Below are 139576 nucleotides of genomic sequence, written 5' to 3'. Positions count from 1 at the left end.
AAAACTCAATAGAAGAGTTATAAAATAAAGTTGAGAAAATATTCCAGAAATAAAGAAACGGAGGGAGGATGAGAAAGAGGGAGAGAGGGAAAGGGGGAGGAAGAAAGGAGGAAGAGGAGGAGCAGGATGATAAGAACGAGGAGGAGAAACGGGAACCACGGCAGCTCCCAGCACTGAAATGAGTGCGTTTCAGACCGAAAGGGCCCGCAAAGTATCCAACATAGTAGATATAGACCTGCCCCCGGGCACATTGCTGAGAAATCTGAATTCACCTGGGACAAAGAAAAGATTCCACAAGCTTCCAGAGAGAGAAAGCAGATGGTATACAAAGGGTTCGTCATCAGAGCAGCTTCAGAATTCTCAGCCCTGACATTGGAAGCAAGGAAACCATGGAGCAATGCCGCAAACTTTTAAGGGAAATGGTGTTTTAACCTGCAATTCCGCGGCCAGCCACGCCATCCCGCGGGCATACGGGTGGAAGAGAGATCCCTGCAGACATGCAGGGTCTCAAAAATAAAATTGCCTGCGAGGCGCAGAAAGCTGCCGACGTCTGTGCTACCCCCAAGAAAGAGAGACTTGAGATGCAGGGAGCAGCTCACCCCACACGGGGGAGGGGTGCAGGATGTCCCGGGCAGACCCCAAGGGGACAGGATGGCATGGCTGCCACCGCACCCCCTTCACCTGGGGGCGGAGTGTGGGGTGACGGTCTGACCTTCGCTTGGCTTGTGTGACCGGAGGCCGACAGAGCCCGTTCTCCTGCTCGGCTGCCCCCTCCAACGGAGAGCGCTCATCTCACGCCCCCGAGTGTTCTGCCGCGACCCAGTCCCGAGCAGCTCGCACTCTCTGGCCATCCCCCTGCCCTGTCCCCAGGTCAGCGCCACCAGATGCCCCAGCGGGCACGAGCCCTCGATCTCCCAGGGCTCGCTCGGGTCTCTGCCCACTGGCAAGGTTCTGACCTTAGACTCTGGCAAACCCAGGGCAGCGAACGAGGCTCTGACTCCGAGATTCCCTTCAGCGTGCCTTTACGTTTTACGTCTTCCCGGGAGCTGCAAATACCGGTGACGATATCGCCATCCCCGTGCACAGTTTGGTTTCTGCTTCCCACTCCATGTTTCAGAAGTAAAGAGTGCACGGCTTAGGGACTGCGGTACACACTGGCCAGGTGTCCACCCTGCAGACCCCAAACCGCAGGTCTTACCCTGGCAGGCTGCCTGCCGGAGCAGTGTCCCCTCGAGATGGCTCAAGCCCCACGTCCTTCCTCAGTCTCCCTCGGACCCATGCCGTCGCCCGCCCCTGCCGGGCTAGCCGGCGTGCGCAGAGCTGCCCTGACAAAGGGTCCCGACACGGCGGCACACACAAGACAGAGGTCATCTCCCTGCCATGACGGCTGCCGTCTGGAGCGGGTCGGGGGCTCCGTGCCACGAGGCTGTCCAGGGAACTGGGCCCCTTCTGGCTCATTGCACCCCTTGCCGGGGGTGTTGGCCTCGTCCGCGTCGTTCTCACTGGCTGTGCCCCAGCCCAAGGCGGCTGGGGCGTGTGGGGAAAGGTCCCCATCTCCAGGACGTGGCCTGAACGTGTCACGTGGCCCTTCCACTCGGAATTTCCACTAGCATTCCTCGCAGTGCGGGGCTGCTCATGATAAATTCTCTAACGCTGCCTATTTGCAAATGACTTTATTTCATCTTCATTCTTGACGATGGTTCTGCTGCACATAGAATTCTGGGCTGACAGTGTTTTTCGTTCGGCACTTTAAAGATGTCATTCCGCAGTCTCCTGGCCTCCACGGCTTCTGATGGGAAGTCCTTTGTCATTCGTGATGCGGTTTTCCTGTACGTGACGTGTCACGTCTCTCTGGCCGTCTCCAAGATTTGACTCTGTATCTCACGCCCACGGCCACGCTCGGGAGGGCTGGGGGAGCGGCTGCAGCCGGTGGTAGTTTGTGCAGCTCAACCTCAGGTGTCTATTACGGAAAGGACGATGGGGACAAGGACCGGACCCTGTGGGAGAGCGGGAGCCTCAACCACACGTGACCACACCTCACGGGCAGCACAGGGACCCTGCCAGGCCTCTCTCTCCTGCCTGCCCTGGTGGCTCCAGCCAGCTTCCTGCCTCCCGAATCTGCGGGTCACCACGTTCTCGGGAGGAGGGGGCGCTGAGCTCTGCTAAGCTGCCCCCCGCCACACCACAGCCGGAGCCCACGGCAGCCCGGGCCACGGCTCACCCCTCAGTCTGCACGGGTACAAGGCCCCCCACTTATCCAACACCCCCAGCCGATGCCAAACCCTATAGATATGATTTTTTTCATACACATACATACCTATGATAAAGTTTAATTTATAAAGTGGGCACAGGAAGAGATTCATAATGGTAACCAATAATAAAATATAACAGTATGCCAGCATCACTACACTTGCACTTGGAGGCCTTCATTAAATAAAACTAGGGGAGGGCCCGGCGTGGTGGGTCATGCCTGTAATCCTAGCACTCTGGGAGGTCGAGGCGGGCGGATTGCTCGAGGTCAGGAGATCCAGATCAGCCTGAGCAAGAGTGAGACCTCGTGTCTACTAAAAAAAATTAAATAGAAAGAAATCAGCTGGACAACTAAAAATATATATATATATTAGCCGGGCATAGTGGCACATGCCTGTGGTCCCAGCTACTCGGGAGGCTGAGGCAGGAGGATCACTTGAGCCCAGGAGTTTGAGGTTGCTGTGAGCTAGGCTGATGCCACGGCACTCTAGCCCAGGCAACAGAGTGAGACTCTGTCTCAAAAAAATAAAATAAAATAAAATAAAATAAAATAAAATAAAATAAAATAAAATAAAATAAAATAAAATAAAATAAAATAAAATAAAGTAAAATAAAACTAGGGTACCTTGAACACTAACGCCACGGTCTCACGACAGTCGGTCTGGTCCCCTGGATGGCTCCTGAGTGACTCCGGGCAGGTACGTGGACATCGTGGACATCGTGGGGACCTGGGTGGAGGAAGCAGGACGGCACGAGATCTCACCACGCTACTCGGGACAGAGAACAATTTAAAACTGATGAGTTGTTTATTTCTGGAATTTTCCATTTAATATTTTCAGACTGAGATTGACTTTGGGCAACTGAAACTGCAGCAAGTGAAACTGCGAATGAGGGAGCCACTGTGTTTTACAGGGACCCTCCCTCCTTGGCTGGGCCACAATCGGAGAGTGGCCTGTGGCACCACTTGCCACGTGAACACCCTCCGCGGCCCCCCATGTCCTGGTCTCCCCATGTCCTGGTCTCCCCAGGTCCTGGTCCCCCCATGTCCTGGTCTCCCCATGTCCTGGCCCCCCCATGTCCTGGTCCCCCCATGTCCTGGTCCCCCCATGTCCTGGTCCCCCCATGTCCTGGTCTCCCCATGTCCTGGTCCCCCCATGTCCTGGTCCCCCCATGTCCTGGTCTCCCCATGTCCTGGTCCCCCCATGTCCTGGTCTCCCCATGTCCTGGTCTCCCCATGTCCTGGTCCCCCCATGTCCTGGTCTCCCCATGTCCTGGTCCCCCCATGTCCTGGGCCCCCCATGTCCTGGTCCCCCCAGGTCCTGGTCTCCCCAGGTCCTGGTCTCCCCAGGTCCTGGTCTCCCCAGGTCCTGGTCTCCCAGGCCGGAGTGCAGACCCCACCTGCGCCCCCAGCAGGACAGGTGTGGGAGTGAGCGCGCTCAACAACGCAGGGACTCTTAGCCCCCGTGGGTCTCAGCTTTGTGACTTCAGCCCGATTCCTGAGACAGCCAGAGAAGTCCCATCCCACATGCTGCTGCACGCGGCCCAGGGAAGATCTGGGACTTCATTAAAAAACCTTAATGCCGCCTGCCAGGGCTCTGTGTGCGCAGCCTGTGTTCTAAGGGATTTGGGGACACAGTCATCTGTCCCCTACTTACAGACAGGCAGCTGGGACCCAGTAAGGTTGAAACGCATGCCCACGCCACACGGGGGAGGGGGGGACGTGGGACCCCAGGTGGCTCCAACATACACCTGGGGCCACCCCTCCCCCACGTGAATCTGGACAGAATCCGCCCCACCCCCATCCCCGGTGACGATGGCAGGGCTCTCCCCTGATCCCGGTGTGGGGCCCAAATCCTGTCCCTGCAACTCCCCAGACCCTGGCCCCTCCTGTTCCATCACTGACCTGGCCTGGCCCCACCCTGCCCAGGCTTCTGACCAGCCCTCCGGCCCCAGGACCCCATCAGCCAAGCGCCCCCATTGCCAACAGAGGCAAGGGTATCGGCCCCTCGCTTAAGAGCCCCTGACAGCTCCCTCCTGCCTGTACATTAAAGTCTGAACTCCTAGGTGAGCCTCAAAGCCCTCACAATTTGGACCCAAGCTTCCTTGCAGCGGGACGTCGTCACCCCCTGCCCTAGCACTCAGCATCCAACCAGAGGGTCTCAAGCTTTGGGGAGCGTAAGAATCACTGGGGGGAGGGGCTTGTCAGTCACATTCCTGGACCCCACCCTCGGAGACCCAGATCCAGCTGGTCTGGGAGCCGGGGAACCCGCGTGTGTCACCAGCACCCCAGGTGACCTGAGAACCCCGCAAGGACCACGTCCTGACCTTGCCGTGGGCTCTCCAGCCCCCAGGCCCTTGTCACACTGCTCCCTGTGCCGGGAGCACTGTTCCTTCCCTACCTGCCCAGCAGTGTCCCCAAGTGCTGCCTCTGAGGACACCCCCCAGAGAGCCTTCTGCAGACCCCAAGGGAGATCACCACCCACCCCGGCTTGTCCCCATGGTGCTCTGGACGGTCCGCCCGGCATGCCATCTATTTTCCCACTCCGCTGGGAGCCACCGGAGGCGAGGGCCGGCCCACCCAGCCCCGTGGCCCTCACCGAGCCTCTGCAGGAGCTGACCCCCGCGGGGGAGTGATCGCGGGGACAACCCCGTGTGGCCACCGGGCAGGAGCTGACCCCCGAGGGGGAGTGATCGCGGGGACGACCCCGTGTGTCCACCGGGCAGGAGCTGACCCCCGAGGGGGAGTGATTGCGGGGACGACCCCGTGTGGCCACCGGGCAGGAGCTGACCCCCGCGGGGGAGTGATGGCGGGGACGACCCCGTGTGGCCACCGGGCAGGAGCTGACCCCTGCAGGGGGAGTGATTGCGGGGACGACCCTGTGTGGCCACCAGGCAGGAGCTGACCCCTGCAGGGAGAGTGATCTTGGGGACGACCCCTGTGGCCACCAGGTAGGAGCTGACCCCTGCAGGGGGAGTGATTGCAGGGACGACCCTGTGTGTCCACCGGGCAGGAGCTGACCCCTGCAGGGGAGTGATGGTGGGGATGACCCCGTGTGGCCACCGGGCAGGAGCTGACCCCCACAGGGGGAGTGATCTCGGGGACGACCCCGTGTGGCCACCAGGCAGGAGCTGACCCCTGCAGGGGAGTGATTGCAGGGACAACCCCGTGTGGCCACCGGGCAGGAGCTGACCCCTGCAGGGGGAGTGATTGCAGGGACAACCCCGTGTGGCCACCGGGCAGGAGCTGACCCCTGCAGGGGAGTGATCTCGGGGACAACCCCGTGTGGCCACCGGGCAGGAGCTGACCCCTGCAGGGGGAGTGATCTCGGGGACGACCCCGTGTGGCCACCGGGCAGGAGCTGACCCCCGCAGGGGGAGAGATGAGGGGATGACCCCGTGTGGCCACTGGGCAGGAGCTGACCCCCGCGGGGGAGTGATGGCGGGGACGACCCCGTGTGGCCGCAGGCAGGCCCCAGCCCCGGCCCCTGCACAGCTGCTGGGCTTCCCTAGGCAGCGCATCTGGCTTAAAAAGGAAATAGACCATTTCGTGACTTAACTCTTTCTATTTTTAGAGCCAGTGACTCATCTCCACCACGAGGCTCCGAGGCTCCGAGGCTGCTCCGGGCTGGCTCCCGGAGGCCCTGCAGGAGGGCAGGCCCGCAGGGGGCCGCGGGGCTGAGCTGGAGGCAGTCGCTCCCCACCGCCCGCCCCTCCCGAGTAATGGTCTCCCCAGGCCGGGACGCACCCTCGGAAGAGGTGGCCGCAGCAGAGGATGGCCGATGTCCTGTCCCGCCCGGAAGAGGAGGCTCGGTGGAGTCCGCCGCCTTGCTGTCCTCCCCCACGCAGGCCGGCCACAGCCACGGGCCGCCTGCACGCCGCCATCGCACCTGCCTGCTGTGACCTTCCTCTCTCACCCTCTCCCGGGGGAAGAGCCAGGACGGTCTGCGGCCCAGGGGGACCAGCGCTTTCCCAGGCTGTGCACCCTTTTTGTGGGGGGGCGGGAAAAGGAAGTCTTCCTGCTGGGATGGGTGCCCAGGGATGGGGACAGGGACTGACTTGCCTTTACACCCCCCAGCCCCCGCCCCTGCTCGCTGAGACCCCCGCACCCCACGACAGAAGGGGACAGCAGCCCCGCGCCTGCTGGCTGCACCGTGTGGCGTGGATCAGCTACTTGCTTCTTCATTTCTTCTCCCAAACAGCACATGCTCACTATATGAGACCCAGAAAATCCACAAAAAAATTGACACGGGACACTAAGAACAGGACGCATAACATGCCACCAATTGTGGGGAGATGGGGCAGTGGGAGAGGATGTTTGTGCCTGCTCAGAAGCCAGCTCTGGACGAGACGCAAGAAGCTGGCACCATAGCCCATGCTGGGGAGGGGACCAGGTGGCCAGGCCAGACCCGCTTTCCCAGCGCCCTTCTGCAGTACTCAGGCAAGACCCAGCACTGGGAACAGTCCCCAAGATCACCTCGCTTGGGACAGTCCCCAAGTTCATTCTCAGTTTCAATAGCTCGTTAGAAGGACTCGGAAGTCACCGAACGCTGTCACGGTCACAGTTACGGTTTATGTCGGTGAAAGCGCACGGAGTGAAATCAGCCGCGGGAAGAGACAGGAGCCGGGGGCAAAGGCCAGCCCTCTCCCTGGGTCGGGTTAATCCGTTGCTACACAGAAGGGCCTAAAAAAGGGTGGTCAACCTTCCCAGGGTGCCCAAGACCGCCCCCCTTTCAGCACTGAAGGTCCCCTGCTCCAGGGAACCCCTCCATCCCAGTCGATCCCTCAGCCCCAGGGCAGAGAGCCACCCTATACGGAAGCACCCCTCCATCACCACCCCCAAAATGTGGTGGCACAGCCAGCCACGTCTTGTTCTCTGCTGTTGTTCTTATAAACGGGGTCTTTCGTGCCGTCACCTCTCTCAGTAGACTGCTGTGTGGATGGTTTCTATGTAGTGATTGGGACCCACCCCCTTAACTACACGCCACTCTCATTTCCGATTGCCTTTTGTTGATTATCTTCCACTTTCCAAGAAAATGATCTCTCTCTCTCTGTAAATAATGATTTCTCCTTCCCAGTGTTCATACTACTAATTTCTTCCTATTTTCTAATTGATTTTCAATGACAAATAAGTTTTTTTAATTACTTAATTTATTGTTATAATGACCGGGTCTCAAACTCTTGGCCTCAAGCAACCCTTCCAAGTACACCGGCCTCCCAGAGTGCTGGGATTACAGTTGTGAGCCACCGCGCCCAGCCCGCTACTTGACTTTCGAATCTTTAACCGTGGATTCTGGAATCCACTCCACTTGGTTGTGATGATTCATTTCTCTAATGCGCTGCTTAATTCAGAGATTTAATATTTTTGCATCAATATTCGTGAGTAACACAGGTATGCTTTCTCTTCCCATGCTATCGCTGATGGATTTTTGGTATCAATGATATGCTTCTTACATAAAAAGAATTTAGAAACTTCCCTTCCTTCATGATCTCCAGAAGTTTAAATAGTGGTGAATTACTGTTCGTGTTCAGTGTAGCAGGGTCCTCCTAGAAAACATTCGGGGCCGTGGTGCCTTTTATTCTTTTCTTTACAAAAGGTAGACTTTGACAACTTCCTATTTTTTTAAGGTGATCAATTTGTTTAGACTTGACATCTCTTAGGAGTCATTTTTTATGAATTATGTTTTCTGTGTTTTCAAAGTCTCAAAATCATTTACGTATACCAGAGCCAGTTTCCTGCGGTTATTCCCCTTGTTATGTCTCTATGGCTGTTTTTTTTCCCCATATACTTTTACTTTCATGTGTACTTTCTTCTTTTTTCATGATAGAATTAACTAATGATGTCCTTTTCTGTTTTTCCCCCTAAAAAACCCAGCACTTTGATACATTTGTTAATTCTATCACTTTTTAATACATTCATTTCCTTTCCTTTCTTAGTCATTTCCTTTCTTATTCATTTCCCCACTCTGTGGGAGTCTCGTGCCCATAATGTATCTCGTCAACGGCACTCATGACTACCTCACCCTAACACAGACAAGAGGACATCACCGAAATCATTCTTATCTTTATTTCTTCCTTCTGTTTCCTTAGCTTTATTCTATTGTTCTATTGTTTTCTAGATTTATTGAGTCATAAGCTTAACTTGTCTGTTTTCATTCTTTCTTATTTGTTAATATAAGCATATAAGGCTATGAATTTTCCTTCAAGAATTACTTTAGCTGCACCTCGTGGGTTCTGATTTGCAGTCTAGATATTATCACTTAAGATTCTCCTCCCGGAAGCTTCCTTCTGTGTTCCTGTAACACATCATGCATCCACCCACCCCTCACTGCCCTTTTACTACATTATCATGGTCCAGTATAAAAATAATACGAGCTGCATATATAATTTAAAATTTTCTAGAAGTCACATTAAAACCCATTAAAAGAAACAGATGAAATTAAACTAGATATTTTATTTAATCCAATGTGTCCAGAATATCATTTCAAGGCATAATCAACATAAAATCATCATTAATGATATTTTACATTGCTTTTCTGTACCAAGGCTTCGATAATTACTGTGTATTTCATATTCACACCGTATGTCAATTTGCAATGGCCACATTTTTACTGCTCAGTAGCCACATGTGTCTAGTGCAGGTGTAATACCTGCTTCTAGGTGTGTCTTATCCCATAGGTGACAAGCTACCTGAAGGCTGGTGCTTTGTCCTGTTCAACGTGGTAGCCCTCATGCCTGGCGTGTTGTAAGCGCTCAGTGGATGTTTGCCGGGTTAAATGGCCGCATCTATCCTTCCGTCTTAGTCAGCCCAGGCTGCCGTGACAAGCACCGCAGACTGGGGGGCTTAAACAGCAAACATTTATTTGCTCACAGTGCTGGAGGTTAGAAGTCCAAGGTCACGGTGTTGGCAGGGCTGTTTCCTCCTGGGCCCCTCTCCTCGGCTCGCAGGTGTTAATGCGTCTGTAAAGGCCCTGTCTCCAACACAGTCATCCACAGTGCGGGGCTTGGGGGGACGCAGTCCAGCCTCAGCACTACCCAGTAATGCATCTGCTGCCCATCACCGCCACTGGTTCGCCCATCACCTGCTCACTGTCCACCTTCCATGCGCTGCAGTTTGTGTGTGTCACTGCCGGCCCTGAGCAGAGGGGCATGCCGTGCGTCTAAGAAGGAGTGTCTCTCTCAGCCCTAGGCTTCCTCGTTGGAATACCCAGGGCCGTGGGGGCCATGGAAAGCTCCAGCCTCTGACTCCAGGTCGAAGTGGCCAAAGATAGCCTGGCACAGCTGCTATCCCTGAAGGCCATAAGAGGTGCCACTACAGACACTCAAATGCCCAAAACAGTGTCCAGGGTAAAGACCACAATGGCAAAGAATAGCCAAGGAGCCAGTGATAGAGACCACCCGTTGCTTGCCCCATCGCCATTCCGCCTGCCTGCCTTTACAACAGAAACCTGACGTCCCTCAGGGTGGCAACGAGCCCAGCTGACAATTGCCATTCTCCAGCCTCCTGGGCATCTAGGGACGTCATGTGGCTTCATTCTGGCTTGCAAGGTGGAAAACTAAGTGTTTCTGAGAGCATCGCTTTCTGTCTCTACCACCCTCTCCTTTCTCTTCCTGCCTGGAACTCACATTCGCTGCCTGGAGTAGCAGCAGCCTTCTTGTAGCCATAAAGACCAAAGCTACATACAAACCACGGCAGGTCAGAAAGGCCTGAGGCCTGGACGATGTCAGGAACCTGCCACGCTGCGGCCGGGGAATACCGGATGCCACACTCCTCGCTACGTGAAAAAAGAAAAATGAAACGGGGACACAAGCCTCTCTCCTTCAATCACCGTTTGTCTACATGTCTGTCGCTCGTGGCCGAAGGGAGCCGATGCCTGCTGTCCCCTGTCCCGATGTCCAGCCAGGGCACATCCTCCGTCCGGCTCATCCGGCCGCATGCCAAGTGCCTGTCCTGGGCCGGGCGCCGTGTCACAGGCTGGAGATGCCGACACACGGACAGATGCAGACGGCCTGCAGTCGTCAGAATTTGCCAGCAACAGAAATGAACGTAAACTGGCTTAAGAAAAAAAAGAAACGAGTGGCCAATTGAAGTGAAGTTGGGAGACAAACAAGGGTGGCAGAATCCCATCTTCTGCCGTCTTTCTAGGCGCCGTGTTCCCACGGAGCTGCCTGGGGCTTCGTCTAGCCTCCCTGCCGGGCGACCCCAGTAGACGGGTGTGTCCCCCCACCGGCTCCCCCACAGGATCCCCGGACCCGGGCTCACTGGCCCAGGGCTGGCCCCAGGTGTGTGCGGAGGTGCCGTCCCCACGCCCATGTGGACGAGAGGGTCACGTGCAGCTGCACGCTGGCAAGACCTTAGCATGTCATGGGAACGCCTGACTTCCCGCCTGGGTGACACGTTTGCCCAGGACCCAGGGGTCTCCCAGGACATGGGACTCTGGCTTGAAAGCCAGGACAGTGCAGGCAGACAGAGCAGGTGGCCACCCGTGCTCCTTCATGTTCACAACAGCAAATGTGGTTTTTCTTCCTTACAGAGATCAACAAAATCATGCATGATAGTTTTTTTTAAGCGGGCAATATTTTCCCCGGAGAGCAGTAGGAACGCAGCTCCCGCCCACCCTGTGGCCAGGCGAGAGTGCTGGGGCAGAGCCCTGGACACGCTGGCGACTGTCCTTGGAGAAGGACGTGACTTGAGCTCTGCTCTGCACTGGCCAACACGACCGCCAGAGGACACGTCGAACCCGGCTCGGGGCCCGGCACCTGTGCAGACAGACCGTCCTGACAGTCGGCGAGAAGGAGCCCCATCCGGGTCACCGTCAGCTGGTCCCTGACGCCACCCCTCTGTCGAGACTCTGCGGACGGCCAGTCCCCACAGGTCCGCTGCTCCCCGGCCTTCGCAGCTCTCTTGAACTCAAGACCCGACCTCGGCAGGTGCTACAGGAGCAAGGGAAGGTCTTCCCGGCACAGGTGAGCTTATCGGTGCCACAGAAACCACGACTGTCCCCAGCTGTCACCTCTGGTCCATGCAGCAGGGATGCTGCGAGGTGGTGACTCCACACCCACCCCTCGTGTCCCCTTGCCCAGGTCAGCGGCTCCAGCCCCCTGAACTGCCACCAAGACCCCCAATCCTTTGGGGACGCACAGGAACCCCCAGCTCCGAGAGCTTTGTGTCCAGAGGACTCGGACGTCCCCAGGCAGCGTCCCTCCTGCTGCCACGCACGGTCTTCCGGGGAGCGACTCACTGCCGTGCCACGAAGCCACAGCGCCCAGGGACCACGTCTGGGCCGATGCTTCTCCTTGCAGCTGCCACAAGTCATTCTTTCCATCTCGGGGTCCCAGGTGAGGTCACCGACCCCCGCTGTGGCCCAGACGCTGCTGGAAGGGTCCCAGCAGGAAGGACATGCAGGCTGGAGCCTGGAGGTCAGTGTTGGCTGAATCTCCCCAGGTGATTCGAATCTGCCTGCAGGGTGGGACCCACTGGCTTCCACGTGCTGCTCGTTAAGCCGGAAGGTAGAGTGACGGGAGGTGGCCGGGGCACTGGTGGCTTCTCCACCAAACTCTGCTCCCCCTGCCCAGGTGTTGGCAGGTTGCAGGGGGCTGTCTCACCTCACCCTTACCTGCCCCTCAGGACAACCCGCTGAGCGAGGGAGGCAGGGACTATTGGGCCCATTTTAGAGATGGGGAAACTGAGGTTCAGACTGGTGGAGGGCTGGCGGAGGGTCGGCCAGAGCGGGACTTGAGCTCCGTCTCACAAGTCTGTCCTGAGGGCCTCCCCAGGGTCTGCTCGGGGAGCCAACACAGCTGCCCGCGCTTCTCCGGTCCCTCGGGAGGCGGGCACTGACAGAGGGGAGCAGAGACAGGGCGTGGCCTTTGGTGGCTCGTGATGCATCAGTCACGTCTGTCCTCGTGGCTCCTCCACCCCACCCCTCTGGGCCCACGCGGCCTCTTCCTGCAGAGAGCCTCGTGGAGTCAGAGGCAGAGGAAGGCGCAAAGCCAGACCCTCCCTCGGGGTGGCTCGCTTCGACGGGAGCCCCAGCCCCTGGTGACGGGCCAGCAGTGGGGCCCCTCCAGTCCCCCACGTGGGCGGCCAGCTCGCAGGACAGCCCTGCTCAGCCTGGGCAGGCACCGTCCATCCTGGTCCCTCTGAGCCCATCTCTCCCGCCCCGTGGGGGGACGCGGGGTCACAGGCCTGCCCTGCTCCCGCCCCTGCCACCAGCCCCTGCCGGCTCGGCCTCGGGACAGCGAGGTGCAGGCCGCTTCCCCGACACCTAGTCCTCCTTGGGTTTCCGGGGCTGCTGCCGCCGCGCCAGCCTGTAGTCGAGGTAGGTGCCGAGGCAGGACCACAGAAGGAATCGTGCCAGCAGGACGAGGACCAGCAGGACCAGGAGCGCGTCGGGGCCCGTGCCGCCCGCCGGCCAGGAGGCCATGGCGGAGGATGTGGTCGGGCCGCAGCCCGGGCCGCAGCCGCCAAGGGGCTGCCGTGCGGGACGCCGAGTCGGGCCAGTGGCCTAAGGACGGACGCGCTCTCCCCGGCCCCCGGCCGGCCAGCCCTCCGTCAGCCTGCAGCCCGGGCCTCCCTGCCGTGTGAGAGGACAGATCGGGGACGGCCAGCGGCCTCCTTGGTCAAGAGGCCCGTGCTCCATTCATGCAGCATTAACCACTCTCTGTGCCAACAATGACAGCATTGTCCAGAGGCCTGGGGGGCGGGAGGCCGCCGGGAGCCCGCCCCCCGCGCCGTCCCCAAGCCCCCTGCTCGCCAGCGCTGACGTAATCTGCAAACATCCCCTGCGGCAGCTGCTGGGCCTGCGGCCGCCTCCTCCGGCTTTCAGCGGCCCATGCGGCTCTTCCGGCCCGCCAGACAATCGGGCCCTTTCTCTCCCCAATTAGCTATCACTTCTGGAGGCCGGCGCGGCCGGCCCGGCGGTCTTCGCAGCAGCAGCAGGCCCCGGGCGGGCGGCGGGGCGCGGGGGAGGGCGGGGGCGGCTGTGCAGATGAAAAGGGACGGAGGGGGAGCAAATGAGAACAGTCAGCCCCGAGCCCACAGGCGACCCCAAACACGGCTCAATTAGCACATGGGCCGCACACACCGCCCAGAGCCCCACTCCGGGCCAGGGACAGCCCCGGCGAGCGGGGGAGGCGCTGGGCTCCGCGGAGGGGGCCGGTGGGCCCTAGCACCTCCTCCAGCTCCCTGGGCCCCACCAGCCCCGACAAGGAGGCCGCAGGTGGGACCCAGGGCCCAGAGTGGACAGGATGCCCCGCAGGGTCCCCGCACACCCTCCTCGCACTTGCTGGGTGACCTTGGGCAAGTTGCTCAACCTCTCGGGCCTCGGGCTCCTCGCTGGAAAGTGAGGCAAATAAGGCCTGTTTGAAGGGTTGAGGGAGGGCCGGGCCCAGGGATGCTGGCCCTGCCCCTGCTCAGACGGGGCCCTAGGAAATGCCTCTGCACCTGCTCTGAGGTCACAGCGCCGGCCCAGCCGTCTCTGCCTGCCACGCACACACGTGCACACGCGTAGGCACACGCGCGCACACACACACACCTCTAAGGCTCTGCCCCCCGACTCTAGCTCTGGCCTCTCGCTGCCGAGTTTTCCGGGGTGAACAGGCAGACAGCCCGCACCTCCCAACCGCACCCCACGTCACAGGGCCACACGGACCTCAGTGGGCTCCGCAGGACAGAAGTCTCTGGCCACTGGGTCCCGGCAGCCCGACCGTGTTCTCACCCAAAACGGCCCAACCTGAGCTGCAGAGAAAGCAACGGGGACCCTTCCAGGGCTCGGGGCCCTGGGCCAGCCTCCGGACACCGGCGGCCAGTCCCTGGACTTCCTCCTTACCTGCAGGTCGGGCGTCCTCCCTGCAAAGCCTTTCCGGAGGAGTCCGAGTAAGGAGCAGCTGCGAAGGCCAGGACAGGGAGCCACCCTACGGGGGGAAGTGGGCGAGGACACGGGGCTGGCTCCAGGCTTTCCTGACGGCGACACCCCCTGCCAGTCACTGCCTAGCTCTCACCTGCACCGCCCCACGCTCATGCCTCACCTGGGCTGACAAAGGACACCTTGAAAGCGTGCCTCGTCCTGCTTAGCTCTGGGTGTGCCTCTGTCCACAGCGAGCCACCAGGCCCCCCCGTGCTGCTGCTGAATGCCACTCTAGGGAACGCTCAGCTCTGGGCTTAGTGTCCGTGCACCGAGGCGTGAAGGTCACTTCAAACATACGTGAGAATTGAGACATCAGGAGACCGTGGTAGAGGCGCTCATCGGTTAGAGCATTTGCTCGATAAGGGCTTCCAGAAAGTCAGGAAAGTCCCATCTAATTCCTGGACAAACCCACCGGCACCTGGGGCGGGGGTCCCGGGGGCGGGGGCAGCCGTGCACTCGGGGAAGGAGGGGAGGCTGGTTGCCCCGCAGGCATCTCGCTTACCTGAGGGGTCCACGTCTCCGGGCCAGCTGTCCTTGGGAAGCGGGGGCCGCCAGCCCAGGCCGAGGCACCTGGCTGCTGCCCGAGCCCCGCTGCCAGCTCAGGCCACCCCAGGCAGGGCCCTCCCCCCAACCTGGGCAGGTGGGGACTCGGCGGCCTTGGACAAAACTCTCTGTGTTTGCCAAGCACACAATCAGACACGCAAAGTCAACCACGTCCCTGGTCACGTGGCACCCACACACAAGTGACTCACCGCAGCCAAGGAGGGCCGGCCCCTTCCCACTCAGACATCCTGCGCTCTGGGAGTCGCCAAGGACGAGGTCCATGCAGGCGCAGGGACGGGAGATGGATAGGAGGCCGGTGCCCATGGGCGGAAAGGACGAAAGTGATAGAAGCACAGTGGACAGCCCGGCAACCAGCTCGCACCGCCCATTCACCCCGCGGCGCTCCGTGGCAGGGCACCATGATGCTCCCATTCTCGGGGAGGCGACTCCCAAAGTCTCCCACGGTCAGCAGCAACGGTGGGTTGGGGACACACCCATGCCCCGCCCCGGTCCCTCGGACCCCTTTGCCGGCTCCTGTGCCCTGTAGCTGCCACGAGCTTCTGCTTCGACTCTTCCCCAGGGACGTCCTGGGCTAGGGGCCGCCCAGCGCACACGGAGCAGAAGCATGTGGAGTCTTCCTCCTCTGCACACAGCAGTAGCCAGAGACAGGCCGTGGGGCGATGAGACGGGGCATCCCAGCCTTGGGCTGGGGCAAACCGGAAGGCCACACAGCCCCAGAATCCCCTCAAGGTCGCCCAGGACGTGGGGTGCACCTGAAGTCGCCCCCTTCCCGGTTGGATCCCGCTGCATCCTGCCCTCCCACCTGCCGGGTCTCCCGGGCACGCCACCTCGTAACTGGGACGTGGGGACTCCGGGTTTGCACGGCCCAGGGGGCGAGCGGGGCAGGCTCCCAGCCCGGGGCTCTGAGGTGGATCGGGGGGTGCTCATTGTCTCCAGGACCTCGGACAGCCAAGGCGTCTTCCTACGCCCAAATGTCCAAGCCCTGCAGCGGTGACTAGCGGCACGTCCTTGCTCACTGTCCCCTAAGGAAAGGCTTGGCAGATGAAACCCTCCCACGGATGAGGGCCGTGGGAGTGCATGGAAGCTACAAGCAGGCACCGGCTCTCACCACCAGAGCCTGGTCCCCAGCCAGGACCGGCCCTCACGCGGGTGGCACTCGGGAGGGCCCGAGGAGCCCGTTCCGCGAGCTGGACTCTGTGAAGGCGTCACTGGGGCGGGCGCTCCGGGGGTGGAAGGGGAACGACGGGGCCGTGCATGAGAGAGCTCTGCGGGGACAGGCCCTGCTCGAGAGCCACAGGGCGTAGCTGGACTTCGCAAGACCCAGCGGACGGGGCCGAGACCCTCACCCCGGGGGCTCGCCACGTCCCCGGGGCATCCAGGCACCCGGAAGGCCCCAGAGGAACGTGCCGCCCGCGCCGGGGTCAGGAGGCCGAATTAAAGGAAGCGCACATTCTCATTAGACCGGATTCTGCCAACATTGTCACACCACCGGCTGCGACTGCGCTCAAAGCAGGATATTCTCAGCAACGCCGAGGTCTTGTTGAGCATCATTAGCTTTTCCTTTTTTCTTCTTGCAAAAGCAAGACATACAAAAGAGAAAGGCAGACACCGTGCAAACGTGGGCTGTGAGAGAGCCACCAGCACCAGCCCCCGCTCCTGCCAAGGTGGCGCTCGGGACGGTGGGACACCGCCGGGGCGATGGGGACCCCGGGTGAACCCCCCGGGAAGGTCTGTGGCCGTCTCCTGCCCCCAGAGCACGGCATGTCAGCGCCCGGCGCCCGGAATCGACGGCACTTGCATTTCAAACCGGGTTTCCACCGAGACGCTCCCTCCTCGCAGACGGGCGAAAATTAATTTTCTTTCTTCCTGCGCCACAAAAGCAGATTAAAACCGGGAGCAGTGGGGCGAGCAGGCGGGAGTGGAGGGCTCCCTCATTGAGGGGGACCCCCGCGCGGCGGCTGCTCTGCCTAACAAGGGCCGGCGCGGCCGGCGCCCCCGCCGCGGGCACAAAGCCGCCGCGCACGCACTTGAGAAAAATGACGCCGCGGCCGTCCCGCGCTTGAAAGCTGGTATGTAACTTTGCTCGGGGTGATCAAACAGCTAGTCAAGGACGCTGTCAGGAACAGAATGAAATTCCAAATAAATTAGCCATGTCCAAGAAGCCAATACAACACCGGATTAAGGCTCACAAAGAAAACACAATTTATTCAGCCTACCTTGTCAGAATTCTTAATCGCCTCCCTCGTTTTTCTCACCTCGGGCTGAGTCCCTGGATGGGAAGAGACAGCGTGGACCCCACTCAGCGGGCTGGCTGCAAACGCTTAGAGCCGTGGGATAGGCTCACAGTCCCGCTGAGCCTGAGCGTCCCCAAAACCGTGATTTTAGGGACATCTCAGCAGAGACACTACGCAGTCGCGGGTGCGGGGCGGGCTGTCCCGCGGCCCCAGAGGCATATGCCCGCAGTCCTCTGAATAAGCGGGCCTCGCATTAGAATACGGAAGGGGGGCAAGGCCGGCAGGGACCACGGCGAAGGCTTAACTCTTTGGGGCTTTAGGAAGAGCGACATCCTGCCTGGGTCGTAAATGAAGTGTGTTCTGGCGGGGGTGCCCCAGAGCTCTCTCTCCCAACATCATCTTATCTTTTAAGGCAACAAGTAGGTGAAAGGTAGCTGCAGCCCTTTGCAAATACCAACCGTCCTCCCCTTACAACTCATTAATACATTCAGCAGCGCTAAAGACAATACTTTTTTTTTTTTTTAATCAATGAACCCAGACGGCTTTCACACGCCAACAAATGCTCTTTGAAAGAGTTAATAGGCAGAGGTTTGTGCCGGCTGGAAGCAGGCACCTTTGATGGGTCCCCTCTTGGGCCTCCATGATGTATCTGGTTTGCCCCAAGGCCTCAGGGAGAGGATGGGGCCCTTCTTTGTCCCCAGAGAGGGGGTGGCGGCAGGGGAGGGATCTGCTCTGCAGCACGGAGGCATTTGCAGCGGGAGTACCGAGAGGGGCTGGAAGGGAGGGGTGGGGCCGTCCGTTGCTCTGAGACCCAACGTAAAGATGCTGAAGAAATAACAAAATAGGGATTTTCCCCAGAAATTATATATAAAGGGGATGGTCTAATGGCACTAAATAAAATAAATAAATAAATAAAAGAAATGCACCAAGTGGGGGTTGGGGGGGAATCGCTGTGGCTTCCCAGGCCTGGATTCTCCCTCTCCATTTCTAAATAAAACAGGAGGGCAAGCAGCGGGGACACCCCGTTGTCACCAAGCGTGTGCCACAAGGAGACTCCGCTGTCACCCTGGGACGTGTTCAGACGCCCCCTCCCGCGGTGGCCGCTGTCGGTGGGTGACGGTGCTCGCTTGCCAGGAGCAGGAGGCTGCGGGCTGGCTCAGGCGCCTCCCTGGAGGGGCTGGCGTGGAAGGGGAGCCGGAACCCCACCGGGAAGCGCAGCGGCCACCTCCCCCTCTGAGGCCACACAGCCCCCTGGGCGCCGGGTCTCTGTCCGACTCTCCCGCCTTCCCTTCCTCTCGGCGCACTCCCCTCCTGCTCCGCTCGGCCTGCCCCGAGCTGGCCGCACCCTCAGCCTCAGTCTGTCTCGCCCGTACAGACGCCCGGCACCCACAGTCTGCCCACCTGGCCCCAGACCCCCGAGAGAGGGACTCGAAAGGGCCCGGCAGTTGCAGGGTGGGCTCCCGGGCAGGCGACCAAGGCTGCCCAGCCAGCTGAGGCTGGGGCACCCACACGGCCCCAGGTGGGCAGGAAGCCGGGCACCTGTGGCCCGTCCCCGCCTCTAGCCCTGGCACACGCACATGCTCGCGTGGGCACACACGCATGCACGCACGCACACGGATGTCACTTTACATTTCTCTGGTCCACCACGAACACTGCTGAGCTATCTATAACTATGGCAAGAATAAACACCCCCATCCCCACGGCACCCGGCGGCCCGCACAGGCCTCAGCACCCATCGCCTCGCTCGCGGCGCAGAGAGAGCCGTGAGGAAGGCCGCGCCGGGACCTTTGTTCCCATCTTAAAGATGAGAAACCGAGACTCAGAGAGGTGGGATGCACCTATTGCCCGAGGCCACGGACACTCCACCGTCTTTCGGGAACCGGGACTCCAAAGGTCATCCACGTCCTGGTTTCCCCGCCCTACGGGGCCTCTCCGTCCCGCACCTGTCGGGAGTGGACATGTGACTCGCTTTGGCCAATCAAGTGAGAGAGGAAGTACACGTGTCACTTGCTGGCAGAAGCGCGAAGAGCCAGGGCATGTCTGCCACGTCCTGTCCCCTCCTCCGTGAGCAGGCGCCGACCCACGTGAGGACATGCACCATGGCGGGGAGACACCCCTGGGCTGCTGAGGGCCGCCGGGATGGGAGTCACGTGTCCCCTCACCGAGACTTAGCCTCGCCCAGCGGCTGCGCCCTCCTGCGACTAGGCATCTCTGCATCCCGGGACCTGACGCTGAGAACAGGGCATCGTCGCGAACGGACACTGCCGTTCCGGTGGGAGACGTTTGCGCCCTCTCCGCTGGCCTGCGTGCAGCCACAGGTGGCTGGAGCCCCTCCAAGACACGGCACGCCTGGAATCACAAGTCTGTAGCTCCGAGGCATGTGCTCATTATGCCTCGATAATTCCGAGTCAAGTCAGAGCTTCTAGTGGATATTAGAATTAATTGCCAGATTCTGGGGAAAGGAGGAGACAGGAGTAAAGTTGTCACCGTCTGCTTTTGCATGGGGACTCAGCTGAGCACGGACCATACTCTAACCACCTGCCCTGAGCTCTTGCTTTGCTCGCCCACACCTGGTGGACGTGGAACCCAAGTTTGCATCCCTAATTGTCACTTGAAATAACTAAACACAGCGCGTACAGTGCAGCGCTAAACAGGAACCGTGCGGGTGAGACCGCCGGGCCACGTCACACAGTGCGACTGAAGGCAAGAGAATCGGCACGTCGCTCAGAACATGCCCTAAACCGGCACTGCTCAGCTGGAGAGGGTAGGTAGCATGGCTAACCTCTAGGGTTCTGGCCGTCAGCAGAAACAACAAAAAGCAGAATCAGACCCAAAAAGACCTACCAAAATGATCAGACTATAACACAAAATAAGTATGATTAAAGGATCGAAAGAAAATATTTAAAAGATTATGTAAATAGAGAGCAAAAAGGTTATAAAGTGACCCAGCGGATTTCGGAAAGAGCTAAATATAACTTCCAGAAACGAAAAATATACCGATTAACATTGACAGAGGATCGGCCAGGGCTGAAGAGCGCACTAGGGAACAGGAAGGGCCGTGGTCCCGGACGGGGCGCGGAGAGACAGGAGAAGCCCAGGGCAGCTGCCAGGAGGCACGCGGACAGGGAGAGGGGTGCAAAGTCTGGCCCCGGGAGCTCCAGAAGGAGAAGACAGAGCCGGACAAAGTAGGACAAAGGCTGAGAGATTCTCAGAGCCCGTGGCCGACATTGACCCTCGGGGTCAGGCATCCCAGAGAACGCAACGCAGGGCGGATGACAAGCCATGCCTGCCTGGGACATCACAGCCAAGGTACGCAATCCCCCCCAAAAAAACATGTTTTTAAGTGTGCCTGGCGTTTTATTCTAATCAGGCGTGTTCAGACGATGGACACGGAGCCAACTGCCTAGAAAGAAGAGCTGACTGCTTACGGCTCCCGAGAGGCGGGGGGCGTGCCACCCCATGCAGGGCCTCGAGGAGCCCCGGCCGGCAGGAGCGAGGAGAAAGCCTTTGTTACTACGGTAACGGGACGCTGTTACATGGGGGTGTCCGCTTTGGGACAGGAAGAGAAACACAGACGCTGGGGACTGTGACCAGAGGGCTTGCGGCACGATCTTTGCGCACCACTGAGAACACAGGGACGGCCGTGAACAATTTCGGCTGCTGGCTTGGCCCGTGGTTGCAAGATGCCAGATCGCAGAACGCCGAGAAGGGCTATCGCCGGAGAGAGCAGCTTACAAGCAGCCAGGGCGGCAAACCAGGCCCACGGCTGACTTCTCAACAGCGGCGGGGACGCCGCACACAGTGGAGCCACATCTCCCAGGGCCTGCAGCGAAATGCCCGCCTGGAAGTGTAGACTCAACCAAACATGCGCGGACACAGGCGCAGGCTGAGGTTTTCCCTTGGGGACATGCCTGTGGGTGCGTGGGCTCGGTGGAAGGGAGCGCACAGTTTCAACTTCAGGAAAAGATGCTCCCTTGCTCTCCAAGGTGATGGCATCAAGTTATGCTTCCAGCCACAGTCTGGGATGGGCTCGTTCCAGTGGCGTCTGGGAGATAAAACAATTCCATCCAGAAGCTGTTGGAACTTTAAATTACTCTGAGCCTGGAGAGGGACGTGGCTACGCAGCCCGGGCCAGGTGGAAGGCAGCTGCAACTTCTGTGTTTTCTTCCCGTATCCACTGGTTAGGAAGACCACACAGTGCCAGAGACAAGGCCCCTCCGATCAGCGCCCTTCCTCAAGGGGCAATGCAGCGATTTTCCTTGGAGCGTAGCGACCTGTAACCGATCGAACCCCCGTGATGTAGGCCCTGGTCTCGTATGAAGCATGTTGTGATCAGTTGACAAAAACGTCGTAGCCAGAGGCTCGTAGGAACCGAACCCTGTATTGTGGTGAGACCACGGTCCCTCACGCAGGGCTTGCCGTGACTGGACGGGACGTAACCATCATGAATAACCGGGATCGGCTGCATTTTCTTTGTGTCTGCCCTTGTCAACGTCTCCACCAACTGACTGTAGGTTCCCCGAGGGCAGGGCCAAGCCTCCTTCTCCCCCGAGGCTCAGCATCTGCGTGGAGCCCACGTTTGTACCCTCCCAGTCCCAGAACCCGGACTCTGGAACCCAGGCCCTGTTTCAGGCCAGGCAATGTTGGAAAGTAGACTGACCTAAACACCCAGGGTGCTGGGTTTGAGAACCAGTGGCCCCCTTACTGGACATGTGACTGCAAGTGACTTTCTGCCTCTGGATGGCAGATGCAAAAGGGAAAGAGTGCTTTTGCTTTTATTGAGCATCTATTATACGGCAAATATTGTATGCCTCACTTAAGAGGCTTCCGAAACCCCATACATAGAATAACCCATGAGGTTTAGTTTTCTCTGATAAAAAGCATTGGGCAGCATCTGCCTGACCCCTTCAATGTCTAAGCACCTCTGACCCCAGCATCCCTGAGTTTGTAGTTTCATCCTCATGGGCCCAATATGGCTGCTGCACCTCCAGCCCTTAACCTAGGCTCCAGGATGAAGGAAAGAGCCGAGAAGGAGGCAACAATGCCTGTATCGGGAAAGCAAAACCTTACCAGGCCATCCTCAGCAGATTTCCACTTACTTCCCTTCCTTTAGACGGAACAGTGTCACATGGCCCTGATTCCAAGGCAGCTGGAGGGTCGGGAACCCTACCCAGGCACATTTCTAGCACGGCTGCCTCCAGGGTTCCCTGAGGAAGGTAGGAAGGGAGAGGGAGACCAGACCGGGCCGGCAGGCTGCAGCGTGGTCTCAGCACGCAGCACTTTGCCATGGTCCCACCAGCATTCCCACACGGCAGGTATTTCCTTTAACAAACTGCATCAAGCGGAAGTTCAGGAACTTGAACCCAGTGCCCCAGAGCGGGGGTCCGAATCCACGTGAGGGGTCTCCAAGCTCCTTCCCGGAACCACTGGCTTCTGGCACTTTCGCTTAGAAGTCCGGCACTGCCAGGGCGGACGGACGGCTGCTGGGAGGGATTTCTGCCCCCTCTCTGCCCACCCGCCGCCCGCCCGGCCCCAGCCCGTCTCCCACACCCTCCCCCGGGGCCTCGGCCCGTTGCTTCAGCTGAGCCCGCAGGCCGCGTCTAACGTTTCCCAGGAGACCGGCGCAGCCACGCCCCTTCCGTGGCTGGGCCGGCACAGCGGGGGCTCCCGGCCAGGCCACGCGGCACAGGGCCACGAAGACGCTCCTCCACCCGGCAGGAAACAGGCCCCGTCGGTCCCGAGGGCAGTCTACGGGGCCTGGAGCACTTCCGGCTCTTTGGGACACTGCGGTTTGTCTCAGGGGCAGGAGGGGAGCTAGGAGGGTGAGAAAAAGCAACCAGGGATTAAGATAACTCTCCAAAGGGCAGCCCGGCTCCGATGATGTTTCCTGCCCAGCAAACGTCTGGCTTCCAACACGGCCCCGGGATGGCCCCTTCGGACACTGCGCCTGCCCCACCCTATAGATGCCCCTGGTGCACCAGGGCGGCGGCATCAAGGAGGAGGGGCCGGGGGTCCCAGGGCCTGTGGGAATCGGGGTGCCACTGCACCCCAAAAAGAGCTGGAGGAGCTGGAGGCGCCCGCAGCAGGTGGGGGAGGGGAGGGCAGAGCGGCGGCCCCAGCCGCCCCCATCAGAGGATGTGCTGGGTGAGCACAGACAAAGGCTCAGGCTCGGGGTCCCATTGGGGGGGCTGGCAGGACCAGCGGGAGCCCCCCTTGTTCGGGCACCTCGCACCCCAACCGTGATGCCTCCCCGACACCATGACGCGGGCTGCCGCCCGGCACAGTCCCGCGCCCTGGGCGTGGGCTTGTCCAGAGACGCCACCCAAGGGCAGAGCTGCCATCGCTGCCCCTGCTTTTTTTTGAGACAGAGTCTCACTTTGTTGCCCAGGCTACAGTGAGTGCCATGGCGTCAGCCTAGCTCACAGCAACCTCAATCTCCTGGGCTCAAGTGATCCTCCTGCCTCAGCCTCCCGAGTAGCTAGGACTACAGGCATGCGCCACCATGCCCGGCTGATTTTTTCTATATATATTAGTTGGCCAATTAATTTCTTTCTATTTATAGTAGAGACGGGGTCTCGCTCTTGCTCAGGCTGGTTTTGAACTCCTGACCTCGAGCAATCCTCCTGCCTCGGCCTCCCAGAGTGCTAGGATTACAGGCGTGAGCCACCGCGCCTGGCCATGCCGCTGCTTTTTAAAGGACCACCAGGCACGCCCAACTCCTCCCCCTTCCCACGTGCTGGCGGCCCAGGCTCCCAGCCGGGGGCTCTTCCCTCCCCGCCTCCTGCTTTCCTACCCTGGCCACATTAATCTCCCCAAAACGCCACGCACAGGAACCACGCCAGGCCACCCCCTCGTGCCACCCCCGCACACCTCCGAGCCCTCAAGACTCAGCCTGAGCACGTTCCATTTGTCAGGACCCCTGTGAGCACAGCACCTTACTCACACGACCCCCCCGAATGCCCCCAGCAACCTAGCACGGCACTGCTGTCCTGCCCATTCTGCAGACGACAAAACTGAGGCTCAGAGAGACTCCGTAACGCCCCAAAGCCCCCACGGCTTAGTGGCCCTGCTCCCCCAGGCAGGGTAGCCGGAGGGAAGCACAGGTCCGTGCGGCCTCTCAGCACTGTGCCCCCACCCGGGCCCACGGGACCAAGCCCAGAGCTCTGCACCTGGCTGTCCATCCCCCCTCCCCGGACGGTCTGCCCCTTCCACCCTCGCCCGTCCCACCAGCATCTCACTCCCTCGAGCCGGGCTGCCCTCCCCGCTCCTCAGACGCGTCCCGGCCACACACACGGGGCCCCTACCCGTGTGGGCTCCACATCCGATGGTCGCAGGCAGCCCCAGCCGACAGCGGACAAAGGCGGCCGTGGCGGGAACAGCCCGGCCAGCCGCTGGTGGCCTCGGACGGAGGTGGGCACTGCAGGGTGCCGCAGACAAAACGGAGCTCACAGCAAAGGCAACCGAGAACGGATCACAGACCCACATGCAAAACCCGCAACCGCACACGTGGCAGAAAACAGAGGAGAAACTCTTAGACAGGATCAAAAGCACCGGCCGTAAAAGAAAGAATTATGAGTCAGTCTCGTCCAAACCCAAACTCCTCCTCAAAAGACTCTGCCAATAAAACGAGAAGACAAGCCACAGCCTGGGAGAAAATACTTCCCAAATATGTAGATTATAAATATCCTATCCCCAGAATATAGAAAGAACACTTACAACTCAATAGCAAGGCAAACAATGAGCAAAATTTGGACATTTCGCCCAAGAAGAAAACTGATGTCAAATGAAAACATGCTCAGCATCATTAGACAGCAGGAAATGCAGATTAAAACCACTATCTATTAAAGTGGCTAAAATTTAAAAATCGACACGACCAAGTGCAGGCAAGCACGCAGAGCAACTGCAATTCTCATTCATTGCTGCTGGGAAGGTAAAATAGTGCAGCCACGTTGGAAAAGAGTTTGACAGTTTCTTATAAAGTTAAATATATACTTAACATGCAATCCAGCGATAATCCCACCTCTAGCATGTACCCAAGAGAAACGAAACACATGCACACAAAAAACCCGGTACAAATGTTGAGAGCAGCTTTATTCATAGTGGCCAAAACCGGAAACAACTCCACTGTCCATCGCCGGTAGACGGAAGAGCAAACTGTGGTGCATGCATACAGCCCAGCGCTCCCGAAACGCTCTGCAACGTCAGCTGCAGATACGCACGGCAACGCGAGTGGGTGTCAGCGAGCTAAGTGGCGGAGCTGCCTCCTGCAGGACTCCATTCACACCGCACCTTGGAACAGGTAAAGCCATAGGGGTGGAAGCCAGGTGTTTATTGGCTGGGTGCGGGGAGGGAGGTGTTGACGACAGAGGGGCAGCGTCAGGGGGCTGTGGGGCATGGGGCTGTTCCATCCCTCGCTGCAGTGCAGGTTGCACAACGGTGTACCTTTGCCAAGGGCCATCACACTGTGAAAAGGGCCACCTTTCCTGCGTGCTAATTGGCTCGCTAACACCCCCCCCAATCTCCGTCCTCATCAGGACAGGGACAAAGCTGGAGGAGGAGGAGAAGCATGTGCAGACACGGTGCTGAACGGGCTAAGGCACGCAGGGGGCCCTGTGTTCTCTCCATTCTGCAGATGGGCCAACTGAGGCCTGGAGGAGCCAAGTCACCCCCAGCTACCCAGCCTCAGGACTTCCGCCCGGGCCACTGAGGCTGTGCTGGGGGGCCTTGGGGGTCACCAAGCCAGTGCCTCCTCCCCCCACTTTTCAGAGGGAGGGATCAGGCCTGGGGGCGAGAGGAGGGGCTGCATGGCCCAAGATGAGGACAGGGACAGAATGCGGAGGGAGCCGGGTCTCACGGGCCAGCAAACACCACTCACTTTCCGGAGACTACCTCGGAGTAGAGAAGGGCCCAGGGCGGAGCAGGAACGAGGGGCGGCACAGGCTGCACCCCGACGCCCCGCCCTCGGGAAGCGCCCAGCCTCATCTGGCCCAAGGTCACCCCCAGACCCCAGCACGTGGCTGCCCGACACACCCGCAAGTGCAAACACCTCCCTGTGGCTCCCTCCTGAGAGCAACCCAAGGGCCCCGCAGGGATGAGGGGTCCCCACGGGGTTTGAGGGGAGAGGACAGGGTGGGGGGCTCATGACTGTCTCAGGCCTGTCCGAGGGGTTCCAGCCCCAGAGAAGGGGCGAGGGGAGACTGCCCCGAGAGACCCCCTTGCACCCCACTGCGTGGCAGAGGCATCCGAAGAAGGGGCGCCAGTCGGGGGTGGGTCCCTTCCTGGGCTGGCTGCAGGGCCCTGCACCCCACCTCGGTTCCCACCCACTGTTCTGGGAGCCAGAAAACCCCAGAGCTCAGCGCTGCAGCCGGGAATGCCCCGCTGGTGCGGGAGCCGAGCCGGAGCCGGAGCACACGTGCAGCATGCCCCACCTAGAGGCAGGAGCGCGCCTGGCACGCGCTCCACCCGCAGGTCGCAGCACCTGGGCAGCAAAGCGGCACCCTCCCTCCCGGCCCGTCACCTCCCCAGCCTCCCACCCGGCTTCCCTGGGCTTCCATCCTGGCTGTGCCACCCACCGGCAAGGCTCCCAGCCTCTCTGTGCCCCGGCTTCCTGCTGGGGGAGGTGTGGGTCGCAGTCCTGCCGTGCCCGGCCTCTCCAAGCAGCCCAGTGGAGGCGGCGATGCCCAGGCCTGGCACGCAGCCAGCGTGCCGTGTGGCAGCCAGCCCAGGGCTGCTCTCGGAAACATGTGACGGCCCACCGCCTGGATGCTCGGTGGCCCTGAGACTGGCCAGGCCTCCCCTGAAAGGCCAGGCAGCCGAGCTGAGGTGCAGCGGCCCATCGAGATATCCCAGTCTGGGCACATTTCTAGGCTGCCCCTGGGCAGCTCAGACAGTGCCGGGGGCCTCGCCCAGCTCGTGCCAGGGGCTCACTCTTTGCCCAGCTGCCTGCCCAGTCCCCACTGCCGGCAGGCCGGGGGCCTCGGTGCACGGAGGGAAGGGGCGTGAGGGTGGCACAGGCAGGGCCTCCTGGGACTCCGTTTAGAACAAGCACAACGTTGAGCTGGCACGAGGACAAGAGCTGACAGGGACCCCAAGCTCGACAAATGCCGGCGCAGGACGTTCATCAGACCCACGCTGACGGAAGGAGGGCTCAGCTCTTTTGAAATGTGGGTAGAAAATTCCAGAAGGCAGGAATGTCCTTCTTTACGATGCCGGAGCAGGTGGTAGATCTGCCCGTGGTCAAGGCCCCGCCAGAGGCTGAGCTCTACGAACCCCCGGCTCCCGCGCTGCACCCCGGGATCATACACACGTCCTCACTGCCTCACCCGCGCCCTCCGGAGCGGGGCCCGGCTAGCAGGTGACGCGGCTCGCAGGGGTCACACGGGCTCTGGAGGTGACACGGCCAGGAAATGGCAGAGCCGGAACGGGACCCCCGATTCTCACGCCAGGGCTGTCTCTCCCGGCAACCTCCGCCCCGCACAGCCGAGAGCTCCCTGCGCTCAGACCCCGCCCGCCTCCCCCAGCCAGGCCCTGGCCCGGGAGGTGCGTGTCGGAAGGACGCCAGGCTTGTCGCCGCAGATGAACACTTCAGTTCCTTCTTCCATTTAAAAAAGAAAGAAAGAATTTATTTCTGTGTCACACCTATGTTGGGATACGGGCAAGTTAGTATGACATCTGGGGTTGCCGTCCTGGGGCCGCCGTAACCAGGTGCGGCAGGTGGCTTAGAACCGCAGAAGCGTGCTCTCCCCCAGTTCCGGAGCTCAGAAGTCCAAAATCAAGGGGTCAGCCAGGCTGGTGTCCTCGGGCGGCTCTGCGAGAGACGCCTCCCGCCCCCAGCCCTGGCAGCTGCCGGGGGCCCTCCCTCGGCCACGGGGCCTTCACCCCACGTGTCTCTGTGTCTCCACCAGATCAGGGCCACCCTGCTCCAGAGGGACCTCATCGCCACTTGATCACATCTGCAAAGACCCTTTTTCCAAACCAGGCCATCCTCTGAGGCTCTGGGTGGACGTGAATTTTGCGGGGACATTGTCTCTTCATCTTTAGTTCACACATAATACATGTACATGTTTACGGTACATGTGATGCTTCCATACATGTACACGATGTGTGGTGATTAAGTCAGAGTAACTGGGATATCCATGGCCTCAGCCATTCACCTTCTCTGTGTGTTGGGAGGGAACGTTCCAGTTCTTCTCTTCTAGCTGTTTTGAATCACTGTCAACTCTGGTCACCATACTGTGCCCCGGAAGACCAGAACCTCCTCCGACCCGACTGCAGCCTTGTACCCGCTAACCACCCTCTCCCCGAGGCCCTGCCCCAGCCCCTGGCGGCCACCACTCAGCTCTCTGCTTCTACGAGAGCAACTTGAGGACTCCCGGTGTCTGTCTGTCTGTGCCTGGCTGGGCTCCCTTCACGGGATTCCCTCCGGTTCCGCCCACGTTACTGCGAATGACGGGATTTCGCTCTTTTTCATGTCTGAACAGCATTGTATCCTACAGATGTGCACATTCCCTGTGTCCACCCATCTGCCGGCGGGCGCTCGGGTGGATTCCACGTCTTGGCTGCTGGGAATATGCCCCAATATATGGGGGGCGCGGGCGTCTCTCCCACACGCTGATTCCATCTCTCTTGGGTATGTACCCAGCGGGGGCCGGGGACTGCTGGCTCATCCAGTTGCTCCATTTCTAGTTCTTGAGGAACCTCCATGACTGTTTTCTGCGACCGCTGCACAAATTTACATTCCCGCCAACGGCGAGTGAGAGTTCCCTTCTCTCCGCATCTTCACAGCCATTGCTATTTTTTGTCTTTTCAGTAATAGCCACTTCAACCAGGGTGAGACAATATCTCACCGTGGTTTTGATTTGCATTTCCCTTGTGATTAGTGAAGCTGAGCACTTTCCACACCCCCCGCCACTGTATGTCTTCTCTTGAGAAATGTCTATTCAGGTCCTCTGCCCATTTTTTAATCTTATTTGCTCTTTGGCTGTTGAGTTCCTTATATATTCTGGGTATTAACCCTTGTCAGACAGACGGTCTGCAAATATTTTCTTATTCTGTAGGCTGTCTCTTCACGCTGTCATTAGTTCCCTTTGCTGAGCAGAACTTATTTCAGTTTGATACAGTCCCATTTGTCTATTGTCGCTTTTGCTGCCGTGCTTTTGACGTTCGCTCCGTAAAATCTTTGCCCAGGAGAATGTCCCAAGGTGTGTCCCCTGTGTTTTCTTCCAGTAGTTTCATACTTGCAGATCCTACATTCCATTTTGAGCTTGTTTTTGTACATGGTGAGAGATAGGGGTCTAGTTTCTTTCTTCTGCAGGGGGATATCCAATTTTCCCAGCACCGTTTATTGAAGAGATTGTACATTCTTGGTGCCTCTGTAGAAAATCAGTTGGCTTTAAGTATGCGGATTTGCTTCTGGGTTCTCTATTCTGCTACATTGATCTGTGCATCTGTTTTTATGCCAGTCCCACGCCGTTTTGGTCACTATAGCTTTGTAAGATATTTTGAAATCAGGCAGCGTGATGCCTCCGGCTTTGTTCTTTTTGCTCGGGCTTGCTTTGGCTGTGTGGGGTCTTTTGTGATTCCATGTGAACTTCAGGAGTGTTTCTTCTATTTCGATGAAGAATGTCCTTGGTATTTTGATGTGGATTGCACTGAGTGTATAGATTGCTCAGGGTAGCACGTGGGGACATTATTTAACCATTATTTCTTCAACCTAAAAGTTCATTTCCTGCTTCTGATTTTACAAGAAATTAAAACATCATGGTGGGTCCCTAGAAGTACCACGGGCCCAGGTGCTGTGCGCCCTGGAGGCGCCGCCCCGACGCTGCCCGCCCCAGCACCTGGCAAGTGTTCCTGGCACACGGCAGGTCCAGGGGGAGCCGTCCCGCACCTCGCCACGCCTTCCCGCACCGCGCCACGCCTTCCCGCGCGGCTCCCGGCAGCTGGGGAGGGTCGAGCCCAGCCTGTGCCTCCTGCTCCCAGGTTGTTGCCTCCCCACCCCGAGCTCTGGGTGGATAATATTCTTTGCTGTAATCTCTCCCGTCCCGGGGCGCCCTCCCACTGGCCGCCCTGCACAAACAGCCCTGCGCTGGCCGCCACCCGCCCGGCTCCAGACTGCTGATACGAACGTGGAGGTTAGATTTTCTTGACACCGCTTTAATTTTTCAAATAGCAAACCAGTTACCAAGCACGTCGGCACCTGGGCCCGGTTCCACCACAACTTGGCAGGGCCCGCGCGAGCTGCTGGCAGTGATGGATGCCTGCCCCTCGGCGCACCCCCGCTGCCCTGGCCGCCGGGCCGCCACCACGCCAGCCCGGGGACCCCACGCGGCCAGCCCCTGGCAGCTGCGGAGCCCAAGTGCCAAGATGCAGCGCGGGCTTTTCCCAGCATCAGGATGCAGCCCTGGGAAGCGTGGGCAGGGGCCGAGCTGCCAGGAGGGCCCGGGGCTGCCCGGTTTGATGTGGCTTCCCCACCCACCCGCCCTCAGACTCACCGCCAGAACAAAGCCACCGAGAAGACAAAAAGTGAGAGGTGAGCCGGGCGCGGTGGCTCACGCCTGTAATCCTAGCACTCTGAGAGGCCGAGGCGGGCGGATTGCTCGAGGTTGGGAGTTCAAAACCAGCCTGAGCGAGTCCCTGATTCTACTAAAAATAGAAAGAAATTAATTGGCCAACTAAAAATATATAGAAAAAATTAGCCGGGCATGGTGGCGTGTGCCTGTAGTCCCAGCTACTCGGGAGGCTGAGGCAGGAGGATCGCTTGAGCCCAGGAGTTTGAGGTTGCTGTGAGCCAGGCTGACGCCACGGCACTCACTCTAGCCTGGGCAACAAAGTGAGACCTTGTCTCAAAAAAAAAAAAAAAAAAGTGAGAGGTGATGCAGAGAATCTCAGCGCTGGAAGGAACCTAGCCATCAGAGGGTCCCATTCACTCCCAGTTCAGTTGGGGAAACTGAGGCCAGGACCAGGAGGCCGAAGAGCCAAGGCGGCTCTAGCCAGAGGACACACGTCGCTCGGCAGTTCTCAGAGCAGGAGCCTGCCCGGCTGGGTCCCACATCCCAGCTCTGCCCCTTGGTAACTCTCCACTCGGCAAATGACGCCATCTCCCCGCGCCTCAGTCTTCTCATCCGCAGAGTGGGCACGCCACGGCGCGTGCTTCCCGGACTGCTGTCGGGACGGTGGGAGTTCGTCAGTGTGCAGGGGAGGAAGCCGCCAGGGCCGGTCAACACCAAGTGTGGGGGACAGAACCCCGGAGTGGCAGAGTCCCCAAGGAAGGTCACAGCCAGACCCCTGTGACAGGGAAAAGGACAAGCCATCTGAGAACTGCCGTCGGTGTGCCAGGCGGGGGAAGGACCGCAGGTCCTGCTCTGTGGGCACCGGCACTGGCTGCAGGCGGAGGCTGGAGCTCGAGGGGCAGCAGAGCCACTGGACAGGCCAGAGAGGGGCGTGCGTGGCCCGAGGCGCCCAGCTCAAGGATGCAGACCCCTTCCACATCACAGCAGGTCATCCGAGCTCCGAAGAGCAAGATCCCCTCCCGCTCCGCCTCCCAAAGCCTGAAGCCCCGTCCGAGCACCCCTCAGATGTCCCCCAGAGTCCTCTGAACCCGAGCCCGGTTTGCCCTCTAACAGGCGAGTGCGCGTGACCCGCTCAGGTGAGCCAGGGGCCCGGGACAGGCGCGAGCCGATAAGGGCAGGAGGACACGGTGCTGCCTGGCCCAGCACGGCCCGACACGCCACCCGACATGGCAGCCCAGGCCACACGCAGCCGTGTGGCTGGCAGGACTGTGTTTTTCTTAATGTATTTAATTTTAATTAATTTCCATCTAAAAACTGAAGCCTTTTCGTGAAGTCATTTCTTTTCAACACAACTTTGTCACTCTGGCAGGATGTTCGACACACCGTATCTGAATTAAGGGGTGCTCTGTGTGTAAAATAACACCCCTGATTTTGAAGAATTAGTACATAGAAAACAATGCCAAAATGTCATTAATAATTCTGATACTGATTACAGGCTAAATTAATATTTGGGGTGGGTTGGGTGAAATAGAATGTAAAAAATCAATTCACTTGTACGTATGTATGAATTGAAAAGTGTATGCACGTAAAATTCAATTCACTTGTTTGTTTAAAGTACCTACTCAAAAACTTTTAAGTTACCTTTGTGGTTTGAATTACAGATGCTGCTCAACTCATGACGGGGTTACGTCCTGACAAACCCATTGCAAGTTGCAAATAATGTCAGTTGAAATGCATTTAATACATTTAATAAACTGCTGAGCATCATAGCTTAGCCGCGCCCGCCTTGAATGTGCTGGGCACACTCACACTCGCCTACAATGGGGCAGAACCATCTAACGCAAAGCCTATTTTATAGCTCGTGTAATTGGGTGACATTCCACCGAACGTGTATCACTTTCGCACGGTTGTGAGGTCGAAAAAGCACAAGCTGAACCAGCATAAGTCGGGGACCGTCTGTATACAGTTGCCCCCTGCACACCACGGGTCTGGGCTGCGAGGGTCCGTCATACTCGGACCTTCCTCCGCCTCTGCCACCCCTGGGACAGCAAGGCCAGCCTTCCTCACCCTCCTCCTCCTCAGCCCTCCCCACGTGCGGACCGCGAGGATGAAGGCCCGTGTGACGATCCCGTTCCATGTCACAAGCAGCAAGTACGTTTTCTCTTCCTTTGATGTTCTTGATAACATTTCCTCTTCTCCAGCTCGCCCTATCGCAAGAACACAGCGGATAATCCGTGTAACAGACAAAACACGTGTTTGCTGACTGTCCCCGTTCTGGTCAACAGGAAACCATCAGTAGTTAAGTTCGGGGGGCTGAAAGCTACACGTGGATTTTTCTGCTGCCGTGAGGGTCCCCGTCCCCTAACCCCCCATGGTCTGAAACTCAGCTCTGTGGCTGTCGGCCCCCCGGCTGCTGAGCCTTTGCCGATTTGTCCCTTTTGAACACGCCGTAAAGGTGATGACACCAAACAGCAGAGCCCCCGCCAAGCTCCGGGCTCGGGGCTAAGTGTCAGCAGCCGTCCTGCACGTCCCCCGGACGGGAACCCTGGCAAGACAGGCTACCCCTGCTCCCTCTCAGGGCCCAGAGAGGTTAAGTCACTCGTCCCAGACGGCACAGCGACAGCAGCAGCAGGGCCAGTGCCCTAGGCTGGGTGCCTCCCGGCCTCGCCCCAGCAGCTCAGCCACTCTGGCTCCTGGATGTTCCGGCTGGGCCTTTCTTGGTCCCTAAATCCACACCCAGGCGGAAGCAGGGGAGCAGAGGAGGGGGACAAGGCCCTGCAGGGGGAAGGCGGAGGGAGTGTGGGCCGGCAGGAGGGGAGCTGGGAGGGGGCGAGGCGCTCAGCCCCCCGCAGGAAGGGAGAGAGGGCATCGGCAGCACGAGGACCCCCACCTGTCACTCACTTCCTGAGCAGAGGGCTCCTGGGCGCCTTGCACCCAGCGTGGGGGCCAGCAGCGGGTGGGCACCCTCAGCCCCCGCCCCTCGAGCCGGCGTCCTGCAGGCAAGACGGATGTCACCCACCCAAACGGGCAGGTGGCTTGCAGATTATGAGGTCGCAAAAGGCTGGGTCCAAACCCCACTGAGCCCCACTGCCAGTGACCCTGGGCTACAGCGGCGTGGAAGGTTGGCGTGGGAACGACTCCAAGACCACAGGGACCTCTGGGCTTCCGCCCAGAGGGCGGAACTGCAGGGAAAGGCCAGCCCTGCCCCTGGCACCCCACAAGCCCACCCCGGCACCCCCTGCTTGTCTGCATCCGGCTGCACAAGGTTTCTCCCACTCTGCAAACCACTGGTGCCGTCCGCCCTGCCCTCGTCTCAGGTCCCGACGCAGGTGCTCCCGTGCCCCGCCCTGCCGCCGCAGGTCTGGGTGAGACTGAAGGAGAACACCCCCAGCAAGGCCGCAGAGACGCGCCCGGCAGCCCTTCTGAGCTCACAGGCCAGGAGCCTGCTGTCACTGCCAGGAGCCCAAGGACACAGTGACACGTGCTTCTTAGGGCCCCCAACGCCTCCTGCTCCGGTACAGAGGGCTGCCCGGTTACCCGCCAACGCAGAGAGCCCCGCTGCAGGGCGAGGGCCCGGGAATGTTTGCAGGACACATAGCAGAGCCGTGAGTCAGCTGAGCAGAGCGGAGGCCGCCCAGCGGGGCCGGCGGGCGGGGAGCCGGCGTGAGGTCAAACCCTCCATGCAGAACCTGGGTCAACAGCAGCCGGGCCCAGCCCTGGGGTGGCATTCTCCACGGCCCAGCCCGGGCACCGTCCGAGCCGTGCTTAGATGAGGAGGCAGACACGGCGGGACAGAAGGCAGTGGCCCCGGGTCATCCGGGGACTCGGACTCCCCGCTCTGGACTCCCCGCACAGTGCTCTCTCCGCCAAGCGCCACCTGGGCACGGCTGTCCCTGGATGTGAGCTAAACTTGGAGATTTAAACAGGATCTGGACGGGCGGCCGGGAAAGACCAGAGCACCAGGGGGGCTTGAGACTCGGATGATCCAGAACGTTCTGAGATAGGACGGAGATGCAGCTGTGCGGGCCAGTGGAGACCACCGGGGCCAGACGCAAAGTCAGCGCCACGCTGCAGAGCCGGCAGCTGGGGCCTGCGTGCGGGGAGGAGGCAGACGAGGCTGCCTGGGACAGGGATGGGCGGGGCCCTGAGGACCGGGCCTTGCCCCTGGGGCCACCGGGGGGGACAGTCAAGGGACACACCACTCGCTGAGGCCACTGTTGGCCATGAGTGAGGAGGACCAGGCGCCACGCCTCTCGGGAGATGCCACTCGTGGCCGGGGCCACTGGGCGGGAGACGGGCTGGGGCTGGGCGTCCACTCGGAGCACCCGGGCGCCTGCCTCCCGGACACGTGGCCTCGCGGCCTCTGACCTGTCACGTGGCCTGTCCAGGCCTCGGTTTCCCCACCAACCGCACAAGGGGCAATGGGACCTGCCTGCACATCCAGAGTGTCCTTCTGACGCTCGAGATGACGAACATCGGACACTCTGAGGGCCGACGCCCACCCCACGCGCGCTGCCCGCTCCCTGGGCGCAGGCCACAACCGAGCCTTTGCGTCACCGCATCCTGAGCCCCGTGAGGTTCCGCGGGGACTGTCACGTGACAGAAGAGGAGACCGAGGCGAAGGAGGTCAAGTACGGGCTGTGCACGCAGAGCCACAGGGCGGGGCAGGACAGGAACCTTCCCCGGGGGCCGGATGGCCACTGCACGTGGCGTCTGACACCTGGGGCCCTGGGGCATCTGGGCCTGCGGGGAAGCCCTGGCGCACAGCGGGACTCGGGGACTGTCGGGGAAGGAGGACAGCGTCGGCCCGCACGGCACGAGGGGTCCCGGAAAGGACTCCCCTGGTCCCAGCTCGCCCAGCCCCGGCCGGTGGTGGCTCCGCAGACCGCACTTGGGAGCGGGCATCTCCCTCTTCCTCCCAGGGCCGTGCCACAGGCCTCGCGTGTCCCCCAGAAACTCGCACGGAAGCCCTGGTCCCCAGGACCTCAGGATGCACCCGCACTTGAGACGGGGCTTTCGAGAGGCGATCAGACCCAAATGACATCACTGGGGCGGGCCCGGCTCCAATCCACCTGTGTCCCCTGTCCTTCCGAGAAGAGGTTAGGACCCAGACACGCACGGAGGGACGGCCACGTGAGGACACAGGGAGAAGGCGTCCGTGGGCAAGCCGCGGGGAGAGGCCTGGGCGGACCCCGCCCTGCCCACACCTTGCTCTTGGACTTCCAGCCTCCAGAACTGAGAGCGTGAGTGCCTGGTGCGTGACCCCGCTCTGCGGTGCTGGGTGACAGCAGCCCGAGAAGGTCCCACGGGGGAGAGGGGCAAACGCCACCCCGAGGCGCTAACCCGCCGGAGGGGCTCCTGCTGCCGCCCCTCCAGCAAGCGGCCCCTGGGCCTGTCAGCCCTGCGCTCGCCAGCGCGGGGTCCCAGCACTGGAAGGAACCTCACGACGGCCCTGCAGCCCACGGTTGCAGGGTGCCGGCCACAGACCAGCCACGCTGTTCGGGGGGTCCTCTCCCAGCCTCCCACCCCCTCGGCATGCCGGGAGCCCAGTGGACGGGGCAGGGGCAGGGGCAGCTGCCCGGGCTCTGCAGCAGGGCTGAGCACCCGCTGGACTCTGAGCCGCACTCGTGACCGGTGCACCCAGCCTGCGTGTGACTCGGTGCGGGGCCTCACACCCCGCCAGCCAGCAGGCGTCGGCAAGGCCCCGGGAAAGCCCCAGGATGTGGCCGGGCCACTTGCTCATCTCCCGGTCCGTCCTAAGGAGAAAGGCAGGCCGAGACTGGGGGTCTGTACCAGGGACACATAGAACCAGGTACGCGCAGAGGAGCAGGCCCGGCCCAGTGCTCTGAGCTCGGGGTACCAGCTCCTCCCCAGCACCATGAGCAGGAGGTCGGCGACCCCATTCTACAGGTGCAGAAACTGAGGACCCTTGCTTGAGATCACACAGCTAACATGTGGCAGCTGGGATGCACAGCCAGCCCGTGGCTCCCATCCAGGACACAGTGTCCCCTGAGGGGACCCCAGATCTTCCTGGCCAGGCCACCCTCTCCCAGCCCTGCTTTGTCACTTCCCCAGGGACCGAGCACTCTGGGGAGGGTTGTCCCTGCCCCCATGATGCTGTGAGCCACAAGGACAGAACTCAGCCCATTCCGTTCACGCCTGTGTCCCCAGAGCCACGAGCAGAGCTCAGTGCGCAGGAGGTGTCCAGATACGGATACCTGGGTGAGTGTGTGGGTGAATGAAGGGGTTGGCTCCGTGGCTCTAGACTGGCCACCTCAGCACCCTACAACCTGCAGCCAGCTCTGAGGGCTCAGAGCCAGGGCCCGAGGTCTTGCTCCGTTGCTCCTTGGATGTGAGTCTCAGCTCCACTGCTGGGTCGCACGACCTTCTACAGGTGACCTAACCCCTCGGCTTCTGCATCCATAAAATGACAACAGAGCCAATGCAGAGGCCATGATGGGGACTAAATGGGTGAGGCACAGCAGTGCAGGCTGCCACCCTCTCCTTCCAGTCTCAGGCTGGTTTGCCCACAGGGCTCTAACCCAGAGCTGCCTCCAGGTTGCCTGTCCCGGGAAGTCCACAGTTAGTTCTTCCAGGACCCTTAGGAGCACCTGCACTGCTCTGCTCGTGTGCTTTAAGTCCACCCTATGCCACCCAGCGCCACTGAGAAGCCACCCAAAGCCTTACATGCTGGGAAACAGGACTCTTTGCCAAATGTATCAGTTAGGATGAAATTTGACCACATGTAACTTTCCTGTCATGTTAAACAAGTCCAGAGATAGGCAGTCCAGGGTCCCAAAAGTCAGCAGGATCCAAGCTTCCTCCCAACTTACCAATTTGCCACCCCCACCAGGGTGTGGCTCTCATCCTCGTGGTTTAAGGTGGCTACAAGAGCTCCAGCCACCACGTTCACAGTCCAACAATGGGGGGCGGGGGTGAGGCGCACCTATTCCTTTTAAGGAGACTTCCTAGAAGACCCACTATGCTTAGATCTCATGGGCCAGAATTGAGTCACATATTCAGTGGTGGATCCTGACAGTAATGACTCCTCACTGTTCATACTTCCCTGTGCACGTGACCATCTAGCTCTGTCACTCCTCCCATCCGTCAGAACGTGGCCCTGTGACTTGCTTTCTCCAGAGTGACAAGAGCAGCCAGGAAGCAAGCAGAAGCCAGAGAAGCTCATGTGCTTCATGTGCTTCGACCTTGGTGCTGAGACCCTCTGCCGGCACGTGAACACGCCTGGCTGGTCTTCCAGGGGATGAACGGGCGTGTGGAGACAGCCAACCCACAGAACCAGGGCAGATGGCAAACTCCTGCTGTTTTAGGTCACAGAGTTCCGAGGTGGCTTGTTACGCAGCAAAGCCTAGCTGATACACTTCTGTAGCCACGGGAGGGCGGGAAATGTAGTCTCCCAAACGGCCCACGGAGCCCCGCTGGACTTTTGTTGTAAAAGGAAGGGGCAAGTGAACATCGGGACCCTCGTTCCGTAGACCCGCCACACCCGGAGGCCCGTCCCTGCTCCAGCCTGGCCCCGGGTGCAGAGGGGAGGAGGCCGTCCCCCCGGCCTCGCTGCGAGAGTCCATCCCTGTGCGTTTTGAGGAAGGAGGCTCCGAGCCGGCCAGGCCGAGGCCTCGCCCCCTCCTCCCTGGGTGACCGGTCGAGCAGCCGCATCCCCCGGGTGCCCCGTGGCCTCCCCACCACGCACCCTCCATCCTGGCTCAGCGCCTGTCCCGTTTCCTGTGCCCCGCTGTCCCCAACGGCTGAGCGCTGCCCCCGCCTGCCCGCACGCCCGCAGTCCCAGCCACCCGTGCCGTCCACGCACCAGCTCCCCGGTCACGCGATGCCACGCGGGGCCGGGGGTCTCCTTCCCCCGCCTCCGCACCCGGCCCGGGTCGCACACAGAGCAGGCACAACAAAAACGGGGAACGCAACAGAATGAGCTCTTGAAGGCTCCTACGATGGCCCCCCCGCCACACAGGAGGCAGAAGTCATGTTGTTGGTGGGGATCGCGACAGGTTCCCCGCGCACTGCTCCCAGGCTCCAAAACCCTTCCACACTCCGCCTTGACCTCCGCCGTCGCGCTGCTGGACCACGCAGGGGAGCGCCGTCCGGCTTTGCAAAGGGCAGCACCGATGCCCGGGACAGCGGTGAACGGCTGCTTGAGCAGAGGGACATGGCGCCATTCGATCGTTCTGACTTGTTAAGGGCCTGGCTCCAGCTGCCCTTGGGGACAGGGGACACAGAACACCCGCGGAGCCCCCAGGTGGCTTCCATGTGACGAGAAAGGCCCGTTACAGCCCCCTGAGCAACCTCAGTTTCTCCCCTGGGGCTTACACCAGGGCAGGGTGCGAGGGGCACCCCGGGCCTGGCAGTAACCGCCCCTAGGCCTCCTCAGTTTGCCTGCCTGTGCCATGGGCTGGTTAGGCCAGATCGGGGGGCCCGGGCAGGGCCAGGGCTGGGGGGCATCATGGCAGGCTGGTGAGCCCCTGCCCTACCTAAAGGGCGCGGGCTTCTGCTGCCCGGCTGCCTCTGGTCGCTGCTGGGGGGCCGCAGGCAGCGCTGCTCAGTCCTCTGATTTCTCAAGAGAAAATAGAAATCGAGGCAATTTGTGAGGCCTCCCGCAGCGGGCTGAGGGGCAGCCCCCGGAAGGCTGCGTCCGAGTCCTAGCCGAGCACTGTGAACGTGACCTTATTTGGAAATAGGGTCTTTGCAGCTGAGACGAGATCGCCCTGGAGGGCCCTAAATCCAGTGACAAGTGTCCTTGTAAGGGACAAGAGGAGAGGCACGGAGGAGGGAGAGGCCGTGGGAAGGCCAGGCGGAGATCGGAACACCTGGCGCCGCCAGGAGCCGGAGGAGGCAGGAAGGACCCTCCCGCAGCGCCCCCGCGGGAGTGTGGCCCTGCCGACCTCGATCTTGGACATCCGGCCCCCAGCGCGGTGCAGGGGGAAATGTGTGCAGTTCAAGCCGCCAGGTCGGGACCACCTGTCACGGCAGCCATGGGACACTGACGAGTCTCCCCGCTCCCACGCGCCGCTGGCTCTTGTGCTGCTGCCTGCAGAACCAGAGCACAGCGCTGGGAGCCACCCTCGCCCTGACAGCCCGGGTCTGCACGGCCCCGGCTCCAGATGACACCCCTGGCATGGAACCGGCAAGGAAACTGCCCCACGTGACGGGGGGAGGCGCCTTGGAGGGGCAGCTTCGAGGACAGGGGAAACGCCAGGCCTCGAAAACTGCGAAGTCTCTATCCAGATTAAGTGGCAGGGCTGTAAAAGGGCACTGAGTCCCCTCTCCCGAGCTTCCGGCCCACGCCCCTGCCCAGGAGCAGCCAGCGTGGGGCACGGAGGCCAGGCAGGGAGTGGGCCCAGAAGGCCCCGGGCTGCACCTGCCTGCCCCAGAGGAGCAGGCCGGCCCTCCCCCCGGAGCCGGCCGTCACGTGGCAGAGGTGCCAAGCTGGTGAAAGGCCACCCTCCCTCCCCTGGCACCGCTGTCCGCTGCAAATGCCTCGCTGGAGTTGGTGCCAGCAGCTTTCAGGGGCTGTCATGTGCCCAGGCTGCTGGCAGCCGCCGGTCAAGGGGCCCTGCCCGCCCTCTCCCCGGACACACCTCTGATTCGGAGGAATGTGTGTGTGAGCTTTTATTCCTTGAAGGGGAAAAAGCCCTCTCTCGGCAGAATTCTTCCCGGGACCCCGGCTGCTGGCCACTGGCAAAGGGTCCTGGCAAGGTCAGGCCTCTGCGGGGACCCGCCCCGGCCTTCCCACGGCCCTCCTGGGGCCACACGTGCCCCTGAGGCCTCCCCTTGCTTGGGAAGGGTCCCAGGGCTTCGGCTTTAAATCCCAGCTGTGAGCGTTTACATCCTGGAATCACCCCTGCCTCCACGCTGGTGACCCTGGGACGTCCCGCCACCTCCCTGAGCCTCAGTTTGCTCATCCACGAAATGGGGTACCCCACGGGGCCCCTCCGAGGATGAAACACAAGGAATCCGTGTTCTTCATCATCTACACTGGGACACGCCGCGTTTCGACTTTTCGGGGAGGTTACTAATGATGGTGCCAGGGCCACGGGCATTGGCCAGGACTTTGGGGCAGACCGGGTGTTTGGCAGGCCCTGATTCAATAAGATAAGGCGCGTTAACGAGATAACGGGCTTGGCCGGGTCTCCCGGTGAGTGCTCGGCAAGCACTGCAACGGCATGCCTACTGTCCCCGGTCAGGGTCCCGGCACCCGCTGCTCCCAGCTTCAGGCTCCGGGACAGGGACCTGGGCGCATGGAGAGGAGCCTTCGTGGGCGAGGCCTGCCTCGGGGCCCAGCAAATTCATTCATCATAAACCAACTATCTAGGGCTGCGGGTGAGACAAGCCTTTTTGCTTCTGGGATTTTCTCTCCTAACCAAAGTCTGGTGCAGACAAAAGGAAATTGTGCTTCAAGTCCATCCTCTGGGCACCAGGAATTCTTGGTGGAGACGTTTCCAGGCAGACGGGCTTCCATAAGAGGGGCTGCAGGTTCCCAAGGAGCTAAAGGTCGTGAGTCCAGTATGCAGATGTCACCGGGGTCACAAAGTGGCCGAGGGGCCGTGGGTGCAGTAGGAGGTCTGCACCCCACGGGCAGCTCCTAAGAGATCTCCGAGAGCATGGAGGCAGCCCCCCCATGCCGTGAGAGGCCCAGGTCCCCCAGCAAGAGGGTGGCAGAGCTGGACTTGAACCCTTCTCTGTGCTGTGTAAGGACCGGGGCTCTTCCCTTCTGAAAGGCAGGAATAGCGTCCCCCTAACAGCCCTGGCCCCCACCTGCCAGGGCAACCTCAGCAGTCAGTCAGGAACAACGTCCCCACCCCCAGCCCCCCAACATGCAAAACCCATTCACTGAGCACTTTCACGGGCAGGGCAGGCCAGACGCTCCCTGATCCCCCCCTGAAGGGCCATCGCATTGCCTGTCTCCTCCGGTGAAAAGGCCCAGCTCAGAGAGGTCAGGTAACTTACTTAAGGCCACACAGCTGTCAGGCTGGGCTCCCTCACTCTTGCTCCCGTAAGACTGAGGACAGGTCTCTGCACACACCACCCCTCCCCACGTATGCTCGGCTGTGGGTCCCCCAGCTGCCTCTGGCCCTGAAATGCGCAGGAGTGGGAGGAGCCCCGGGCCCCACGGGACATGCAGAAAGGGAACAGGCGCGGTGGACACAGGGCTAGAGCGCGGTGCTGGGGACCCGGGTTGGGGTCTTCCCGGAGAGGGGCATCTGGGGTGCCCAGCTCGGCCAGGCGGGCGGAGGGGACAGCAGAGGAACAGCACGTGCAGAGCACAGGGGCAGAGATGCCAGGGCCCAGGAGCTGCGGGACGCTCTCGGAGCCGCCCTGGGCACAGGCCCGGGGACAGGAGGCGCTCGGCTGTGCAGAGGCTTGGGGACCAAACCAGGAGCTGGGACTTTTCTCTTAGATTTTGTTCTGAAGAACCACAGAAAGTTGTAAGCCCGGGGCGAGTGATGGAATTTGCCATTCGGAAGTGCCCACCGGGTGGAGGCCACGTGGCCCAGCGGAGGAGGCAGGGAGGCTGGGGAGCCGGCGGGGGCAGAGCTGGGGGCTGAGAGGGTCGGGGGGAGAAGAGGCGTCTCAGGGGTTGGGACAGGACCGGACGGCAGAGAGGATGAGCTGGGGGGACAAGGTGGGGGGCCACATACTGCGGACACGTTTGTGTTTAGTGCCTCACAACTGACGTTTGATTCTGCAAAACGAGGATGTTTCTGGAAGCGTGATAGAAAACTTGGCAAATGCAAAACCTCGTGAGACCAAACTCACGAGTGCACCTGCTCCCCGGAGCCCACGCCGCAGGCCGCCTGGCGCTGGCGTCCCAGGAAGACGCCCAGCCGCAGGGAAAGCTTCGCCTGGCGGGAATGTTGGGTAGGCAGTGAACACCGAGAACGCTGGTCTGACCACGAGGACAGAACAGTGTCCGGCCAGGCCTGGAGGCCGAGAGTGGAGGACAGGGGGCCGTCCTGTGTCACTGCTGGCAGAAGTGGACGGCAGGAGTCGAGCGGCCCGGCCTTCTTGGGGTGAATGCCCGCCACCTTGGGAAGACGCCAGGCGCAGGGTTCACGGGGTAATTAAGCATTCGTGGCAGAGCCCGAGGGGGCTGGGGGGGCCACCCCGGGGCCGGCACCGGGGAATGTGCCCGCCCCCGAGGGAGGCGGCCACGGCCCGGCGGGTAGGCGGAATCAGCACGCGGGCCGGGCTATCTCTGGCCGGGGTTTGGAATGCCACACGTAGCAAACAGTTAATGATCAACCGCTCACCCCTATCCCACGGACCTAGAACTAATAGGGCTATAAAATGTGTAAAATATCTGCCCCCGACCAGACCAGACACGACCGCCGGGCCGAGAACGCCTCCCGGCCACCCGGCTGGAAATTCCCGCGCACCCAGCTCCCCTCCCCGGCCAGGTCCCCCCGCCCCTCGCGGCCACTGCCGAAGGGACACGAATTCCTTCCCGAGTTGCGTGTTTGGGGAAGAAGCCTGGAGTGTCTCAAACAGAGCATGTCTTTGCCGGTGAAGGGAACGGGACGGGGACTGGACGGCCCGTCGTCCTCACCGGCCTTGCGGTCCTGCCCCACACGGCAAGCGCTCTCTGCAAGGGCTGCTGACTTCTGCCAATTTATATGCTAATTCCAGAACCGAGTCTTCCTACATTGAATAAAAAGCTGAGGAATGTTCCAAAGGTCCGAACAGACTGTACCACGAGCAGACAGGGAGCGGGGAGCCACCGCAGGGCTCCTGGGCGTGAGAGCCCGCTTGCAGCCCTCTCCTGCCTGAGTGTAGCCCACGTGCTCCTTCAGCTGACCGGCCGCAATGAAGCTGCTCTGGCGTCCAAGGCCGCCAAGTGCCCATCTTGACCTTGAGGTCCCCTTTCCCAGTAACCTTTTGGAAAAGCAAAGACTGCAAAACAGAATTGAGGGGAGCCACCTTGAGCCCCTACCGGCAAGATCAACTGACCCCCGTCTGTCGGTGACATCAGAGTATCACCGCCGCCCCCTCCCCGATCCAGTGCCTGGGCCCCCCGCCTCCTCCACAACCCCCTCAGGTCCCCCACGCACCCCCACCGACACCGGTTTTCTTTCTGTTCTCCCACTTCACCGAGACCTTCCTTCTTCAGAGGCTTTGCACAGCCTGTTCCTCCCACTGGGATCACTCTTATCCAGTCTCCCGACCACGTCACTCTGGCTCATCTGCTTCCCCTCAGCTCACTTCCTGGGAGAAGCCCGCCTTGACCACCAGACAGGGGGAGGCCCTGGGTGTACACTCTCAGGGAGCGCTGTACCCTCCCTCTTGGGGCTCCCCACCCTAGTAGAATTGTTGCTTATTCGTGTAATTATTTGTCCCATTCTGTCACTACCATTCAAGATAGTGGTGGAAACTTCCAGCTTCTGAGCTTCTCAGCTTCCTGAGAGCAGGGACCAGGGTCTAGCCTCTATCCCCAGTGCCGAGAAGAATGTTTATCACCGATTGCAAGGGCAGGGGGGAGGTGAAAGGGAGAGAGTTTGGATGGATATTTGCATGGATGGATGGATGGATGTTTAGATGGATGGATGTTTGGATGGATGGATGGATGTTTAGATGGATGGATGTTTGGATGGATGGATGGATGTTTAGATGGATGGATGTTTGGATGGATGGATGGATGGATGGATGGATGGATGGATGGATGGATGGATGGATGGATGGATGGATGGATATTTGCATGGATGGATGGATGGATGTTTAGATGGATGGATGTTTGGATGGATGGATGGATGGATGGATGGATGGATGGATGGATGGATGGATGGATGGATGGATGGATATTTGCATGGATGGATGGATGGATGTTTAGATGGATGGATGTTTGGATGGATGGATGGATGGATGGATGGATGGATGGATGGATGGATGGATGTTTAGATGGATGGATGTTTAGATGGATGGATGTCTGGATGTTTAGATGGATAGATGGATGGATGGATGTTTGGATGGATGGATGGATGGATGGATGGATGGATGGATGGATGGATGGATGTTTGGATGGATGTTTGGATGGATGGATGGATGGATGGATGGATGGATGGATGGATGGATGGATGGATGTTTAGATGGATGGATGTCTGGATGGATGGATGGATGGATGGATGGATGGATGGATGGATGGATGATGGATAGATGGATGTTTGGATGGGTGGATGGATGGATGAAGAACATTGGTTATCCCCCCAAAACACAATTGTCTGGGTTGTATAATTTGCATTTCCTGCCCTTTTCTCCCCAGCGCTGAGCAGGGATCTCAGTCAAGGGACCCCCAGTGGCCATGTCCCCCGCCCCTAGTCTTGGAGACGGAGATCCCACCAGGCCACCCTCTTGGCCTCGTGTTTTCCGTCTCTCACACGCTCCCTCCTAGAACACTTGCACCTCCGCTTCCCACATCTGAACTCAGCTCCAGCCCACAGCCTCTGGCCCAGGGACCCGACCGCCCCCCTGCAGAGGCCGTGGCAGCGCATCGGCCGTTGTCTCTCCCGGCCCCCACGAGCTGTCAGGGACACATGCAGGAGACGCTGTCTTTGGACTCGCGCAGGCCTGAGCTTCGGGCCAGGCCCCACCCCTTCCCGGCAGGAGGCCCTGACGTCAGGGACTTCCCTCTCTGGGCCTCGGTTCCCTCATCTGTGAAAGGGGCGTCCCAGGGGGAAGGACTAAGTTGGACGACGTGTGCCGACTGCGGCAGGGCGCCCGGCACACAGGAGGGCCCCACACACATGGCACACGCAGACCGGCGGGGCTGATCGGCGGGTTTGGAACTGAGGGGAGCAGCGGCTTCTCAGAGCAGCAGTCGGAGACGCCTTTAAACGCAGTAGAGCCGCAAGCGCCCTGGCCTGGCCGCGCCCCAGCTCAGGCGTCTCCCGCCCTGGGGGAGTAAGAACACGGCTCCTCCTCCCCCTGAACAGCTTCTCTGTCTGATTGAAGCGATTCCCTGCGTCCCCAGCAATCCATGCAGACTCAGAGACATTCCGAGCCACCCTGGGGACCCTCGAGTCCAAACTGTCCAGCTCAAAGGCCACAGGAGTCCCAGCCACCGCAGCAAGCCCTGGAGGTGCATCGGACCCCACCCTTTCTCCACCCAGCCTGCCCCGCACCCCCATCTCACATGGCACACGGCACGGGCCTCGCGCCAGTCTGCGAGCCTCCAGGGCCCACCACGTGGCCTCCCACCCCAAGCTCCTCTCTGCGCCCCAGAGCCCCCTCAGTGAACCTGAACCGGCCAAGCACCCTCCGCCTCAGGGCCTCTGCACGTGCAGCCCTGTCCGAGGTCTCTGCTGGTCCCCCTCCCCGCCCTCAGGTCTGCGCTGAAGTGTCCCTTTGTCTGCGAGCCCTGCCCTGGCCCAGCCTAAATCTCGCCGCGGCCACCACCACCCGACCCACCGGACTCCGCGTCTGCCTCCCCCACGAGAGCAGCCCACGGGGCGGGCGCTTTGGTCTGTCCTGTCCGCAGCCGTCTCCCCGGCCCCCAGGACCCAGTGGGCACGCAGGAGACGGTGACGAAGTGAGTGAGTGAACTGGGAGGTATCTGCTCATTCGCTCATTTATTTAATACCATGAAAATAACACTAACAAACTGCAATCACAGCAGGAGCCCAGTAAGAGTCAGTCGCTTGGCTGGGCGCCGGGCGCTGGGTTTAAAGATGGACCAGACGCAGTCCCTGTTCTCAATAAATGATCCACAAATGTGTAACTGGCCAATAAATAGGTCAATAAGTGATTGATATGTGATTATATATTGATCCACAAGTGATTAGCAAATGCACAATCGTGGATAATGATGGGGCTCCCAAGGGACAGAAGGCACTTCCATGGCCCCAGCGAGCACCTTCCCCAGGGAGCACCACCCCAGGGAGCACCTTCCCCTGCGAGCACCTTCCCCAGCGAGCACCTTCCCCAGGGAGCACCTTCCCCAGGGAGCACCACCCCAGGGAGCACCTTCCCCAGGGAGCACCACCCCAGGGAGCACCTTCCCCAGGGAGCACCACCCCAGGGAGCACCTCCCGAGGGAGCACCTTCCCCAGGGAGCACCACCCCAGGGAGCACCTCCCGAGGGAGCCGGTCTTAGCTGAGGCCTGACACGTGTCCATGAGTCTCCTGCAGCTACTGCAACAAACGATCCCAAACCAGGCGGCTCAGAACAGCAGCAGCGTCTTCTCTCAGTCTGGAGAACACAAGTCCAAGATCAAGGTGTCGACAGGGCCACGCTCCCTCCAAAAGCTCCGAGGGAGGACTCTTCTAGCCTCTTCCAGCTTCTGGGAGCTGTGGCGTTCCTCGGCTTGTGGCCACATCACTACAGTCTCTGCCTCCATCTCCATGCGGCCCCTCCCTTCCCTGCGTCTTCTCCCGTCTCTCAGGAGGCCTGTGAGCCAGGCAGATGGTCTCTAATTGAGAATTCTAACCTCAATCAGACCTGCAAAGACCCTTTTCTCCAAATAATGTCATACTCCCAGCTTCCAGAAGTTGGGATTTGGACTGATCGTTATTGGAGGCCACCTAGTCCAAACGCCCTGAGGCCGGCAGGTGCAGCTGGGCGAGAGGAGGCCCGGCTGTCCGGAGCAGTATTGGGTGGGGCTGGGCCTGCACCCACCGTGGTATTTCGGGCTGGCAGGGTCTGCCTGGTGCTCAGCAAACAGGGGCAGCAAAGCGTCTGGGTGGCAGGCCTTCCTCAGCATTCCTGGTGCAAGCACTGCACTCCGGCCCTGGGGTACGCACCAGGAGGGACCGGAGTACCTGCCCTAGAGAGCTCTCAAGGTGGCAGCCACTGGGTCCTCCCCCAACAAGGTAGCATGGACCACTCCTGCCAGGACAGATCTCAGCCTCCCCATGCAAGGGGTCTGACTCCGTGGCCCCCGAAGGACCCTCCTGCTTTAAAGGTTTCCAATTGCCCCCCAAATCAGAGACATTCCTGCTTAGAATAAACCCCTGCCCCAGTGGCCTTACCCATGCAGCCATCAGCTTGCTGGGCAAGCAGGATGCCTAACCCTAACCCCTAACCCTAACCCTAACCCCTAACCCGGGGCTGCCCAACCCTCTGCCAGCATCAGCCCATCCCCACCTTTCAGGTACTAGACCGACACCACAGCTGCCCATCCCCGGGCCCCTCCCTCCTTCCCCTCTGTCTGGACCAGCTACTCCTATCCCCTCCCCAGCCTCCTCCCTGCAATACTTCACATTTGGGGAGCCTCTTTCTCCCACTCAGAGGCTGAGACCCCTGAAAACCCCAAACGCTGCCCTTTGCCGTCCTGCCTGCCTTTCTGTGGCCAGGCCACCATGCAGCCAGTCACTGCTGCCGCCCCCTGCCTGACTGCTCGGCGGGCCAGCGCTGGGCCCTGGGAGCTCGTGGCCCTGAGCAGGAAGATGGTAGGAGGGAGGCCCCTCCACGCTGGGGGCAGCTCACCAGGGACAGGAAGCTCAGACCCACTTCCCCGTCCCCACGGCGGGCTCAGAGAATCATCGCCCAGAGGCACCTTCCCACGGCAGCTGGGTGGCCGGGCCTGGGAGGCAGGGAGGGCAGCAGCCCTCAGGGGACCCGGACAGTTTGGTTTTGCTCCGTGGATCTGGATTAACTGGAAACGCAAAGGGCCGCGGGACTGAGCCGGGCGAACTGGAAGTGCTTCAGAGAGCCGGGAGCGGGGCCGGGCGGCCGGTTCACACGGCCACGGCCAAGCTCGCCCTGCACTCAGGCCACCTGCCGGAGGCCGTGCCCCACCCCGCCGCCAGCGCCGCCCCCCAGACCCTGCCGCGGAGCCCCTCTGCAGCGGGTTGCTGCGGGCCAGCCAGGCACAGGCCTCCGTCCCCGGGAGATATTAATCAAAGGCGCCCTGATAGTGATCGATGCAGGGCCCTGGCAGCGCCCGCCTGGCCGGCCTCCAAGCTCACCGTCCAGCGGCGGGAACGCCGAGGACGGCAAATGTGATCTTTGGCAGCGCACGGCACATTGTCTCACCGCTGTGGGAAAATGCTTAACGCACAAACATTTCCTTAAAACGAGCTTACAAGGAAACGTTCTCCGTGGCCTTATTAAAGATAATCAGCCCAGGACAAAAATAAACTGAGTCCCCGTCCGAACCCTGAGAGCAGGAGCAGTGGCCGGGCGGAGCATCACGGACCAAAGAGGGTGGCGGCGGGGAAAGACCACGGCTTTGCTCCGGGGCTTCGGCACTGGCGGACGTTTCCGAGGTGGCTGGCTCGGGAGCCCGTCCCCTCGCCCCTCGCGGAGAAAGCCCCTAGAGACACCGGCTGGCAGAGACCCGGAGTGGGCCGCGGCTGCAGGGCCCCCGGGCTGCCACGCAGGAATGTCAGGGCCTGGCTCCGTGTCTAAACCTGCCATATGGCCCCACATCCCGGGCCCCAGGCTGGTGGCCAACCTGGGTCCGCAGCCCTCCAGGCTGGCTGCATAAAGCCATTTTTCAAAGGTGCTTCCCAACAGCCGCCCTGGAAGGAGCTGCGCTTGGAGAAGCTGGCTTGGGCTCGAGCCAGGCAGAGATGTCTGGGGCCCTTGGCAGAAGCGCCAGCCGTCCCCAGATCAAAAGTCCCTTTCTTGGTTGCTCACCGCCTCTCTGTGCCAGGTGAACAAGCTGGGGAACACGGGGGGGGGGGGCGGAGAGGGCTGGAGTTGTCTTAACCAGGCGAGAAGGTGGGCGGGGGGTGACGACAGGTGTGCCCCGCTGATCCGTGGAGACCCAGCCCTCGGGCGGTGGCTCGAGTGGCAGGACCCTTCAGACGGGAGCCCCGGAAAGACACCGCGCTCTTTGTTGGGCATCCTTAGCCGTGTGACACAGACAGGCCAGACCGAGGAAGTGTCCAGCCCAGTGCCGGCTCCGGGCCCTGCCAGCTGACACGGGGTCTGCCCGCGAGGAGGACGGTCAGTCGGCGCACGGGGTGCCGGGGAACCGCAGAGCCTCCATCCGCCCACCGTGGGGCCTCCTTTCTGGGCAGAGGAGGGAGGTGCTTTGGGCATGGTGGCCTTGCTGCCCCTCCCCCCGCGGCTGTCTTCTCGCTGCAGACAAGCTGGTGGCAGCTCCTTGGGCAAGGGCACTGCGCGGCCCGGCGTCATCAGAGGGAAGGACCCGGGAGGTCGCTTCTGCAGGAAGCCCTGCACGCTCCACTCCCAGCCGCCCAGCCGCCCGGCTGGCACCGAGTCCGTCTCTGAGATGTGGCCGGTAGCCCTGCCGTCGCCGGGTCCATCTCGCCGCTCTCGCCGCTGATAACACCAGTGCAGCCCCAGGTGGAACCAGGGTCTCCAAGGAAATGAAGGAGAGCGGCAGGAGCCTCCTTGACCATCTCCAAGCGCCCGAGGCACGGAGCCCACTCTCGTGGAGGCCGGTCTGTGGCGAGCTGGTCGCGTGGCTGGGCGCCGGACGACCATGTCTCACCCTGGTCATCCCCCATCTGTCCTCACGTCAACCCCCCAGGCAGGGACGATCGTTATTCCCATTCTAGGGATGAGGCAGCCAAGGCACAGGAGTTCGTGCAGCCAGAGGGCAGCGGGCAGGACTGGGCTGACCCTCGGCCGTGTCTGAGGACGGCGCTCCTGGTCCCACACAAGCCGCCTCCGTCGTCCCCACTTGCTTTAGGGAATCAGCAACTGATGTCAGTGCAGCAGCGGGAAATAATGGGCCATTTTGCAGATGTGACAACTGAGGTCCCGGTGGGTCCAATAACTGGCCAAAGGCCCCGGCACGGTGCCGATTCCTGCACCCCTCTCTCTGGCCCTCCACCCTCCCAACGCCTGGCACTCGGCCCCTCGACATGAGGCTGGCTGCAGGCTCCCGGGGGAAAGCAGGGAGGAAAGCCGTCTGCCCGTGAGTGCTGGGCAGGGAGAGCACTGGGTGGAATCGTGCGCCCAAAATTCACATCCACCTGGAACCCTAGAATGTGACCTTATTTGGAAATAGGGTTTTTTGCAGATGTCATTAATATGAGGTTATACTGGAGTAGGGTGGGCCCTAGATCCAATATAACTGGTGTCCTTAAAAGAAGGGAATCTTGGGCCGGGCGCGGTGGCTCACGCCTGTAATCCTAGTTCTCTGGGAGGCCGAGGCGGGCGGATTGCTCGAGGTCAGGAGTTCGAAACCAGCCTGAGCAAGAGCGAGACCCCGTCTCTACTATAAATAGAAAGAAATTAATTGGCCAACTAATATATACAAAAAATTAGCCAGGCGTGGTGGCGCATGCCTGTAGTCCCAGCTACTCGGGAGGCTGAGGCAGGAGGATCGCTTGAGCCCAGGAGTCTGAGGTTGCTGTGAGCGAGGCTGACGCCACGGCACTCACTCTAGCCTGGGCAACAAAGAGAGACTCTGTCTCAAAAAAAAAAAAAAAAAAAAAAAAAGAAGGGAATCTGGACAGAGGCACCCAGGGGAGAAGGCACGTGCGGCTGGAGGCAGAGACCTGGGTGGCACAGCCACAGCCAAGGGACGCCGGGGCCACCAGGAGCTGGGAGGAGTGAGGAAGGCCCCCCAACTGCCGTCGGAGGAAGCTCGTTGCCCACACCTCGGTCCCGGACTTCTGGCCTGCAGCTCTGGGAGAGAACCCGTTCCCAGCGTGTAAAGCCACCCGGCCTGGGCACTTTGTCACAGCGGCCCCAGGGGATCAGCAGCCTGTGTTTGGGGGGAGCAGCGGGGGTCAGCCCCGGCTCTAAGGCGTGAACTCCCGTCCCTGCCACGGCACTGGTCACCTGAGGACAGGGTGAGCGCTGTCCTGCAAAAAGGACAAAGCAAAGCCAGAACTCTCGCCACGGCGCAGGGGCGGCGGCCGGGCCCCTCCCTAACCTCGGCCGGGTTCACTCTTCCGAACTGTTTCTCCCGTCCAGCCTGGAACCCCCGTGCACCACCCCACCCCCACCCCCGCCGGCCACCGTGGATAGGCCAGAGCCAAGCCCGCGGTCCGGCATGCCCCTCGGTCACGCGGAGTCACTGCCTCTCAGCTATGCGGCCAAGTGGCTTGCCGGGTGGAGAGCGAGGCCTTCCGGTCCCAAGCACCCGCCACACATTCTTGGCATCTCACAGAAATGCCGGAGGCACCAACCAGGTCAGGCTGTAACCGGGGCAGCTCCCGGCAGGGCCTGCGGACCCCACACCAAGTCTCGAGGAGCCGATGAGTTTTGACCAGAGACCCAGGGTCTCTGGCCCTTCTTCCTGCGCTGGTGTCTGTCCCCTCAAGCCCAGCCCTGGCCACCTCGGGCATGTGTCGCAGCTGCCCGCCTGCCACCTGCTCCCAAAAGCTGAGGTTCTCGCACACCTTTCCTGCCCACCTCACCCCTGGTGCTCCCTGGCGCTGCCAAGAGGCCTCCCTGCCTCTGGCCACAGAGGACCTGACCTGCCTCCCTGCCGGCCTCAGTGTGTGCTGTGCACAGCCTGTCCCCACAGCTGAGGTGACACTGCCACCTTTGGACACCCAGGCTGTGACAATATCCCCCTTGTCCTCCCTGGAGTGACTCCTAGCCTTGGACAGTCCCAGAAACAAGTGCAATCCCTTCTGTCCATTGGAGTGGACAACACGACTTTAGTTTGAGGCAGTCAGCCCAGGTGTGCTTGGGGGGGTGTTCCAGAATGTTCTGCGCCTACATCCCCTCCTCTGTAAGCCAGAAATGAGAATGCGTGAGTGTGTAAGGCACGTTCACACACACGGTGTTCCTGCGGGGCCACCGCCAGAGGCCCAGGGTCCCCCAGGGTCTGTGCTGACCGCACCCAGAGGTTCATCTGACCATTTTCCCAGGTCGTGGGTTTAGGCCCCTTTCACCGTCCTCCTTGTCGATACCCCTAGAACACAGAAGGTGAGCCAGAGCCACACCCGGGCTCGCACCCTGCAGCGGGGCACAGCCTCGGGCATCTGTTCAGCCATCCACTTGGTCAACAGACACGCGGCAAGCACCTACTATGTGCCAGGTGCTATCCTGGGTGCTGGAGACTCAGCAGTGAATAAAATAAAGTCTTTGCCCTCGTGGATTTGTGTTCTAGTGAAGGGATGCAAACAACAGATAAACAAATATACACTGTACCAGACAGCAGGCATGCCAGGGAGAAAACCAAGTCAGGTAGTGGGCAGGGGTGGAGCCAGCGTATAGAAAGGGTCCCCTGGGGATTGGCACAAGTGCAAGGCCTGGGGCAGGGGCAGGGACTGGGGATGGGGCAGGGATAGGGGCTGGATAGGGGCAGGGGCAGGGATAGGGGCTGGGATAGGGGCAGGGGCAGGGGCAGGGGCTGGGATAGGGGCAGGGGCAGGGGCTGGGGCAGGGGCAGGGATAGGGGCTGGGATAGGGGTAGGGGCAGGAGCTGGGGCAGGGGCAGGGGCAGGGGTTGGGATAGGGGCAGGGGCAGGGATAGGGGCTGGGATAGGGGCAGGGGCAGGGGCAGGGGCTGGGATAGGGGCAGGGGCAGGGGCTGGGGCAGGGGCAGGGATAGGGGCTGGGATAGGGGTAGGGGCAGGAGCTGGGGCAGGGGCAGGGGCAGGGGTTGGGATAGGGGCAGGGGCAGGTGTAGGCCCCCACACTCAAGGACAGGCTGCAGAGGGGTCCCCGAAGAGGCCCAGGTGGTGCCAACCTGGGCCTCGGTTCCTATCTCAGCTCCCCCCACCCAGCTCCCCCCTGGAGGCGGAGGCTGTGGAGTGTGGGGTGGGGGATATTCAGGTTGGCCTCTGACCCCCCAGATCTCTCCTCCTGGGACTTTGGCCCTGTCTTCAAAGTGGGACCCTCCTGCATGCCCTGGCCGACAGCCGCTGTGTCCCCAGGCACAGACCTCCTTTTCTTCGCCCCGACAAAACCTGCACAAGGTTTCCGCTACACGTGTACCTAACACTGGCGAGGGGTGGCTGAGACCCGGATCCCTAAGGAAATGAGGTTGAGTGAATCCAACATGCACAGAAATACAGGGTCCCCCGAGCCGCGACAGATCACCCGGGACAGATCCGTGCACCCGCGCCTGGCACCCAGGTCCCCTGCAGGTGTCAGACGGATGGGGAGGGGTCTGTGCCTCCTCATGGCCGGCAGGCGGGGCGGGCGCACAACACCCAGGGGTCCCCCCCTGCACTCCAGGGTGTGGGAGCCCCCATCACACCCACCCCAGTCAGGGCAGGCCGCCCTGCACCCCGCAGCCTAGAGCCTCACGTGGATTGTCACCGCCACAGCGCAGGTCCCCTAGTGTCCCTTAGGCAGAAGCTGTGACAGCCCAGATGAGGGCCCCAAGCCTAGGGGTCAAGGAAGCCTGCCAGGAGGAGCAGGCATCTTAGTGGAGAAGGAAGAGAAGAAAGTTCTAGTCTAGGGCGACTGCCCCTGCCCTCCTAGTGCTGAGTGGGGAGGTGAGGAGGGGGCCGGCCAGGGCCACCCGGGTCGCCCACCGCTGGAGCTCTGCTGCCCTCCGCTGGCCCACCCAGGTACTGCGTGTGCCCTGGGGCGGCCTCTCCCAGGTGTGCTGTGCTAACTGGCCCTCTACCTGGAACTGCCGCTGGACGCGCAGGCCCTCTCTGGCAGGCCCTCACCTGCATGCAGATCACCTCCAGGCCCCCCAGCCCATTGCCAGTAGGGGCAGCACGAACAGCTAGCATTTCCTGTCACGGAGGCCGGCTCTGCGGACTTCTCGGGTTTACAAGGTACCTGTGACGCCAGCCTGCCCCAGGCCCATCTAGGATCAGCTCAGGCATCAACGCCTGCGCCTGGCTGCTGGTCCTGCTGTGCAGGGGCTGTGTCCCTGGTGCACTCTCATCAGGGTGGGACTGCTCAGCATGTCTGGGGGCTTCCTCAGAAGGTGGCGACTCCCTCCGAGACCAGGTGAGCGCCAGGACCCAGCACCTGCGTGCAACCCCAGGAGAGGTGGCTTCTGTCCCGTCTTGCGCACCAGGAGCCTGAGGCCAATGGAGAGAAGGGCCAGGCACAGCCGGCACCTACAGAGCTGGGGCAAACCCAAGCCGGTCCCCTGCATGCCCGGCTCATGGCACGAGTTCTGCGGGTGATTGATAAGCCTGTGAATGACCCACTGGGCCTCCTACAAGGTCCCCAGACCATTGCACTCCTGGGACCGTACCCAAAGTGGCAGGCTGCTCATGGGCAGCTCTGCACCGTGCCTTTAAGGCCACTGCTTCCAAACAAGACCAAGGGAGAGGTATCCCCTCTGAACAGCCCCTAGGCTGCAAGCCCTCGGGAAACTCCCTGGACCCAGGCTGCATTCCAGAAGTTTCCTTGGGTCACTGCATGGAGAAGCAGCAGGAAATAGAAGTATAAAATAGTTTTGTCTTGATTTGATTTGATTCTTTAGCACTAGCCCCCCATGTGACGGGCCTTAACTGCCTGGAGTTTGCCACCCCAGGTCTCTATATAGCTCAGTGGGAAGGAGCTCCACTAACTAGCACCGTCCCGGGGTCCGTCCCAGCCCAGTTTCGCCACGACGCACCACCACGACACGCCGCCACGACACGCCACCACGAACTGGCGGCTCCGAACAACAGAGATTTATCTCCCATACTTTGGAGACCAGAAGTTCAAAGTCACAGTGTCCAGGCCATGCTCCCCTGAGGGGCTCCAGGGAGAGGGTCCTTCCTTGTGCCTTCAGCTCCTGGTGGCTCCAGACATTCCTTGGCTTGTGGCCGTGTCACTCGGACCTCTGCCTTCATCTTCCCGCTTTTGCTATCTAAAAATTAGCTGGACGCCAGGAAGCAGTTGGAGCTCCTCGGGGGCAGGATCCCCAGCCCGCCCAGCAGCCCTGGCAGGTGTGTGCTCGGGGATGGAGGGGGCTGAGGTGACCCAGGTCCTGTCCTGTCTGGGCCAGGCTACAGCCGCATGCCTGTCCTCACTGGCCTCAGTCTCCCCATATGTAAAACAAGGGGGTTGGGCTTGGGGATTTCTAAGGGGACTCTGATCTAAAATTCTACAGTCTCTGGCGTTTCCCTGCCCTCTGAGAAACCCCGAGACCTGGAACTGCCTTCTGTACAGGTGCCACGGCCCTCTACCCATGACCCCCCGTGTCCAGCACTGGCCCACCCCCGCCCCACGACCCCGTCCGAGCAGCTCACGAAAGCCTGCAGGCAAAGCAGTGAGGCCGGGGGGTGAACCCCAGACGGGGCGCCCGTCAGCCTGGGCTCCCCCGGCGCTGGGCAGAGGGGCTGGTGGGGCCCCGAGGAAGCTCCCAGGCCTCCAGGTGCAGGAGACCGGCCCGGCATCACCAGCGCCCGTGCTGGGCGGTGGGGTGCGGGGGAGGGACCCCACAGAAGGCGCAGCTGTTCCGGAGCCAGCGCACCGGGAGCCCCGCCCTGCCTCAGCTACTGGGGCGCACTGAGGGCTTGACAGCCAAGGACACAAGTGTGGAGCAGCTGGTGGTCCACCAGGACCACAGTCACCGTGGCTGAGCCACGGACTGGAGCCCCAGGAGCCGCCATGTGAGAAGTCCGTGGCCATGGCGTGAGGGCAGCAGGCCGAGGGGACCTGGGTCTCCATGACAGCCCTGGGCTCACGTTCCACCTTGCCACCTGTCAGCGTGGGTCCCTGAACCTCCTTGCACCTCAGTTTCCTCACTTGTGCAAGAGCTCTGAAGACTGAACCTGGTGCTGAAAGCACGCATACCACGCCGGGGTCCGCTTCCTGGCCTTGCTCTTCCGGCCACGCACATCAGTTTCCAAAACAGGCCCCGGATGCTGGGCAGAGCCAACTGCAAGTCCAAGACCACAGCGGGTAGCAGGTGAGGCCCCAACTTGGGCCTCAAGACTCCAGCCAGGCGCCCGGAGCTGCTTTGGGCAGTGGCTAAGGTGGGAGAACGTCCCAAGGAGACCAGCCTGTTCCCACAGCATGCCTTGTCCTGGGCGTCACCTGCCACCTTCTGCAGTGACACACGGAGGCCTTCGGGACTGCAGCCAGCCTGCGGTGGTGGGGCAGGGCCGTCCTGCAAGCTGCGCGTGAGGCTGTAGCGCTCGCTCTATAAACATCTGTCGGGGGCCACTGCCAGCACACCCCGGGGACCTCACATTCCCACGCTGATGTGCCGGCGCACAGAGAAGGCTGGGGCCGGGGCAGGGGATGGCAACACCGTACCAGCTGTGCGACCTTGGCAAGTCACCAACCCCTCTGTGCCTCGGTTTCCCCACCCGTCAGCAGTGCCACAGCCAGTGGCTTCCGAATGATTAAGTCAGCCCATCGGCTGGCACACACAGGACTCAGAAAAGCACGTGGCAGAGCGCAGCGCTCAATAACGTGACTCCTATTGCCACCAAGCACTACTGTTGCTTTCCTGAGGATCTCTTTACGGGAAACAAAACACCGACAGCCTCCACGTGTCCCTGCTCTGCAGACGAGAAGGTGCTCACACCTCCCCTCGTGGGCCTCCCACGACGAGCCTCAGAGCACGCAGACGACAGACTTCTGCAGACCCCGGCTCACTTCCCGGAGACATTTCCCCATGTGTGGCTGGGATCAACCCGCACCGGGCCGTGGCCTCTGACGGGGGTCCCACACAAGCACGTCTCCTCCAAGAAGCCTCAGCCACCATAGTGGACCTCCTCAGGCAGCAGAAACCTTTTCCCTTTTCCCAAAGGCTGCCAGGAAGCTCCAAGCTGGCCTGGAGTAATAGTGGATCTTCAGGCTGCATGTCCAGCCTCTTCCTCCTCCTCCTGGCCCAGCCTTTTCTCTGTTGTCACCCGACTGGTACACCAGGGTGAGAACGTGAGCTTCGCAAGCCTGGCTTACAGCAGCCCCTGGTGAGCATTTGTGCAGCGAATGCTACAGCATCAGATGCCAGACGCCTTCTGCCCTTCCCGGCACTGGGTGGCGCGAACATCCACGAATGCACTCACTCGCGGGCACTCACGGAACCCGGCCCTGGGAGCAGGGGGTGAACGGGAACACCGCAGCACCTCGAAAGGGGAGTGGAGGTGACGAGAGCAGGGGACGGGGAGGCAGGTGGGACTCGCCAGACCCCACGGAGGGGGGGGGGGCCACCTCTGCTCTCTTCGTGCCCAGGGGCTCGTGTTGATGTCCTTGTCCCTGGGCATGGCAGGGTCCAGCCAGCTTCCCCATGCCCAGTGGTGCGGTTTGCACACAGCCCGAGCCGAGGCGATCTGCTGGCCGAGCCACGTGCCTGCCAGCACCTGTCCCTGACGCCTCTGCCCAGAGAGGGCTGTCTGGGCAATTCTGACCACCCAGAAAGGGGGTCTTTCCATAACTGACCCTCCCAAGATAAATGTTGTTTCTAAAAATCCACTGCCAGCAGCTGTGGGTGCTCCTTGCGCATCTGCCAAAGGAAAACAAGGAGCAAAAGGAGGGAAAGGAGGTGAGGAGGGAGGGGAGTCTCGGCTGCCTGAGCCAGCCCCTCGGGTGCCGTCTCCCTGCCAGGGACAGTGGCACCTGGAACTTACTACTAATGTGGGTTCTCAGGCCTCACCCTGACCCCCTAAGACAGAAACTCCAGGGCTGGAGCCGCGGAACCTGTGTTTTAAAAGTTCTCCTGTAGGGAATGCTGACGCCCAATCGAGTCCCACAGGCCTGGTAAGCGCCTGCCCAGCACGTCACGGCCACAGAACGTTCGCCGTGGACTTGGGCTGCCAGGCTCCTGTCTACCCCACAAGTCAAGGTGCCCACTAGCTGTTATTGTAAAGGCCACAACCTGCAGGGCCAAGGAGGCAGGGAGGCAGGTCTGGCTCACCTGGCGACAGGTGTTGCTGGGGCCGGCCCGGGCCCGGGCGTAGATTAGCCAACTGCTGTCGGAACCAGGGAGGCAGCCGGGCCCGCCAGGCACCCACAGGTGCGGGCCCCACCGCCCTGCAAGGCTCCGATTGAATTACCCAGAAGAATAGCTCGCCCCCCCCCCAAAATGTGACCGAGAGCTGAGGGCCGCCTGCCCGCTGCCTGGGGCCCCCAAGGCCACTTTGATGTGAGGGCGTTGCCTGCGCCCACGCCTCCGCCTTTGATTTCCAAGAGCAGTGCGGTGTGCCCGCGTCCCACTTGGGGTTTTTTTGTTTTGTTTTGTCTTAAGCAAGGAACTGTTCTAACCTTTTCCTAAGAACACCAATTATCTCGGAGGCAGGAAACCCGATCCAGGCCATCCTGGGGAGAGAGAATCTCCTCCCGCTGAGCCAGCGGTGGCGACCACATGAAAGGCCCCAGAGCCGCTCGGCCAGGCCATGCAGCGGCGACCACATGAAAGGCCCCAGAGCCGCTCGGCCAGGACATGCTCCGGGGTCCCAGCGACAGACTGGGCACAGCTCCTGGCCCCGTCCAGCCGCCTGCACCAGGGAGCAGCGCATGGCAGGAAGCCCAGGAGAGGGCCTCGATGGCCACTACCGCTTCCCGGGACGCACGGCGCTCGGGGCCAGCAGAAGCCCCTGCCCTGGCCACGCCTGCGCCTGAGCCCTGGGCGCTGAGGCCTCCCGGCCCACCCACCCCTGCCGGGCTGCTCTCGGCGCCGCACCTCCTGCCACAGCCGCAGCGCCCTGCTCCTTCGTGGCTGCCTCCTCACACCTGCCCCACCGGCCTGCTCACTGCCACCTGGGTCTGCCCGCCAGTTCCCACAGTGCCCTCCCGTGTGAAAAGCCACCCCGAAATCCTCCTGGCCCCACGTCCTCCACCACAGCCACCCCGCTACGCCGCTCCCGTTCGCAACGCGATTCCTCGGGGGCCGTCCACGCTCACCCCTGCGGTCCCTCGCCTCACTCTGCTCCTTCACCGCACTTTAGCATTCGGCACGTGCAAAAGCACACGCACGACACACGCACGTTATAAAGTGTAATAACGTGACCACAGGCCCGCCCGGCCGCAGAACCTGCAGGCGCCCGCGTGCTCCTTCCCCTGGACCGGAGGCCTCTCGTTCCCTCGAGTTTTAGGTAATCACCACCAACGTACGCGTGCTGTGTGGAAACTTCTGGAACTCGTTCACTCAGCATCATTTCCCCGAGTCCTTCACACAGGCGTCCGTAGCTGGAGTCCGTCGCGCTGGCTGCTGCATGGTTCCCCATCACGTCAGCGCCCCACACACGGACACGCCGCTGAGGACCTGCAGGCCGCGTCCAGAATGTCGCTGGTGCGGACACCGATGAACGTCCTGCCCGGCGCACATGGGCAGGGGTCCACACAAGTGTACCCAGCGAGGTATGACACGTCCCAACTACAATAACGCCAACAAAGAGGTGGTTTCAACTTAAATCTCCTCCAGTACATAAGAGTCCCAACAATCCAGACTGTCCAACTTCTTCAATTCTGACCAAGTGAAACGTGTCGTTTCCATTTCACTTTGTGTGCCCCTGATTACCGGTGAGATGGGGTGTCTTCTCACGTCACCGTGGAACTGGGTGTTTTCTTGTCTGTGAAAACACAGACACTGGTTTTCTTTTTCACTAATTTGTGGGAGCTCTGTATACGGTCTAGATAGATGTAAGTCCTTAATCAGTTATATGTTAGAATATCTTCTGCCAGTTTGTGGCTTGCCTGTGTCTTTTAAAGAAAGAAGTTCTCAATTGAAATATCTTGAGTTCATCGATTTTTTTCTTTCCTATATTGTCTTCTAAATGTTCTAAAGTTTGCTTTTCACTGTAAGCCTTTAATCCAGCCTATGTACTTTTGTGTTAGGTGGCAAACAGGAATCTTATCTCATTCTTTTCCCACGTGGGCTGGAATTCCGACACCGTTTATTGGACAACCCACTCCTTCCCCACCAATCCTCTGCCACGAGTCACCGTTCTGCATTTGTACAGAGCCACCGCTGGGCCCTCTCCCGTCAGCCGATGTGTCCCCGCACCAACAGCACTGCCATGGCTACAGCACCTTTACCAGAAGTTAGGGACGACGGCAAAGCAATGCCCTCAACCTTCTTCTTCTACAGAAAGGGAGTAGCTGTTCTTGATTTTGCACTTTCATGTGCATTTTTCCATCAGCTTTTCAAACTTCATGGGGAAAATGGCCCCGAGTCTAGAATTATAGTGAATGTATGAGACTAACATTTCTCCAATAGCGACTCTGTCTGCCCATGAAGACGGGAACTCCGGGGGGGAGGGGACGGGGGGCAGGGTTCCCGATGCCCCTGTGCCCCTCCCCCACACAATCTCCGCCCTCGGGTGCAGGTGGGACCTGTGACTATGAGGCCACCCCTGGGCGTGGCTTCCGTTCTGTGGCACAGGTGACCTGAAGACTCTGGGTGGGAAGGACCTAATGAGGTGGAGTTTTAGAGGGTACCGGCTCTTCCCGAAGGAAGAGGGGCCTTCCGTGGGAGGCAGGTTCTCTGCTGCTGACGCTGAAGACAAGGGGACCCTGAGGCTGAGAACATGGGCGGCTCCCAGCTCCTGAGAGCAGCACCCACTGACGGCCAGAAGAGAGGCAGGCACGACAGTCTCACAGCCGCAAGTGACTGGACCCGGCCAACAGCCGGAGTGCGCTTGCAGGCAGGTCCCACGCAGAGCCTCCAGGCGGGTCACAGCCAGGCTGACGCCGGGACCGGAGACCTGAGCAGAGGACACGCTGGGCCGTGCCTGACCTCTGACCTGCACTTCAAGCTAGTAAACGGGGTGTGGCAAGTTACTGAGCACGTATGTGGTGACTTGTTAACATAATACTCATTGTCTCTGTTACTTGGCTCTACAGAGTGGGCTTGAATGAAGTTTTACAGTTTTCTGTATATAGGCCTTGAACATTTCTCGTTCAATTTATTTTTACGGACCTTAAGGATTTTTACTCCTATGTAAATGGTATCTCTAAATACACAGTTTATAAGTTTGTTGCTAGTATTTAGAAAAGCCACTGATTTCACTATAATCTTAACAGCAGGCCATTCTGCTGAATTCTTACTACCACTGTTGGCTTTTCTGTATAGACAATCACATTGTGAATAAAGTGGTACATTTCTTCTAATGCTATTTCTATTTACGTAGTTACGTGCTTACTTACTGAGTCCTAATGAGCTGACTAGGAGCTCCAGAATGTAGGTTTTTCTGTTCCTAACTTTAAAACAGTAACTTCCCCCATTGGAAAGCCGTTTCCTGGAGGCTTTGTTAGGAGGCATCTATGCAGAGGGATGTCTCAGTGTGGGGGTCAGAGCCCAAGTTGGGTGAGGAGGACATCTCGGGGCGGGCCGGGGGCGACAGGAGACTGACTATGCACAGGGCAACTGATCAGAGAATAGATTAAGAAGAATGAGAACCATTCAGAGAAAGAGCCTTACTCTGGAGAGAGAGAACCGGAACGCACGCGGTAGCATTGGACCAAGCTGGAGATACTGGTGTAACCTCACAGCTGTCTTCAGATGTGAGAGAGACGTGTGTACACACGGGTCTCCCCCCCCCCTCCACTGACGGCACCTGGAACACCCCAGTAGCCCCAGTACGCTTCACACTCATGTCTTGGTTCCCATTGGCAGAAAGGACAGGGCTCCCAGGAGAAGCGGCTCATCCCAGTGAATGGAGGGAGCGGGCGAGGAAGGAATAAAAGGAGCCCTGAACATCTTTTCGTGCCGGAGACTGCAGAAACATGGCAGGACACAATCGCTAGGTGAGAGGCTCCCCCTGGCCACATAGGGCGGCCTGAGCACCAGGGCAAACTCAGTGGCGGCCCGTCCCACCGGAGCCACGAAGATGGAACAAGACAGGAGGGGCGGAGAGGAAAGCAAGACAAGCAGTCTGATGTGGGGCGCGGCCGCGAGGCGGTGCCCAAGCTGGCGCTGGAGCAAGCGGTGGGCGTGGGCACCGGCGTGGAAAGGCGAAACACGCCACCTGGCAGGACGCGGTGCACCTTCTGGATGTTCCTGCAAGAGGGGCAGAGCCTCAATCTAATCACGTGAGGAAGCCTCCCACAAACCCACTTTGGGGGCCAATCTCTAAAGTCGCTGGCTCATCTTCAACAGGGCGACGGAGCAACTGTCCGGGGAGACGGGCTCGCAGAACCGACGCTCCCAGCACGGGGCGTGGCGGGGCCTGAGCCTCTGAGGGCGGCAGCCCACCCGAGTCCCGGCCCGGTTTCCACGGCCTGTGCTTCTGCAGCAGGGTGTCCTATTTGTTGGCACCTCCCCAAAGCACTGAGGGAGCAGGGGACAGAACTGCAACCCACGCGCTAGTGACTTAGAAGTTATTCTCACTGAACTTGCCACCATCCTCCGAGTTTGCAGTTGTCTCCATGCCATGGTCATTGTTATTATTAAACACGAGCAAAAACAAACTCATGACCTTCACCTTCGACTTGCTCCTCCCCCCAGTCTCAGCCACAGCAACTTTGTCATTGGGCCCCCACGGGCCCCCTGCAGGTACCAAGAGGTGGGGGCTCAGGGCCCCGGAGGGAAAAGAACTTCTGCCCCACGGCCACGGCGTGGAAGCAACCCTGCCCCTGCCAGAGCCCAGCCCCTCCCAGCGCTGGTGACCAGGCGCCCAGGACACCAGCCAGGAGGGGAGCTCGCTGGCCCAGAGGCACTGTCTCAGGGAGCTATTTCTGGGTGTCATGGGGTCCGCCTCGCATTAAAAATAAGGCCACTGAACCCCATTCCACCACTAGATGGCACCCGACCCCCAGCAGAAAGGGGTGGGGCCGTGGGAACACGGCCTGTGCCAACAGCGGCCCACCCGGTCCCGTCCCGGAGAGAGAAGCGTCTGCCACTCTGCCACGTCCAACCCGCTGCTCCGTGAGGCCCTCCCGACCCAAAGACAGTTCCGGAAAGGCAGCCTGCGGAGGGGGCAGCCTGCAGAGGCTCACAGCCCCCACAGGAAGCCCTAACATGAGTGGTCGGGTAAACGCCCGGGCTCCCGGACCAGCTTCAGGCCCGGTCAGGAGCTACAGCGCGCACGGTCCACCCAGCACCAGGACTTATGGGGCCCGAGCCCTGGGCCTTCGTGACACTTTAGAAGTTGTTTTCGTTAAACCTTCCTCAACTCCCTTTTCCCAGACAAGCTGGGGAGACAGGAGACCACACCCTACAGGAGTCAGCACCCGAGCCCTCACTTCTCCTCGGCGGCCCCAGCAGACGTCACTCGTCCACCCCGACATGCCTTTCCATGAAGATTCCACTCCTGCTCAACACAGAGCTCCGCGAACTAGGGTGCCAATCACCCGCACTGGCACTTGAAATGAGGAAACCATTCGTCAATCACAGCCTAGCAGGATCAAGTGACAATGTGGCTTTCCACACTGCTCACTCTCCCCACCACCACCCCCAGACCCCTTCTGTCACACACCAAGGGCACACAAAGTAGACGGCCACCACTGGCTCATACATGCTTTTGTGCAAACTAGAAAAGGCACCCGTCACTGCAGGCAGACAGCCCCGTGCCAGGACACACACTCATAGCCAGACGCCCTTGTGCAGTACACAACCTAACCAACCTTACCCAGCAACCCTGCTCCGCAGAAGTAGGACCAGAGTCATGGTGAAGAATGACAATCCTATTTCTTTATATAACTTAACGATAAAAATTATTGGCATTCTGACCCCTAAAGAAACACACCCAATCACAGTCACACAAGCCATTAAGTAAGACACAGTCAACATTCTCTTCATGTAAAACCATCCCAACCTGAATGTCCCGGAAATCTGCTGGTTAACCTGTGCAGGCCCTGGTGGGCCCTTGGTCCCTGAAGGCCACCAGCAGCAAAGGCACCACAGAAGCTGCAGGGCACAAGGGAAAGGCCACTGCTTCTTGCTTTTCAAACTGTCTTAAAGGTCCCCGTGGAGTCACCTCTTTGCTTATTTAAAAAGTGAGTCTCAATGAAGCAGCTTACAGAAGAAAGCGGCATGGCGCGACTCGGCCCTGAAGCACCAGCGGCTGTTCCGTGGATGGTTCTGGTGGGCAGCACATGAAGGACTTGGTTCCTTGTCCCCAGGCTCTGCCTGTCCCCAGCTAAGTGGTCTGTCAAAGGAAAGGTCTCTTGCTGCTTGGCCACAGCCCAGCTGCCTCCTCCATGACCAGCACCTGTCGTAGGCCAGCATCTCTCTCCAGCCACCCCAGCCGGGAAGGCAACCTGGATGTCACCTGCACAACTGCAGGTACCGGTGACAGCTCAGCCTCTCGGTCAGCTCCTCCTCGTTGGGCTCCTCCAGGATGTCCCTGTGGGGTGGGGGAGGAGGGTTAGCAGGCCTCTGCACACAGACCCTGGCGCGTGCAGAAGGACGAGTGAGCGGGACTTCTCAGAAAGCCTCCGAAGTGCCCCACGGAGGAGGTTCTCCCTGGAGATCATCAGAGACATGTGCAAAAGTGAGCGTGACGAGGATGTGGGACACAGGAACTCAGACCGAGCTTCAGGATGGGTACAGACGTGAGAGAGGCTTTCACGGCATCCTAAAAGCCCAGAAGGTGCCTCTCCGGGCTGGCTGGCAGGACCGTGTGAGGACCGGCCGCAGTGACACAGCAGACCCCACGGAAGGAACAGAAGCCCCACGACAGGGCGGCCTCTGGGTGGCCAGTCACTTTTCTGTACTAGTAGAGGAACAATCTCAAAGCTGTCAAGAGAGGACTGTAGTTTCCTTAGGCCACCTGTTTATATCCATCAGGATGACCTGGAGACCAACAGACCCGAAGGAAGCTTCCTCAAATACTCTGAGCGCAGGCAGAGTCCACAACTCTGGTGCAGGAGCAGAGGCAGCAGCCCGACCCCAACCCCAGTCTGAGCTGCTCTCATCTGCTCACCTGCGGCATAGGAGGGAAGCCAGGTGACAGGCGGATGGGGAAGGTGACCGTCACAGGGCCTGCCTGCACCTCCTGCCCACCCCCAGCTCTTGGCTTCACGCCCCAGAAGGCCACAGGGAAGCACCTTCCCCACCCACACACCTGAACATGAGCTCCACGGACATCTGGTAGGTGGCTTCCTCGGTCCCAGCAAGCGACTGTAGGTGGCTCTGGGGGTCCCACTTATGAAGGAAATTCTGGGAAGCAGAAGGGAGGGAGGGGCCCATGATTGTGGGCTCCGGGTGACACCAGCCTTGCCCCTCCCCGGCCCCCTCCAGGGTGGCTCTGGCATCCCCTGCGGGGGCCGAGCAGCTCATCCTGGACGCAGGCCCTGTGGGGCTGCCAGCGCCACACACTGGGGTCCCTCCCTCAGCCGCACCCATGGGGGCCTGAGAATCCCCACAGGCCCAATGCCAGGAGTGTCCCAAGGGGACCCAGTAGCCAGAGCAAGCAGTGCTGACCCCCAGCCGAGCCCTGGCCCAGCAGGGGCTCTGCCATCAAAGCTCCAGCAGGCCTGGCCACAGCCCTTCCCCCACCGCTAGCACAGTCTGCACGGGGGTTTCTGATACCTCCAACATCAGAGCCAGGAACAGGTTGACCCAGATGACAGATGACACCAGCCACCACGACACAAAATAGATCTTGGACCACCTGCAGAGGAGCAAGAGGCCCACCCAGGCCCCCCATGAGCAGAGTGAGATCACTCAAACACAACGACGTGTGGCCAGGACAGCTCTCACTGAATCTCACCCGGGGACTCCATGACACGGAGCAATGTTCCCCAACCTTTTTGGCACCAGACACCGGGTTTCATAGAAGGCAATTTTTCCACGGACCAGGTGGGGGGTGGGAGGATGTCATGGGGGAGGGGTTCAGAACTCTGGCGGTGATGCGCGGCCCATTTCCTAACAGGCCACAGACCAGTACTGGGCCACTGACCGGGGGTTGGGACCACAGGGGTAGAGCACGTGACCACGTCCACTTCGGAGGTAATCCAACCACAGCTCAGAAACGTCAAGCAAGTGGCTCAGGCAGCTCGGCCGGCAGGAGGTGGGGCAGGACACAAACCCATGACCATCCACCGGGGCTGGCCTGAGCTGTCCGGGGCTTCCCCGCCCTGCCAGATTCCCCAGCCAGACACACCAACTCCCCCCAGGAGGCGGAAGCCCAGAGTCCTCAGCCAGCGCCGGGGGCGGGGCAGGGACGAGGCCAGCCAGGGGCGCGCGCTGGCAGGCTTTCCTGCCAAGGACCCACTCCCTGCGCCACACCGAGGGGAGGGAGCCCCCAGTCTTCACTCCGACCCACGCTGTTGGGACGGGGACTCACGGGCCCGAGTAGCGCCGATACGCATCCAGAAACACCTGCCAGTTGTTCACCACCATTACGTTCCACAGTGTGATCAGGGCGGCCTGTGGGGGCAGCAGAGCGAGGTCCGGGGGGGTCCGAAAGGTGCAGGGGGCAGGCAGGGACCTGGGAGAGCAGAGGCCCGGGACAGAGCGAGGGACTCACAGCAAAGTCGTCGAAGTTGTTGGCCCAGTACTCCAGCTGCTCGAAGCTCCCGCAGGGCGCCGAGCCATTGGCAGGGGCCAGGCTGGTGGATGGGGCACACCTGGGTGAGGGTGGGGTCCAGGGACCTGCACACCCCAGCGGGGCAGAGGCAGCTTTCGGGCTCTAGGTTCTGAGGCCTGGCACGTCACACCACCCCTGCCAGTGTGCCCATCCTGGCCTGAAGGTCCAAAGAGGGGCCCCGGGTGCTGTTCTGAGCAGGCTGTGGGAAGCAGGCTCCACACAGACTCCAGGGAGGGCTCCGAGGAGAGGGGGACATGGGGTGGCAGATAAGGAACCAGGCCACGGCTTTGCTCCTCTCCTGAGAAGCTGAAGGAACCACTGAGACCTCCGCCCACCCTGGTGCCCCAGAGACACTCCCCGTGGCACTGAGACCCCACCTCACCTGCCGTTTCCAGGAGGAGCCACAATGATACCACGGAACAAGTTGATCCCGATGATGGCAAACACGTAGTAGACCACCTGGGGACGTGGGGGCAGAGGGCTGGTCAGCCCACCCATGGCGCACCGGCCCCGCCACCCTGGACTAGAACCACAAAGCCAGGCTACCCTCTGCCCAGGCCAGGGGCTTCCAGCCTGGCTGCCGCCCCAGCCTGGCTGCCGCCCCCAGCCATGGACACTGCTGCCTCAACCACCCCCGGCGGGTCCCCGGCTGGGGAGTCCACTGACACCAGTGAGCCTGAGGCAGGCAGGGGTCACAAAGCTCCCCAGGGAATCGGGGCTCTGCTCCCAGGTAGCCCGGTGGCCACGGTTAGAAGACAGACTGCCGGCCTGCCCCAGCCCTGCCCTAGTGTGTCCCAGCAGGCAGCAGGAAGCGGAGGGACACATGCCCTGGTCCTCTCTCTGGGCCCCAGCTTCCTCCGCTGGCAAGTCAGGGTCTGGGCAGACGGCACTTGCTGCAAGCGTCTATTTCCGGAGGTGCGGCAGGCATGCGTGGCCCAGGCCCAGAGCACCAGGCGGCTCCCCGGGGATGTCCTTCCCTCCTACACGGGTGCCAGCCTGTGGTAGTCAGAACAAAATGACTACAGCCCCACTGCAGCAGGGCTTCTTGCAGCAGGAATTCCTGTCACCTGGCGCAGGGCAGTGCTGGGGCCTACCTGGTCACGGCCCCTGCTGCCTGAGCTCAGCCACGGGCAGAGCCACCCAGCTCTTCGGCAGAAGCTCCCCTGGGGAGACAGACCATGGCTTCTGCTTGGCAAACAGAGCCATGAGTCCCTGACATCCCTGAGCGTGACTGTGGACTCAAACCTCAGCATGGGCTTTATGGGGCTCTGAGGGTCCCTGGGGAGCAAACTCTTGTGTCTCTTAAATTGTGTTTCATTAGTTTCTCAACACAGCTCCCGGTGCGGAAAACCTGAGGGATGCAAGAGCTACCAAAGCCTCTCCCGCAGGGACAGGAAGCACGGCTGGGCATGGCCCCAGCCACACTGGCCCCAGGCCCTTGCTCTAGAACCAAAGGCAGCGCCCCTGGCTTCCTGCCCTGACCCGTGCCTCACAGGGACACCCCCACAGAGCAGCGAGCCAGCCTCCCAGGAGCGCCTGCCCCTGCCGCCAGCACCCCCAGGACTCACCACCAGGATCCCACCGAACGCCCGCATGTTCTGTATCAGGCCCAAGACGGTACTGGCCACGACAGCCATCGGCTGAGGACAAGAACAAAGTAAGCCCTTCCTCCTCCCGGCCCCACTCAGGGGACTCCGTCCCTGCCTACCCCCAGGACAGGTAAATACTGTCAACCCATGCACCTGGACCAGCAGCCACCCACACACCTGTACACACCCACCCGTTCACGTCCACATCCCACACACGTCGCCCACACGCACTCACGCTCGCACACGCCACCCAGCCCGGCCCCCGCGAGCCCAGAGTGCCACGGCCCTTGGCGAAGCCCTCCCACCTGGGACCTCAGGCCACAGTCCGCCTGCTGATTCGAGGGCGGATGAGCCCTCTGTGGCCTGGAGGTGGCTGACTGTGACAAGGGCACCTCAGAGAGCCAGCCAGAGGAGATGGCTGCGGAGGGTCGCTCGGCCCACACACAACCTGACCCGGAGAAAAGCTTCAAATACGCCCAGTCCGCCGCCTGCTGTAGCCGGACAGACACTAGAGCCGAACACAGCAGGTGGAAACCGGTAAGTAGGAATCTGCGTACATGTGCATATAACCACGTGCATGGTATATGCACGACACGCATGTGCACGTGTCTGTGCACGCATGGCAAGACCTCACATAACATCCACAGGTTCCTGGAAACTGTGACTTTAAGCAAAAAGACACAGAGGAGGTCCTTGAATAACATCATTTCCTTCAACATCGCTTCATTATAATGTTTTGTTTTTGTTTCTGTATTTTTTTGGAGATAGAGTCTCACTCTGTCGCCTGGGCTAGGGTGCCGTGGCATCAGCCTAGCTCACAGCACCCTCTAACCCCTGGGCTCAAGCCATCCTCCTTACCACTCCCAGAGTCCTAAGGTTACAGGCATGAGCCACGCCTGGCCCATTATAATGTTGATGAAGAAAAAAATCGGTTTCATTATGTGTCGTTTAGCGTAAAGTCAATTTCCAAGAACCTACTGAATATGTTACGTGAGACCTTACCGTATACATACACACACGTGATATGTCTTATATACGCACGACTTTGTGTGTACGTGTATGGGATTATTCGTAGATAGGGTTATGTAAGTGTATATATGTGTACGTGTGTGGTGTCATGTGTCATATGCATGCATGACTCTGTATGTAATTATGTGTGTGACCAGGCGTGCCTGCGTGATTGTGTGTGTGCAGGTGTGTGATCACGTGTGACTGTGTAACTGTGTGACTGCATGTGCGTGTGTGCACGCATCATGAAGGCCGCCCATTTGTGCTCAGGACCCCAGAGCCGCCTTCCCACAGGAAATACTGCCAGGTTGAAGGTAACCCACGAGTGGGACAGGGACACAGCTCGGCAGAAGGCTGAACGTGGACAGAGGGAGGACCTGGACACTCAGAAGAAGGTCTCCCTTGCTCCTGACAAGTTCTTAGGAAAATAGAGACAGAGGCAGCAAGGGGCTGGGCTTGAAGGCAGAGGGGCTGGGCCTGAACAGCTGACCACCATGCCAGTGCTCCCTTTCCAAGTTTGCTAAGAGAAACCGAGGCTGGGAGATGGCCTTGACACACCCATACGTCACAAGGTCCTGGCAGTGATCACCTTGGCCAACTGTACCTTTGCCCCTCTTTACTAGTGCCTAAAAGCCTGTGACAAAGGCCTTTCCAGAAATCTCAGAAGACCTGGGAACATTTCCATTTAAAAGGTGCCAGGGCCCCAAGGAGCACGCAGCTGCTCCTGTCACTGGCCAGGGGTGTCCAGCCACCACGCCCCAATAGGCCCAGCTCTCCTCCTCCAGCCACACGGGGCTGGGCCCTCGTACTTCTCACCCAGCACCACAGGATGCAGCAGGGTGGAGGGTGCACCAGGGGCCCAAGGTGACAAGGACAGTCCTCAGTCTCTCCGCCCCAGGCCCGCCCACTTTGGAGCAGGGCAACGGCTGGAACCACACAGGGGAGGGCCGGGGTCAGACGTGCCGCCCACCTTCATGTTCGGGATGATGCGCAGGAACCGGAACACGATGAGCATGTTCAGCAGCCGCACCATGTCCCACAGTGACAGCAGGCCCTGCATCTGTGGCCTCCTGGAGAGAGACACGCGGAGGCAGGTTGGCAGAGGCCCGGGATGCCCATAAGGAAAGAACAGGGAGCTGAGAAGTCCCGAGCACAAGGCACAGGGGCAGAAAAGCCCGGACATGGCAAGAGGGCGGAACCTGGGCCACTCACTGCTTCCGTGCACGCCTGGCGCCCGGGGCAGCCCTAGTCACGGCAACACCTTCCAGCCTGGCCCTCACAGAGCACATGGCTGGCAGACCCCGTCTATACAGGAGAACTCGGAGGTTCCAAATGCTGGGACTTGCCAGGTCCCCGCAGAACTGGGCAAAACCACGTCCCCTGACCCCATCTCACATCTCCTGTGTCGTGATCCTGACCTCTGACCTCATCCCCTACCCCCATCCTCTGTCCCCAGACCACGTCTTCTATCCTGTGACCCTGACCCCATCCCGTCCCCAGACCCCATGTCTAGTCCTGTGACCCTGACCCCTGACCTCATTCCCTGACCCTGTGCCCTGTTCCCAGACCTTATCTCCTGTCCCATGACCCTGCCCTCCGACCCTGTCCCTGCCTGGTGCTCCCCCGGCATCCCTCATGGCCTTTCTGTTCTTTTATTTCTATTTAAACTTAAACCCATTCTCACCCAGAATGTCACCCCCATGCTTCGCAATGTGATGACTCAGACTCAAGTGCAACAGGGGCATTCATGGCACATTAGAGGCAAGGGGACACCAGCCTGTGATACAAGACAGTGTCGCATCACTGCCCATCTTCCCGAGATCAGTCCTGGCGTGTTTCCCGGGCAGGGGACTGCACAGTGAGGGTCTTTCAACCCTACTCCCCTCTCAAGCGATTCCCAGCTGCTCACTAGACAGCCGACACAGAGATACCAAAAGAGCCCAGCTGACCACGGGCCCTGCTGTGGCCATGCCACCCTCTGCCTGCTTCATCGCAGGCACATCTCAGCGCCACCAGCTGGCTGTCACACTCCTGGGGCAGAGCAGCCTCGCTGACAGAGGCCCTGACAGCAGGCCTGCACCCTGCCATGCCGCGAGGCTCCCTGGGGTCACTGCCCAAGGGTCTCTCTGCCTGGCCGGAACCAGGGGCAGTGGGACTCTGAGGGCATCGTAAGAGCTCATCACACCCCAGGTCCCTGCCTTCCACCACTTTAAAGACGATAAAAACTGATGCCCAAGGTCACACTGCTGGGCAGAGCTTACACATGACCTTCCTGCCAGGGGCAGGGCCCAGCTCGATCCCAGAGATCACAGGCCCCCAGACCTGGGCCTGGGCCGGCTCTGCTTCCAGCTTCCCACATGCTGGGGCCACATGTCCTATCACAGTGCTTGGAGGGGAGCCCACTGTCGCTCTAGAAGGTACCTCAGAGGGAAACACAGCTGCTTCCCGACAGCTGCAGGGTGCAGCATTCTGAACAGCGCCCCAAAAGTGCTGAGCAGGGCTCCGCCCCACACAACCCTCAGCGGGCAACATTAGCCCAACAACTGCCCTAGAGTCAGAGCAGCCCAAGCAAGCAGGCCCGGACCTCCTGGGGGGGCAGCCGAGACCCCCCAGGGGCTAGACGGCGGCACTGTTTGCTGTAGCGTCCCTCGGTTCTCCCCAGTCACATACCAGCCTGGGTGTGGGAATCGGTACACAGCCAGAGTTGAGATCTCCAAAACCTTTAATTACAAAAGAGAAGAAGGCATCGCTACAGCAACGCTAATCTGGATGGGTCTTAAATGAATAATAAAGCTCATGTTTAAAATGTTCTCCCCAAAAGGAGATTTTGGGGAGAAATCAGAGCTTGGTCCTTGTCCCCATGGGTTGGTTCCAGATGTGAGGACTCCTTCGGCTGGAAACCCTGAACTCAAGAATCGGGGCCCGTGCACAGCAAGGACAGGGTGGAGAAGCTACTTGGTCAAGGACGGACTGAGAGACGCTTCGAGAGTTCTCTGCACTCACGTTCCGAGGGGCCCCCTGGCTCTGACCAGTCAAATACGAGTAAATGTCATTCTGGCATCGCCACTGTGACACACACCCTCATTCCCAGTGTCTGGGGAAAGAAAGTGTAACTTTCCCGAGGACCTCCTGGGTGCCCGTGACCCCCCAGCCCCTCACTCCACCCACGGAGGGGTCACATGGGTGGCATTCGAGGCTGTGCTGGGGGCTGGATTAGCTGCAAGGGCTGCGGGTCCTTCCAGGCCTCCCTTAGGGGTCAGGGTGGCAACCTGCCCCCGTGACACACACACAGCGGAAACCCTGGCTCCTACAGCCCCCACCAGCCACCCACCAAGCTGCTGGGCTGGGGGCAAGCCAGCCCCTTGTCACTCAAGGCAGGAGGCCCTCTGGTCCTCCAGGGACGCCTGAGACAGAACACAGTACAAAGCCACAGGCGGGGCTCACGCCACCCACCCGGGAGAGGCCGGGCCTCAGCCACCCCCAACTTTACCAGCAGGACTGTGGTGAGGAGCCCGTCGAACACGTTGCTGGGGTAGGACAGGTAGCCTCGCAGGCCCAGAGCAAAGACCTTGAGCAGCATTTCCAGCACATAGTACAGGATGAAGATGCAGTTGAGAATCTGAAAAGGGAAGAAAAAGTGCCCAGCGTCAGGTCCCAGTGCTACTGGCTGTGCCCAGACTCAGTCCTGGCAACAGGCCCAGGCGGCCAACCCATCACACAGCCATTCCATCTTCCATCATTCGGCTTGGCCGCCCCCTCCCAACCCACCAGGCCACAGGGCCTCTGCTTGCACCAGCCTCCTCTGGGCACACGCCCTCCACACCCATGCACCTATGACGGGATGTTTGCTGTGTACCAGCCCTGCCTTCCGCTAGACCCGGAGCCCCAGGGAGGGAGGCCGTGCTCTCTTGCTACTCTCTCCGACTCCCTCGGACCCTGGCAGAGCTCACGGTGTGACCAAGGGGCAACCTCAGAGCTTACCCCCAGGATGAAGTCATCCCGGTCACCGGGCAGCACGTCTGCATCCAGCACCAGGAACACCTGCAAAGCCAGAGTGGGGTGCGGCTCACCGCGCAGGCCCAGACCTCGCTAGGGCAGGGGGGAAGGGCTGGTGTCAAAGCAAGGGGGGCAAGAAACAGGGCCCCTCCCATGTCCACACATGGCAACCCCAAACTCACGCAAATGGATACAAGGTTTCCCAGGGCAATGAAGTTCCCCAGGTAGTCGAAGTAGTAGTGGCCAAAGAGGAACTGGGCGCTCTGCAGAAACGGAGACTGGTACTCGGGCCTCGCCGGGTGCTGGGCAGGGAACACACATGCTCAGAAACACGCTCCAGGCCCAAAACACCCGCGCTCTGTTATCCTGGGATTCAACGTTTCCCTACTTTATCTCCCATCCTAGTCTACCCAGCCTAAGGAAATAATCTACCCAGCCTACGGAAATTATGTATAGTTTTATACACAAAGCTGCTCCTGACAGTGGTCTCTATAACATCAGAAGAGAGGTAGAAACAACTGGAACGCACATTGAGTATAAGTAAACCACATTGTGATACGACGCAGTCATCTTAAATGTAAGCGAACTGTTTGCCCATGGAAAACGCTGTGTGAAAAAATACACATAAATGGTGTGCTAAGAGCCGTGAAAACTTAGCGAAGAGCAAACTCACTCGTGCACTGTGTGCGGGCGGGGACAGGAAAGCAGTGGGGTCACTCTGGCAACAGATGCAAACGTGAACACGCTCGCAAGACCAGCACTTTCTCAGCTCGGCACCCGCCCTCGAGACCCTCCTGTGCACGAGGACAGAGTCACAGGATGGTGACTGCAGCAGACTGTGGAAATGGCCTAAATATTCCTCAGCGAATGTACCGTGACACAGCAGAGAGGGAGCCCAGGGCCTGTGCCTGCTGTCCCACACCGGAGCCACAGACCACGTGTGGCTATTTACTGTAAATTTCAATCCAGTAACAGTTCTTCAGGGGCAATCGCCACACTTCAAGTGACAGACAACTACTGTGACAGGCGGCTACTGCATCAGACAGGCAGGGAGAATAGTGTCATATGAGAATGGAGATCTCTGTGCAACACTGCTAAGTGAAAACGCAAGGTGCAGTATGTGTGCCTATAATCTCGTGGGGACAATCTAGAAGGAAAACACCAAAATATGGAACCGAAGGGCGTGACTATCATGGAGCAGGCCCCAAGTGGCTGTGCCAATTATCATCTCCCAACCCGCCCCGCCACAGCGGGCAGAGGCCCTTTCAGCACGGCTCGCCTACGAGAGGGCGCTGGAAATACATGGCAGGAGGGCAAGGCTCTCCTGCAGCTTCTGGGTGCTACATGGTGGGTCACGGTATGGCGTGAGGACATCTGCTGGCACTCTGTCCCACCCAGACACACAGTCCCATGGTGACCTACAGCCACAGCTTGACCTGCAGGTCACTTTCCCAACCTCCACAGTCCTCCACTGGAAACCAGCACCCAAAGGCCACCTGCCCGCACCAATGCCCCCTGCTGGCCCATGCCACAACCTGCTCCTGGCCTGGCCTGCCGCACCCGGGAGGGTGGCGTCCTGCTTGCCCAGTGCCCAGAGACCAATTCCAGCCCGGGCAGAACAGCAAACGTCCCCGTCCTCCTTCGGGCTAAATCACACCTTCTCTGAGAAGGTCTGAATCTGGCCTCGGGGAGGGTCCCCTTCCAAGGCACTCGCCCCGGGCCCTAGGGCACCAAAGACTTTCTGTGTATCTCACAGCTCCTCTTTTATCATCACTGTCACTTCCTTACAGCACACTTTCTCTGTTTGACCCACTGGATGGCTCCTGTCTCTTAACTGGCCCCAGAATGCTGCCTTGGCCAGAGAGATGCCAGCATCAGCCACTATGTTTAAATTGCTGCAAGAAGAATATATTCACATGCTACCTGCGTAATTAAGAAATAAACCTTGATATGATTGTAGTGGTTATGCTGTCTCAGGGTAGGGGGACAGGACAGTGGCTTTTTCTATTTTGTTCTATTATCTATAATGAACACTCCATTTTTAACCCAAAAGGCTTCTCATAAAAAGAAGAGACCTCTCGCAGAAGCTGGCAGGGGCTGCTGAGAGGTGATGACCACACGAGGAGGCTACCTAAATGGTTCGAGCGCCCGTGACCTCAGCATGCACAGAGAGCACCTCCCTGGAGGAGTGATCCCAAAACCGCGGCCTGCCTCAAACGTCAGCAAGCCTGGAAGCATCTGCCTTCAAAATGAAATCCAGTCGGCCCTTCATATCCATGGGTTCCACATCCACGGATTCAACCCACTGCAGATCGAGAACATTCAGGGGGAAAAAGCATCTACCAAACATGTACAGACCTTTGCATTCTCATCACTATTCCCTAAACTCTGCAGTATAATAACTATTTATGCAGCATTTACACTGTATCAGCTTGTATACGTAATCTAGAGATAATTTAAAGCATACAAAAAGTTGTGGGTAGGTTATATGCAAACACGATGCCATTTTATATAAGGGACTTGAGCACTCGAGGATTTGGGTATCTGTGGGCAGTCCTAGAACCAGTCCCCCATGGATAAAAAGGGATAAATGTACTGCCTCCCCCTGCAGTCTGCATTTTGGGAGAAGGAGGTCATCAAACCAGGGCAAGGATATCATAGCTCCCCAACTCTGCAACTCAAGCTCCCATCTCAAACCCCAGTTCTGGACCTTGGACCCCAGGGCACCATGGTAAGAGACAGCATTCCACAGGCTTCGGAGGAGGTGGCCAGGCTAGGACAGGCATGGCCAGAGCAGGGATGTGGCTTGTGTCTTGGGCCTTCCCGAACCCGATGCCTGGGGCATGAGCCCCCTCCGCGGGCCAGGACCAAAGCAATCTCGTAGGATGATCTCAAATCCTGACACTGGGAGAGAAGGGGAGATCGAGAGTCTGGACAACCAGGACTCAGCAGCTTCCTAAAGGTCAGCCGGCAACTTCCCAGGAAGAGCCCATGTGGCCCAGAGGACACAAATGAGCAAAACCCTGAGGAGCAAAAACTGCCTTTCCAGAACCCTTTAGGATGTCCAACTTCTCCCGGCCCAGGTCTGTCACAGCATCACAGCAAACCTGGCACATGACAGCTGCTAACAGTTGCCTCCAGAGCCCAGCAAACCTCTGGCCCTAGGATAAGAGCCATTATCTAAACAGTGACTCCTAATTTCCTGTCGTTTGAGGACCATTTCTACAGTTTCTGCAAAATCTACACCTAAAAGCATGCTCTTAGTATCGTCTTCAAGCCAACTTTAAGTTGAGACCCCACTGCCCAGCCTTGTCCCGTGCAGAGGTCTGATGGCATGAATTACAGTGTCGCCTGCTGATGTGTCACTATGACTGGCTCCCAGGCCCCCAGGGGGATGTGGGGTGCCACACTCTGAGGAACGCTGCTCTAAAAGGGATGCCCCAAATGACAACAGGACAAGCCTGTGGCACCCAAGGCTCAGGCTGCCATGGGGCCAGAATCCAGACGGTCTGGAAAGACCTTCAGAAAACATGTTTATGAGAAAACCACCTTTGACAAGGACCTGAGGCCAGAGAGGCCAACAACAAATCCTGCAGCAGCCGACATCTGTTATGGACCCCGCAAAATTCTTACCTCGAAGCCCTAACTCCCGACCTCAGCACAGGACTGTACTTGGAGACAGAGCCTTTTAACAGGCAATTAGGTCTGACTGGGGTCCTTACAAAAACAGGAGGTTAGGACAGACACACACAGAGGACCCATGAGAGGCACAGGGAGAAGGTGTCCGTCTGCAAACCAAGGAGAGAGGCCTCAGAAGGCATCAGCCCTGCGACACCTCCATCTGGGGCTTCCAGCCTCAAGCCAGTAAAGGTCTGCTGTTCAAGCACCACCGCGCCCTCCCGGTCTGGGTGCTTCAACACCACAGCCTGAGCAGACGAGTCACACCGGTGGCACGACACCGGCAGGAGAAGCCGGCACAAACGTCTGGCTGTGCCCCTTCACCCCACGCCCATTCGGTTCCCTCAAGGCTGAGCAGCCGGAAGGGCACCCCCTTCCCTGCCCCCACACACTGCCTGTGAACACCCAGCTGTTTCCCGACATCTCCGCCACCGCCCAGAAGCCACTCCAGGCCTTTGGGACAGTGCCAAGGCCCACCTGGTGACTATGCAAATCAGTATCAAGGACAAAAGACAAAGGCCTTGAAGAGGCCCAGGGTCCAGACCTCTGGGGCAGAACACACAGGAAAAGGAAAGTTTGCCATGGAAATGGAGAAAATCATCTAGAAGATTCCCTGTATCAGGCTGGGCTCAGGCCTATTCCTAGGGTCTCATGAATTTCATCAGGTCAATAAAATCTTCCCAGTTTCCAAGGGCAAACTGATCTGCATTCCCACTTGCCATCCTAGGAGCCAGAATCCCTGGGCAGATGAGTGCTGGCACTCGTCACTGAGTTCCCTGGGTGATCAATGACAACGGAAAGTGCAGAGCCCTTACTCACCCCATGGGGCCCCACTCTGGCCAGCCCCAGAGGCCCCCACTTACCTCTTTAACCACAGTTTTGTCAAGCTCGTTGAAGATTCTCTGAAACTCGCTGGCCGACAGGGGGACGTCCCCGTAGGAGCACACCTTCTGCAGAGGGAAGCGCGGTCGGCTGGGCTGGGGCCAGTGGGGAGTGACATGACCCAGAGCAGATGAGCCGCCCAGCCCCACCCCAACAGGGCTGTGAATACCAGGGCTGATCCGAAACCACATCCCCAGTCCTGAAATGGGGCTGCTGGCCTGCATGACCTCCCGGGAGGAGCCCAGAGCAGGCTGTGGCGCGTGCGAGGGAAGCAGCTACCTCTATGAGGGCCTGCTTGTGGAAGCTGTTCAGCTGCACTTTCCGAAGCACATGTAGTAAGTTCTGGGGCTTCACCCCAACTCTGAGGAAGAAAAAAAACCCACGCTCCAGTGAGCACAGCCCCCTGGAACGCAGGCCTGGGTGGGTCCTGGTACCTGGCCTGAGCCTCACCACGAATCCACTCTGCAGTCCTGGGCCATGACACAAACCTCTGCCAAGGGGCGTCTACCACGGGCCTGCAAGGGACACATTGCTGTGCCCCTTTGGGGAGGGGTATACAAAGACTCCACTGCCACCCAGCAGTCAGGATCGGAACCTTCCACAGTGACATTCTCAAGCTCTCTGCCCTCATTTCCAAACAGGACAGCGGAGTGGACAACTGATCCAAGCGCCTCTGGTTCTGACGCCCAGGTACCAGCTTAGAGGCGTGGGCGAGCCCAGAGGCGGGAGAGGAGAACAGGCCAGAGCGCTCAGCCCTTCACCAGCCCAGGTCTCCAGGGGGATTCCGAAAATAAACTGGTCGACTCAGGGCGAGAGCCACGGGAACCACAGAGCACCAGGACATGCAGGGGTCGTGATTCTAAACGGAGGATTGAGCCCAGCGCCAGCCAGCAGGAAGCGAGGTGCAGTCAGGGCCTGGGAAGTCCCTAAGAACACCCCATTCCCACTCCCAAAGCAGCAACAGCACCCACTTCCTCAGGGAGGAGAGGGTCCCAGGGCCCTCGCACTCACCCCTGAGGGGAGGCTTCTCCCTTCCCAGACATGGAGGAGAGGACTTCATAGGCAGCCCGGGTCCCCAGTCGCCTGCGAAACAGCGAGGTCTGGAGAGATTGCTGCAAGGAGAACGGCTCTGAGTGGCCTGGCCCGGCCCTCTCCGGGCCACACATCCTCCCCTAGGGGCTAGGCAAAGGGGGAGCCAGGACAGCCTCCGAGGGCACCCAGCCCACCCACACCTGGGCAGCAGCAGGAGTAGTCACAGAGACCCCAAGGCATAGTCCAACCAGAAGAAGCCAGACCCAGGCCCAACTGGGATTGGTGCCCGACAGCAGCTCGCTGTGTGATTCACCAAGGAATGTGTTTCTTCTCTGTGTATTTGGGGACCCCAGCTCCCCACAGGAGGGTGGGCACCAGCAGCACTGGAAGCCACGATCCTGAGTGGGGCACAGGGAGGGGACCCTGGGTGGCTGTGGAACGACATGCCTATATCTCTGGCTCCTCCACGAGAGGGAGTGACCCTGTCCATCCTCCCGGGCCACCCTGGCTAGGGCCTTTCCTATTGGGTTCAAGTGGTCACTGGCCATAGAGGCCTTCCCAGGAGGCGGGGAGCCTGGCCAGTGAGGCTGAGGGATTACCCTTCCAGTCAGCTCAAGCCACACCCTGCTGGCCCTCCAGGGGCAGCTCTGGGCATAGTCCAGCAGGGTGGCGGCTCACTCACCATCAGGTAACCGCGGAACCGACTGTAGATGATGGCTGTCAACAGGTTCATCAAAAACAAGCTTCCTTCCGGAGGAAAAAGACACGATCAGAGGAGACCACCCGGCTATGGGGTGAGGGACACCAAGGGGAAGCCATGAGGTAGGGGACACTGAGGTGAACCTATGGGGTCAGGGGACACGGAGGTGAAGCCACGGGGTCAGGGGGTAAGGCATGCCGCACTGAGCACACAGAATCCCGTCACCAGGGAGGAATCCTGGCCGAGTGGCCCACATGGACATTCCCGCACTCACCTATCAGGGTGAAGACGATGAAGAAGATGGCGTAGGCCCGGTTCCTGGAATACGCAGGAATCATCACTGAGAGAAGGAAGATGCCAGGAAGCTGAAATCGCACTGACCACCTCAGTGCATCCGCCCCGACACCCTCTGCCCCTCGACAGCACGGTGGGCCCTGCACAGGGAGCACCCACGCCTTCTCGCCCAAGTTCCGACCCTGACACCTCTGCTTGCACGCCCTGGGAATGGGCACTCCCTATCAAGGACAATCGTCCCCACGCAGAGGTGTAGTCAGCCTTCCTCTGGCACTCCCCCCAGACGACTCCGCTCAGCCTGCGGGGACTTGCCATGACTCACGGGACATGTGTCCGGCAGCACAGCGCTCGCTGGGTGAGAAAGACCCCTGGCTGCCTCCTGGGAAGGCCTCTATGGCCAGTGACCACCCGAGCCCAACAGGAAAGGCCCCAGCCAGGGTGGCCCGGCCACAGCCCAGCCCGACCACAGCCTCCCCGTCCTGGCCACACCCGCACCTGCGCGGCCGCGCACCCATCAGCACCGCGACACAGCAAGCGCCACGCCAGCCCAGACCCCAGGGCCTCTCACACGCAACGCTGCCAAGTGGCGCCGCACGGCTGGGCTGGGCAGCCACCAGAGGAAGCCCACTGACCAGCGCCACGGGACACTCGTAGCTGCTCAGAGTGAGGAGGCGAGGGAAGGAGGAGACCAAGAGAAGAAAAATGGAGAGTAAACAAAGGTGCAAAATGGAAAGAAAAAGAAAACAAGTGAGAAAGAGAAGAGGAATGAGGAAAAGGGACACTGAAAAAGAAGAAAGTGAGGAAGATAAAGAAGAGGGAAGGAAGAGAAAGAAGAGGGAAGGGAGGGAGAGTGCCACCCTTCACCCCACTTGCTGTGACACAGGCAGCACTCCCGGGGACGCTGAAGCCTGGAACCCTCCCCCATGCATCCTCCCCCCACGTGCCCTCGCCCCACGTGCCAGCCCCACAACACGCCGCGCCCCACACACACCATCAGGGTTGTTGGCAGTGGTCAGCAGCACCAGGAGCGAAGTCAGAGCATCTGGCAGGTTCCGGAAGTAGGTCATCCTCTCCCTGTTCTGCCCGTCATCCTGCTCAGAGCAGAAGCAGCAGCTCTAGGAGCCGCTGGGCCCCACCCCACGGGCTGAGGCCACAGGCAGCAGAGCTCCAGGCCCAGGCCCCAACAACCTGGAAACATCCACCCAGCTGCCTGGCGCCTGCCTCTTCCCATCTTTTCTCAGCAGGCTCTGAGCTCACGGCCAACCAAACTCAGAGTCTCTGGGCACAAAAGCAGGCGTCCAGGGAGGCTGCACACCCACACAGACGCTGGCCACCAGAGCAGGCCTGCTCAGAAGCACAGCAAAAAGCCCTCAGCCAGCCTAGCTCAGAGCGTCACAGCCTGGCGGCCAGAGCCCACAACCCAGACTCCTGAGCAGGCTGCCACACAGGGAGGAAGAGCTGGAACCTGGGTCACGAACGCCCCCAGGGGAGCCCTCACCTCTCTACAGGCTGCGCATCAGGGGCCTTGTGCTGGGCTTATCAGCAAGGGGCATGTGGGCCCACTGCCTACCCTCTCTCCCCCCTGGGAGGGGTCCCAGCTCGAAACACAGCAAGCATGTGGCAGCTCCACTCAAGACTCCAAGCCCAGGGCTCTCCCTAGGGCAAGGGTCCTCAAAGTTTTTAAACAGGGGCCCAGTTCACTGTCCCTCAGACCGTTGGAGGCCCTTGGAGAGTGCGGCGCACATTCCACACATGCGCACTGTGGGCCCAGGACAAGTCGGCTGCTAAGCAGGACAGGCAGCGGTGGCAAAAACACCTGGCACGCCGGATAAATGTCCTTGGCGGGCCACAGTTTGAGGATCCCTGCCCTAGGGTCTGGGTAAGTAGGCACTCTCTGCCGGCCAAGCCCGCAGACTCCCAGCCAGATAGGTGACCACTGTAAGCCAGACTAGCCGTACAAACCATGGGGTCAGGTGTACAGTGGGATTCAGCCCGCAAACACACAAAACAATCTCATCACTTAGGAACCGTTTCAAAGACAAGTTCCCAGCTGCCGGCCAAGGGCCAACTCTGCAAGCAGGCCCCTGCCAGGAGCCACCCACGATGATCACTCTCTGCTGTGCAGGCCGCCCTTCCTGCCTCAGGGCCCAGGGACACATCACCAGGGCCTCCAAGTCCTCATATATGACATGGCACTGCCCCCTGGTCTGCCTAGTCAGGGGCCCCAAGGACAGGTGACCTAACCACTACAGGGGTAGGGGACACAGGGGTTATAAGGTCAGGGCTCCCTCAGCCAGCAGGAGCCAGGAGATGCTGAACAGGGCCACCCAGGGGCAAGGCCCAGCTCCCCCCCGCCCAGGCCAGGCTGACAAGTGAGCAAAATGGCCAAGGTCAAGATACCCAGGACAAGTCAGCCACCACCACATGCTCCTCTGAGCTGCAGAGAACTGGACCCTCGGGCCAAGAACTGGGCTCTTGGCAAGACCACAGTGAGCAGCCGTATCCCCCACAATCGCACAACACCTGCCTTGCGCAGCCAGTTCCCCTCCTGGGGCAGAAACCCAAGCCTGGAGGAGAAGCCAACCCTGCCAGGCACCTCGGGACACTCAGCATTTCTGGGATGCAGGCCCACAGCCTCAGTCTTGAGGCCAAGACTGTCACCACCTCCAGTCCCCAAGACGACTCTGGCCACCCGTCCTGAGCTCTGGGAAACAGCAGTGACCGCAGCCATCACTGAGATTCCATCGGCTACTCCCCCCACAGCAGCCCAGGTGCCCCAGCCACCCAGACACACACAGACACACACAAATACACACACACAGAGACCCCTGCAGACATACAGACACAGATACACACGTACGCGCATAGGCGCTGCGGCCCCGCAGAGCTGACTGCTTCCATCTAGGGTTAGAAGGCGCAATCCTCAGTCCTCCCTTCCTGGGTGGCACGGCCTCAACCCCAAATATTACCGCAGACTCGTGAAGACCAGCCCTGGCCCAGCACCACCCACATTCCCAGGACAAAGCTGGAGAGAAGCACCAGCCCCGACACTGAGGAGGACAGTGACCCTGGCCAGCACAGGACAGACACGTGGCATCGCAGGTTGTGGTTGGGGGGCAGCAAGGGGGGTGCCAAGGCGGCTAGAGAAGAGGATGTGGAGACAAGAGCGGGAAGAGGGTTCAAGGGTGGGGCCAGCCCAGTAAGCCAGTGTCACAATCCAGGAGGACTGGGAGCTGCAGTCCAGAAGGGGTGCAGGGAACGCCAGGTGTCAGCAGGTGTGACAGGGGCTGGAGGATGAACCAGCAGAATCACCCTCAGTGAACCACCCAGCAGGGAGGGGCAAGGAGGGACACAGGAAGGAGGAGGGAGGGGGAAGGGAGGGCAAGAGGGAGGGAGAGGAAGGAACAAAGTTTGGGTGGGAGGAGCAGGGAGGCTGGAAGGGGGACAGGGAGATGGGGAGGGAGGAAGGGAAGGGTGTCTCGTGGCAGGTGGCCTAACCTGGTCCTCAATCTCTGCAGACCTGGGCCAAGAACTAGCACACAGAGCTTGCACTGGGTTAAGCGAGCGAGCACAGATGACGCCAGCCCAGCCCATCCATCCCATCACGAGGCCCGCCAGGCACCTCACCTTCTCGCCAGCGAACAGCAGCATCCCAAACATGGTGAAGAAACACAGGTGAATGGCCAGCAGCAGCCCAACACTGGGGGAGGACACGTGCACTCAGCACAGGACAGAGCGCCACCCACAGCCCGAGGCTCAGGAGGGGAGCACACACGGCAGCAGCTCGGTCCCGCCCTCTCCCCCAGGCACCTGCCTCGTGCTCAGCCATGGGGTCTAGGACAGGCCTGGTCCTGGCTAGTGGGACCCCCTTTCTTTGGCAGGGACAGACACAAGCCCGGGGGCCCCAGAAGCAGCAGCATGAAGGACCAGGGACCCTCAGAGCAGAGTGGCCGCTTCCATCACTCTGGGCTGGGTGGTGAGGCGGTCAGGCACAGGAACCACAGGGGACACAGTGGCACGGCCACTGGCAAGGACAGAGAGGATGGGGCTTCCGGGGGGTGGAGGCTGGACAGAGGCTGGGCCTGGAATGCAGGCAAGAGCCCCAGCCCTCTGCTGGTGCAGGAACCACATCAGGAGCAGCTCGGCCCTACGAAGCCGACACTGAGGGCATGCCAACACCACGTGGAGTGGCAGGAGACAGCAGAGGGGAGGGGGTGGTCACGGGGCAACAGGAGACAAGCAGACCCACTGCGAGGAGTATTCACAGGGCTCCCAACCTTCAAACTGGAACCAGAGGCCCCAGGACGCCCACCCACCAGCTTCCCCACCAGCCCGGAGGGAGCCGGCGCTGGAGAGCGTCCAGGGGGCCTCTCGGACCCCCTCCAGGTCTGAGCACAGCTGCGGAGGAGCCCCACACTGCATGGCCCACCCCGAAGGCCTCAAGAGCCCACCTGGCCATCTGCGGCAGCGACCACCTAATGCACTTCAGGGTCTTCTTCATCATGGAGGAGTTCTGCAGCAGGAAGAAGGGGCGCAGGAGCCGGCGGACACGCAGGGGCTGTGAGAGAACCGGGCGACTGAGAACCCGCCTGTGTCCTAAGTACCACCCCACACCTGCCACCATGGGGGCAAACGGACCAGAGACCCCAGTGCCCCCGGGGCCACCCTGCAAGCCCCGGGCTCAGAGTCGGGCGCCTGGGTTCCAGAACTGGCTTTGAGGCCCTTCCCAGGCCACATGCTGCCGCTCTCCCTCCTTGTTGCCACCTGTGTCTCTGACTCCTGGGCACTGTGGTCTCAGGCTCCCCGACCCAGCACTTCTGTCCCAGTCCATGCCAGAGCCTGTCCCCCCACGCCCACCCAGGGCACAGCCAGAAACAGTGGTGGCTGGCGTGCCTCCTTCCAGCCCTTGCCGCCTGCCCTCAAAGCACCCAACTGCCCTCACACCCCCACTAAGCTGCTGCCCACCTCTCAGGGGACTGTCCCTGCCTCTTCCCTCAACCACTCCTCTCCTTCCTCCCTTCCCAGAGACAGACACTGTCCCCAAGAGTCCCCCACCCCCACATTCACACACTGCACTCCCCACACTCACACACACCATCCCCTCCTTCCCCGCTTTCCTTGTGGGCCCCTGTACAGCCCACCACCTGCCGTTCTTGGAAGCCACCCAGCCCTCCTAAGGGTTGGCTGTCACCTCCCCACTCCCCCACTGTGACCACACCTTCAACTCACACCAAACCCTCCCTCCTCTCCCCTTCACTCACTCCACACTTCCCTGCTCCTGTCCCAACCCATCCTCCTCTACCAGGCACCAGGACCCACCCACACTAACTTCCAGGTCACTAAACCCACAAACGCCTTCTGGCCCTGCCTCGTGCTCTCAGCACCAGATAGGCTGCCCACACGTTCCCTAAGCCTCCAACCAGTCCCCACTGCCTGCACCCCTCATCTCCTCCCTCTAGCCTTACACCCTTGACTCAAGCTCATCCATCTTTGTGACTTTAAGTATCACGTTTACGCTTTGGGCTCCTCCCACAGTCGATCTCAAATCCAAGCTCTCAGCTCCAGTCTCGCCCTGTCAGCTCCCTGTGCAAAACCAACACCTCTGACGGCTGCCAGGCTCTGCCAGCCCGCAGGGCCCAGAGAAGCAGGCCCCCCACGCCACTCCAGCCCACCCCAGGCCTACCAGCCATAGCCTGCTGGCTGCCCCCCACTGCTGTCTCTGCATAAAGTGGCAGTGCTGCCTCTCCTAGCATTGCTTTGGGTTCCTTTCCATCCTGGCACCCATCCATCATGCTTTGGATGAACTTGGTGGGGAATCAGCCACCACCTCACAGCCCTGCAAACGCCACTTCAGGTCAAATGCATCTTACAGCGCTGCCCAGTACTCCTCGACAGCAGCTGGCCTGCAGGACGGATGCAAGAGTCTTAGGGAGACTCAGTGACGCTGCCAGCTGTGGGCTACAGAGCACAGCACAGGCTCTGAACCCCTGGCCACTCGGCAGGGCTATTCCTCCCCCAGCCAGGACTCACTGGACCCAGGTGAGGAGATGCAAGTGGCAGCATCTCCACTTCCCACGCCCACCTTTCTGCGCTCCCCTGGTCTAGAACTATCCATTCCGGAGGGGGATGATTCCGGCTGGACCCACTGGGTTAGACCACAAGTTGTTCATGGAACAGGGCTGATGTGCTGGGGGGTGAAGGATTCCAATTTCCAATGACAGATGCTGCCCCCGAGAGCAGCAAAGAGGGCAGGCTGGGAGTCTTCTGGGGCATCTCTTACTACTCCACATCCAACAGGAAAAATTAGCAGAGAACTCCAGCCATCAAAAACAACCAGGACCACTGAGGACTCAGTCCTTCAGGAATGAGGGTGAAGAACCCAGACCACCTGGGGAAGTGGATGAGGCAAAGGGACCGTGGAGCGGATGGCAGGAAGGGTTAGGAATAGCAGTAAGGCCCACAGCCAGAGCAAAACCAGCACTGTTAGCTACACATGTTTTCTCCCCAGCTGGTTACGTACACATGTGTCTATGTATATTAATGAATCTCTGTCCTCCCTCCTTGCCCCTCCTAATTTCACATAAGGATTCCCAGTGGTAGTTTACAGTTTGGCCTGTAAGTCATAGAACATCCAGAGGCCAACAGTACCGTGCCCGTGACTCAGAAATGGCAGCTGCTGGGCTGCCCCTCTCCCCTTTCTGGGGAGGGCATGGGAGCCCCTCCCTCTGCAGGGAGGAGGGCTGCATCTTAGCAGGCAGGAAGCTTCGTGCATGGACACAGGAGGAGGCTGTGGAGACCAAGAAGCTGAGCCTTCCACCCACCCTCCGGCTCAGCTGTGCTGCTGGGGCTGACACCCCACCACTTCTCTCCCCTGCAGCAGCTTTCAGGTGCTGCCAGCAAGGGCCTTGGGGGAGGCTTCCAGGCAGGAGGTGAGGATGCGGCTCACGCCCTTCCTATCGCGGGCTATTCCTATTGGCTGAGCCCAGAGCTTCCAGCCTCCCTGGTCAGCACTCCTGGAACCAACGTCACCAGGCCTCCAGAAGGCCCCAGCACCCACGGGGCAGCACCCTTTCCCGGAGGGCAGAGGGCAGGGTCCCAGCTCTATGGGCCCCACCCCTGGGCATCCAGGTGCTAATAACCCCAACCTCTCCCTGCGTTCCCCCAGCCCAGGGGAGGGGCTGCTTCCTGCTGTTCTGCTGTGTTCCGTTGGGTTCCCAGTTCACTTTTTTTGGTTACTTAACACCTAAGTCCCTATGTTCAATTCTCTCTACTGAAGCAGCTGGGGGGGGGGGGTGTTCTGCGTCCCTGACAGACCCTGATGGGGACTGCTGGCTGCACACCGACCTTGCCCAGCTCCGTCCTACCAGACCACGGAGAGGTGATTCTGGGCACTCTGAGGGGAAACATTCTGCAGTGGAGAGGCTCGCGGGCAGCGGGAAAGTGGGTTTTCACACTGCCAGGCCCCACAAAGCTTTGGGCATGCAACTATCGGGCACGGTGAGGCCCTGGGTGTTGCCTTCATGGGGGACTCGGCCAGTTGAGGAATTCAGCTGAAAAGTACAGAGCTGAGGATTGGGGCCCCGGGACTTGCTCCCATGTCCTCCCTTCACCGGGACCCTCAGGCCTTCTCTCGGCCCCAGTGTCTGCAGCTGCAAGGTGGGGACTAGGCTCCCAGACCAATGGGGGACGTAAGTTCCACAGAAAGTAAGCAGTGCCAGGCAGTTGCAGGCCGTGGACCCCTATCCCACTGCTCACCTGGGCAGCTGTACCTCACGCCCACACCCTAGCAGGGCTCCCTGCCTTATCACCTACCTCCCGACAAAGGAGACTCACAGACACGGTCCAGTCTACCAGAGACACAATCAGCACCCCGAGGTAGGCCAGCAACCAGAGGTTCTTCTGGAAATGGGCCCGCCCAAACAGGTAGCCCTGCAAGAGAGATGGGGGTGAGCCAGCAAGCAGCCACACAGACGCTGGCCCTGCAGCCAGCTGGAGGGCGTCAGTGGGAACGAGCAGGGATCAGTGCGGACAGAGCACACAGAGCTTCGTCCCCGTGACATTGTGGAGAAGCAGGAGCTGCGCAGGGATGAGGGGCCAGAGAGCCTGTCTCAGTGACTAGCAACTTGCTGTGTACCCTCAGGCACAGCACCTAACCTCTCTGACCTCAGCTTCCCCAAAACTGGGAATAGTTTTGTAATGGCCTTCCTGCCTCCAGAGGTCACAGCTTGCAAACATGCTCTCTGTCACCTTTTGAGACTTCACAGAAGTGCCAATCATTCAAAAAATGCTAATGACAACTTCTCATCAGTTTCAGTTCCAGTTTAAAACCCCCAAACCTGCTAATCACACAACGGGCTAAAAATGAAGAAACAAGAAACTGCCCATGGCTTGCAATGACACACACCAGGGTCCAGCCACACCCCTCAGTCAGCACACAAGCCATCCCTCCCACAGGGGAGTGCCAGGCAGCACTAGACAAAGCCACCACGTGACGGTGACTGGGAGGCCACTCGAGCCCACAGGCCAAGCCGAGGAGCAGCAGGGCTGACCCTGTGGAAGGCAGCAGCCAGGGGCACAACCTCACGCCGTGGATGTGGATGTGGACGTGGCAGCCCTGGGACCACAGCGCTGGAATCGGGCAATAGAACGTGTGGCCCACACCGGACCCTGAGCCTCACTGGAAAGTCACTAAGGCTCTGACAAGGCTCAGAAGCTCAAATGAACAAGGGAGGGCACATCCCCAGCTTCCAGAAGGACGTGGGTCACAGACAGAATCCAGTCGGACATGCAGGAGCTGCTGTGTGGGCAAGAGACCCCTTTCTGCCCCGCCCAGGTCCTTTCCTCCTCCCCTGGGGGTGGCAGGGTGAGCCGTGTAGAGACCACCTGGTCCTCACTTGTTCGGATCTCTCCTCACAGTGGCATTGCCAGACCCTGGACCGTCCCCAGAGGCCCTACTAGGCTGTGCCACCCCACCACCCCAGCCCCACACAGCCTAGACTTCTGAGAAGAGCTGACACAGCCTCTGCGGCAGGGCCCAGACTTGCCCAGGAAACCCTGGCTTTTGCTCAGCGGGTCACAGTGCAGCCAAAAGCTGGCAGCCAGCTCAGCAGCATCAGAAATCCATGAGGAAAGACATGGTCAGGGGCAGGATGGCCAGGGCCAGTGCAGGGAGTGCAGAGGGCCACGGCGCCTGGGCTGGCGCCCCTCACCTTCGTGGAGAGGTCGGCCACGAAGACCAGCAGGCAGAGCACCTCCACGCTCTCCGTCAGGCCGCACGGAGGCTCCCAGGGCGGGGAGCGGTAGCGCACGTCCGCTGTTCTACTGAGCGAAGAGGGAGTCTCAATAAAAGCCAAAGACAGGATCAAGTAAATAGCGAAGTTCAAAGTCCTAGAAAGAGGACAAAACTAGTTAAAATGCAAGAAACTTCAGCCCTCTGTGGTCAAGAGGCTGATGAGCAGAACTGACTTCACCGGTCCAGACAGGAGCTAGCACTGCTTGGGTTGTGGACTATCATGACTACAAATACCACTGATCTGCTTACAACTCAATTGCTTTTGGCTGATCTAAGTGTTCTGCAAAGGAACCCCCACCACCAAACAAGCCCTTCCAGCTACATACTGGGCCCCTTTCCAGGGAGGAGGGGGCTCGGCCTCCTCTGCACTTGTGGGGAAGGGAGCCTGCCCAGCCCAAGGCCAGCTGTGGTCCCCAGCACAAGTGAGGCCAGCCTCCCGCCCCCAAGCAAGCCTGGGTGCATCCTCACCCTTGGCACAGGTCGGAGTAATACCACCGGTAAAGCCACAGCGAGCGGGCGTCCACGCGGTGGTTGATGGAGCGGTACTGGAAACAAAAGGTCATACAGAGGAGCATGAGCAGCATCCCCTGGGTGCTGCACACGCTGTGTGCCCTGCCCGTGCCCCTCACCACACGGCCTCAGGCAGTGCACCCTTCCCCCGAGACAGGCCGAGTGGGGAGATGGGCTACAGACAGCAGGGCTTGTTTCAGCACGTGGGCAAGGCCTGCCCTGACCCAGCGGGCTCAGACCATTACAAGCTACAAGGCGTGCCCAGCAAACCAAGCACTCCTTGAGGGCCAGACACCCAGGGCCAGCAGGTACACTGAGCAAACAACTCAGGGAGCATTTGCTGAAGGTATAGCTGAGTCCTCTGTCTGCCACAAGGCCCTCTTCTACCTGCAAGGCCGACCCTCCCAGCCCCAGGGCAACTGGGTCATCTTTCAGGTTGGCCCCCCAACCTAGGACCTAGAATGGGGTGGTTCATGACAGGCTTTGGAAAGTGGTAAGTCAATGAAGCAAATGGTTCCAGGACTCAGAAGACGTCCCTCGGGGGACTCAGGAGAGCCGTGCCCAAGGCCCAGCCATCACCATTATCCTAACCAAAAGTCCAGCAACTGAGGCCTTGGCCCAGGACAATGCAGGATGGAGGGGCCAGAAAGGCCCCTCTTGGCCAGCAGGCAGCCATCACCCAGACCCAGCCACAGCGTGCAGGTGCCACCCACCTTAATCGCGTCTTCGATGAAGACCACAGCTTGGTCGATGCGGAGGCCCCAGCTGGCCACAGCACCTGCAGGCCAAGAGGACACATTGGGCTACTGAATGGGATCACGTGGCCTCACCCTTACAGCACAGTCATGACCGAGAATAGAAACTGGCTGCGGCTCCTTCCAAGGCTCCATCTGGAAGGAGATGCCTTGCACCCTGCAGTGTGTCCAGAAGACAGGACCCCTCCTTGGCAGCACTGCGGGTGCCCCAGGCAGGGCCCAAACTAGGTGAGGAGCCGATGCGTGCGTGCACAGGAACCAGGCCCAGGGGGCAGAGCTCTGCGTGGACAGCACACGCACCCGGCAGCGCCCAGGAGAAGCAGCACCTTCTGCAGGGCCTTGGACCAGACTTGGGGTTCAGGGCCGGCTCTCCCACCTGCCGGCATGGAGACTGTGGGTGTCTCCTCCTCTGTCAAATGGGGGTGGAATGGCTGCCCCGCTCAGCTCCTAGAGGGTGCCATGAGGTGCAAGGTGGGAGTGCAGGAGCCCCCTGCCAGGCCTGGAAATGGAGCATGCTCAGTAACCACCGACTGCCATCACTGTTCTTCTGCCTAATCCCACGCAGCCTTTGCCAGGACGCTGTACCCAGTGTCCTGCCTACACTCTGTCAAAGGAGACCATGGATTTAACACTGACATGTAAAGCTGACCTCTAGAACCAGAAGGTACCGCCCTGACTCCTCTCCAACACTGAAACTACCAAGGTCCCATCCCTGCACATCACAGTCCAAAGGATCAGGTGACCCCAGGGTCAGCACCCAGGCAGCATCCGAGTCCCCCAGGCCTCTGCCAGCACCCTCCTTGGCAAAGGGTGGCAGCGGCCACCAACCAAAGACTTGAGTTGTCATGGCACAACGTCTCCCAGCGGGCCTGGGCAAGGGTAGCAGTTGGCTCCTGACTATGAGGAGCCTTCCGGAAAAGTCAGGCGGCAGAAAAGCCAGGTCCCAACACACCAGCCCAGGAACTGCAAGCCGGCACACTGGGTCATCACTGCAGGTGGGCTTGGGCACCCCCAGCAGAAGCTGCTGTGCAACAAAGGGAGAGGGGAAGCTTGGGGAGCCAAGGCCCACAGCAGCAGAGCAGCCGGGAGGCTGACGTCCCACTTCCGGTGGCCTGGGAGCCCTGGGCAGCTCACAGGTCGGGGCCTGGAGATGAGGTGCCAGCCCACACTGCCCGTCATCCCTGGGGAGGCAGTTGCTCCTGTCCCAGGGCTTGTACAGGGGGACATGAGGCAGAGGCAGCTGGGCACAGGGACTGATCGGAAATGTGGGTGACCTTGGAGAGAGAGGCAGGAGGCTGGACCCCATCCTGGCTCCGCCACGGCCTTGCTGTGTCACCTAGAACAAGCACCTTCCCTCTGTCTGGGCCTCGGTTTCCCCACATGTACAACCAGAAGGTTCACCCCGAGGACTCCGAAATGTTTTCCCAAGAATCTCCGAAGGTGGTGGGATCCCCTAAAAGCGTCTGGGAAAGCTGTGAACAGCAGCCACACTGTTTTGCTCCTTGCTGTAGCTACACAGCCCAGGCCTGCACAGGGCTCGGACACACCATGATGAACAGCCCTTGAGTAAATGAACAGCCCTGAGTGGAGCCTGGAGGGCAGGTGGTCTAGAGTCCCCACATTACCAAATTCCCTGGGGAGAGACAAAATCTCAGACAAGAAAAGTCAGCCAAGGGCCCGGGAATCACTCCAGTCCCAGAACTGCGGAAGAGGCTCACAACCACCCATGCAAGCCATCACAGGCAAAGGGGGGGGGGGCACCCCTGAAACTGCCTAGCAGCTACTCATGATTCCCTTATGCCTGGCTTTTTGGTTGCTGCTTTCTAAAACTCTAGGTCTGGCCACCCAATTTTGCCCGGTGCCCCACCCTGCAGCAGCCTGAGGATCTCGTCACAAACACTCAGGAGCACATCATGGCTTTCCACAGGGCCCTACTGGGCAGGTCCACACTCCCCCCACAGCCTGGCACCCCAGGTCCACCTACTCACCTCCTCCCCCGATGCTTCCCCACCTCGCGCCCTCCATGCCACTCACATTCTAAACCTGGCTCTGCCAAGGCCTTGCTCTCCAAAGCCACCAAGCCCCTGCCCAGGCTGTGGCCTCTGCCAGGAGCACCGTCCTCCAACTTGTGGGTCCAGGGACTCCCCTGGGGCAGCTCACCCTGCCCTGAGGTCACACCCATCACCCCACTGGGGCACAGCAGGTCAGAATGTTGCCTCAGAGCACAGAAGACAACGGGGGCTCAATGGCTATAGCCCACACTTCAGCCCTGGACTGATCTCCCTGCCCTAAGCCTCTGCTCCCCAACACCCGGGTCTAAACTTCCGCTCCCCTCTTGTTCCAGGCTGCACCTGCTCCACCTGCCCTGCTGTAGGGCCCTGGCCAGCGTCCTCTATGACCCCAGGCAAGTCCTTCAACCCCTCTGTGCCCTGGTTCCTCACAGACCCCACCCAACAGGAGTTACACATAGATTGAACTGGCTACTGAAGCCAGAGTGCTTTGCAAAGCAAGCACTTCATAAATGTTTCCTATTAGTCTAAAAGCTTCATGGCATAGCAATCCCTTATCCTCCGAATTTTCCATAATCAGTCAAAGGGTGTTTTCTGACCCAGGAACAAGAGAAAGCAACTGTTCTCAACCTTTGGCCATGGCCACATCAGCTGGGGCTGAGTTAGAAGGACCCGACTGCAGGGTCCACTGGGGTCCTCAGGGCACCCAGTAGCAGCAGGACCTGTGAACCCAGAGCACAGGGCCCCTGTCTCAGAGCCCCACACAGGCGGTGGCACAGACTGAATGAGCCTTTCAGTCTCCACTGCTCCCGTGCTGCGTGAGCCCAGCCAGACACCCTGGACAAGAAGAGTCAGAACACAGAGTGTCCTGTGCACATTCTCAGAAGCCCTCACCGAGGCCACAGTGTGGGGACAAAGAGCCCCCCCAACAAGAGTCCCCTCTTGCCAGCCACACTGTCAAGCCCTGGCCCCTATCTCAACAGAGCAGGTCTCATCTGCCAGACGCCTGCTCTGCCAGGGCCAGGACCTGCAATAACTAATGGACTCCTACCCCGGGCGGCCATCGGCACCCCACACTGGCCCACTGGGCCCTGTGCTAAGGGCAACTTCTGCATCTCTCTGAATTCTCACAATGCCCCTATTTTAGGTCATACAGCCAGGAAGGGGCAGCCCCAGAAATGCACCTAGACCTCCAGACTCAAAAGTCTGTCAGGCCCAGCACGGTGGCTCACTCCTGTAATCCTAGCACTCTGGGAGGCCGAGGCAGGCGGATTGCTCAAGGTCAGGAGTTCAAAACCAGCCTTAGCAAGAACGAGACCCCGTCTCTACTATAAATAGAAATTAATTGGTCAACTAATATATAGAAAAAATTAGCAGGGCATGGTGGCGCATGCCTGTAGTCCCAGCTACTCGGGAGGCTGAGGCAGGAGGATTGCTTGAGCCCAGGAGTTTGAGGTTGCTGTGAGCTAGGCTGATGCCACAGCACTCACTCTAGCCTAGGCAACAAAGTGAGACTCTGTTTCAAAAAAAAAGAAAAAGTCTGCATCCCCTGAACACTGCCATGTCTTACATGTCTTGTCAAGGGACCTGCAAGACCTTGTCCCTGCAGACCTCATTCCTGACTGGTCCCAGGAGACAACTGCAGAACTTCCTGGGGGCAGCCTCTGAGGTGGGCAGACAGGGTTGGCCACCTCGGCCTCTAGTTTTATCATCAAACTCTGTCAGGTCCTGGATGGGCCCAGGATACAGACCAGTGGGTGGGGACCATGATTCCAACCGGGTACCCTCCAGTTAGAGGAGGAAAAAGGAGTCTAGAGAGGGAAGTGGCCCGGGCACCAACACCAAGAGTGGTACTAGCAGCAGCTGCACCGGAACAGAGCGCTGTGACCTTGGGCAGGTCTCGGGGCATCTCTGGGCCTCAGTTTCCGCACCTGCAAAATGAAGCTGAGCCCCTTCTGCCTCTAACTCAGCACCTAATCCCACAGATGTCAGCCAGGGATGGATGGCCGCACCCTCCCCGAAGGGATTCAGCAATCTTCAGCCAGGAGGTAAACAGGAAGAGCAGGGAGGAGGTGGGGAGAGGACGCTGGGGTTGGCGCAAGGCAAGCAGCCGCAGCCACCGCAGCCCGGTCCCGGGCCCACCCCACGGAAGTGGGACCAGGAGCGGCGCTGCAGAAAGGACTGGCAGGTCGCTCCCAGCCGGGCTGAATCCCAGCTCGGCCACTCACTGGCTGTGTGACCCTGGCTACCGTAACGCTGTCTCTGAGCCTCAGCTTTCCCCGTCAGAAACGAGAAAAAAATAAAAGTTCTGCTTCCAGGGTGTGGGCCCGGCCCGGCCCGCAGGGGGCTGCCCCAGGTCTACGCCCCGCGATCCCGACTGCGCCCGCACCCCGGGCCGGGGCCTCGGACGCAGCCCAGTCGCCCTCAGACAAGCGGCTCCGCTGGCGCCCGCTCGGCCCGGCCGGTGTGGGCGCGCCCGGCCGCGACGCGCGTTGCGGTGGCCGCAGGACGCCCACGCACGACCCGGTGCCCGGGATGCTCCAAACCTCTCAGGCTCCCCTGTCCCGGGCCCGGGCCGCTCACCAGGGCTGGCTTGGACGCTGCGGCAAGTGGCCAGCCCCGCCGGGCAGTCGCCGCTGCCGCCGCGGGCGCGGCCCAGCAGGGGGTCCGACTCCGCCCCGGGCTTCGCCATCCGACGCTCAGGACGCGACCCTCACAGAAGCTCGGGTCCCGCGAGCGCCCGCCCCCACTGCGCAGGCGCAGCGCCCGGCCCCTGGCGTTTGGAGGAGGAGCGCGGAGCACCGCACGTGACGCTCTTCACTACCAGCCAATGAGAACGGAGGTCTCGTGCGTGGGGCGGGGCTTCGAGAGTCACGCCCCCGGAGGCGGGGCTCACCTTCTAACACCCGGGGAGGGACCCGGGGAGGGGCGGCACCTGCGGCTGGAGGACGCCCCGAGGGCGGGGGAGCGGTGCGTCGTCAGCAGTGGGCGGTCTCGAACCAACTCTTCCCAAATGCACAGCTTGGGCACTTCCAGACCTGCTGAATCAGAAACTCTGGGCGCAGGGCCCAGGAATCTGTGTTTTAACAAGGATTCAGGATGATTCTGATGCATGTAGGTACTGGGTACATGGGGGTGACTTCAAGGGACACCCCCAAAATGGAACTCGAGTTTACCCTCTGATAATGAAATTGGGAAAATTAAATGGAATTAAGGGTAAAGTTTAAAAGCACAAATGACACACTTGAAAAAGATACTTTACAACATATCTAAAATTAGTATGTAAAGAGCTTGTATTGTTCTCTCTTGCTGCAGTGATAAATTACCAGGAACTTAGCATAAAACAACTCCGCTTTATTATCTCTCAGTCTTGGAGGCCAGAAGGCCAGTGGCTTGACTGGGTTCCTGTCTCAGAGCCTCACAAGGCCAAAGTCAAAGTGTCTCTGAGCTCTTATCTGGAGACTCAGGGGAAAATTGACTTCCAGGCTCAGCCAGGATGTTGGCAGAATTTGTTCCCGTGGGGCTAGGACTGAGGTCCATGTTTTCTTGCCGGATGTGGCCTGGGTGTCATTCTTATCTTGGAGTGGCCACTGCATTCCTTCCATGATGGATCTATCCCCTCCCCCATCAAAGCCAGCAAGAGCACACTGAGTCCTTGTCATGCTTCAAATGAGCTGCTTGAAAATGCAAAACGATGCTCCAAATCTCTCTGACCTCCCCCTGCCAGATCTCTTTGCTTTTTTTGCCCCTTTTTTGCGGGGGTTAAAATATATATAAAATTTACCATCTTAACCATTTTTAAGTGTACATCTGAGTGGTATTAAATACATTCATAACACTATGCAACTATCACCAACATCTGTTTCCACGACTGTTTTCATCTCACGAAACTGAAACGCTGTCCCCATTAAACACTAACTCCCCATTACCCCCACCTCCCAGCCCTTGGCAACCACCATTCTCCTTTCTATAATTTTGACTATGCTAGGTACCCCATATAAGTGGAATCACACAGTGTCTGTCCCTTTGTGCCTGGCTTATTTCATGTATCATAATGTCTCAAGGTTCATCCATGCCGTAGCATGTGTCAAAAGTTCCTTCCTTTGTAGGGTTGGATCATATTCCCCTGTACTTACGCATGACATTTCGCTTATCTTTTCATCCACTGGTGGACGCTGGGTTGCTTCCGCCATTTGCCCATTATGAATAATGTTGCTATGTACAAATATCTCTCCGAGACTCTGCTTTCAATGCTTTTGGATACAGACCCACAAATAGAATTGCTGGATCATGTGGTAATTTATTTTTAGTTTTTTGGGGAACCACTATATTGTTTTTCACAGCAGCTGACCTTTTTACATTCTTGCCAGCAGTGCACAAGGGTTCCCATTTTCTCCACATCCTCACCAACGCATTATTTTCTGGGTTGTTTGGTTTGATAGTAGCTACCCTAATGGCTAGGCTAATGGTGAGGTGATACCTCATTGCTGTTTTGATTTGCATTTCCCTAATGATCAGCGATGTTGAGGATCTTCTCATATGCTTATTATTTCTGTTCTCGAGGGGCCCAGCTGGCCCCTAAGAGGGGTCCCTGGCCCCTAAGAGGGGTCCCTGCTCCATCTCAGGGTCATCTTAGAAGGCTGCCTACCTCAATCTGTCGTGTGGAAGTCAGCACGTGAGACTGTCGGGTCGGCCATCTCCTTCTCAGTTCTTGGTGTGTTCTCGGCAGAAGAATGACCAGACACACCAAAAGCAAGGCAAACGTGAAACGAAGTTTATTGAGGAGGGACAAGATAGGTTCACAGAGCAAGAGCAAGATACATTCACCACAACAAACAGAGCCCCAGTCCTAACAGGAGTGCCCCAATTATGGTCTGGGGTCCTGTTTTATAGTGTCTAGGCTGGCCCTCCTTGTGGATCGAATGTTACCACTGCACCACTTCGATGGACAGCTGGGAGTTACATAACCTGGGTCGTAGTACGCATGCGGATTTCCCATGAGCCTCTCTGAAAGCCCATTAGGCGGGTGCACTGCGATGTAGATTTAAGCTGATGACATGATAATTAGCCTTAGGTTGTTCTGGGTCACCTTCCAGATCCTACTGTACCTGTGCTGTTTGGCCCGCCGTGGGCTGGGGAATCCTCTGTATTCTTCTGCAGTTGGCACGCTAAGTTCTGATCGGCAGGGTGTTCCCTCCTCCCCCAGGTGTGGCGATTGTTGGGGCACCCGCCTTTGTCCCCAGGAGGGGCTAAGAGGCCCCTCTCTGTCTGCCTAACAAGACTTTGTGTTAACATTCATTCCTTTGCCCCTCGTCCCAGGTCATCTCCGGCACCACAGTTCTCATCTGGTTCTCACATCCAGCCTGTGAACTGAGAGAGCTGTCACCTCCCTGAGTCAGCAGATGAGGAAACTGAGGCTGGAGGGCCTCTGCGATGTTCCTTCCCGGGGCCGCATCGCCCAATGAGCTGGAGGCACAGTGTCCTCCGAAAACAGCACTGGTACATCATCTACCGTGTCCACAGACCTGTCCAGGGCAGGATGAATCTGGAAAAGTGGGTCTGAGCCTGGAGCGGAGGGTAAACCAGTGGCAGCTCAGCTGGGATTGCTGCTCCACAAAGAGCAGCTTCGTCCTGCAAACTGCACGGCCGGAGGGAGGGTCTGCACTGAGTGTGAGCTAGTGTTGTGCGATGAAGATGAGAAAGTGCCTCTGCATGGAAATCCAATCCCTCCCTGCCCTCCCCCCAGGCAGGAAAACAACCCGCAGATTCATAAGGAGACTCTGTCCTTCTTTCTCCCATCCCACCCCAATAAATCAACCAAGAAACACCCCAGCCGCACAGCTGCACTCTCCAATGGGGCTTTTGTTGCCTGTCCATGCCATGTCCTTTGGAACATGCAGTGGAGAAAGACACCCTCTTGGTGGGGACACTGACTTTGGCCCAGCCCAAGGGTCCCTTATGTCATACCAGGGCTGCTGCTGGAGACTCCGCCATCCACTGAGAGCTTTTTCTCCCAAACTTGGTTTGAATGTCAGAAATGCCCCGCGGGCTCCCAAACTCTGCCCTTGCTGTGTGACTTTGGGCAAATTGCCTCCCATTACTACGGCTGAGTTCCCCCTTTTTTGTAGGGGGAATAACAGTATCTTCCCGTGGCTGCCGGGGCATCTACAAGATGAGATGAGGAAAGCGCCAGCACAATACCTCCATCGAGGTCACCTGAGATGGAGAAAGCCCGTGTGAGGCAGGGCGGGCTCTCTCCCCAGCAGGAACCTCCCAAGAGGGACCCAAGTGTCCTTGCAGCCTAGTCACTGGCCATCTGAGATCAGGCCCCCTGGCCTGTTCTAGCTGCTTCCCCACCACACTTATTTCCTCCCTGGGTGCAGCAGGCCCACCCCCCACTGGGAGCTGGGCTTCCTCTGTTGAGCTGCATGGGCAGAAAGCATGTGCCTACATAGGTCTTCCTATCTTTATGGTTTTCATTTATTCACTTGCTCATTCACCCACACATCTATTGAGCACCTACTACATACCATTAACTGTTCTAGGCATTATTGAATAATTCAAAAGGTGCTCATTCTTAGTTTCTAGTATCTTCTGAAGCCACATGGAAGAAAGGAAAACTGACTAGGCCTCACTGTCAACTGGGCAGAGCCTGGGCCCCCACCTGCCCACTGCCAGCCCGTGAGCTCAGGCAGCCCTGATGCCTCGCTGGGCCTCAGTTTCTGCATCCATAGAATGGGAGTGACAATGGTGATGGCCCTGGGCTTGTGGACAGGAAGGGCGTGCAGCAGGGCCTCCGCCGGCTTCCTGCCTCCTTCCTGCCTCTTAACACAGTGCTTTAAGATCACGGGATATTCTCCGATCCCTTATCACACTTCAGCCCTGAAACTGCTTCAGAGAGCAGCACAGCAAACATCCCTCTGTTGCACGTAGAGAAACTGAGGCTCAGAGAGGCCATGTGCTTGGTTCATAGTCACACAGTGAGTGAGGGGTGCAGTGGACACCCAGCCTGGCCCCAGGACAGGAAGGAGAGTGCACGAGCTGGGCACAGGACCGTAGGCCGGGTTGTCCTTGCCCTGGGGAACAGCCCCTGGGAAAACCAGAGGCTTCCCAGGCCGTGCGCTATTCTGAGTTATCTTACTCGTGACACACTCTACAAGAATCTGGGGGGCCCCAGGTCCTTTGTTATGTTGGGAACCGAGCTGCCGTGGTGGCTCAAGGGAGGGGCCGTGGGGGACAAGAGTCACGGTGAGGGGGGTGGAGAGGAGCCGGACCAAAGCCAAGCCCAGAGGCCTGCAGGGCTGGGGTGCAGCCCTGTGGAGAAGGCTCAGCCCGGCAGCCTGAGGCAAGGCTTTGAGCAGAGTCATTTGTGGTGGTGGGCAGGAAGGCAAAGCCAAATACGGTGGGTTTTCAGCAAGTGGCAGCTGGGATCCGTCCCTGCTGGGACCTCTGGGAGACAAAGAACGAGCCTCCACGGTATCCCACCCAGGGGCAAGGAAGCTGGGTGCTCTCCCAGCTCCTGGCCGACACTGGCCCTGTGCAGGGGACTGTGCCTAGGGCACACGTGTCTTTGCGTGTTGAGGCCGAGGGCTGGCAGGGGGCACCATCGGCCCCTCCCGGATCAGGGAGCGCCACCATGCTGCAGACAGGTGCCAGTGGCAGCCACTGGGGTGAGGCCACGCCTGGCTCAGGACTGTCCCCCACGCCCCTGTTCACAGACCACCCATGTGCCCAGCAGAGCCGCGGCTGGCGTGCAGGCGGGGAGGAGTCGCTGGCAGCTTCAAGCCCCCCATGCTATCAGCACCTGCAGAAGAGGACAAGAAGAGAAGCCAGCGTCGGGGTGGGCTCTGAGGGTCCCGAGCGCTGGAGAAGCCCCTCGTCGCCAGCAGCTACCCCCTAGAAAGCCCGGCAGGCCGGCCCGCAGCAGGAGTCGGAACGGGAGGCCGGGGGTGGCCGGGCGCTGGATCCGAGCTGAGGGCTCAGCTCCGCCGTGGCCCGCAGTCGGAACAGGGCTGATGAGGTCGAGCAGTTAAGGGGGTTTGGTCTGATCCCTGTCACAGGAGGCTCAGCAGGGCCTCAGATCCACGGTGGTTACTCCCCTGGTTTTGGAGAGCCGAGGGGAACACACACTCCCGGCACCTGGCAGAGTCGGCAGTGGTTCCCAGCAGACTGGTAGGGCGAGGGCTACTGTGGTTAGAAACGGCCAAGTAGAAGCCACCGGACTGCCGCTCTCCTAAAAGGGAAACCCGCATCATGTTGTGAATTCAATCAGGCAGCGACTCCAATTTTCTATGTTCTTCTGGGGGTATCTTTACTGAGCAAATCAACACAGCTCCCAATAACTGGCAAATTCTTTTTTCTCTATAATCACGACTTAAACAAAAACGAGAAGCTCGTTCCACCTGGCAGTGACAGCAATACACCGTCACCATCGTACCTGGGGACCGTCAGCTGCCCAGCCCTCTATGATGGCTGGTTTTGAGGGACGGGGATCACCCCACCATTCCGCAGGCCAGCAGACTGCCCCACTCACTGATCACGCAGCGTGGACCTGATGAGCAAGAAGCAATAAACACACAGAAATCGTGGCAAGGCTCCTGCACGTCAGTGGCGGGAAGTGAGCTCCATGGAATGCCTGCCATCTCCATATGGTGGTCGGGGACAGGTTGGGATATCCCCTCTGGGCAGAAGACCACCAGTTGCTGCCCCAGGCACCTGCGGTTATTAAGAAAGCAGCACAGGCCGGTGCAGTGGCTCACACCTGTAATCCCAGCAATCTGAGAGCCTGAGGCAGGCGGATTGCTCAAGGTCAGGAGTTCAAAACCAGCCTGAGCAAGAGTGAGACCCCGTCTCTACTAAAAATAGAAAGAAACTAATTGGCCAACTAAAAATATATAGAAAAAATTAACAGGGCGTGGTGGCGCATGCCTGTAGTCCCAGCTACTCAGGAGGCTGAGGCAGAAGGATCATTTGAGCCCAGGAGTTTGAAGTTGCTGTGAGCTAGGCTGATGTCATGGCACTCTAGCCTGGGCAACAGAATGAGACTCTGTCTAAGAAAGAAAGAGAGAAAGAGAAAGAGAGAGAGAGAGAGAGAGAGAGAAAGAGAGAAAGAAAGAAAGAAAGAAAGAAAGAAAGAAAGAAAGAAAGAAAGAAAGAAAGAAAGAAAGAAAGAAAGAAAGAAAGAAAGAAGGAAAGAAAGAAAGAAAGAAAGAAAGCAAGCAGCACAACGTTTGGTGGGTCTCTTCAGATTTTGGGTGCCACATACACGTCATTTAGGTGTACTCTTCCCACTGACTGCCTGGTAACCTATAAAGCTGCTGGTTTTGAGTAGGGCAAGAACAAGAGAAGGCTCTGCAATCTGCATTCTGCAAGCTGTTGGACCACTCAAGCCCAGTTGACCCAACAGATCCGATGGATCTTGCCGTGCCTGGGCAGGTAGGTAGGGGTTGCACAGGAAGCCCGAGGCAGGCTCCAACAGGAGTGTCCTAGAAGAGACCGTGAGAATTTTGGAGCAAAGTCATATCCTGTCCTGAAGATAACTGTTCCCCCCTTGTAAAACAGCTCTGGCTTGCTCTTAGGCCCCAGAAGAGACCAAATGTGTGACCATGGGTCACGAAGGTACCATGTGACATGAGCTGCCCATCTTAAAACTAGAAGTTAACTAACCCAGCAAGTCATATGTTTAGACGTGCGTCCCAGCACTGTTATCAAGTGGAAGTGGGACATAGGAGCTCAGCCTTGAGTGGATCCTGAAGGCACAAGTCACTGCGCGAGCAAATGAGTCAGACCGCCCACCACGCACCCACGTCGCTGCGTCAGCTCCTCCCCTCGGTCTGCAGATGAGCTCACTGGTGGCGGGGTGGGGGCGTCCCTTGCGATCAGTTGACTGAAGAAGAAGAGCCTCAGGCCTGTCGTACATCTGCCTGTGCTGGCACCATCTGAGGGTGGACAGCTGTAGCTCACGGCCCCAGGAAGGGGCAGCCCTGGAGTGTCTGGGGACAGAATCCCAAACGGTGCACCTGGATGTTCATTTTGCGCCGAAGGAGAGATGGTCAGAGGTGTGGGTCTACACGGACTCGTTGGCAGGGCCTCGTAAATGCTCAGGGGCGTGGAGCGGTGTTGGACGGTCGGGGCCACGGTCTGTGGAAGAGGCAGGAGGATCGGATGAACCTCTTTTGGCGGGCACATCAACATCCGTGCCCGTGTGTACTCGCCAACGCACGGAGGAGGCTCTCGGCTCGAGGGTGGACCGGGTGGCCTGTGCGGAGGACATCGCTCAGCCTGTTTCTCTAGCCGCCCTGTTGTGCGTGGGCTCAGCACCGTGACTTCCCCTCGCCGGGGCCGACGCGTCCGCAGCCGCTCCTGGGAGCCCCCCACACACCCGTTCCTCGGGGGAAGGCAGCCACCTCCTGGCAGGTTCATTCCGTTGGACCATTCCGTCACGGCAGGGACGGAGATTTACTTTTCCTGGAATAATCGCTCGTTCTGAACACGGAGTTGTCTTCCCTGCCTACGAGGCTTCTGCCAAAGCCGCCATCCAACGTGGGTCATCGTTACATTCAAAACTGCCTTGCTCCTGCTCCGGGAACTCGGCTTCCACAAATAAAGCGCACGGGTAGCCGGGCGCGGCGGCTCACGCCTGTAATCCTAGCTCTCTGGGAGGCCGAGGCGTGTGTATTGCTCAAGATCAGGCATTCGAAACCAGCCTGAGCAAGAGCGAGACCCCGTCTCTACTAAAAATAGAAAGAAATTAAGTGGCCAACTAATATATATAGAAAAAATTAGCCGGGCATGGTGGCGCATGCCTGTAGTCCCAGCCGCTCGGGAGGCTGAGACAGGAGGATCACTTGAGCCCAGGAGTTTGAGGTTGCTGTGAGCGAGGCTGACGCCACGGCACTCACTCTAGCCTGGGCAACAAAGCGAGACTCTGCTGTCTCAAAAAAAAAAAAAAAAAAAAAAAAAAAGCTCACGGGTAGATTCATGCCCACTGCATTCTCTGCCCTGCCAAGCTCCCGTCATCCCAAGCAAGCATTTCTGAACCTAGGAATGGCCTTTTCTTGGCCGAGTGGCGATATGTTGTGGGGTTACGGGATGCGGCAGACTCTGAACCAGCCACCACTGAGCCAGCGGGCAAGGGAGGGAACACCACACTGGCTGGGACGCGTCCTGGCTCCACGGGGACGCCTCTTTTGGGAGTACAGGGGACGGTCGGATTATATTAGGTAGAGGATAGCACTGTGTCTTTACTCGAAAGCTGAGTGTAGGTGACCACAATGACGTACCAACCCACACCTGCTAGGATGGCTGCATCACAGGAACAGGGAATGGCAGGTGCTGGCAAGGATGCTGGTGGGAATGTCACCCCTGTGGCTGCCGTGGAAAACAGCATGGAACTGCCACGTGACCCAGCCATGCCACTTCTGCGTGCACACCAAAGAAGTCGAAAGCAGGGTGGCAGAGAGAGATTTGTGAACCCATGTTCATGGCAACACTATGCACAGTAGGCACAGGGTGGGAGCAACGCCAGCGTCTGTTGACGAATGGATAAAAGCTGGTGTGTCCACACAATGGAATATTACTCAGGTGTAAGTAGGAAGGAAATTCTGACACAGCCTACAACATGGATGAGCCTTGATGACATCATGCTCAAGGAAAGAAGCCGGACCCGAAAAGACAAATACTGTGTGATTATGAGGCACTTAGAGCTGTCACATACAGAGCCGGGAAGCAGAATGGTGGTTACCAGGGGCAGGGGAAGTGGGTAGGGGGTTGGTGTTCAGTGGGTGGGGGTTGGTGTTCAGTGGGGGGGGGGTTAGTGTTCAGTGGGTGGGGGGTGGTGTTCAGTGGGTGGGGAGTGGTGTTCAGTGGGTGGGGGGTGGTGTTCAGTGGGTGGGGTTGGTGTTCAGTGGGTGGGGGTTGGTGTTCAGTGGGTGGGGGGTGGTGTTCAGTGGGTGGGGTTGGTGTTCAGTGGGTGGGGGGTGGTGTTCAGTGGGTGGGGGTTGGTGTTCAGTGGGTGGGGGTTGGTGATCAGTGGGTGGGGGGTGGTGTTCAGTGGGTGGGGTTGGTGTTCAGTGGGTGGGGGTTGGTGATCAGTGGGTGGGGGGTGGTGTTCAGTGGGTGGGGGTTGGTGTTCAGTGGGTGGGGGTTGGTGTTCAGTGGGTGGGGTTGGTGTTCAGTGGGTGGGGGTTGGTGTTCAGTGGGGGGGTTGGTGTTCAGTGGGTGGGGGTTGGTGATCAGTGGGTGGGGGTTGGTGATCAGTGGGTGGGGGTTGGCGTTCAGTGGGTGGGGGTTGGTGTTCAGTGGGGGGGTTGGTGTTCAGTGGGTGGGGGTTGGTGATCAGTGGGTGGGGGTTGGTGTTCAGTGGGGGGGTTGGTGTTCAGTGGGTGGGGGTTGGTGATCAGTGGGTGGGGGTTGGTGTTCAGTGGGGGTGGAGTTAGTGTTCAGTGGGTGGGGGTTGGTGTTCAGTGTGGGGGTTGGTGTTCAGTGGCTGGGGGTTGGTGTTCAGTGTGGGGGTTGGTGTTCAGTGGGTGGGGGTTGGTGTTCAGTGGGTGGGGGTTGGTGTTCAGTGTGGGGGTTGGTGTTCAGTGGCTGGGGGTTGGTGTTCAGTGTGGGGGTTGGTGTTCAGTGGGGGGGTTGGTGTTCAGTGGGTGGGGATTAGTGTTCAGTGGGTGGGGGTTGGTGTTCAGTGGGTGGGGATTAGTGTTCAGTGGGGAGGGTTGGTGTTCAGTGGGTGGGGGTTGGTGTTCAGTGGGTGGGGGTTGGTGTTCAGTAGGTGGGAGTTGGTGTTCAGTGGGGGGGCTGGTGTTCAGTGGGTGGGGGTTAGTGTTCAGTGGGTGGGGATTGGTGTTCAGTGGGTGGGGGTTGGTGTTCAGTGGGTGGGGGTTAGTGTTCAGTGGGTGGGGGTTGGTGTTCAGTGGGTGGGGGTTGGTGTTCAGTGGGTGGGGGTTGGTGTTCAGTGGGTGGGGGTTGGTGTTCAGTGGGTGGGGGTTAGTGTTCAGTGGATGGGGATTGGTGTTCAGTGGGTGGGGGTGGTGTTCAGTGGGTGTGGGTAGCAGTGTCCACAGGCGCAGGTTCCGTCTGGCAGGATGAAGAGTTCGGGAGGTGGGTGGTGGGGACGGCTGCACAACAATGTGAATGTACCTCACACTGCTGAACTATACACTTAAAAATGGCCAATGTTGGTGTGGACACCAAGACGTGTTTGGATTTTATTTGTACACATGCACCAGCAACAGGCCTGGGGGAGCCAGCGACCTGGGCATTGGGCAACGTCGTCTCTTGCCTCCCTCCCTTCTGACCCCCATCCGGAACGGCCTCCCACCGGCCCCTGCCCGTCTGACAGCCGTCCTCACGTGCTCCTGCTGGGCTCCAGCCCCTCAGGTAGCCCTTTCGGGGACCCACCCAGGCTTTGCAGCTGTCTCTTGTCACAGTAATCCCCAAAGGAGATGAGGGGTGGTGGTTGGCCAAAGGCCAGACCCCACCCCATCCCACCCCCCACCCCCGAAGCAAAGCAGGAGCAAATTCTCACAATTCTTTCCTTCCTGTCACAAGTTCCCAGTTACCTGTCATGTTTCCTGGGCTCGCTGCCCAGGTAAATCCCTTGCACCTCCCCCGCACAAAGTGAAGTCTAGTTGAAGGAATGTAATCACACCAAGTCACAAAGGGGCTGCCTGTGAGCGACTCTGTCGGTCCCATCCCATCCTCCCGACGCGGGAAACCGGGTTAGAGGGAGAACCACAGCTTTGGTTCAGGTTTGGAAGGCGAGTAAGGCGGGGCCCGGCCGCGGTGGCCAGACCTCTCCGCGAGCTCCTCCTCCAGGCCTGCGGTGCCCAGATGGCCCCTCCCGGGCCTCCGAGGCTCCCGTGCCCACGTGGGCGCTGGCCAGGCACAGTGGCCGTCCCTCTGCCCACCAACCCCGTGTGAACCCTTTTTCCCAAACCGTGTGATGTGTCTGCCTCTTGTCCCAGCTCGGGGTGGGAGAGGAGGTTGGGAGGGAGAGAGATGGGGGCAGAGCGAGGGACACTCAGGAGCTCTTCAGCCCCTGGGGGTGGCCTTTCGTGGCTCCTGATTCACACACACTTAACTGTGAAAAGAAAGAAAGACAGAAATCTGAACACCAGATGTTTAACCACTTCGGTACGAGCGTCGGCTGTAGTCGACAGCCACAGATGAACGCACACAGTGACTTTAGCCGACAGCCGTGATATGACTTTTCTAATTTTTCATTTATCAAAATAAAATTGTGAACACTTAAGAATAAGGTAATGAAAACATATATGTGTATGTTACTTATTTTGATTTACGTTACAAGTAAAGCTGCCTATAAAGTAAAACAAGCTTTCAGTGCTTTAAAGTTTTACTCATCACACAAGAGCAAAACGGATCCATCGTCAATGCACAGCACCAACTACCATGCAGACTATGAGTGCCGGCTGTGGGCAAGGTTTCCCGGCCGGTGAGCGCCGTACCGAAGTGGTTAATGATTTTTAAGGAATTATTATTCTCCACTTTTAGGTATGAGAAGGCTACCGTGAACCTGTCAAAGGTCGCTCACTGGTCTCGTGCTGAAACGGTCACAGGTGGAAGGATGTGTTGTCTGGGCTTTGCTGCAGGCAGGGGCGGGGCTGGTGCCTGAGGACGAGGTAGACCAAGCCCTGCACCAACGCTGACTCTGGGGTTGGAGGTGGCAGGACAGGGGTGCACACGGCGGGTCGCCCACACTGAGGAAGGCGCCGGCTGGGGGCAGACGGGGAACCCAGGCTCCAGTGGGGAGTCTTGGTGGCAGAGGCCAGCAACAGGGTAGCAGCCAGGGGAAAGGGGAGCAGTGGACACAGTCAGGCAGTATGCAGGCATCGGGGAAGTGGGGGAGCGTCTCAAACACGAGAGATGGGAAACTGGAATGCCCTGACCTCAGGCTCCGGGGAGGCAGCTCTGCGCCTGGGCTTGCAGGGGCTGTGCCCACGGGCGACCCTCCTCCCCAGCCTGCACCCTGCCCTCTTGCTCTCCAGCCACGCCTAATCCTTCCTGCCTCAGGGCCTTTGCACTCCCATTCCTGACCCTGCAAGGCTTTCCTGCTTTCCTGAGGACTCTGCAGGCACTGCCTCCTCCTCCTCCTCCTCCTACTCCTCCTCCTTCTCCTCCTCCTCCTCCTCCTGCAGGTCTCAGTTCAAGCATCGTCTCTGTAGAAAGAGCTTCCAGCTCTGCCCCGACTAAACCAGCCTGGCGCCCGCCCTGCGTCAGTTTCCTGTTGCTGCTGTAACAAATGACCACCAACGTGGCGGCTCAGACAACACAAGTGTATTCTCCTAACAGTTCCAGAGACCAGGAACCTAAAACCAAGGTGTCGGCAGGGCTGGCTGGGGACTGTCCATGTCCTTGCCTTTTGCAGGTTCTAGAAGCAGCCTGCGTTGTTGGCTGGGGCCCCTCCCTCACATCACTCTCCTGCTACTCACTCTGATTTCTGGCCTCCGTCACACAAGGACTCTTGTGATTACATGGGGCCACCTGGATATTCCAGGATAATGTCCTCAGCTCAGGATCCTTAACTCGATCCCATCTGCAGAGTCCCTTTGGCCATGTAAGGTCACATGTTCTCAGGATCTAGGGACCAGGACACCTTTAGGGGTCGTTATTCAGTCCACCTTCTGTCCCTCCCCCTCCCAGCACGTACGTTTCTGTCACCACACCTGTTTGGTTTCTCCACTGCACTGACTCCAGGTGGAATTTCTGTGTTCATTTGTTTCTATTTCTTGCCTGCTCTGCGTGCCCATGTCTGGTTCCTCCACAATTCTCTTCCCAGAACTCACATTGTTGGTTCACGTGTTCAGTGAAAATAAGAATGAACAGGTGGGTGAATGGATGAATGGACGGGTGGATGGCTTGGTGGGTGGTTGGGTGGAAGGATGGATGGTATTTGTAAATGGATGGATAAATGATGGATGGGTGGGTGGAAGGATGGGTGGATAGTATGGGTAGATGGGTGGATGGGTAGATGGTGAATGGATAGATGGGTGGATGGATGGATGAATGCATGGGCAGGTAAGCGGGTCGGTGGGTGAATGGATAGACAGATGGACAAATGAATGAATGAATGGCCTCCCACATGCAGGACAGAGGAGAATGCAGGATCCTGCTCAGATTCCCAAGATGCACCTTCCAGCACAGAGTGGCCCAGCCTAGGCTGGAGCGGGGACCAGGAGAGGAGGAGGGGGTCCCCCTCATCCTTCACTATCAGGAAAGCCAGCTAGACCTTGGGGAGACCTTTTTATCTTAAGAGCTGAAACCAAAGCGCCTCAGGGTTTCCTGGAGAACCTTAGCTCTTGGGTTGAGCCAAACAGCAGGGAGAGGGGCCTGGACCTCACCCCTATAGGGCCAGCACGTACAAAGGAAGGCAGCACTGACACGGGCCCAGCCTTTCCCTCCACAGGGAGGCCGTTCAGATCCCTGTGGCCCGGTGGCCCTAAGTGCCGCCTTAATCGCAAGTCACTTTATTTTTGAGACAGAGTCTCACTCTGTTGCCCGGGCTAGAGTGCCGTGACATCAGCCTAGCTCACAGCAACCTCAATCTCCTGGGCTCAGGCAATCCTCCTGCCTCAGCCTCCCGAGTAGCTGGGACTACAGGCATGCACCACCATGCCCAGTTGATTTTTTCTATGTATATTAGTTGGCCAATTAGTTTCTTTCTATTTTTAGTAGAGACGAAGTCTCGCTCTTGCTCAGGCTGATTGCGAACTCCTGACCTTGAGCGATCCTCCTGCCTCGGCCTCCCAGAATGCTAGGATTACAAGCATAAGCCACCGCACCTGGCCCGCAAGTGCACTTTGACGCGTGTTTCCTTTGATTCGAGTCTGCCTCTCGGCTTGACGTCAGCTCCCTGAGGCAGGGCCCTTGCCTGTCCTGTTCACCAACCGGAGCACAGAGCCTGGCCCCCAGCAGGTGCTCGGCAGGTACTTGTGCTGAGTGAGGGTGGCATCAGAGCTGGCTGCAGAGGGCCCCAGGAGGGCTGGTCCACGCCGGTCCCATCATCGAGGGATCAGCGGCACAACCGTGGACCACAGAAGGGCCTGGCAGGGAGACATCGCAGCCCAGAACTGGCCTCCTGCCCCCAGGAGCCCCCAGCGGAGGGGAGTCCAGGCCTGCACCCTTGGGAAGGGACGTGGGGAGGGGTATAGGGCCACTGAGGCTGTCCGTTGGCTCCTGGCAGGGGACAACTAAAAACAAAGTTCCTCCCTAGAAAGGGAAGGCTGGGCGAGCAGGGACCTTGCCTCAGCTCCGTCAGCCAGAGCCCTGAGCCTGGTGGAGGCAGCGAGGGAGGGAACGAATGATGCCGCCGACCCACCGAGCCGGGGCGGAGAGAGTGCTTCTGAGGTGGGAGAAGAACGTTCCCACCCGGGATCTGATCCCTCCCTCACTGTGACTCTGGAAGTCATTATTATTTTTTTTCACTGAGACGGGGTCTCACTCTGTCACCCTGGTAGAGTGCAGTGGCATCACAGCTCACTGCAGCCTCCAACTCCTGGGCTAAAGCAACCCTCGTGCCTCAGCCTCCTCCCAAGCAGCTGAGAATCTAGGTGCACGCCACCACGCCTGGCTGACTTTTCTATCTGTTGTAGAGATGGGGTCTTGCTACACTGCTAAGGATGATCTCCAACTCCTGGCCTCAAGGGATCCTCCCACCTTGGCCTCCCAAAGCGCTGGGATTATAGACACGAGCCGCCACTCCCAGCCTGCGTCATTATTTTATCCCACTTGACAGGTGAGGAAACCATGGCTCAGGGTGGGAAGGCGAGCTGACCGAGGTCACCCAAGATCAGAGGCAGCCGCTGGAGCTCTTTCCAACCGTGCCTGCAGGAGCTCGGCCTCTGGGCCCATCCCACAGCCCAGCCCCCACTGCCCGGGGAACACAGGGTGCCTGCTGCAGACGGAGTGTCTGCGCACCCCACGCCTGGAATTGACACGGGAAACCTTCTCTCCACGCAGCGAGCAGGTCGTGAGGGCGGAGTTCCCATGAACGGGGCTGGTGTCCTTACAGAAGAGGCCCCGGAGAGCTCCCTTGCCCTTCCACCGTGTAAGGACACAGCAAGAAGACACCTGTGGATGAACCGGGAATCGGGTCCTCCCCAGACGCTAAATCTGCCGCTGGCTGCATCTCGGACGCCCAGCCTCCGGGACCACAGGGAGCGACCGTGCGTTGCTCAGAAGCCAGCCGGCCTGCGCGACTGTGCTGCGGCCGCCCCAGCGGACCGAGACCTTGGCAGCGGGGCTCCACAAACGCTCTCCCGTTTGCAAGCACCTCTTGCTTATTTTGAGAGAAACAAATTTCCATACCAAATAAGGCGGTGGACTTCAGAGCCGCTGCCCACTTCACACAATTCCTTTTAAGTGTCCAAACGCAATTACACTTGGAACTTGTCTGGGTTCGGCCTCCCCCGGCCTCCCATGTAAACAGCGGCCCAGCTGGGCCCCAGCTGGCTGCCCTGGGAGAGGAGGGACGGGTCACCACCCTGCCTGTTGCCTGCCATCCTCTCTCTCGGCCTCGGGTGTGGCCTGTGAGCCTCCGGCATCCCAGAACCCTCCGGCCTCCACCCCAGAAAAGAGACCCCAGGAGCCAGCGGTCTGGGGTGTGCAGGGAACGATCTGAGACTCCTCCCTGCCAAGGTTTGCACTTGGGCTGGACGAGCAGGAGGCAGGGACTCGAGGGCAGGTGCAGGCGGCTCTCTTCAAGGTGCCCACTGAGGCACGCCTCCCCCGATCCGGGTACCGTTTGTTCCTGCAGGGAACGCTCAGAATTCCCTTGGGCTTCCTGAACCATGAGAAAGTTGGCCCGGGGCAGGAGAGGGCCCGTCCTCACAGCTTGGGCTCGATGCCAGGTGCCCTGGGCACTAGCCCGTTCCAGGACCCTGAGGGGCTTGTGGGGGGCTGGGGGGGCTGACTCATTCTCCCTCTGCGCAGCGCTCGCACCGGCCCGCAGCCTGCCAAGTTCCCGCTCCAAGCCTGTGATTTTCCACTTGCACCATCTGATTGCTATTAGGGCTGGGGAAAGGGAATTCCTGGTTCCATAAGCCCGTAGGGGGCCCTCGGCAGATCCCAAGTGGGAAGGGGGAGTGGGGTGTCCCTGGGTGGTGTCGCCCACCTCTCGGCCGATTCTGCACCGCCCCTGCACAGAGCCCTCAGCCTGCTGCCCGGCTCCCCTGCATCAGCCCCTCAGTAAATTGAAGCGATGGGGTGGGGACCTGCCCTCCTGGCCCAGCCTGCCAGGAAATGCCCGCTGGGAGCAGACTGAAGGCGCCAGGCCATGCACAGTCCGGTGCTCCCTCTCCCGGGCAGCTCTGCCAAGCAGCAGAATGCGAGCGAGATTAACAGCTGGACTCGGGGCTGCAGTGCTCGGGCCAGCGTGACGTCACCAGGCGGAGAGATGAGTTCCCAGTGGGACTCTGGGGGGGCTCTGGAGGAGGAGGAACGGGGCATTCCTTCCTGAAGCCTCATCCCCGCTCAGCCCCTCCTCCTCCCCCCAACCCCCTCCTGCCGGGCCTGGAATTGGGTTTGGGGCGGATTCTGCTTCCAAAGCCATCTCCTCCAGCAGGCGAGGCTCGTCCTCCGCTCTCCGCTCGCATTTTCCGAGGCTCCGGGCAGTGCTCCTCGCTGGCCTGCTGCCCTGGTGGGTCAGCCGGAGGCGGGAGCTGCAGGAGGAGCCCTCCACAGAGGGGAGGCTCCGCTGATCAGCACAGCCGCAGGTAGCTCCGAGGGGCCCCGGGGCCAGGGAGGGTGCTCTGGGAAGTGGGGGCTGCGGGGTGAGGGCCAGGCAGGGAAGGAAAACGAGGTGGGCACTGTCCAGGCTGGCAGCTCCCAGAAACCCCAAGGCTCCAAGAGGGAGCCCTGAGACCCCGGAGTGGCTGTCACCCAGTGAAGGACCTCCTCCACCCATCCCAAGGCTCCAGGGCTTCCAGGGACACGGAGATCTTGGAGAGCCCCCTCCCGCGGCAGGCCCTGACCCCCAGCTGGCCTCGCCCCCAGCCCAAGCCGTCCTCCACTTCCAGCCCCTGCTCCGTCCTCCCAGGGGTGGGGGCTCCCCCCAAACCTCCCCCAGCCTTGCTGGCTGCCCAAGCATGTTTTCTGGAAGGGCTGGAGGGAACACCCAGCGGGCAGCGTCCCAAGCACAGGGAGACGGCTCCCCCCACTCTCACCGACTTCCCTGAGCACTGAGCCCCAGCTTGGGGCAGCGGCAGGGCAGTCCTGGGGGGACACCACCGGGTCGGCCGAGGAGGTCCCGCAGCTGCAGTCCCACCGCCTCCCCAGCCTCGGCTCCCCCAGGGCCTGGAGTGAGGAAACACGGGTCTGTGTCAGAGGAGCCACACACAGGCCCCTCGATGGCCGTGCCCACAGCCCCAGCCAGGTGGTGGCCGGGGGACGAGGAGAGGGGCTGGGACGGCCCCAGCGTGCATCAGGGCTGTGTCTCGGGAGGGTGGCGTGGAAGGAGAAGAGGGGCCTCCTGAGGGCAGGCTGGGGGGCAGACAGGTGGCCCGGCCAGCCTTGGGCTTGTGTGGGGGGCATCGGGAGTGACTGAGCTTCTCCGTCAGCTCTAGTGGAAACTAGCTCTGTCACAGCCCGGATCCCGCCCAGGGAGCACACACACTCACACGCAGTCACACTCTCACCCCATACACGTGTCACACACATGTCCTTTAATATGGCTCATCTGGGGTCCACTTGGCTTCCAGAGCTCTCTGTGCACAAGTGAAAGCACTTTTCAGAGTGTCCCTGGCAGGACACACCAGGGACACTGCAGGTGGAACAAATCAGTCTGCCGGACGGCGAGACGGGAGCCCCTCCCCCATGCCCACCTGCAGCCGGAGGCGCCAGCCCACCGCCTTGGGCACTGGTGGGTGTGGCTGGGATCCTGCCTGGCCACCGGGTGAGAGGGTGAGGCTCCAGAGTCAGACACCCCTGGAGGCAAGGCTGGGGGCCCAGACCCGAGGGTTGGTGGGTGTCTGGAAGGGACACCAAGAAGAGTGGGGCTCTTGGCCAGGACCAGGAAGGATGTGGGTGGGCGGGAGGTCTGGGGTCGCAGGCACAGGACAGCTTGGGCAAGCCCAGCGTGGAGAAGCTCTCGGCCTGTCCCTGACAGTGGGACAGTGGCCCGACTGGACTCAAGCAGTGCGTGGCGGGAGGGAGACTAAGGAGGCACACGCGTAGCACCTGCCATCGGCAAGCACACCACACGGCCAGGCAAAAGGGTGCTCCCACGCTGGGTCACCCCGCAGCTCCCAGGCTGAGCCACCCACTGGCCAGGCTCACACCCGCCTGGGGCTGGAAGGCGCAGGGCGCTCCGTTCAGCTGTGCAGGCCCAAAGGGCCAGAGAGAAGGAGGTGGCCTGTGTGAGGTGGCCCGCAGTGGCCCCTGGGGGCTGTTCTGGTGCTGCCACTCTGGGAAGCAAGAGTTAGGAGGGGGCGGGCCCCCTGCGAGGATGGGCACCCTTTCCAGCCAATGGTGGCCCGGCCCTGGGCGGGAGGAGGCAGCGGTGGGCGGGTGCCTGTGGCTGGTGGGCTGGAGCGGGCTGACCCTTGCGGAGCAAAGGAAGGAATTTCGGGGGAGTTGAGCTGAGCAGGGAGCCGAGCTCTCCCTCCAGGGAGAGGAGGAGCCCAGCAGCCCTCGACCCGGCAAGGCCCTTCTCTATTCACAGCCTCAGTTTCCCCATCTGCACTGCAGGGAAGAATAAGTGCTTGCCTGCGGGGTCAGAGGTCAGGTTGAGGGACAGGTGCCAGTTCCAGGGGACCCAGGGCAGGTGCACCAGTGAGCTCTGGCCAGCCACAGTGGACCGGTCTCTGGCTGGGTCGCCCCTTCCCCCGGGAATCCCCTCCTTCAGCCTAGAGCCAGGCACTCTGGTGGCCTCCTGGCCGGCTTCCTCGAGCTTCTCCTCCTCGTGCTTCTGTCCCCTGCAGCTGCTCGAGTCTTGACAACACAAGAGTGTGCACAGGTAGGGGTGTGCCTTGGCAGGTGACCTGCCCCTGAGTGCACCCATTCTCAAAGGGGACTGAGAATTCCTGCCTCACAGCTGGTAACGAGGACCAGACGGGATGGCAGGTGTTGGCCAGCTGGCACAGAGCCCTGCTGGCATGTGTTGACGCTAGGGTTGTAGGTGGTGACAATGATGCTGATGACCACACTGTCCTGCCTCCCAGGCACCTGTAGGGGAAAGACCACGAACCTCAGCAGTTACAAACACAAGGCCCAGCCAAGGCCTCCTCTTCCAGGAAGTGCTGCCTGCCGGGAACCACCTCTCCTGCCCTGCTCCCCTTCCTGGGCTGACTGCTGGGAACCCCTGTCCCACGTGGCTGGCACAAAGGAGGTGCCCAGGGAATGTGGGTGGGTAAATACCTGTGGATCCAAAGCAGTCTGGCCCCAGAAATCTTGCAGGCCAAGCGAGGAGGGGGAAAGAGAGGGCCTCATTTCCAGTGAGCACAGCGGGGCTCCAGGGAGTCAGCAGGGGTCCGAATGAGGGGTCCCCAGGCAGGAGGGGGCTGTGCCCAAAGGGGTGACCTGCCCCAGAATCTCAACCAGACAGTCCCACAAAGGCCCTGGCCCTGAGGGAGCCAGGCGAGTGCCTGTCCTCTAAGGTGAGCTGGAGAGCCACAGGCCCAGGAAGCCTGGGGCACAGGGGTCTGAGTGGTGCACGGGTGGACAGCAACTCTCGGTGGGACCCTGCCACCCTCGTCCACCCTCTCTCCCGGCTGTTGCCAGGTGGGTGTGCAGGTGGTGAGCTGCAGCAGGAATCCAGATCGCCAGGCCTGGAGATGGCTGGAAACTGCTCGTGGGAGGCCCACCCCAGCAACAGGAACAAGGCAAGTGCCACCAGGCAGACGCCCTGGTGCCCCGAGGGCTGTGGGTGGGAGGGGCAGACCCCACCCAGCATCTCCTCCCCCCCGCCCCTGCCCAGGCCCCACCCTCTAGCTCTGGACTTACGGTGGGCAGTGGGCCCCTCTGGGCTGTGTGGCCTGGCACTGGTTACCTGGTCCCTTGTACCCCAGTGTCCTCATCAGGGAGACAAGCATGGACAGACACTGGACACCCTTAAAGTCCCCTGCCATGCTGACCCTGGGGTCATCTTTCCCAGCCTTGCAAGGTCTCGTCTCATCTCTTCCATGCAGAAGTGGGGCGGGCAGCTATGCACTGTGGCCAGGCCCTGCCAGGAAGCCCTGGGTGGCCAGGTGGCCCAGATGTAGTGAGCTCCACGGAGCCTGCCTGCTCTGGGCCACCTGCCAGCGTCACCTTGGCCAGGACCCCTCAGTCATGGGTTTACCTCCCTCTCCAGGCTCCCGCCCTGAGACTCGGGCAACCCTTCCAGGCTGACCTACCTCCTTCCACCCTCCCCTACCTAGTCCCCTACTTCTCTGAGCTCCTGGAAAAATCTGGAATTTCCTTCTGAATTCCAGACAGAGCACTCTCAAATTGGAAGGCTCCCTCGAATCTCCAGTCCCACTTCTATATTCGAGGAGACTGAGCTTACACCAGGGTAGTAAGTTGCCTGGGGTCGGCCCATAGGTCAGGGACAGAGCCCCTAGGATCCCGCCCCTGCTGCACCCGGGCTCTCCCCTTGTCGCCATGGTGACCGCTGTGGGATGGCGCCATGGAGGCAGAGATAGGGCTGGCTGTGGGGAGGCTCCAGCAATCCCCAGAGCAAAGGCAGAGCTCAGGGAGGGCCGGGCTCCAGAGCAGGCGTTTTACAAGGCGGGATGTGGCTGGGAATGGCAGCTCCGTGCCAGTGACTCACCCGGCCTCCCCCTCTGACTCCGAGGAGGGGATTGCAGGCTTTTTCCAGCGTGCGAGCGCACAGAGTGATCTGACCCCACTCCGTCCAGCCCGCTCCCTCCCAGGGTCTGAGCTGGTCCCTCTCCGGCCCGTGTGGGCGCCAGTCTTAGCAATGACAGGGGCTGGTTCCCCAGGTGGGAGGAGTGCCTGAGGCCTGGAGTGACCAAGTCGCCCACAGGAAAGGAAAGCCAGGACGAGCTGAGGAGTGGCCGGGGCTGAGCCAATAGCGCATTTAGAGGACGGCAGGCAGCGAGGGGGCCCACCTTACAGTGCTTGCCCTGACCTCACTGGGTTGCCCCACAATTTTGCCAGCACCACCAGTCCTTGTTTGCAGAACGCCCTTGGCCTGAGCCAGGCCAGAAGGTCCCTCCCTGTGCGAGGTGGCGTCAAGCCCAGAGAGCAGGCTCAGGACCGCGGCCCTCTGCCGGAGCTGGGGCCACCTGGGGCGTGGCAGGACTGGCTGGAGAGCCACGAGCAGTGGGCAGGGACCCGGCCTCAGGGAGCGCGTGCGGGTGGACCAGGAGTCCGCCAGGGTGTGGGAAGGGCAGTGAGACAGCCCCGGGCAGGCAGCCTTCGCCTCTGGGCACGAGAGGCCACAAACCGCCGCCTGAGAGCCGACTCCGGCATGTCGATGGCCGTGTTTGGCCCGCACAGTGCTTTTTAAATGCTGACATTTGTGGATCAGGATCTTTCACATTGCAGTCCAGAGCTCCGGCTTCTCCGCGGAGAGGGAGTGAGCTCAGCCTCCCAGCGCCCAGCGGCTGGAGCAGAACGGCCGCCCGTTTTGCCCAAGATGGGTGCTGTCCAGTCTGCCACCCCCCGGCCCTCGCCGGCTCCTGGCACCTGGCCCTCCTTCCTGCATCCACACGCCGGCCTGGCCCCTGGGGCGGCACGGCTGTTCAGCCGGGAGGCACTCTTACAGCCAGACCCATCCTTAAAGCATCAAACTGCTTCCTACAGCTTGATAAATAGCTCTGCCTCCCCTCCCCAGGGACCCCCCGAACCCTCCCACAACCCAAAAACCCAAACAGTGACACTGGTCCAGCCGGGCGCCACCTCTGAGCCCCCTATGGGACGGGGTCCTGCTCCAGCTATAGCCAGGACCCACTCTTTTTTATTTAACCGACAAGTTATTTATATATGTATGTGTGTATTTATTTATACATAAATTATGTATAAATAATAGAGTGAGACAGGGTCTCGCTCTGCCGCCCAGGCTGGAGGGCAGTGGCGTGATCACAGCTCACTGCAGCCTCGAACTCCTGGGCTCAGCTGATCCTCCTGCCTCAGTCTCCCGAGTAGCTGTGACTACAGGTGCTCACCACCACACCCAGCTAATTTTTAAAAATTTTTTGGAGAGACAGGGTCTTGCTGTGTTGCCCAGGCCAGTCTCCAGCTCCTGGGTTCAAGTGCTCCTCCCACCTCGGCCTCCCAAAGTGCTGGGATTACAAGCGTGAGCCACTGCACCCCAGCCTGTTCTCCTTAAATCTGGAAAAGTTCCTCAGGTTTTTTTTTTTTTTTGTCTTGCATGCCATGGCCATTTTTGGACAGAGCCTGCTCCGACGGGTGGGCGCCCGGGAGCCCTTCCCCTCGAGCGACTGTCGCTACCCTCACTCGCGGGCCTGCCGCGCCGCGCTGCCAGCTCTGGACTCCGGGACACAGAGAGTAGCAGCGTGTGGGGCCAGGGGTGTCTTTTGCCTGTGTTGCGGCCAGTTAGTTGTCCCACAGTCGGTGACCCTGCAGACCGCCCCTAAGTCTCTAATGGGGCCCGGGCGCGGGTCTGCGGGTGGGCCCAGCCCGCGTCACCCGGCGTCTCCCCTCTGCACCTGCACAGATGTGTCCCGGCGCCAGCGAGGCCCCGGAGCTCTACAGCCGAGGCTTCCTGACCATCGAGCAGATCACGGTGCTGCCGCCCCCGGCCGTCATGAACTACATCTTCCTGCTCCTCTGCCTGTGCGGCCTGGTGGGCAACGGGCTGGTGCTCTGGTTTTTCGGCTTCTCCATCAAGAGGAACCCCTTCTCCGTCTACTTCCTGCACTTGGCCGGCGCCGACGTCGGCTACCTCTTTAGCAAGGCCGTGTTCTCCATCCTGAACACGGGCGGCTTCCTGGGCGCGTTCGCCGACTACTCCCGCAGCGTGACCCGGGTCCTGGGGCTCTGCATGTTTGTCGCCGGCGTGAGCCTGCTGCCAGCCATCAGCACAGAGCGCTGCGTGTCCGTCATCTTCTCGGCCTGGTACTGGCGCCGGCGGCCCAAGCGCCTGTCGGCCGTGGTGTGCGCCCTGCTCTGGATCCTGTCCCTCCTGGTCACCTGCATACACAACTACTTCTGCGTGTTCCTGGGCCGAGAGGCCTCCCGGCCGGCCTGCAGGCACATGGACATCTTCCTGGGCATCCTCCTCTTCCTCCTCTTCTGCCCGCTCATGGTGCTGCCCTGCCTGGCCCTCATCGTGCACGTGGAGTGCCGGGCCCGGCGGCGCCAGCGCTCCGCCAAGCTCAACCACGTCATCCTGGCCATGGTCTCCGTCTTCCTCGTGTCCTCCATCTACCTGGGGATCGACTGGTTCCTCTTCTGGGCCTTCCAGATCCCGGCCCCCTTCCCTGAGTACGTCACCGACCTGTGCATCTGCATCAACAGCAGCGCCAAGCCCATCGTCTACTTCCTGGCCGGGAGGGACAAGTCGCAGCGGCTGTGGGAGCCCCTCAGGGTGGTCTTCCAGCGGGCCCTGCGCGACGGCGCCGAGCTGGGGGAGGCGGGGGGCAGCACGCCCAACACGGTCACCATGGAGATGCAGTGCCCCCCTGGGAACGCCTCCTGAGAGGCCAGCGCCTGGGCCGGAGGCTCCCATGGGTGGCCGAGGGACTGAGCAGCCACCTGCAGACAGACCCTGCGGCCCCCGCCTGGCTCCCCCAGCCATTCTGCTCCTAAAACGACCCAACTTCCTTGGGGGGAAGTTGCCCCCAAGTGGTGGGGCCCCTCCTCGCCCCGGGCCGGTCAGTAAAGGAGAGGAGGTAGTCAGTCGCCCTGCCCCATCCAGCCTGCCCCTTTGGTCAACCCTCCGTCGCTGGGTCAGCAGCCTCATCAGCGCCACCGGGGGCTGCTCTCCCGGTTCCATCCTGCTGAGGCGACATCAGGGAGCAAACCCGAACAAGAGGCTCTGTCTGGAAGAGAGCCTTTGTAGCTAAGTCTCTCTCCAGACAACCTTCCTGCCCCTTGGATGAATCACTTGGTGACTTTATAATGGAATTTCTGGGCCCGGCGAGCCACTGGAGACAGAAGGGACCTTTAGCCACCTTGGGTAGGTGACTGCCTTTTCCGACTCCGTGCCAGGCCAGCCCTGGGCAGCCTCCTGGAGCCCTCGATGTGTCCCCGAGGCCACTGCAGACCCTCTGGACAGCTCCTGGACAGTCTCTTGGCTCTAGCCCCGCCGAAAATGGCGTTCTGCCCTGGCCACCCGGAGACAGGCACCGTGGCCTCATGTAGCCAAAGGAAGTTTTATAAAAGACAATAAAATGTGTACCAATAAACATTTTATAACTTGCAGCGAGGAAGGCTCAGTGCCAGCTGTCCTGTCTAGGGTCTCAGTTTCCCACGGCAAGGGTGCCCCAGGGCACTGGGTCCCAGGACAGGCAGTGCCTGCCACCAGCTCTCCTGCCACTCTGCTCCCCACCTCTGGTCTTGGGCCCCTCCTCTGGCTGGTCTGTCCACCCGTGGTGTGTTCCCTCTCCTGGTGGCTTGCCCACTCCTCTGCCACGGAGAGCCCTGGTCAGCGAGGCTGTCCTCTGCCGGCTTCTGCCAATGGCATTTCCCACCCGCCAGGGCCCCCGCCGCCCCTGGGAACCTCGTCTCCCCTACTCTGTGCCAGCGGCTGGCGGCCCACACGGCACCTGGCACTCTACCCATGACCTGGGGCCTGCTTGGCCTTGCCCTGGGTGGGCTGAGCCACCAGTCAGTGTCCCCGATGGCCCGCTGCCCAGCCAGCCTGACTTGCCCTCCCGTCCACTCCAGGCCACTGCTCCTCTGAGCTCCCCTTTCTAACACTCCCAGGTGGTCTTCCCAGCGAGGCCATGGTCCTACAGAAAGAGGAGACCCTATATGGGCTGGAGGCGATGGTTCCAGGACCTCCAGGTGATGAAGGTCGAGTGTGGACCCCCTCTCAGTGCCTGGAGTGAGTGCCCCCACCCTCCTACCTCCCCCTCCCTGTGCTGGTCTGAAAATTCCAGAAGAGCAGAGTTGAAGACCCCCACGCCTGAAAGCTCATTTCTGGGGACTTGGAGAGGCCAGGAGGGGCTCTGGGGACAGACGTGAAGGGCGGGCTGGGACCCTGTCCGGTAGCAAAAGCTCCCACCAGCGCCAGCACTGACTGCACAAGCTCAGCCTCCACGTGGCTGGAAATACCTCCCCGTCCTGCAGGTGGCCCGGGAGGCCACCTGGGCTCCTGGCCCCCTACGAGCCCAGACCCCGGCCTCCAGCCCTGCACACCCTGTGAGGAGCTGCTCCCCCCGAAGGAAGGGGCCCCTGCCTGGGTCCAGCTTCTACAGCTCAGAACCTAGGGCTTGGAGGTCAGGAGCAGTCTGGGTGTGACTCTAGGAAGAGGCATCTGCTCTCAGGGATACTGAGGCAGGAGGGGTGGGGCTGAGCTCCAGGGAAAGGGCCTCTCCCAGCCTCCAGACCAGGGGTCCTCAAACTTTTTAAACAGGGAGCCAGTTCACTGTCCCTCAGACCGTTGGAGGGCCGTTGGAGAGTGTGGCGCACATTCTATACATGCGCACTGAGGGCCTGGGACAAGTCGGCTGCTAAGCAGGACAGGCAGCGGCGGCAAAAACACTCGGCGGGCTGTAGTTTGCGGACGCCTGCTCCAGACCCTTCTTGTGCGTGGATCACTACAGGCAAGCCAGGGAGCGAGCTTTCTTCCCCTCCACGCCCCCACCAGCCCCCAGGATGACCCCCTCACCTCCTGGGCCGCCTCTCAGTCTGTGCTGACGGAGGGAGGCAGCAGAGGACAAAATGCGAGAAGCCACAGGCTCGGCCACGTGCCCCCACCGTTTTTATTACTGAAGGGGGCTGGGGAGGACCGGGGGCTGGGGGGACAGGCGTCCACCCTCCACGGCGGCACGGCTGGGTTCTCCAGCGGCAACCAAGCCTCCTTCCTTCTGGGTGTTGGTGACGCAGGACGCCGGGGGTCTGGGGACCCTGTCAGAGTTCCCTCCCGCAGCTCCGGGCCAGGGACGGGCCTCAGGTGGCGGGACGGAGAGTGGAGAGTGGGGACTGTCCTTCCTATTAAGGAGTTTCTGGCTGCTCTGGTTACTGCTAAGCCGGCTTCCCAGCGCCACGTGGCATGCAGGGGAGCGGGGGAAGGGCTGGGGGCCACGGGGCAGGGGTGCCACGGGGCGGGGCGGACCTCTACGCGTTTTCATGCCATCCCGCCACCCACTACCTCTACAAAAATAAGCAAGTGGAGACACAGGCTCTCTTAGATTACACAAGGGATAAACAAGGCCAAATTTGGAAAGTTGAGAGCGAGCCCCAGGGAGGCAGAGGGGCCGCCACCTAAGCCTCGGTCTTGCTGTGCCTCGGTTGCCTCGGTTTCCTCAGCTACGACAGCCCAGGCCTCACGGAGCCTGCGTAAACACCTGGAGCAGTGGCCGGCCTGCCTGCGTGTCACTGAAGGGGGACATGCCCGTGAGTGGCCGGAACCGAGCAGAGACTGCCGCCTGCTGGGGACCAGCCCGTGCGGTGGCTCTGGGCTAGGAGCTTCACGTGACTGTCCCGTTTGCTCCCAGGACGGGGCTACGTGGTGCACACAGTCACACCAGGTGTGGAAGGTGGGGCTCACAAATGGTCGGCCGCCCTGGTGGGCAGCCCCGGCTGGAGCCCCGTCCCTGTGCAAAGGCCCCCACGGAGGCCGCTTGTGGCCCCCAGCTCAGGCCTCTGACCTTTGCACCCCCATCCGAAAAGCGCTGGGAGTCAGGATTTCGGGGAGGTCCATGGTGTGGAAGGGACGTGCCCGCCACAGCCCTAGGACCACCAGACGGGCCTCCTTGGTTTCTGCAGTCTAGCGAGACCAGAGGAGGGCTCGGTCCCACACAAAGCGGGGCCGGGACCGCGGTGCTCAGCAGACAGCGCCTCTCCTGGCTCCGTCTCCCGAGCTTGCAAAAGGAAATGGAATGCCGCCCTGGCCTCCGCCCAGCCCGCCCGGGTCCCCTGCCAGCCGCGGTTTGCAGATAAGTTGGGCTTCATATTTTATGCCAGCAGTTTGAAGCCCAAGATCTTCTCACTTCTGCACGACTTGGTTCTGAATCCTCGGCCAGGACGATTCCTCCTTCCCAGGAGCCATGGGCTCCCCCAGAGAGCCATGGGCTCCCCCAGAGAGCGGCGCACAGAGGGGGGGTCCCTTTCTGGGAGAAGGCCAGGCCCGGGACACCTGCCTTCGACACGTCGGTGACAAGGCCAGGAGGCCAAGCAAACACGTTGCTCAGATCTTCCCAAATCAGAGCCACCGAGAGCGCAAGGGCAAAGACGTTACATTTTAAGCCAGGAGGGGCTCGAACGCTGGAGAACTTGAACACAACGGGGCGCAGTTCACAGAAGCAAAACGCACAGAAACTCTGCGTGGATGAGTCAGGGTGCCGGCCCGGAGTTTCCTGGCAATTCCAGAGAGGGCTCACCTACTCAGGCAGATTTTTTTTTTTTTTTTGTAAAAAAAGTCTTTGTAAATAACTTAATTGAGACCTAACTTAAATACAATTGAATGCACCCATTTTAACATATAGTTCGATGATCTTTGACAAGTGTTTATATGCCCATGGCATCACCAAATCCATGTATGGAATTTTTCTGTCCCATCAGGAAGAACATGTTCGTCATCCCCCGGAAAACTTTCCCAGCGCCACTGGGCACCGGCCACTCATCCCCGCTTTGTGCCACTGCAGATCGGTGTCCCAGGCAGATTTTCACACCACATCAGCCAGGACCCTTGGTGGCAAGTAACAGAAAGCGGGTTTAATCTGGCTTGGGGGGCCGGGGGAGGGCATATGTGTGTTTAAGGGAATTTTCTGACTCACTCGGAAAGTTCCAGAAGTGATTCTGGAACTGCATCTGGCTTCAGATGCAGCTGGATCCGGGGCCTCGAATGATGTTCTCTAGGCCACATCCCTTTTCCTGTTTTCCACCTCTGCTCTGGGCTGTGTCTCAGGTATTCTCCACAAATAAAGTAAACGGCAGGTAACCAGCAGTTTCCAGTTTATTCTACGAACTCAGCGATTCCAGCAGAAAGCGTGCACCCCTCTCCGGGTAATGCCAACCACAGTCCTGATGCCACGCTCGCTGGCCGGGCCCGGGTCACGTGCCCTCCCCGGGAGCTGGAGGCAGGGCCTGGGGAGACAGGTGGCAGCAGTCCCACCTGGCCCCACCGGTGTGAATCAGGCAGACGGAAGAGTGACCACGTTCCTCCCCTCCGTCCACACGCCCTCTTCTCTCCCACGTCTGAATTTTAAGTGCTCCCACCCAAAATCTGTAGCTGCGTTGCTCACAGCAGAAGACGACTCCCCTTCCCCCAAAGAGGTGACAAGGGCAGCCGCAGGGTCAGCCTCCCGAGCCCCGAGCCGGGCTCTGTGGCCGCTCACGCCTCCCTCCCGCGGGCCCGCGGGTTCTCACCTCCTCTCCGCTCAGGACCGGCATTGCTGCCATGTGGCTGCCGGGTGGCTCGAACGACAGGAATTTATTTCCTCACAGCTCCGGAGTCTGGAAGTCCAAACTCAAGGTGTCAGCGGCGTGGGCTTCATTCTGAGGCCTCCGTCCTTGGCGTGCAGGGGGCCGTCTTCTCCCGGTGTCCTTGCGTGGTGGCCCCGCCGTGTGCACTTGTCCCTGTCCAGGCTTCCCCTTCCCCTGAGGACAGCAGTCCTGCGTCAGGGCCCCCCCTAGTGACCGCGCTGCAACTTAAGACCCTGTCTGCAAGGGCCTCTCTCCCTTGGGGCTGTCGGGGGTCCAGTTTCTCCGCAGCCAAGGACAGAGGCCGAGATGAACCCCAGAGGATCACTGTCAGGACTGCCTCGAGCTGGGCAGCCTTGTTTTCCTGCCTCACACATTCCCAGTTAAAAAAAAAAAAAGAAAAAAAAGACCCTGTCTGCAGACACAGTCGCACCCTGCCGAACGGGGGGCTTAGGGGTTCGACGTGTGAATACTGGGGGGACACGGTTCCAGCCATGAGGGTGGGCCATGGAGACCACCCTCAAGACACACAATTCACAATAGAAAGGAAGAGAGAGTAACCATAATTTTTTTTACAACTTCCACTTGGGAAGGGGAAGGACAAAAAGCGCAGGGTGCTTGTGGGTCTGGGGCGTGTCCTCTGCGGGGCCTGCCGTGCGAGAGGCTCACGCTCAGCCAGCCGGTGTGGTGCTGGCGTCTAAGACGCCCCGGGATCCCACCGCTCCCTCGTGTCACCCTGTCCCCGTGCGTGGCCGGCACCCAGTGCCTCATGTCTAGCCCGTGTAACCCAGCAACCAAGATGAGGCACGGGGTTGTGACGGCCACCTCGCTATCGGACCCTCCCCTGCTGGCGTGAGTGAAGCCACCAGTCACGGTGCCGTGAGCTGCCATGCCGGAGAGGCCGGGAGGCCGGGAGGCCAGGGCAGCCTCTGGCGGAGGGAGGCTCTTGGCCCAACAGCCCGCAAGGAACCGACTCCCGTCAGCAGCCACAGGAGCGGGAAAGCAGCCCCCTCCGCGCTTGAGCCTTCAGGTGAAGGATACCCGCGGGGCCCCCACCTGATGGCCCACGCTCAGAGGCCCGGGCTAGCGCTACGGGGCATGCCAGGCACGGGGCACCGCTGGCAGTGCAGCCCTGTTTACCTCTTGTAGCTGTTGACGTCTTCGCTCTCTGCCAGCTCAGTGCCGAGCTCTTAATAGTGACCCAAGCCAGGCCCCTCGCTGAACCACGGTCCTTGAATCTGAACCCTAGCCCAGGTGTCTCTCGCTTGGCCCCAGGTCTTGGGGACTTGGCTCTCCCTCTGGCCTCAGCCGCATGGCTCCCATGAGACTTCAGAGCAACCAGAAACAGCAGCCGAGGGAGGAGGGCGGCAGAGCCGAGCTGCCCCCCACGCGCACGCCCCCTCCCAGAAAAGTGGCCTCACGGTGGCGTCCCACCAGGACCAGCCAATCGCACGCACGGGTGAGGGTGGCTGTTCACAGTATGTCTCTGCCTCCCCCAGGCATCAGTTTCTCCACTGGTCGGATTCTCGGTTGCAAGTCACGGAAACACCCGCGACACGCAGGCAGCAGGCACATGTGCACAGAGTGCCTCGGCTCCTGTCACTAAACAATGCAGGCACGATGGGCTGCAGGAACAACTGGATCCAGGCGCCTGGATCTGGGGCCTCTGTCACTCAATTAGTCAAGAAACATGAGCATCTCTGCGTGCCAGGCAACGTTCTGGGCACAGCAGCCATAGAACGTGAGAATTCCCGCCTTTGGGAAGCTCCTGTCCTTCCCAGCAGCCTGTCTCTGCCTCCTGGGTCTTGGCTGGTTCTCAGGCTGATCTCACCTCCTGGCGACACGATGGGACCCTCCCTCCCCCCCCAGCACAGCAAGCCCAGAGTAAAGAGCCCGTGGGAGGCCTCGGCATCACTGTAGCGTTGAGATGGCCTCGCCCCCGGGCTGTCCCTGCAGCACAGGGCCCCAAGTCACCTATGTCATCAGCCTCACTGTCCGGGGTCCCCACCTTTTCTTTCTTTGGGCACATTTTGTTAAGCGGATGCCCATCACCTCCCACGCCTGTTCCTCCTGCCTCTGCCGGGCGGGGCAGGGACAGTGAGCTCCGTGCCAGCCGGGACCCCCTAGAGCGCCCGCCAGCAGCTGCTCCTCTCGTACGGCCGGCTGAGCACCTGCTCCAGGCCAGCACCCTCGCAGGCCGGTGACACAGGTGAGAACCGGCCTCCACCTCCCCTCCATCGGGGTTCTTCACTTACCCGGCAGGAAAGTGGGCTTGGCCGGCGTGGGGGAAGGCCACCCTGCCACCTGCCTGTGTGGACGTGCGTGATCCCTCACTCCCACGGGGACTTGGCGGAGGCTGGGGAGGGATTAGGAGCATTTGGGTGAGGACTTTGAGGCTTGGAGAGGCCCCCTGAGCAGTGCAGCTACCAGCTCACCAGTGGCAGAGCTCAGGCTGGAAATGAGATCCCAGACCCTCCAGACCCCAGCCCAGGGCTCCTTCCTCCCGCTCCCTCAGCACGCAGAGTCTGGGTGGGCCCGTCTGCGGGCCCACCCATGGAGATGCAGGCGGTTGGGGCGCCCACAACAGCCTTGCCCAGCCCACAAGAACCCCTTCCCCACAGGCCCGGCCCTGACTGCCGGCCGTGGGCTCACTGGTGGCCTGGGGCCTCCTGGGCTGTCCCTGATGGCCCTGGGCAGGGAGGACCAGTGCTCCCCACAGGCCCTGGCCTCACCCCCCACTTCCCTGCAGCCCAGCCCGCCCTGGCCGGGCCCCTCAGCCCCCAGCCGGCTTTTCTGGGCCCTGCGGGACGGGCCCACCCCGCAGCGCCCACGTGAGGAGCCCACTGGTGGGGGAGTGTCACCCTCCCTGCATCCACACCTCCAGCTGCCCCCCGCTCCTCAGGGAGCCGAGTGAAGATTCCCTGCAGGATCCTGGACAGACAGGGGGCTCCGGGCCTGGGCCCCTGAGCCTCATCTCTCAAGGGAAGGCAGCGATAACAGAACCAGCTCGAACATCTCCGGTGACGACACGTCCGTGTCACCAACCTGGTCCCTCCCACCGCAGCGGTGACGGCCAGCAGGGACAGGGCAAGACAAGCAAGGCGCCTGGAAGGAGCATTTAAGAAGACATGCTATTAATAGCTGTTTTTGAAAAAGCAGCTTGTGAAATAACCAGGCCCGATGTTTTCATTTATGTTTTTTAAAAAGTACACAGTTACGTGAGAATGCACAGAAAAACCTTCCAGGGTGAACAGTGAGACCCAGGGGTGAGGACAGGGGAAAACCTTATTTGGTCCTCGGTATTTGAATCTTTTCAGATAAGACTGTACTGGAGTCTTACCTATATAATCTTTAAAGATGCTTAAAGCACAAGGAGAAATGGACAACAGAATAGTTGTGGGAAAGAACGTCTCTGTGAATCTTTGGTGGAACAGACAACAACTCAAACGAGGTGGTCTGATGGTAGTGGGTTACCAGAACTTATCAACATCAGTGCCACTAACGTTGGTATTCAACCCCCACTGCTAAATTTGACTGGGTTTTTTTTTTTAACCCTAATCCCTTGACTGGCTTTAAAAAAAAAAAAATTCAGGCCGGGCGCTGTGGCTCACGCCTGTAATCCTAGCTCTTGGGAGGCCGAGGTGGGTGGATTGCTCAAGGTCAGGAGTTCAAAACCAGCCTGACCAAGAGTGAGACCCCGTCTCTACTATAAATAGAAAGAAATTAATTGGCCAACTGATATATATATAAAAAAAAAATTAGCCGGGCATGGTGGCGCGTGCCTGTAGTCCCAGCTACTTGGGAGGCTGAGGCAGGAGGATTGCTTGAGCCAGGAGTTTGAGGTTGCTGTGAGCTAGGCTGACGCCACGGCACTCACTCTAGCCTGGACAACAAAGCGAGACTCTGTCTCAAAAAAAAAAAAAAAAAAAAAAATTCAAACGAGGCCTCAGAGGACAGGAATACTAAAGTTAGCCCGGTGTGTTTCACACCGTGCCTGGCATGGCATATCAGAGGGTAGTTTTATTTGTTTGTTTGTTTTTTAGACAGAGTCTCACTCTGTTGCCCGGGCTAGAGTGAGTGCCGTGGCGTCAGCCTAGCTCACAGCAACCTCAGACTCCTGGCTCAAGCGATCCTCCTGCCTCAGCCTCCCCAGTAGCTGAGACTACAGGCATGCACCACCACGCCCGGCTAGTTTTTTCTACATATTTTTAGTTGTCCAGCTAATTTCTTTCTATTTTTAGTAGAGACAGGGTCTCACTCTTGCTCAGGCTGGTTTCGAACGCCTGACCTTGAGCGATCCTCCCGCCTCGGCCTCCCAGAGTGCTAGGGTTACAGGTGTGAGCCACCGCGCCCAGCCCTAGAGGATAGTTTTAAACCCAGTGCCCTCCCCAAGACAGACACGCAGAAACCTCAATACATTCTAAAATTCAGGCTCGTTAACTGACCATACGGCAATGAAAACAGAAAATATTCTGAGATCTGAAATATTTTAAACCCAGCAAGTGGAGAATCAGCACATACCACAAACATACAGGAAAGCGCCAAAGCACACGCGGGCCAGAGCAGGCGTGGCGGGTGGCGAGCGTTGCGCATGGGAAAGGCCTGCAGGGACCAATCCCAAAGAAACCATTACTATCTCTAGTGGTGGAATCAGGAGGCATTTTTATTTTTCTCTATTTCGAGTATCTGTTCAGTGTCTCCAACATATCCCATAATAAACACAAGCGACTCTGGCAACAAAAACAAAACAAAACCCCCAAATTCCGGGAGGTGCTCCCTCTGGGGCTGCCCTGGGGGGTGGCCGTGCCAGTGCTCTGCTCCCGTGGTCCCCGTCTTCTCTGCCGTGTCCGGCAGCCGCGCAAGGCAACACTGAGTGGACGAGGATGCTTTCCACCCTCTGGCGCCGTGGGGCAGGGAGCAAACCGTTCCAGGGAGCGGCGGTGGCACGCTCACGGCAGGAGTGCCGGTCACCTCCCTGCACGGCCGGTGCCCTCTCCGAGGCCTTCCTCGTCACTTACTGGCACTGAGGGTGGCAGCCCCGTCAGGGCTTTTCCCAGCTCTGATGGGGGACGGAGAGCAAGCCCCAAGCCCAGAGCCTTCACTGGAGCCCTGAAGCCAGGCTGGGGGAGCCGTGCGACCCCGATGGGGGCTGAGCAGTCCCGGGTCCTGCCAGGGGTCACCTGCAGGTCAGTCCATCGGGCACTCGGCGGTGAGTAAACTCCGAGTGAGTGTTCCTTATGTGCTGGGGCCCCGGCGGACCTGGCCACCCCGGCGCTCTTCCCGGGAAGAGAAGGCTGGCAGTGGTGGGGCCACCCGGGCCGCCCCAGCTGCGCCCGCTTCCCCGTGCTGGGCAGTGAGGGCCCCTCGCGGGTGGCTGGCACTCGCCTCTCCCCCAAGTCCAGGGTGGCCGTGTGGCAGGGGTGCTCTGCTCTCCACGGTGGCCTTACTGAAGTCGGAGCTAAACAGGTTTCCTGCGGCCGCACGAACCGGGTAGCTTAAAACAGAAAGCTCTTCCCGCACAACCTCAAGGCCAAAGTCCAGAACCGAAGTGTCAGCAGGGCCATGCTCCCCCCAGAGGCTTGTCCTCCTCTTCCTGCCTCGGGCGGCTCCAGCATTCCTTGGCTTGTGGCCACGTAAATCCAGTCTCTGCCTCTGCCTTCAGCCGCCTTCCCCTCTTCTCCCAGCGATCCCTTCCGTGTGTCTCTTAAAGGACACTTGTCACTGGATTTGGGGGCACCCTGAATACTCCAGGATGATCGCATCTTGAGATCCTTCATTACAGCTGCAAAGACCCTATTTCCAAATAAGCCCACGTTAGCAGGTTCTGGAGCGTGGGCGTGTCTTTAGGGGCCCACGACGCAGCCCACGACGGGAGCTAACCCAGGGCGTGACCTGCTCACATGCACGCTCATGCACCCTCAGCAGGTCCTTACTGAACGCTTACAGCGTGCGGGCTTCGTGCTGGGGACTGTGCGGACAGACACAGGGACCCGCCTGTCTCACTAAGCCTCGTCTGCAGTGACAGGAAGAGGGTTGGGATGCTTACAGGGTGCTTAGCAGAACACTCAGCCCAGGGACCAAGCCACAAACGTTTCTTGAGCACCGAGCCAGACCCTGATATGACATGGGCTCTCCCCACCCTCCGTCTTCCCTCCACCCCCACCCCAGCTCACTGCAGTGCAGAGGGGCCAGGCATTTACAACCACGTGGCCAGTGTTCACACAAGTATGTGTCCTTGGCTTTTATTAGAAAATATTCACAGTTCATCATTTTCTTTTAGTCAAGATAAGGGCTCTTTTCTCTCCAAGCCCCACCCAGCCAGATCCTTCTTCTTTTCCTGCACCCCAGTGTTTGGCCTCCCTCCTATTTTCATGGAACAAGAGGATGCCCAGGAGAGGGCAGGGCCATCTCCCCACCTCAGGTCCCCGGGCGACCCACGCCTGGTTCCCTGCTTCCCTCCTGGGTGACGCACCAGCTCCCAGCTGGGCTGAGCCCTGCGCTGTGGGCTGTGCGCTGTGGGCTGTGGGCTGGGTCCCTCCCCACCCCCTGCCCCCAGGAACCCCCTCCTGCAGCTGCGGCCTCTTCCCACGTGGCGGGAGCTCCCCTGTGCCCAGCGTCGCCTGCCGCAGGCGGCCGTGTTCTTAGCAGACGGGTGAGTGAAACCTCCTGCCTGCGTGTGTCACCTCTGTGCCCCCACCCCCACGACCACAGATTCCTTCCAAAAGTCACCTGCAGCTGGCTCCACAAGCCACTCGGGGTGTCTGCTGCCAAGAGTCCCCCTGGGAGGGGTCCTCCGGGACCACCCACCCAAAGTACAGCCCCTCCCAGCCTCCCTCCCACCTTGTGCACATCGTGGGGCCACCCGCGTTCTGCGAGAGGGCCCAGCTCTCGCAGGTGCCGCTGCACGAAGCCGCCTTTCTCCCCTGCTCATCGCACCGGGAATGGCACTGGCGAGCCTTTGCCCAGCAGCTGCCTGGTGGCCATCAGGAAGAAGCCTGGGTGTCCTGAGGGCCTCTGACCACACAGGATGTCACCAGCCTGTCCAGGAGGAGGTGGGGGCGGGGCCCCGGCCCGGGAGGACGTGAGGGAAGGACTGCGGGACAGTGCCGTGAGTCTCCACCTCCCCCTCTCCACACTCGGGGCCCAGACGCCCCTTAATGGCACCTCGTGGACCTGCGCAGGTGACCCAGAGGCAGAGGCTGGGCTCAGTGGAGTCAAGGGGGAGGTCCCGCAGGCTGCACCACACCGGGGCAGCAGCTGCCAGAGCCCACCCGGGGGCGCCTGCGCCCCACCCGGAGGCAGGCCTGACCCCACCTGGCTCCTCCCGAACCCCCACCTCGCTGCCCCCACCACCCTCGGAGTCCCCCACCTTGGTGGCTGCAACCTGGGCAGTAGGAGGAAATTGCGTTTGTGAGTTTGCTACCCCGGGACTGTGAGTTCCATGAGGACTCGTGGCCGTCGTGGTCATCACTATGTATGTGCTGTGTGTGCACACAGACATAACATATATGTATGTATGTATTGTGTACATGTGTATATGTATGTCTCAATATACGTGCTGTGTATACATCTATGTGTGCTAGGTGTGTATATGTGCTATGTGTATGTGCTACGTGTGCTATATGTATGTATATGTGCATATGTGTGTGTTATAGATATATATGTGTGTTTGTATATACATACACGTATGTATCTAGCAGCACCTGCTGTGAGTTTGATAGATACTGTGTAAATCTGTGCTGAACCTAAAGGAGAAACGTCCGATTCTAGTGGCACCTACGGAGGTTGGTAACTGTGGGACGTGGCACCATGTCCCCGCTGTAGATACAAAGAAACATTAGGGAAACCATGGCCCCCTCCCCCACCCCACCACGTGAAGTACAGAGGAGCAGATGAAGGACGGGAAGGGAAATCTCCAGGTGTCACAGGTGAATTTGCAGCTGGCGCTGACCCCGATGTCCAAGGTTACATGAGACAGGGCCTAGGGTGCAGGGGCTAGGGTGGAGGGGTTGGGGGCAGGAGGTGATCTTGGAGTGACGTGACGTGGGGGAGGGAGAGCGTGCGGCCAGGACCGGGACCTGCCCAGAGAAAGCGTGTCCGCCCAGCACGCCGTTGGACGCTTCCCTCCACCTGAAACCGAGTGGCGTGTGGGCTCGGCGGGCACCCATCTGGCACGCCAAAGCCCCGCGTCCGCGCCATCCGCAAGTGTACAATCCGAATTTACAGCCACGTGCATGATGCCAAACCTCCAAGCTGAGAAATCCGTAAAACCCTGGTGCTCGACCAGTGAAATCCTCTGAATACCCCACAGAAGCCAAAGTCAGGTGCCTCTCCTCACCGCCTGGGCTCCACCAAGAAAAAAGCCATGTTATCCCTGTAGAAGACGGTCAGTAATTGCAAACCACTTGGGGAAGCATTAGTGGAAAAAAATTGATATTAGATCAAATCGACTTCATGGTTAAAAAGAAGTATTAAGGATGATGAGGAACACTGCATAAAAGGCCCAATTCACCAGTAGTATATATTAGCCTTGGATTTGTATATACTTAACAAAGTTTCAAAATAGGTGGAAGGAGAACTGACAAGACTACAATCATAATGGGTTAATATTTTTAGCAGACAAAAATTAATAAGGATGCAGAGCATTTGAACAACACAGCTTCAAAAGAGAAAACAAGAATTGACCACCTACTGGGCTACAAAGTGAATCTAATAAAATATATAAAAAAAAAAAACCTCATCACATTATCTGACTTCCAGACAACACAGACACCAACAAAAAGATAGCCAAAGTCATGATTGTGAAATATATTTCTAAATAATTTATGGGAATTTAAATTAAATATTTAAAGTAGTTTTAAATTGTAAAATATTTAAACACGAACGATAAAAACACTACGTATCAAAACTCAGGAAACATCTAAAGAAATTCGTAATGGCACATTTACAGCCCTAAAATGCCCATTAGCAAAAGAAGAAAGTTTGAAAATTAATTACCTAAGCATTCGACACCAGAAGCTTAAAAAAGGTCACAAGGTACATTCAAAGAAAATGGAAGAAATAAGAGCATAAATTAGGGAAATGTGAAGCAAAGAAACAGTAGAAATGATTCCTTTTTTTTTTTTTTTTAACAGCTCTGGAAAAATGAACCTCTGGCAAACTGATCCACGGGGAAAAAAAGAAAAAAAAGTGAAGTCACACAGAAAGAATGGCAGATAAAATTGAGGTTTTAAAAATTATAAGAGAATATGAGAGTATTATACTGATAAATATGAAACCAGAAAGCCAGAACAATTTTCTAGAAAAATAATATTACCAGCTCTAACTCAAGAAGAGATCAAACGCCTGAGTAGATCTAAAACATTAAATAAATTGGATTTGTAGTTCTTTTTAAAGCCAGGCGCATCTACTCACACTCACATAAAAATTACCAGACCAGATGGTTTTACCTTCTGCCAAACCTTCAAAGAAAGATAATCCCCACATGATACAAATTGTTCTAGAAGGTAGAGAAAAAGGGTAATCTCTCCAGCTCATTTTATAAAACCTTATAGCTTTGAAATAAAAAATAGACAAGGATAGTACCAGAAGGGAAAATTATGGGCCAATTTCACTTATGAACGTGGATAAAAATGCTCTAAATAAAATTAAAGCAAACTCCCTCCCCCCAAAAGGAGCTAACTCAATGGTTTATCCTAGATACAGTCAATTGAACAAATATCAGAAAATCTATCAGCATATATTCACTACATAAATAGTTTAAGGGAGAAAAAAATTATTATCTCAGTGAATGCAGAAAAAGATTTGTGATAAATTTTATCATGCATGTAAGACAAAAATTCTCAGAAGACTAAGAAGGAAACTTTCTCACCTTGATGAAAGATTATACCAAAAACTGAGAGTAAACCAGGTGCAGTGGCTCACACCTATAATTCTAGCACTTTGAGAGGCTAAGGTGGGAGGATCACTTGAGACCAGGAGCATGAGATCAGCCTGAGCAACATAGCAAGACCCCATCTCTATGAAAAAAATTTTTTAAAAAATAGCTGGGCACAATGGCATGCACCCCTAGTGCTAGCTGCTCGGGAGGCTGAGGCAGGAGGATCACTTAAGCCCAGGAGTTCCAGGCTATAACTATGATGATACCACTGCACTCCAGCCCAGCCTGGAACAGAGTGAGAAACCTTGTCTCTTAAAAAAAAGGGGGGGGGTGGTAAGCATTATATCTAATGGAGAAACTTCAGACACATTTTCTTTAAAATGAAGAAGAAGAAGAAGAAGGTAGAAGGATAGTTGTATACAAAATCAAAGTATTCAATAGACAAAATGATAGACACGGTACATCAGGACATTTGTCTGATTAGCAAAAACTACAAAATCAACAGTGTTCCTCTCCGCCAGCAATATCCACAGCAAAATATAATAGAGACACTTCTAACTCTGGTCATGATGGGGTAACTGGTACTGAATCAGTCCTCCCACTATAAACAACTAGAAAACTGGAGAAAACATAAAAAACAACTGTGTGCAGAAATTGGACGAGAGGCAGCCCAGGACTGTGATCTCGAGGGAGGGGAATGTGAGGCGAGTCCTAAGATTGAGGTGGCTTTCTGCCCAGATACACTTGCTGGATGGTGGCACAGGAAGTGGGAGAAGCCAAGCAGAACATGGTGCTCTCTCTGAGTCAGACTTCAGGGAGGTTGCAGTGGCTGGAATTCACGAGATGCAGCAGCAGAGAGAAGGGAGGGAGGCACTCAGAGAGAGAACTTCAAAATTCTGCACAGGGGTCCCCTGAGTCTTTGGCTGGAAACTAAGCTGTGCACAAGATGAAACTGGGCAAAACACAACTACTGATTAGCTGCCAGCTGAACAATTTCCGGACCTCACACAGGGATGGAAAAGGTTCAAGTTCTGATAAGCCAGGGTGGGGTGACTTCATCAGACCACTGAGGCATTCCGTAGAAAGCCCAAAAAGGCCACGCTAACCTTTAACAGGTACTCTAGACCAGTCCTAACAAAGTTCGAAATGAGTCTTGATGGCCTGGTGCCGTGGCTCACACCTGTAATCCTAGCACTCTGGGAGGCTGAGGCAGGTCGATCGCTCAAGGTCAGGAGTTCAAAACCAGCCTGAACAGGAGCAAGACCCCCTCTCTACTAAAAATAGAAAGAAATTAATTGGCTAACTAAAAATATATAGAAAAAATTATCCAGGCATGGTGGTGCATGCCTGTAGTCCCAGCTACTTGGAAGGCTGAGACAGGAGGATTGCTTGAGCCCAGGAGTTGGAGGTTGCTGTGAGCTACTGCCATGGCACTCTAGCCTGGGCAACAGAGTGAGACTCTGTCTCAAAAAAAAAAAAAAAAAAAAAATGAGTCTTAAAAGGATCAAGTTTAACTACAAGTGAATTAAATGCCTCCCAGAAGAAAGTCCACCACTGTTTAACGGAAGATTTGAAAGTCCAGACATTCAACAATATAAAACTCACAATGTCTGGCACCTAATCAAGTATTACCAGACACATGAAGAGACAGGAAACTGGGCCCCATGACCAGGAGTAAAACCAGTCAACTGGAAGAGACCAAGAAATGACAGAGATGAGATTAGCAGGTGAGGAACTTTAAACGGCTTTCGTAAAAATGCTCAAAGATTTAAAGGAAAACATGAACATAATGAAGAGAAAAATGAAAGATGTGGATAAGAACCAAATGCAACTTCTAGAGCTGAAAATATAGTATAAGGAACCAAAAATTGCTGCATGGGAATAACAGCAAATTATACATTGAGGAAGAAAAGATCAGACAATGTGAAGGCAGGGCAATAGAAACTACCCAGAATGAAGCCCGGAGAAAAACAAGACTGAATAAAATAGAGCTTTGGCAACCTAACATAGAGTAATTCCAATTCCAAGAAAGGGGGAAGGGAAAATGGCCAAAATTTTTCAGACTCAATAAAAATTATACACGTCAAATCCAAGAGCCTCAATGAACACAAAAAACAAAACTACGTCAAGGAATATTGTATCTACATTTTTGAAAAACGGTGATAAAGAATTTAAAATCAGCCAGAGAGAAGAGAACAAAGGAAGAGAATTATTGCAGACTTTTTTTCAGAAATTACGCAAGACAAAAAAGCACAGAATAACATCTTTTAAGTTTTGTTTGGTTTGGTTTTGAGACAGAGAGTCTTGCTCTGTTGCCCTGGGTAGAGTGCTGTGGTGTCAGCCTAGCTCACAGCAACCTCAAACTCCTGGGCCCAAGTGATCCTCCTGCCTCAGCCTCCCGAGTAGCTGGGACTACAGGCATGCACCACCCCGCCTGGCTAATTTTTAAAATTTTTTGTAGAGATGAGGTGTCACTCGTGCTCAGGCTGGTCTTGAACTCTTTGCCTCAAGTGGATCCTCCCACCTCAACCTCCCAAAGTGCTAGGATTACAGGCGGGAGCCACCGCACCTGGCCAAATATCTTCCAAAAATGAAGGTGACAAACCATGTAAAAAATTAACTCAAAGCGAGGCGCAGTGGCTCACGCCTGTAATCCTAGCACTCTGGGAGGCCGAGGCAGGCGGATTGCTCAAGGTCAGGAGTTCAAAACCAGCCTGAGCAAGAGCGAGACCCCGTCTCTACTATAAATAGAAAGAAATTAATTGGCCAACTAATATATATAGAAAAAATTAGCCGGGCATGGTGGCGCATGCCTGTAGTCCCAGCTACTTGGGAGGCTGAGGCAGGAGGATCGCTTGAGCCCAGGAGATTGAGGTTGCTGTGAGTTAGGCTGACACCACGGCACTCTAGCCTGGACAACAGAGTGAGACTCTCTCTCAAAAAAAAAAGAAAATTAACTCAAAATGAATCACTCACTTAAATATAAGAGCTAAAACCATACAATTCTTAGAAGAAAACGCAGATAAATCTTCATGCAAGGCGGGCACAGGGCTCATTGTCAGTCATTCCAGGCATCAGGTGGAACAGGGGTCCCCAACCCGTGGTATGTTGTATGATTTCGTTATATATTACAGTGTAATAAAAATAGAAATAAAGTGCACAATAAATGTAATGCTCTTGAATCATCCCAAAACCATCCCCTCCCTCCCCAGTCCATGGAAAAATTGTCTTCCATGCATATGGTCCCTGGTGCCAAAAAGATTGGGGACCGCTATGTAGAGCGCTTAGGACCAGGGCTGGCCTCGAATGCCGTATGCACTTAACTAACACTCATCATAAGGATAACTGATACCTGCGTCGTGTGCCACACTCTAGGTCAGGCGGCACAGGTGTGGCCACAGGTATTTGGGGGATCAGGCCGAGAGGAAGGGAGTTGGGGGCACCTGCAGTTTGGCCTCAGTACGGCACCTTTATGTGGTTCACACTTACCTCTGCAAAAATGTCCACATGCGACGTTGCTTTGTGCACCCCAGCTTTCAATAATTTAAAACAGGCGGGGCGCTGGAGCTCACGCCTGTCATCCTAGCTCTGGGAGGCCAAGGCAGGAGGATCGCTCAAGGTCAGGAGTTTGAAACCAGCCTGAGCAAGACCAAGACCCCGTCTCTACTAAAAATAGAAATAAATTAATTGGCCAACTAAAAATATATAGAAAAATATATAGAAAAAATTAGCCAGGCATGGTGGCGCATGCCTGTAGTCCCTGCTACTTGGGAGGCTGAGGCAGGAAGATCGCTTGAGCCCGGGAGTTTGAGGTTGCTGTGAGCTAGGCTGACCTCACAGCACTCTAGCCTGGGCAACAGAGTGAGACTCTGTCCCCCCCCCCAAAAAATATAAAAATAGATAATTTAAAACAAATTATCTTTCCATTTCTCTCAGGAAAATGTACAAGATTGATCCATACCAAGAGGCGAGCAATGGTACTCAGCCAAAAACATATTGATGTTTTGTGGAGTTCATGTTATCTGTCACCTTGCCTAAAAATAATTGGTTTGATTTATTTTCTCATTCTAAATAAATATTCACTTTCATACCTAATGTAATTTTCTTTTTTCCCCCCAATCCTATATAAACTTCCCAACCCTGGAGCCGGCCCGGTGTGCCCGCCCTACGGCCACGCTAGAGCACTGAAGATTTCCTGAGAGTGACCGTAAAGTCTCGTGGCAGAGTCCTCACTGTCACAGTTAAGCCTTTTCCTGAAACCTGTTTTCCTGCTGAGTCTTGATTTCCCCAATCTCACCCCAGGCTGCAGCCGTGCAGGGTCCCAGGTGGGAGCCGGACACCGAGGGAGGGGCGGTGGTCCCCCCACCCACTTGCTGTCGGGGACAGGAACTGGCTCCGGGAGTGAGGAAACTGAGGCCCCCTCTGCCTTCCAGGTGCCCTACGGCCAGCGTTCACCTCTTTGGCCTCTTCTTCCCCCCTGAGTAATGAGAGCAATCAACCCCTCCCTGCCCCCTTTCCCAAGGCCACCGTGGGCTGCCACAGGGAACTGGACCAAGAACACATGTCCCAAACAACCAAAAGTGATTCCAGAGAGAATTCCTTTCCAGAACAGCTTGATCAAGCCTACAAATGAGGCTCGGTTTGGTTTGGAAATAGATAAGTTTTAGATTTTTTATCTAATATAAATGCAGCATCTATAAAATGGCGCAGGTTGCTGAGCCACAAGGCAAAAGACACAAGGTTCTTTATTTTTCTATCATGTAACTTTCCTTTATCCAGAGCCCCCAGTGGGACTCTTGGCAGAGACTCAGAAGGGTCAGTCCAGGGAGGGCCTGCTCACCTCTTGGGTCCCCACTGCTTGTCCCAGGAGTTGCCACTCAGTGACCGGACGTTGTCACCTCAGCCCCTGTGGTCATCTGCTCTCCTGGCATCCACTGTCAGGTCACCCGAGCTTTGCTCGCAGGGTCCCAGGTCTGCATGCGGCCTCCGTCACCTCGCCTGGGGAATTGCTGTAATGAAGAGCTTCCAAAGCTCATGGCTTCACACCATGAAAAATGTCTTGCTTGTGTCATAGACCAGCATGGGTGGGTGGGGAGTCTGCACCACTTAGTCACATGGGGACCCAATGGCTCTGCCCTCCACCAGCTCCTCAGGTCCCTTCATTCAGCCAGAGGATGGGACTGGACAGGAGGCTCAAACATGGCAGGCTTCTACCACCAAACATTCCATTGGCTGGAGCTCAGTCATGTGACCGCACTCACCACAAAGGGGTCTGGGAAATGTAGTCCAGCTGCGTGTCCAAGGAGGACAAGGGGAAGGCGGTATAGGCATATATCAGCTGTCTCCACCAGCGCAGCTCCTGCCTTGTTTGCAAGGGAGGAAAGGAAGTGATGAAAAAGGACTGCAGGAGAAGCAAGGCGCCACTCAATACACCAGAGCGTTGGCCCACAACACAAAATCTTCACTGTTTTTATTCTTTTTCTCTAACGTTCCATGTTTGCTCTCTGTGATACTGTCTGGGTACTGAAGCTCTGAAATTAGCAGGGTGTTCACATAATTTATTCGCCTACTGAACAGACGATTCTCGGACACCTCTTGCATACCCATCTCTGCTGTGGACACCAGGTAAATGTCTGAGTATCTACTTCCTGTCCAGTCTTTAGGATACACCGGCCAGTCTTCATGCCCTGGGGCTTCCTCTCCTTCATCCATGCAAATGGGACATCAGGATCTGATTTAATCTCCATGG

At 59.1% G+C, this 139576-nt stretch overlaps 3 protein-coding genes and 1 non-coding gene across 14 annotated transcripts; 2 read left to right on the top strand and 2 right to left on the bottom strand.

Annotated features, from left to right (window-relative positions):
* Positions 1-8703: 8703 nt before the first annotated feature.
* Positions 8704-12674, bottom strand: SMIM38 (small integral membrane protein 38). The gene has a single exon (XM_076001249.1). It carries the CDS (start codon positions 12672-12674, stop codon positions 12516-12518), a length of 159 nt encoding a protein of 52 aa, XP_075857364.1. The 3' UTR covers positions 8704-12515.
* A 51149-nt stretch (positions 12675-63823) lies between these two features.
* Positions 63824-95942, bottom strand: TPCN2 (two pore segment channel 2). Of its 11 annotated transcripts, none has more exons than XR_012918900.1 (25): positions 95016-95933; positions 90382-90446; positions 89627-89703; positions 89076-89253; positions 87679-87795; positions 84318-84424; positions 83494-83566; positions 80858-80957; positions 79847-79912; positions 79555-79619; positions 78852-78952; positions 78120-78201; positions 77822-77908; positions 73463-73582; positions 73266-73325; positions 72775-72903; positions 71955-72004; positions 70255-70354; positions 68256-68327; positions 67070-67146; positions 66628-66752; positions 66445-66527; positions 65688-65769; positions 65221-65315; positions 63824-64500 (listed from the first exon to the last, which is right to left on the bottom strand). XR_012918900.1 is itself a non-coding variant. In XM_076001716.1 (25 exons), exons 1-25 carry the CDS (start codon positions 95122-95124, stop codon positions 64422-64424), a joined length of 2235 nt encoding a protein of 744 aa, XP_075857831.1. In that variant the 5' UTR covers positions 95125-95930; the 3' UTR covers positions 63824-64421. The 11 variants fall into 11 exon arrangements, 7 of the variants coding, with proteins under 7 accessions (XP_075857831.1, XP_012613132.1, XP_075857833.1 ...); XM_076001716.1 differs by having other exon boundaries at positions 66628-66709; positions 87700-87795; positions 95016-95930; XM_012757678.3 differs by having other exon boundaries at positions 66628-66709; positions 95016-95928.
* Positions 95943-111902: 15960 nt separating this feature from the next.
* On the top strand, positions 111903-119784 carry LOC105867525 (mas-related G-protein coupled receptor member F). The gene is made up of 3 exons (XM_012757702.2): positions 111903-112165; positions 115170-115270; positions 118072-119784. Exons 2-3 carry the CDS (start codon positions 115223-115225, stop codon positions 119053-119055), a joined length of 1032 nt encoding a protein of 343 aa, XP_012613156.1. The 5' UTR covers positions 111903-112165; positions 115170-115222; the 3' UTR covers positions 119056-119784.
* Positions 119785-124194: 4410 nt separating this feature from the next.
* On the top strand, positions 124195-124326 carry LOC142870845 (small Cajal body-specific RNA 20). Its single transcript, XR_012919173.1, has one exon.
* Positions 124327-139576: the final 15250 nt, after the last annotated feature.

Source organism: Microcebus murinus, chromosome 4, assembly GCF_040939455.1.
Source record: "Microcebus murinus isolate Inina chromosome 4, M.murinus_Inina_mat1.0, whole genome shotgun sequence".
NCBI classification, from domain to species: Eukaryota; Metazoa; Chordata; class Mammalia; order Primates; family Cheirogaleidae; genus Microcebus; species Microcebus murinus.
This window is presented reverse-complemented; position numbering and strand designations above follow the sequence as displayed.

Bases quoted from the DNA above. Each gene is read 5' to 3' on its own strand.
- TPCN2 (XM_012757678.3), bottom strand. From the start codon at position 95,124: ATGGCGAAGCCCGGGGCGGAGTCGGACCCCCTGCTGGGCCGCGCCCGC. The intron at 83,567-84,317 runs GTGGGCTCTTGA...GTCCTCCCCCAG, and splicing joins TCGCTGCCGCAGATGGCCAG to TGTTGGGCTGCTGCTGGCCA. The intron at 73,326-73,462 runs GTGAGTTTGGGG...CTGGCTTTGCAG, and splicing joins GAAACCTTGTATCCATTTGC to GTGTTCCTGGTGCTGGATGC.
- LOC105867525 (XM_012757702.2), top strand. From the start codon at position 115,223: ATGGCTGGAAACTGCTCGTGGGAGGCCCACCCCAGCAACAGGAACAAG. The intron at 115,271-118,071 runs GCAAGTGCCACC...GCACCTGCACAG, and splicing joins ACCCCAGCAACAGGAACAAG to ATGTGTCCCGGCGCCAGCGA.
- SMIM38 (XM_076001249.1), bottom strand. From the start codon at position 12,674: ATGGCCTCCTGGCCGGCGGGCGGCACGGGCCCCGACGCGCTCCTGGTC.